Source organism: Macaca mulatta, chromosome 1 (assembly GCF_049350105.2).
Source record: "Macaca mulatta isolate MMU2019108-1 chromosome 1, T2T-MMU8v2.0, whole genome shotgun sequence".
In the NCBI taxonomy this organism is placed as follows: Eukaryota; Metazoa; Chordata; class Mammalia; order Primates; family Cercopithecidae; genus Macaca; species Macaca mulatta.
In genome coordinates, this window is record NC_133406.1 from 223,551,534 (window position 1) to 223,691,726 (window position 140,193).

Consider the following 140,193-nt stretch of genomic DNA (forward strand, 5'->3'; position numbering starts at 1 on the left):
CACGCCACTGACTCCACATCCTTCAGGCGCCAGGCCCCGGAGCACCCTGCACTGAGCTGGGCAGGAGGAAGGCGGTGGCTCTGAGGAATCCAATTGGGACGCAGAGAAGGAGGCAACTCCAGAACCCACCCTCTGGATGGTGGAGGACTCCAGGGAGTGAATCACACCCAGAGAACTTGGGTTTCACTGGTCCTTAGAGGAAGCTGTGACACAGCGAAGGGAAGGGTATAGACTCTGGGATTCCACAAGCCTGGGTTGAATCCGGCTCTGCCACTTTCCGGTGTGTGACTTCTGGGAACTTAGGTCATCTCTCTGAGCACCTATAAAACAGCAATGGTAAAAACAGGCCGGGCACGATGACTCATGCCTATAAGCCCAGCACTCTGGGAGGCTGAGGTGGGTGGATCACCTGAGGTCAGGAGTTCAAGACCAGTCTGGTCAACGTGGTGAAACCCCATCTCTACTACAAATACGAAAAGTGGCTGGGCTTGGTGGTGCACACCTGTAGTCGCAGCTACTGGGGAGGCTAAGGCAGGAGAATCTCTTGAACCTGGGAGGTGGAGGTTGCAGTGAGCTGGAGGTTGCAGTGAGGTGGAGGTTGGAGGTGAGATTGCACCATTGCACTCCAGCCTGGGTGACAGAGCGAGACTCTGTCTCAGAAAAACAAACAAAAAAACATTAGCCAGGCATGGTGACCTGCGCTTGTAATCCCAGCAACTTGGGAGGTTGAGGCAGGAGAACAGTGTGAACCCGGGAGGCAGAGGTTGCCGTGAGCCGAGATCACGCTATTGCATTCCAGCCTGGGAGACAAGAGCAAAACTCCATCTCAAAAAAAAAAAAAGCAATGATAACAATAATAATACATGCCCCAAGGTATTATAACATTTACCCAGACTTGGCTGTTATGAAGATTTCATGACCTTGTAATTTATGAAGCACCTGATAGGGACTCAAAACTTTTTTTTTTCTTTCTGGGACAGAGTCTTGCTCAGTTGCCCAGGTTAGAGTGCAGCGGCGTGATCTCAGCTCACTGCAATCTCTTCCTCCTGGATTCACGTGATTCTCCTACCTCAGCCTCCCGAATAGCTGGGATTACAGGCACAAGCCACCACTCCAGGCTAATTGTTGTATTTTTAGCAGGGACCGTGTTTTATCATGTTGTCCAGGCTGCTCTCAAACTCCCGACCTTACTTGACCTGCCAGCCCCAGCCTCCCAAAGTGCTGGGATTACAGACGTGAGCCACTGTGCCTGGCCAGATTCAAAACTTGGAACACAGATGTGTGAAAATAGTCCTCTGTTATGGAAGCAGTAGTGTGTGTGGCTGAGATCACTGACTCTGATAATAGGAGGACCTGCATTCAAACCCTACATTACCTCTGTTCAAAAAAAAACAAAGTTGTTCAACCTTGGACTAGATACTTTACCTCTCTGGGCCTCAGTTTTCTATTCTGCGAACTGAGGTTTGTAACAATAATCCCTGCTCTATATCATCATCCCTATCCTCATTATTGGTAAATCAGGGAAGGCTTCTGGGAAGCCTTGGAAAGAGCTTTGAAGGGTGAATAGGAGTCTGACAGATGGTGAGCAAAGGCTCTAGACACGAAGTCTTGCCATGGGATGGCATTCTTTCTGGGGTATATGTTTGGTTGGTGTGGGGAAAGTTAACATTCAGGAGTGCCTGGATCCTAAGGTGGATGGCTGGGTGGTAGGAACACAGTGGAGGGTCTGAAGATAAAGGTTGCTGCCCACTGGAATGGAAGCCCCTCAAGGGCAGAGGGTAGTTTTTTTTTTTTTTTAAAGACGAAGTCTCACTCTTGTCCCCCAGGCTGGAGTGCAATAGCACAATCTTGGCTCACTGCAACCTCCACCTCCCGGGTTCAAGGGATTCTCCTGCCTCAGCCTCCTGACTAGCTGGGATTACAGGTGCCTGCCACCATGCCCGGCTAATTTCTGTATTTTTAGTAGAGACGGGGTTTCACCATGTTGGCCAGGCTGGTCTCGAACTCCTGACCTCAGGTGATCTGCCTGCCTCAGCCTCCCAAAGTGCTGGGATTACAGGCATGACCCACCGCGCCCGGCCAGCAGAGGGCATATTCTTTTTTTTTTTTTTTTTAAACGTAGTTTCACTCTGGTTGCCCAGGCTGGAGTGCAATGGTGCAATCTCGGCTCACAGCAACCTCCACCTCCCGGGTTCAAGCAATTCTCCTGCCTCAGCTTCCCGAGTAGCTGAGATTACAGGCATGCGACACCACGCCAGGCTAATTTTGTATTTTTAGTAGAGACAGGGTTTCTCCATGTTGGTCAGGCTGGTCTCAAACTCCCGATCTCAGATGATCTGCCTGCCTCAGCCTCCCAAACTGCTAGGATTGCAGGCATGAGCCACCGTGTCCAGCCTTTTTTTTTGCAACCTCCCCATCCTGGGTTCAAGGGATTCTCCCACCTCAGCCTCCTGAGTAGCTGGGATTACAGACATGCACCACCATGCTTGGCTAATTTTTGTATTTTTAGTAGAGATGGGGTTTTGTCATGTTGCCCAGGCTGGTCTCGAACTCTTGGCCTCAATCAATCCACCTGCCTAAGCCTCCCAAAGTGCTGGGATTACAGGTGCACACCACTGCACCTGGCCTGTGTTAAACTTTTCACTGAGGCATAATATATGGATGGATGGATAGATAGGTAGGTAGTTAGATAGACAGATAGATACATAGATACATAGATAAAGCCCACATATCATACATGTACAGCGGAATAAATTTTCACAAATGTAATACCTCATGTAACCAGCACTCAGATCAAGAAACAAAACACAGACTGGGCAATATAGTGAGATCCTGTCTCTACAAAAACATTTAAAAATTAGCTGGGCAGCTAGGTGCAGTGGCTCATGCCTGTAATCCCAGCACTTTGGGAGGCCGAAGCAGGCAGATCACTTGAGGTCAGGAGTTTGAGACCAGTCTTGCCAACATGTAAAACCCTGTCTCTATTAAAAATACAAAAATTAGCTAGGCATGGTGGCGCGTGCCTGTAATCCCAGCTACTCCTGACACAGGAGAATCCCTTGAACCCGGGAGGCAGAGGTTACAGTGAGCTGAGATCACGGCACTACACTGTAGCCTGGGCGGTATGAGTGAGACTCCATCTCTTAAATAAATAAAAATTTGCAGGGCATGGTGGTGCATGCCTGTGGTCTCAGCTACCCAGGAGGCTGTGGCACGAGGATCTCTTGAGCACAGGATTTCAAGACTGCCGTGAGCCCTGATCACACCACTGCACTATAGCCTGGGTGACAGAGTGAGACCCTACCTAAAAAAAAAAAAAAAAAAAAAAGAGTAGTTTGGCAGGCTTTTTCTGTAAAGGCCTAGAAAGGAAATATTTTAGCCTTTGCGAGCCAAGAGTCAAGCCCAAGGACATAGCTGTATGTGGGACTCATATAATGAGAGAAAACAAATTTTCACAAATGCGTTATTGTTTTTTTCTTTTTCTAATTTTTTTTTTGGTATTTTTTGCAGAGATGGGGTTTTGCCATGCTGCCCAGGCCGGAGTGCAGTGGTTCAATCTCCACTCATTGGAACTTCCGCTTCTTGGATTCAAGTGTGATCCTCCCACCTTAGCCTCCCAAGTAGCTGGGACTACAGGTGTGCACCACCACCTGGACAATTTTTGTATTTCTAGTAAAGACAGGGTTTCACCATGTTGGCCAGGCTTGTCTTGAACTCCTGGGCTCAAGTGATCCACCCTCCTCAGCCTCCCAAAGTGCTGGTATTATAAACATGAGCCACCACACCTGGCACAAATGCTTTATTGTTTTATAACGAATTCTAAAATAATGGTAGTAATTGAGTAGAATTTTTGTATCATCTGTCCACTGATGAGCAGAATGAAATCTGAATGGTGGGGAAATAACATTTTGCTTAACTGAGGCTCAAATGTAAAAAACATTCTTAACTCGAAGGTTGAATTTGGCCTCTCCTTTGCCTGAAGTTCTCAGAGCATTTATCACAAATTCCCTCCTATCATTTGTTGGAATTTGCTAGATCTTGTTCCAACAAAAGGAGTGCCAGGGATGTTCACCCAAACTCTGCTACAGGTTAATTTTATCACCTTGGGGATCACTGTAGCCATAACAGGTCCTTCGTCCAGTACGTGGCAAGTTAAACCCTGAGACACTAGGTTGCAGCAGACAAAGAGGTTCAATCATAGGGCTACTTACGGAGGAGACAGAAGGAAACCTCAAATCCATCTCCTTGAGGAGTGTAGAGCTAGGGTTTTTTTCTTTTTTTTCATTTTTTTTTTGAGATGGAGTCTCACTCTGTCACCCAGGCTGGAGTGCAGGGCGTCATCTTGGCTCACTACAACCTCTGCCTCCCGGGTTCAAGGGATTCTCCTGCCTCAGCCTCCCGAGTAGCTGGGACTATAGGCATCCGCCACCACGCCCGGCTAATTTTTTTTTTTTTTTTTTTTTTTGTGAGAGCGAGTCTTGCTCTGTTGCCCAGGCTGGAGTGCAGTGCAGTGGCGCAATCTCCCCTCACTGCAACCTGGATTCAAGCGATTTTCCTTCCTCTGCCTCCCTAGTAGCTGGGATTACAGGTGCTTGCCACCACGCCAGGCTAACTTTTTGCATTTTTAGTAGAGACAGGGTTTCACTGTGTTAGCCAGGATAGTCTCGATCTCCTGACCTCGTGATCCACCTGCCTCGGCCTCCTAAAGTGCTGCGATTACAGGCATGAGCCACTGAGCCCAGCCTTTTCTCTATTTTTTTTTGTTTTTTTTGAGACAGAGTCTTGCTCTGTCATCCAGGCTGTAGTGCAGTGGCACTATCTTGGCTCATTGCAAACTCTGCCTCCCGGGGTCAAGCGATTGTCCTGCCTTAGGCTCCTGAGTAGCTGGAATTACAGGTGCCTACCACCACCCCCACCTAATTATTGTATTTTCAGTAGAGACAGGGATTCACCATGTTGGTCAGTCTGGTCTCGAACTCCTGACCTTGTGATCTGCCCACCTTGGCCTCCCAAAAAGCTGGGATTACAGGCATGAGCCACAGCATCGGGCCTATTTATTTATTTAGAGATGGAGTCTCTGTCGCCCAGGCTGGAGTGCAGTGGTGTGATCTTGGCTCACTGCAAACTCCGCCTCCAGGGTTCCTGCCATTCTCCCGCCTTAGCCTCCTGAGTAGCTGGGACTACAGGCGCCTGCCACCACGCTGGCTAATTTTTTGTATTTTTAGTAGAGACGGGGTTTCACCGTGTTAGCCATGGTGGTCTCGATCTTCCGACCTCATGATCCGCCCGCCTCGGCCTCCCAAAGTGCTGGGATTACAGGTGTGAGCCACCGCACCTGGCCTAATTTTCTATTTTTAATAGCCATACAGGCGTGAGCCACCACATCCAGCCTATTTATTTTTTAAGAGATGGGTTCTTGTTCTGTCATCCAGACTGGAGTGCAATGGCACAACCACAGCTCAAACTCCTGGGCTCAAGCCATACTGCCATCTTAGCCTCCTGAGTAGCTGGGGCCATAGACCTGCACCATCACGTCTAGCTAATTGTCTCTTTTTTTTTTTTGAGACAGAACCTCATGCTGTCGCCCAGGCTGGAGCGCAGTGGCGTGATCTCAGCTCACTGCAAGCTCCACCTCCCAGGTTCATGCCATTCTCCTGCCTCAGCCTCCCAAATAGCTGGCACTACAGGCGCCCACCACCACACCCAGCTAATTTTTTGTATTTTAATAGAGACGAGGTTTCACCGTGTTAGCCAGGATGGTCTCGATCTGATCTTCATGATTCGCCTGCCTCGGCCTCCCAAAGTGCTGGGATTACAGGTATAAGCCACCACGCCTGGCCTAATTTTCTATTTTTAATTTTGTGTACAGACAGGGTCTCTCTATGTTGCCCAGGCTGGTCTCAAACTCCCATTTTCAAGAGATGCTCCTGCCTTGGCCTTCCCAGGTTTTGGGATTACAAGCATGACCCACTGTGTCCCCCTGGCTGTAAACAATATTTAAACAAAATCCTTATGATTCTAATGTCAGAAATCCTAATCTATAGAGGTCGGGTGTGGTGCCTCATGCCTCTAATCCCAGAAGTTTGGGATGCTGAGGTGGGCGAATCACCTGAGGTCAGAAGTTCAAGACCAGCCTGAGCAACATGGCAAAACCCCCATCTCTACTAAAAATACAAAAATTAGCCAGGTGCGGTGGTGTGCACGTGTAATCCTAACTACTCAGGAGGCTGAGGCACGAGGGTTGCTTGAACCCGGAAGGCAGAGGTTGCAGTGAGCTGAGATCATGCCACTGCACTCCAGCTTGGGCAACAGGGTGAGACTCCATCCAAAAAAGAAAAAAAATTCCTATCTGTAGGAATAATGGGGATACAAATAGTCAATATCTAATGCTAGGTGACTTTTGGTTATAAGGAAATGGGTCAAAGTGAATCCTGATTAATGCTTAATTATAACATTCTTTCTACCTGGATTTCTTGTTAACTTGTGAGGACAGCTGCATTACTGCACTCATCTGCAGAATATTTGCTGAACAAATACTATGTTCTGGAAGCTGTGCTTGAGCCTGTGGACACAGCAGGAAACAGGGTAAGTCTGAGCCCTCCCTCTCGAAGCTTCAAGTCTAATAAAGGGAGACAGAAAAGTTAAAAGGTAAGACCCTTGACCTTTCTGAGTCTCAGTTTCCCATACTATAAAATGGACATAATAATCTGTGGCCCATGTCCTCACCAACTGGTCGTGAGGCCCAACAGGGAAGATGAATGTGCTTTGTAAACTTGAAACCATCTTACTGATGTGAGCCAGGACCTTCCTCATGTATTATTTTTAGCTGCTTTTTCTGGTCTAAAACAAGAATTTTTTTTTTTTTTTTTTTTTTTTTTTTTTTTTTTTTTGAGACGGAGTCTCGCTCTGTCGCTCAGGCTTTAGTGCAATGGTGTGATCTTGGTTCACTGCAACCTCCGCCTCCCGGGTTCAAGCAATTCTCTGCCTCAGCCTCCCGAGTAGCTGGGATTACAGGCATCCGCAACCACATCCGGCTAATTTTTGTATTTTTAGTAGAGACGGGGTTTCATCATCTTGGCCAGGCTGGTCTTGAACTCCTGACCTCGTGATCCACCCACCTCAGCTTCCCAGAGTGCTTGATTACAGGCGTGAGCCACTGCGCCCGGCTGATTTGTTTGTTTGTTTTTGAGACACAGTCTCACTCTGTCGCCCAGGCTGGGGTGCAATGGTGCCATCTCAGCTCACTGTAGCCTCTGCCTCCCGGGTTCAAGCGATTCTCCTGCCTCAGTCTCCAGAGTAGCTGGGACTACAGGCACATGCTACCATGCCCAGCTAGTTTTTGTATTTTTTAGAAGAGATAGGGTTTCACCATGTTGACCAGGATGGTCTCAAATTCCTGACCTGAAGTGATCGTCCTCCTTCGGCTTCCCAAAGTGCTGGGATTACAGGCATGAGCCACTACAACCAGCTAGAGCTGGGATTTGAACCCAAACACTTCCAGAGCTATCTCTTGCTCTAGGCCACCCTTTTCAGCTGCCCCAGAAGGGTCCTGCTTGAGATTGTGGGGTCACCTGTGCCATCCCTGCTCTGTGAGTCATCTGGAAACTCCCTCTGTATCAGACAGGTTGCCCAGACATCCCAAACACCCTGTTTTGGACACACAGCATCAGGTGGCGATGGTATGGGAGGAAAATGCTTCTGTGTCAGCCAAATTCCCTCCTTCCCTCTGAAGCAAGGAAGGGGAACCAGCTCAAGTCTCGAGAAATTTAATGAGGTTTAGTAAGGAATGCACTCTTTTGAAAAATGCGTGCATAATAACAGTGATTTAAACCACCGAGAAGATGAAAAATAATGAGTGGTTTCGTTGTCAGAGCTGCAGGGACTGAGCCACAGCCTCGAGGGCGTAGACATATGGTCCCCCTCCATTTGATTCAGACTTGGAGACAGCTCAGCTTCCCTGGGTCTTAGTTTTCTCATTCCTTAAAGGAAGATTGGATTCCAGCTAGAAAATGATACTTTGCAGGGCAACTAGTGGACACAGAAATGACTGTCTTGGCCCTGTGCAGTGGCTCACGCCTGTAATCCCAGCACTTTGGGAGGCTGAGGCCGGCAGATCACCTGAGGTTGGGAGTTCAAGACCAGCCTGACCAACATGGAGAGACCCTGTCTCTACTAAAAATACAAAATTAGCCCAGTGTGGTGGCACATGCCTGTGGTCCCTGCTGCTTGGGAGGCTGAGGCAGGAGAATCGTTTGAACCTGGGAGGCAGAGGTTGTGGTGAGCTGAGATGGTGCCATTGCACTCCAGCCTGGGTGACAGAGTGAAACTCCGTCTCAAATAAATAAATAAATAAATAAATAAATAAATAAATAAATAAATAAAATAACAACAACAAAAGGAAAATCGACAACCTGGCTCTTGCCTGTAATTCCAGTACTTTGGGAGGCCGAGGTGGGAGGATCATTTGAGTTCAGGAGTTCAAGATCAGCCTGGGCAACACGGCAAGCCCTCATCTCTTACCAAAAATTTAAAAATTAGCTGGGCACGATAGCACACGCATATAGTCCCAGCTACTCCGGAGGTTGAGACTGGAGAACTGCTTGAGCCCAGGAGACTGAGGCTGCAGTCCAGCCTGAGGGACAAAGCAAGACACCATCAGCCTGAGGGACAAAGCAAGACACCATCTCAAAAAAAAAAAAAAGAAAGAAAGAAAGAAAAGAAAGAATGGGTTCATGGGTGCAGAGTTGAGCTACTTACGTTGAAATCTTGGCTTCACCATTCCCACCTGTGAGACTGTGAACACCTTTCTTAACCTCTTTATGTCTTGGTTTCCAGATCTGTAAAATGGACTATTAGGGAATGAATATGTCCCCCCGAGTTCACATGTTGAAGTGCAAACCACCAGTATCTCAGCACATGACTGTACTGTGTTTGGAAACTGGGTCTCAAAAGATGTAATAAAGTTAAAAAGAGGTCATGACACTGGCCCTAATGCAATGTGGCTGGTATCCTTATAAGAAAAGATGACACAGACACACTCAGAGGGAAGACCACGTGAAGACAGAGAGAAGGTGGCATCTACAGGCCATGGAGAGAGGCCGCAGAAGAAACCAACCCTGCTGACCTTGGTCTTGGACTCACAGCCTTCAGAACTGTGAGAAAACAAGGTTCTGATTTTAAGCCACGCTGTCTGTGGTACTTTGTTATGGCAGCCCTAGCAAACTAATACAGGGTCCCACAACAGTATCCATGTTGCATGGATGCTATGAAGATTAAACCAGCTTTTTACGGGGAGTGCTTGGCCCAATGTCTGGCGCAAGGTGAGAGTTCAGGGCACACCAGAGCATCTTGGTTCTATTTAAGAACTCCTCCGCTTCATCTGGCTGACTCAGGCCACTTAGTGAATGTGAAAATCAGATAGTCCAGATATTTGGCACTGTAGGGACTCCCCACGGGATCGATTTCTTCATTTTTCAAAGGGTTATTATGGTTTTGCATGACATGACGTGGCCTGAAATGCAATGATTCCCAGCCACCAGGGCCACTTGATACATTAAACAGGCGGCACTCCTTCTGGCCTTGTCATTAACCTTCCCGGCAAATGACACAGTTCTGTAGCTGGGCCCAAAGCCTTGGTTTTTCTCGTCCATTCCAACTCTCATGGTTCTTGACCTCACCCAAAAGTCGCCCGCCTGCTGGGCTTCATTTCGCAATCGACGCTGGATGAACAGCTGTGGGACCTGAACTTTGTTTGTGCCTCTGTCTCTTTTTCTTTTTGAGATGGAGTCTCACTCTGTCACCCAGGCTGGAGTGCAGTGGCATGATCTCGGCTCACTGCAACCTCCGCCTCCCAGGTTCAAGCGATTCTCCTGCCTCAGCCTCCTGAGTAGCTGGGATTACAGGTGCCTGCCACCATGCCTGGTTAATTTCTATAGTTTTAGTAGAGACAGGGTTTCCCCATGTTGGTCAGGCTGGTCTCAAACTCCTGACCTCAGGTGATCTGCCTGCCTCAGCCTACCAAAATGCTGTGATTATAGGTGTGAGCCACCGTGCCCAGCCAGTTTCTCTTTTTCTAGTCTCATGGCTATACATCCATATTGCCCACCGGCAGGGAAGATGGAACCTCTGCAGAAGATAGCTTTTATGGCCGGGCGCGGTGGCTCAAGCCTGTAATCCCAGCACTTTGGGAGGCCGAGACGGGTGGATCACAAGGTCAGGAGATGGAGACCATCCTGGCTAACACGGTGAAACCCCGTCTCTACAAAAAAAAAATACAAAAATCTAGCTGGGCGAGGTGGTGGGCGCCTGTAGTCCCAGCTACTCGGGAGGCTGAGGCAGGAGAATGGCGTAAACCCTGGAGGCGGAGCTTGCAGTGAGCTGAGATCCGGCCTCTGCACTCCAGCCTGGGCGACAGAGCGAGACTCTGTCTCAAAAAAAAAAAAAAAGAAGATAGCTTTTATTTGCAAGCTTAGGTGAGAGATAGTCTTAGAAAATGACTGGAGAGCTATTTTTTTTTTCTTTTTTGAGACTCAGTCTTGCTGTTACCCAGGCTAGAGTGCAGTGGCGCTCTTGGCTCACTGCAATCTCTGCCTCCCGCCTCCCGGGTTCAAGCGATTCCCTTGCCTCAGCCTCCTGAGTAGCTAGGACTACAGGCGCGTACCACTAGGCCCAGCTAATTTTTTATATTTTAGTAGAGACGGGGTTTCACCATGTTGGTCAGGATGGTCTCAATCTCCTGACCTCATGATCCGCCCATCTTGGCCTCCTGAAGTGCTGGGATTACAGGCATGAGCCACCATGCCCGGCCGACTGGAGAACTATTGATTACACACCAGCTTTACAAATTGTGGCTCTATCTCAAGCCAGGAACACAACATGAATGCAGACACTCCTGCAGATTGGGAGCGACCCGTGGTTAGAAACTAACAGGCAGACGTTGATGAAAGTGATTTCGATCCTGTTTTTCCTGGGTCTGAAATATTAGATTTAACTCCCAAGGTGTCCTCATTTTCATTTCAAATTTCTCCTGTACTAAAGGAGGAAGAGCGGACCCAGCTGGTGGCAAAACTGTGAAGTGGTTGCTTACTCCTTCAGATGCAGGGAACTGGCGCTGCAAAAGTGTGAGCTCCTCCAACCCTCAGGAATAGAAGTGGGTGCACCAGCTGCCAGGCCCGGGGCAGTGGAGAGGCTCAGTAAATATCTGCTGAATTTCCTTAAGTCTTCATTAGGCCAGTGTATTAGTCCAATTTCACACTGCTATAAAAATACTACCTGAGACTGGGCAATTTATAAACAAAGGAGGTTTAACAGACTCATAGTTCAGCATGGCTGGCGACGCTTCAGGCAACTTACAATCATGGCAGAAGGGCAAGCAGGCACCTTCTTCAAAAGGCGGCAGGAGGCCAGGTGTGGTGGATCACTTGAGCTCAGGAATTTGAGACCTGCCTGGCCAACATGGTGAAACCCCATCTCTACTAAAAATACAAAAATTAGCCGGGTGTGGTGGTGTGTGCCTGTAATCCTAGCTACTTGGGAGGCTGAGACAGGAGAATTGCTTAAACTTGGGAGGCAGAGGCTGCAGTGAGCCAAGATCACGCCATTGCACTCCAGCCTGGGCGACAGAGTGAGACTCCATTTCAGTAAATAAATAAATAAATAAATAAATAAATCATGAGATTTGGGTGGGGACACAAAGCCTAACCACATCAGCCAGCTTGGTGAGTCTTGGCATCCTGCATCCTGGACCTTCTCACCCTGGACTAGATGCATCTTAAAGTATGAGAACCCACCTTTTGAATGGCTTCCACAGGGCATGGAAAAGTGGTATGATTTCAGTAGCACTTCTCATACTTTTTTTTTTTTTTTGAGACGGAGTTTCGCTTTTGTTGCCCAGGCTGGAGTGCAATGGCGCGATCTCGGCTCACCACAACCTCTGCCTCCGGGGTTCAAGCAATTCTCCTGCCTCAGCCTCCCAAGGAGCTGGAATTACAGGCATGGGCTACTACGCCTGGCTAATTTTGTATTTTCAGTGGAGACGGGGTTTCTCCACGTTGGTCAAGCTGGTCTCAAACTCACGACCTCAGGTGATCTGCCTGCCTCGACCTCCCAAAGTGCTGGGATTACAGGTGTGAGCCACCATGCCTGGCCGCACTTCTCATACTTCAAGATGCATAAAAATCACCTGTTAAAAATGCACATTCTGGGCTGGGTGTGATGGCTCATGCCTGTAATCCCAGCACTTTGGGAGGTCAAGGCGGGTGGATCACCTGAGGTCAGGAGTTTGAGACCAACCTGGCCAACATGGCAAAACCCCGCCTCTACTAAAAATACAAAAAATTAGCTGGGTGTGGTGGCAGGCACCTGTAATCTCAGCTATTAGTGAGGGCGAGGCAGGAGAATCACTTGAACTGGGAGTTGGAGGTTGCAGTGAGCCCAAATTGCCCCACTGCATTCCAGCCTGGGCAACAAGAGGGAAACTCCAACTCAAAAAAAAAAAAAAAAGCACATTCTGATTCAGTAGGTCTGGGGCTGAATCTGATATTCTGTGTTTTTTTTTTGAGACAAGGTCTCACTCTGTCACCCAAGCTGGAGTGCAGTGGCACGATCATGGCTCACAGCAGACTGGACCTCCCAGGCTCAGGCGATTCTCCCACCTCAGCCTCCTGGGACTACAGGTTTGCGTCACCATGCCTGGCTAATATTTTTCTTTCTTTCTTTTTTTTTTTGAGAGAAGTCTAGCTCTTATCCCCCAGGTTTGAGTGCAATGGCTCGATCTCGGCTCACTGCAACTTCTGCCTCCCAGATTCAAACGATTCTCCTGCCTCTGCCTCCCAAGTAGCTGGGATTAAGTTGCCTGCCACCACGCCCGGCTAATATTTGTATATTTTAGTAGAAACGGGGTTTCACCATGTTGGCCAGGCTGGTTTCGAACTCCTGACCTCAAGTGATCCACTCACCTCGGCTTCCCAAAGTGCTGGGATTACAGGCATGAGCCACTGCGCCCAGCCACTCCTGGCTAATTTTTTTCTAATTTTTGTAGAGATGGGGTCTCACTATGTTGTCCAGGCTGGTCTTGAACTCCTGGGCTTAAGCAATCGTCCTGCCTCCGCCTCCCAAAGTGCTGGGATTACAGGCGTGTACCACCACACCTGGCCAGATTCTGTATTTCTGGCAATCCTCCTACTGATGGCAGATGCCTGTATACTTCCTGGCTCTCCTATCTGCCAGCTGTGTGGCCTCAAGAGGCCTCAGCATCTCCCTTGGCTTCAGTTCTTCCACTGGATATTATTTAGATGAACAAACATATATTGACAGCTTACTACATGCCAGGTTGCTCTGGGTGCTTGCTAGAAAAACAAAGATGAAGAAACCACAAGTCAAGCCCAGGCGGGCCTCGCAGACTGGGGACTTAAAGGTCCAACTACAATATTTAAAGACTCTTTGGGTTTGAAAATTTCATGACTCATTGGCAGATATAGGACCACTGGATCTGCATCTCCTAGAAAACATCCCTCCAAACACTATACTGGGACTGCTGTCCTCAGAATCAGGGAATAAGAAATCCAGAAGTAACCTCAAGAGAAATTTAGCCCAAACTTTATCTTGCCATTTTACAGAGAGGAGAAACTAGAGAACAGATGCAGAAAGAGTTGGGTCCAGAGGAAATTACCGGTTTTCCAGCTGTGCTTTCGAAGGCAGTGATGTCCAATAGGAATAACATATGAGCCACAAAAAACTTAATATGTAATATTAAATTTTGTGGTAGGCACATTGAAAAGAGTAAAAAGAAGCCAGGCACGGTGACACATGCCTATGATCCTAGCACTCTGAGAGGCCAAGGCAAAATGACTGCTTGAGGTCAGGAGTTTGAGACCAGCCTGGGGAACATAGTGAGACCTTGTCTCTACGAAAAAATTTTAAAACTTAGCTGGGCGTGGTGGTGCACGTCTGCAGTCTCAGCTACGAGGGTGGCTGAGGCAGGAGAATTGTTTGATCCCAGGAGGTCGAGGCTGTAGGGAGCCAAGATTGCGCCACTACAGTCCAGCCTAGGTGACAGAGTGAGACCCAGTTTCAAAAAAAAAAAAGAAAGATTCATTTATATTGGTTGGTGCATCACTCCCAGGATCATTGGTTTCATTTTTATAGACACTGGATCAGAAAATTAATCTTCCAAGTACAGGTGGAGCTTTCTGTAGCCAAGTTGAATAGAATTACACTTCTGAGGCTGGGCGCAGTGGCTTACGCCTGTAATCCCAGCACTTTGGGAGGCCAAGGCGGATGAGTCACGAGGTCAGAGGTTCGAGACCAGCTTGGTCAACATGGTGAAACCCTGTCTCTACTAAAAATACAAAATTAGCTGGGCGGGGTGGACGCCTGTAATCCCAGCTACTTGGGAGGCTGAGGCAGGAGATTGCTTGAACCTGGGAGGCAGAGGTTGCAGTGAGCCGAGATCGCACCACTGCACTCTAGCCCAGGTGACAGTGCGAGACTCTGCCTCCAAAAAAAAAAAAAAGAAAGAAAAAGAAAAAGAAAAAAAGAAAGAATTATACTTTTGAGGCTGTGCACAGTGGCTCACCCCTATAATCCCACAACTTTGGGAGGCTGAGGTGGGAGGATCACTCGAGACCAGCCTGGGCAACAGAGAGAGACCTTGTCTCTATAAAACATTAAAAAAGAAAAAAAAATTAGCCAGGTGTAGCTGCCCATGCCTGTGGTCTCAGCTACTTGGGAGGCTGAAGCGAGAGGATCGCTTGAGCAAGAAAGGTAGAGGCTGCAGTGAGCTGGGATTATACCATCACCCTCCAGCCTGGGTGCTGGAGGAGCAAGATTCTATCTCAAAAAAAAAAAGGAAGGAAATAAGGAAAGAATCACACGTCACCCCTGGAAGAGAACTTAAGCGTAGCTGAATCTAACTTGCAATATGATTTTGCTGAAGACGAGGTTAAAGAGTGATGGCAGGCTGGCACTTGGAGCCACAATTTCCAAAATTCTGGGTGTAAAATACTCAGCACAGTGCCAGACACCTGTGCCCCAAAGTATCAGGCAAATCTCGGCCATCTTCTTTCGCTTCCCCTCTCCAGGTTTTGCACCAAACCATCCTGTCCCTGGAGAAGTTGCTCAATTAAAGCGAGGTGAAATTCCAAGCGCAGTTTGAAGGAGGAAGTGTCATTTTCAGCTTGCCTGTAGGTGCACCTCGCTATGTAGCATTTGTTACATAAGTGGCAGAATGACACACCTAACTGATGAATGTCTGTTGCACACCCGATTCCAGCCAGGAGGGTCACACAGGCTTCCCCTGGGAGAACAGTGGTGTGGAATGGAGGCACGGAGTTGCAAAAATTACTTTTGTCATCTAACAAGTAGGGCCAGTTCCAGGGTGTTATACCCAAAGTGCTTTTCTACTGCAGCATAACCTCAAGAAAAACCAGTTTCGGGAGCACCACACCTAGGATCAGATGATGCAATATGATATTAGCGTCTCATTGCATCAGTGTGTCTGACGCATGTGTCTTTTAAGCTGGCAAAAAGCATTATACAGGGGCAGGAGAAAAAAAGAAAAGACTTCCAGACTGAAATCCAAAGGTCCTGTCAGTGCTGTTCCTAATTGGCCACACAGGGTGTTTAGAGGATAAACACCCAGCCGCCCGCCTCGGCTGACAAGCATCAGCATGCCATTTCCTGAAGGGGACTTGACGGCATATTTAGGAGAAATTCTTTTCTGGTTGGTTCTACTTATGCTTTATATCAAAGCATCAAAGTTCAATCTCTAAAAAATCTTTTCAAATGCAGGTCTATTAAGAAGAGGCTTTCAAAGGGTGCTTCTATTCTGTCTTGACTTTTCTGAAAAACTCTGAAATGTACCGGTTGATTTCTCATTTCCAAAGTTCTTTTACATAAGCACTCTCAGCTCCCTTGACACGCAGACTTTTGACTTTGATCAAATACCTTAGATTTGGGCCTCTTGGTTTCTCTGTCTTCCTTTGAAGGACACTTGATACTTCCCAATCCTGTTTCTTGCACTAACAATGAATGAATGAATCACAAAAATCCTAGAACTCTATCCATTTTCAGGAAGTTGCCTAAAGAAGGAACTTCCTTGTGCAGTACGCCTAAGGAAAAAAGAAGCAGGAGAAAAAGCACTGAGAGGAGAGCAAGCGATGGTGAGATCGTAATGGAAGTGGGGTGGAGAGGTGGAGGGTGGAGACCGGTAGGAAGCAAGCAAGCCTTTTTTCACCCCTCCTAGGACACGCGAACGAGATCAAGCCTCACTGCGGTTCACTAGGGTCTATGCAGGCCCTCGCACCCCTGCCTACCTCCTCATAACCCAGCCTCTTAGCTCTTCTCACCCCAGCCCCACCAGACAGCTTCCCTCCCAGGAGGTGTCTCTCAAGATCTCGAAATGTGGAGCGTCCCGTTCACTCCACCTGGCCTGGAATACTTTTCCTGCCCCCTTTCATCGGGTCTTATTCATCCTCTAAGTTGTTCAGCATAACTTTCCGCCTTCCCTGGCCCTGGACTAGGATAAATCCCCTCGCCATAATGTTGCTACACAGGCATCACTTTGTAAAGCTTATCACTCTTGTAATTGCTTGTTTACTGATCTGTCTTTCCGTTAGGCTGTGCGTTCCACTAGGGTGCAAACTTTGTTCCCTGGCTCTGCAGCCCCGGGCACTGTGGGTCTTGCATGTACCGGGGGCTCAGTAAATATTTGTCAAAAATGAAACATTTCCCCTCAAAACCAGCTTCCAGTGCCTCCACGGCCCTCAAATTAATTATGAATTAATTCACGAATACAGCAAACCTTTATGTCATTCTTCCGTGTCACAGCAGCTTGCTACATACTGAGGACACATCCATAGGCAAATAAAACTCAGCTTCTCTCTGCACAGGAAAAATTATTCAAATTGTATTCATCTTTCATTCCAATCACTCAATTAGGGCACGTCCCTTGTTGGCTGCTGCGTGAGCGAAGTAACTATCTTCCAGCGAGTGTCCTCAGGTGACCTGTCTAGACGTGCCCAGGAAAAACAATCCAGCATCCTCCTAAGCCGCAAAGAAGTCCCTGACGCGCAGACCGCACTGCGTGGAAGGCCCGAGGCGCGCTCGCGGGCCCGCGAAAGCCGCAGGAGCGGCGGAGCCGAGGCGGGCGGCGTGGCGCGCGGCGCGGGGCGCAGGCTCGGGTGGGCCGGGACGGGCGGGGCGGGGGCGCCGGCGCCGGGTCCGCCGGCCGGCAGGGGGCGCGCGCGCCCCCGGGCCCCGCGCCTCCCGCCCCGCCGCGCGCTCGCTTGCCGCGCGGCCGCACATGTGTTTCTGTTTTGTGTTGTAGCATTTGTTCTGGAAGCTCGTATTTACATTTTAAGTGTATCTGGTGAGTGGGCTGGAGCCCTTGTCTGGGCCGGAAAAAAAAAAAGCCCTCCGATCCATCTTTTAGTTGCTTCTCTTCCTTTTTTCTCTCCGGTTTCTCATCACTCCAACCAGGTAGGGTCTGAAAATCGGCAGTGATCAGTTTGTGGGGTCTGGGAAAGTTTTTTTTTTTTCCTTTTTTTAAAGAGAAAAGGTTAAAAAAAAAAACCTGGAGGAGGGGGGGGCTGGGTGATTGAAGCAATAAAAAGAGGAAGGAAGGCGGATCCACGTGGTTTAATCGGAGACAGACAGAGATCCCATTGTTCAAAATCAATAAAAAAAAAAAAAAGCAGACAGGGGAGAGCGCAGGGACGCCGGGGAGCTGGTGGCGGCCCTGGGCACTTTGCATTCGGACCGGAGACCGGCCGGACCGCGCGGCCGGCAAGGGGGCTGGGAGAGAGTTGGGCACCATTAAAGTTTTTATTTTTCGTGTCTGTGCGAGCAGGTGTTTGGGGCTGGGGTCCGGCTTTCTTCGGGCTCTTCCCCCGTCGCCCGGGGCAGTCTGCCTGAGGGATTCGGCCAACTAGAGCCCGAGGTCGGAATCCCTGAGCTGGGGCCGAACGGGGGTCCAGGGCTGACACGGGGTGGGGGAAGAGTGTTGCATTAAATGCGATGAGTGGGTTTGGGGGGGAGGCTGCGGAGACAAAAGCAGCAGGTGGGGTGGCCGGGGAACAGGGACTCCCTTACCCCCAAGGTGCCAAGGGGGAATCCTGGAAGTGTCCCGAAGCCTTCTTTAATGAAAATCTAGGGGACTGGAGGCTGCTTTTACTTTCCCTTTACTTTTGGGGGAGCGAGGTTGCAACTGCGATGCTTTGTGGGCAAACCTAACTTAAGGATAGGCCGGGGGTCTCCATTCTCCCTCCAGCGGGTTGCCTCTGGGGCTCCCGGCTGCCCTGCGGGATTCCCCGAAGGAGCCGCGCCGGGGCCAGGGAGGGGCGCGATTTCCTCTCCCAACTCGCCCCCTCTCCGCCCACCCTGCGGCCGCCACTTTGGGGAGGGCAGGGGAGGAAGTGGAGGCCGGGTGGCTCGTCTCCGCTCCCCTCCCCCCGCGCAGTTTATAACCCGTCCATTGTGCGCCGCTGCCCCGTGTCTCCCTCCAGCCGCGACCATGCCCAGGAAGAAGGCGGCGGCGGCGGCGGCCTGGGAGGAGCCGAGCTCGGGCAACGGCACTGCCCGCGCCGGGCCCAGGAAACGCGGCGGCCCGGCGGGCAGGAAGCGCGAGCGGCCCGAGCGCTGCAGTAGCAGCAGCGGCGGCGGTAGCAGCGGCGACGAAGACGGCCTGGAGCTCGACGGGACCCCCGGCGGGGGCAAGCGCGCGGCGCGGCCGGCGGCGGCAGGCAAGGCGGGCGGTGCGGCCGTGGTCATCACCGAGCCCGAGCACACCAAGGAGCGCGTCGTGAGTGAGGGGCAGGGCGGGCGGGTGGACGCAGGGCCAGGACCGGCGGGGGCAGCGACGCGGCACGGCGCGCGTTCTGGCGGGGGCCTCCTCGCGTCACGCTCCCTCCCGGCGGCCGGGCCGGCACAGGCCGCGGGCTGAATCATTGCCTCCGCCTCCGCGCAACAAAAGGGCTCGGGCCGGGGCGCGCGGCCCGCGGCCTACCCGACCCCGGGCACCGCGCGGGCGGTTGGCGGTTGGGGCGCGCGCCCGGGCCCGCGGCGGGGGAGGGGCGGCCGAAGCCCGCGCGAGGGGGTCATGGCCCCGCCCCCACGGCTCCCTCTGCGCCCCTCCCCCCCGCCCCGGGAAAGGGGACCTCGGTAAGTTCGCCCGGCCTGGAAGAGGGGGCGGCCAGCCAGCGCCACACGTCCGTGGCCGGCGGTGGGCCCGGGCGCCGCGGGGAGGGGGCGGCCGGCGCTCTGCGGGGAGCGGCCGTTTGCACCGGGGCTTTGAGGTTCCCGCCGCCTCGGCTCCGGCGCCCGGGGGAGGCGGGGCCTGACGGCCGCCGCGCATGCCCCGTGCGGCCCTGCGCCGGCTCGCGCGCCGGGAAGGCGGGGGCGGCGGGCGCCGGGGCGGGGTGCAAGGGCGCATGCTCCGCAGAGCCCTCCCCCGAGGTCGGGGAAGACCCCCGGCTGAGCGGTGCTGAGGCTTTTGTTTGCCGCTGGTGGTCCGAAGCTGCAGGATGCTGGGGGTGGGCTGTGTTGTAGCCCCCCAGTGAAGAAGCATCTCCAAGGGTCTTGGGCGGGCTTCTGTTTTCTCAAATTTTAATTAAGGTCGTGGCTGACTCAACGTTCCCGAAAAAGCCTGCAGGGCCGGAGATCTGAACCTGGCATCTGCCGCTACATCATCCCCCCCGCTACCAGAACTTTCTGCAAGTTTGGTGTGGTGTGGGACATGTTTTTCAGAAGAGGGTCTAAGTTTTCACCAGATTCTCAGATAACCCCCAGAGAGTAAGAACGTCCACCTGGGGTTTAGAGCCTGACACCCGGTGAGGTTTTTTTCCTTCCATGAGGGCCCATCTCCTAAGGGTGTTTAAGGGTTAACAGCAGAGTGCTTTCCTCCAGAGAAGCGCAGGCAGTGTCTAATAACACATTTTATACGTCTGCCCTATAGATAGGGAAACTGGGGCACAGAATTTGAAGGCTTTGTCCAGAGTCATGGATGGAACTGGATCTCCAAATGCTGTAACCCCTGATGTCCCTGCAAATTGCACATGGGAATATGGTTTGTAAAACTGCCCTCTGGGTGAAAGGGTTAACATGTTAGGCAGTGGAGGAGAACCCGTCAAAAGCTGTCAAAAGCTCCTGCCCAGGGTCTTGGATCAGGCTAGACTTAGACAATGGCCAAAGTATTGAGAAATTGGAACACAGGAACTGTTTTCCTTTGATATCTAATCTGCTGTGCCAGACTGCAGACATTTGCCCTCCCAACACAGTATGTTAGGACAAAACTAAAAAGAAAGGCCAGGTGAGCTTCCGCCTCTCCTGTATCCTATTTTGAGTGAGTTTCCAAAAGCAAGATTGTGTTTGGACATCCAAGACTCCAGTTGTCAGCTGTACAGCTCCAGGCTGTTGGAGCACTGAGTTTTGCCATCAGAGTAAAAGATCCCCCCCATGCTCAGGTTGACCCAAGAAGGTAGTGACAGGGAGTGTGTGAATGACACTGGCTCTCCCTGGCCCACCTCTGCCTCCAGCTGTGCTGCTTGAAGCTGGTTTGTCAATGGAAATGGCACATTTGCTCGTCTTTTTTTTTTTTTTTTTTTTGAGGCAGAGTCTCCCTCTATGGCCCAGGCTGGAATGCAGTGATACAATCTCAGCTCACTGCAACCTCCGCCTCTCAGGTTCAAGTGGTTTTTGTGTGCTGATCAGCCTCTCGAGTAGCTGGGATTACAAGTGTGCACCACCACACCCGAATAATTTTTGTACTTTTTGTAGAGACTGGGTTTTACCATGTTGGCCAGGCTGTTTCGAACTCCTGGCCTCAAGTGATCTGCCTGCCTCAGCCTCCTCCCAAAGTGCTGGGATGACAGGCGTGAGCCCTTTGTTGGGCTACACGTTTGTAAGTCTTAATGTGAGTAAACAGCAGTCCATTGCAGCTTTCAAGTTCCTGTTTATACACATAAATACGTTATTATTTCACATATGTGTATAAGCAGGACTCTAAAAGCTACATCTTCCCTTCTCCATCCACTTAAAAACCAAGAGGGCCCATGATGCCCATCCTTTGGGCTGTCGGTGCTGTTCTAGAATCAGAGCACCTGGGAGGCTGAGGGTTCGACAAATGATGCCCCTTTATGGCTCATGGAAAGTACACATCTTGCATTTAAGTTTTGCTTTTGTTTTTTTGAGCTGGAATTTAGCTCTTGTTGCCCAGGTTGGAGTGCAATGTCATGAGCTCACTGCAGTCTCCATCTCCTGGGTTCAAGCAGTTCTCCTGTCTCAGCCTCCCGAGTAGCTGGGATTACAGACGCCCACCACCACACCTGGCTAATTTTTTGTATTTTTAGTAGAGACGGGGTTTCACCATGTTGGCCAGGCTGGTCTCGAACTCCCGACCTCAGGTGGTCCACCCACCTCGGCCTCCCAAAGTGCCCCACGTTTAAGTTTTGTTAGCATCTACTGAGTCTGGTTCATGGTCAGGGCTGGGTCCGTGCAGCCCCATTGCCTTTCCATAGGCCTAGGGTGGTCCTCTGCCCCTTGTCCTGGGTTGGCCTCCTGTCCAGTCTCCCTGGCCCCAGGTTTCTGGTCTCTGTCTCTCTGTTGAGCAGTCCTAGGGACTCTGCTACCACAGGCAGACAGCAGTCCTTGATGCAGAAAGAACCTTTTTTACTGAGTATTTTGCACGCCTTCCCCCTGCACAGGGTTGCTAGGAGGAGGTCTGTGTGAAAGCAGCCGCCCAGGAAACATCCAAAACCATATTGCCTTCAGTGACTCCAAAGCTGCAGGTGACCCCAAAGCTGCTTGTAGAAGATGAGCCAAATACTTACATTGTTGAGGGGCAGAGTTGCCTTGAGTAAAATATGTGCATTTTATAGAACATTCTTATGGCAGACGCATTGTCATTGCCTAAGTGTTAAGAAGAAACTCACATTTTTGTTTTTTCTTCTGCTCTCTCACCACGCAACAACCAACACAAGACTTCTTCCCACCCCCGCCACCCCCAGACAGAGTCTTGCTCTGTCTCCCAGGCTGGAGTACAGTGGTGCAATCTCAGCTCACTGCAGCCTCCACCTCCTGGGTTCAAGCAATTCTCCTGCCTCAGCCTCCCGAGTAGCTGGGATGACAGGCACCTGCCACTGCGCTTGGGTGATTTTTATATTTTTAGTAGAGACGGGATTTCACCATGTTGACCAGGCTGATCTTGAACTCCTGACCTCGTGATTCGCCTGCCTCGGCCTCCCAAAGTGCTGGGATTACAGGCGTGAGCCACCGCGCCCGGCCTCCCAACGCAAGACTTACATGACCAGATGTAAAGGGAGGTCTCCCCCTACTATCAAGCAAGTAATCAGTTCTGTAGCACACACCGGCAGGGTGTCCTCCAGCTTATCTGTGACACTATCCACCTGGAGGTAAATTTCCTCAGCTTGAGGGCTCAGTCCCCAAGACTGTCCCTTCACCCCAGACAGCAGTGGCAAGTCCAGGCCCTGGTAGCTTCTGACCAACTAGCCTCTAGTTGGGGTTCCCATTACCCCCTCTTTGGGGTCGATTAATTTATTGAAATGGCTCACAGAACTCAGGGAAACACCAGTTTATTATAAAGAATGTTACAAAGGCTAGATTTTTCTTTACAAAAAATAAAGAGACCTGTAAGGCTAGATGTGGGGGAAGAGGCACTGTGCTTCCGTGCCCTCTGCAGACCACCTACCTGGTACATGTTCAGCTCTCCACAAGCTCTGTGACCTGGTCCTTGCAGGTTTTAATGGAGGCTTCATTATGTAGGCATGGTAGATTAAGCCATTGATCATCACTTTAACCTTCAATCCCCTCCCTTCCTGAGGTTGGAGGGTGGGGCTGAAAGTCCCTAGGCTCCCACTGCCTGGGGGCTGCCAGTGTCAGTCATTAGCATACAAAAGACTTTGCTTTGGAGATTCCAAGGATTTGAGAAATTAATGCCAGGAACTCCAAATATTTATGGCGCAGTGTCACACTAGGGTAGATTCAGTCCTAATTCTTTGTAAACTTCATAATCTCCTAAAGCAAGTAAAGGCAGCAGCCTTGGCCAAATCCTAGAAAACAGGTGAGTGTCGCAAACTGCCCAGATCTTTGTAGTTTTTTCAGTCTTGAGTTGCCAAGGTTTTGTGGACCCTGAGACAGATGTGTTGAATCTGAAAGGACCAAATAAATAAAACTGAAAGCCGAGCTGGAAGTCTGTTTCAGTTGATGGCCCTTAGGTAATTGGTCGATGCCGGCATGGTTCCCAGGGGTCTTACGTCCCCGGGAGCAGCGGTCTTCTAAATGGACCTGTGTTAAAAGGTTGACTCATGCACCTTGCATTTGGATCATAATTCAAAAATTGCTTTAGACTAGAAATCCCATTTTGTTGATTGAAGAAGCTCAGTGCCTTTTCTGTCCGTGGCCATGTGTCTGCCCAGGTTATGTGACCAGGTTGCTAGAGGCAGCCAGGTGAAATGACATGAAAATCACTCGTCTTGTTGGGGACACTATTTGCCAGGCTGTCTGCTGTGTGACCTTCATACACAAGCAGTGTAGCAGACACTGAGTTCAACCAAAAAACATCTGTAGACCCGTCGGGGAAGGCTGAATTCAGCCTGGGAGGGAACATTGAACTTCAGACACCCACACACCCACTGGCACCACCCCCGGCCCCCGGACCAGGGAGCCCCCAAGTACGGGAGTCTCTCCCACGATTGGTGGTTTCCAGTCTCTGACAAAGAGGAGCACCCCTTAAGTGAGAAGGGGTGCTGGGAGTTCTCTGTTACTCAATTTAAATGTTAATTCCACGTAAGACAGAGGAAAGAAGTTACAGAGAATAAAAGAAAGCAGCTTAGGGCAAACAGTTGTGTAAATAATAACGAAATACAGTAACCTCCATCTAATGTGTGAGGAAATAGGGTCCATCACGTAAAAACTTGACTAACGGTTAATGTCCTTCATAGGAATCTGGCCACTGTCACTGGAGTAGACTCAGTTTACCAGGGTTTTTCACACACGTGTGTGTGTGTGTGTGTGTGTGTATATATTTTTGTTATTTGAGACGGAGTCTCGCTCTGTCGCCCAGGCTGGAGTGCAGTAGCGCAATGTAGTGTCACTGCAAGCCCCGCCCCCTGAGTTCACGCCATTCTCTTGCCTCAGCCTTAGCCTCCCGAGTAGCTGGGACTACAGGCTAGACCCACCATGCCCGGCCCACAAATATATTTTTATTGACGCGGTTGGGTTTGCGTATAAATGCTTAGCTAGCCTGATGGGTCTGTCTTCATGAGCCCTTGAGCAAATGTCCAGGTCACCCAGGAAACTCCCTCCTGAAGGCCAAGGCCACTGCGATTAAGCGCTGGCTGTCTGAACTTGCCCTGAACCATGCCCTCTGGCCTGATGGAGCTGAGGGTTCTGGTGTGGCCTCAGCGCTGTGAAGTTTTGCTGCAGTGATTGTATCTCAGTGTTGGGTGGTTTGACTTCAATGGTGCGTGCTGAGCACAGGTGCACATGAACCTCCGCCTGCCTGGTCCACGGTTGCCGGCATTCCAGGGCTCTTTTCCAGGCTGCTCTCTGGCCTGGGAGCTTGGTCTCCAGTGCCTTAGCGCCATTCCTGGGTCTCCACTGCCCCCTCCATGCCAACTTGGTAGGCTTGGGCAGAGGACTCAGGCCCCTCCTTCCACAGGGACTTTGACAGAACCCATTGACTGTAGACCTGTAGCATATTCCAGCCAGGCCTGCCAGTTAAACAAAGAAGGCGAGATAATCGGGAAACTAGGCTCCAATTCAAGTAACCTGAGTTGTGGGTGCTGCAGGGGCTGGGCCACCCTCTGATTAAGGTCATTTTCTAAATAATTTAAATGTGGCAAAGTTGTTCTCCCTTTCCGTGTTGTTTCACTTCCCTCCCCACCGCCTGTTTTTCTTTTTTTGAGACGGAGTTTCGTTCTTGTTGCCCAGGAGTGCAATGGCGTGATCTTGGCTCGCTGCAACCTCTGCCTCCTTGGTTCAAGCGATTCTGTTGCCTCAGCCTCCAAAGTAGCTGGGATTACAGACAGCCAGCTAATTTTTTGTATTTTTAGTAGAGACAGGGTTTCACCATGTTGGCCAGGCTGGTCTCGAACTCCTGACCGCAGGTGATCCAACTACCTTGGCCTCCCAAAGTGCTGGGATGACGGACGTGAGCCACCGCGGCTGGCCTCACTTTCCCTTTTCGTGACGACTGCAGGATGCATTCCTGTAGACTGACCATCTTTCTCCTGTTACATAATGTGGTGGGGTGGGCAAGCGTGACGGAACCTATATTTTGTTGGACGCCCTAATCAGGTTTGGGTTATGTAAAGGTTCCTATGAAATGGAATTCATCTGTGTGAAGATATGTAATCTTTTTTTTTTTTGAGATGGAATCTCGCTCTGTCGCCCAGGCTGGAGGGCAGTGGCGTGATCTCAGCTCACTGCAAGCTCCGCCTCTGGGGTTCAGGCCATTCTCCTGCCTCAGCCTCCCGAATAGCTGGGGCTATAGGCGCCCGCCACCACGCCCAGCTAATTTTTTGTAATTTTAGTAGAGACAGGGTTTCACCGTGTTAACCAGGATGGTCTTGATCTCCTGACCTCGTGATCTGCCTGCCTCGGCCTCCCAAAGTGCTGAGATTACAGGCATGAGCCACCGCACCTGGCGAAGATGTGTAATCTTAGAAATGCATGAGCCGTACTGCCAAAGCATACTGGTGGGGTGATCACACTGTAGAGGTTAGAATGATTGGGCCTTTTTCTTTCTCTCTCTTTTTTTTTTGAGACAGGACTGGCTTTGTCACCACGGTTGGACTTGAACTCCTGACCTCAGGTGATCTGCCTGCTTCGGCCTCCCAAAGTGCTGGGATGACAGGTGTGAGCCACCATGCCTGGCCCACAAATACATTTTTATTGGTGTGGTTGGGTACTTTTATCGGCGTTATTTTATTGACGTTTTATCGGCACTTTGGGAGGCCAAGGTGGGTGGATCACCTGCAGTCAGGAGTTGGAGACCAGCCTGGCCAACATGGTGAAACCCTGTCTCTACTAAAAATACAAAAAATTAGCTGGGTGTCTGTAATCCCAGCTACTTGGGAGGCTGAGGCAGGAGAATCGCTTGAACCTGGGAGGCAGAGGTTGCAGCGAGCCAAGATCACGCCATTGCACTCCAGCCTGGGCAGCAACACTGGGAGTGCAGTGGAACGAGCTCGGCTCACTGCAGCCTCCACCTCCCGGGTTCAAGTGATTCTTCTACCTCAGCCTCCTGTAGCTGGGACTACAGGCGCATGCCACCATGCCTGGCTAATTTTTTTGTGTTTTTAGTAGAGACGGGGTTTCACCGTATTGGCCAGGCTGATCTTGAACTCCTGACCTTGTGATTCGCCTGGCTCGACCTCCCAAAGTGCTGGTGAGCCACTGTGCCTGGCCCTTTTTTTTTTTTTTTTTTGAGACAGCCTGGCTTTCTCACTCAAGCTGGAGAGCGGTGATGTGATTCTGGCTCACTGCAGTCTCCAGCTCCTCAGCTCAAGCAGTCCTCCCACCTGAGCCTCCCAAGTAACCGGGACCACAGGCTCATTTTTGTATTTTCTTTAGAGACAAAGTTTCGCCTTGTTGCCCAGGCTGGTCTGTAAGCTCAAGCAATCTGCCCGCCTCGGCCTTCCAAAGTGCTGGGATTACAGGCGTGATCCATTGCGACTGGCCAGCCTTTTTTCCTGAAGCCTTCCAAGAACAATTCTGTAAACGGAAGGAAATCCCTTTCCTTTTCACATCCAGGAAAGATAATGTGTAAGAGCAGAAAGTGATAGTAATGAATGCTGCCCTTGCCAGTGTGGACTGAGTGGGGAGTTCAGAATTGAGTTTTCCACTAACAGCCTACTTGAAAAAGTATATTTTGACATTTAAGGAAGCAAAGTGCTGAGAATATTATGAGTGCCACTCAGAATTGAACAATGGCCTTTTTAAATGGCGTAGATTTTCGTTGACAGTATGAGAGTTGGTGGCCCTGATGACTTTCTGTGTTGAGAGACTAAGGATGAACATTGGAGTATGCTGGCTGCTGTGACAGCTTGTTCCTCGAGAAGCCCAGCCTCTGGGAGGTCCTGTTTCACTCACCATTGGCCCCTGGGCTCATGGAGAGCGGCTGAGGGTGCCATCAAAGGCTGCCTGCATCAGACCCCCGCATACTCACCAAAGCTGTGTTCTGCCTGGTCTCCCTTCAGTGGAGAAACCGAACCTTGTTCTCTACTTTCTTCCTGAGTCCCCATGGAAAGGTTCTCGGCAGAGTGGGCAGCAGAAGTGATGTGGGGCTCCTAAGGTTTGAGGTCCCGGACTGTGCTTACCATGTGAAATGGAGACTTGGCCCTAGGACGAGCCTGATGTAATGCCCCTGAGTGGCCGGCAGGCTTCCTGCAAATACCTCTGTACATCAGTTTGCGAAGGAGGCATGTATTTGGGTTATTTCTTTTGGTGTTTTGCAAAAGCTATTTTAAAGGGAAGTCAAAGGATAAAAATGAGCCTGGGCTTAGCAAGTGAGCGGCTGGGGGCAGGTTTGGGGTTGCCCGCATTGCCACTTGCCGATGAGGGAGGGGAGTGCGGGGAGACTCTGTTGGTGTGGAGGTCACAGGTGACATAAGGGCTAACAAGTGAGTGATTTTCTTTCGTTTCGTGCTGTCGTTGGACGGCCTTGGGAAGCTAGGTGCAGACTTACATGCTAATTCTTTTTTCCTTTCTCTGTCTCTGCAGAAACTTGAAGGGTCAAAGTGCAAAGGGCAGCTTTTGATTTTTGGGGCAACCAACTGGGACTTGATTGGTCGAAAAGAAGTGCCTAAACAGCAAGGTATGAGAATGGTGTCTTTAAACCCATTGAATGCCTCTTAAGTGCTAGGTTCTGTTGACCACCTGCCTGGTAGGTATTCCCTTCATTTACACATGCATGTTCAGAGAGGCCAAATGACTTGCCTGAGACCACACAGCCACTGCAGTGGTAGAGCTGGATTTGAACCCTGATCTTAGTCTTTTAAAGGCACAGTTTTGCAGTGACTCACTAATTCCGTTAAGATTAATCAGGAAAATATAAGTAGTATCCTGAAATATGAACACTGCCACCTTTTCCATCTTCCCTCTCACGTCACTTGTTTTCATTAGAATGAAGAGACTGGCTCTGTGAGATGGTGTCAGAATGTCCTAGACATTTGTCAAATGTCAGATGTCAAAATGTCAGACATTGCAGAAGAGTCCATGTTTCTTTGCAAGCTGCCAAATTGTTGTAGGAACTGGTTTGACGGAACAGTCTGGAGCGGGGGAAAGCAGAGAGGTCCTTAAGAAGAAATGTTTTGTCCCGTTACCTTTGGAAAACTGGTGTCTTACCTTAAGGGAAATGGCCCATCTGGCACGTAGCCAACTTTTATGGCTTCTTGATTTCATCTGGAAAGACTCCCAAAGTGCTTTCCAGCATTGCTTTGCCCCATGAACAAATATTTGCATGCTGGTACGTCTTGGCACCTTGAAACAGGGGCGTTGGAAATCACCTTGTTCCATGAAAACAGCTTATGAATCAGCAGCACCTGGGGGCTAGCTGAGTTAGAAATGGATTTAAGTTGCAGGTAGCAGCAACGTCTTGTTTGGAAAATGCCCAGCCTTCAGGCTCAAGCCAGGAGGGGGCCACATCCACACAGTGGCTGGTGTCCCAGAGAAGCGCCTCCTGGTCTGCAGTGACGTAAGCCCAGGTGCTGATGGTGCCTTGCTGCCAGTCCTGTGCCCGTATTGCATCATTTTTCAAAGCTGTTCTTCAACTGAGCAGCCACTTGACACTGAAGATACAGAAGCCCAGAGAAGGGCAGTAAATACCAAAGGAAGCGAGTGGCAGGGCCAGGGTGGGAGTCCCACCCTCTAGTTAACTCTGTTGCCTCCTGTACATGTATGTTGCTGTAGATCTGGTGAAAACCAGCACCCTGGATGTCTTGTTTTTTGCAAGATAGCCCAGCAATCCACACATAGCTCTGTGATTAGGACCAGACCCCAGGGATCCGGAGGCCATGGGAATTGACTTCTCAGTCTGACCGCAGGGCCTGGGACTGCTGCAGGGCATTTAATTTGACTTGCTCCCCCGCCTGATCCCTCCAGTCCCTCCAGCCCTTCCTTGGGAGGCCAGAAGAAACCCAAGCCTGCTCCTCAGGAGCTGATGGCATCCTGGGCACTGCAGGGAAAGATGCTTTGGTAAGTCCAGGAGCATCTGACCACCTGAGACTCCCCTTGGCTAATCTAGGTCAAGTGTGGCACCACACCCTTGCCTGGCATCCCCTGGCCTCCTGTGCCGTGGCACAGGGTCGTGATGATACTCGTCAGTCATGCTGTCATTTTGTCTTCATGACAAAGAGACCTTAGGTTTCTCTTTTTCCCTTCTAAGTTTTGTATTAATACAGTTCCTGAATCTTAATTTAGGTGCCACCTCCTTGGGTTTTTCTTAAGTTTTGTTTTTTTTTTTTTTTTTTTGAGACGGAGTCTCGCTCTGTCGCCCAGGCTGGAATGCAGTGGCCGGATCTCGGCTCACTGCAAACTCTGCTTCCCGGGTTTACGCCATTCTCCTGCCTCAGCCTCCCAAGTAGCTGGGACTACAGGCGTTCGCCACCTCGCCCGGCTAGTTTTTTGTACTTTTTAGTAGAGACGGGGTTTCACCGTGTTAGCCAGGATGGTCTCGATCTCCTGACCTCGTGATCCACCCGTCTCGGCCTCCCAAAGTGCTGGGATTACAGGCGTGAGCCACTGCGCCCGGCTTTTTCTTAAGTTTTAATATAGACCATGAGGCTTTTATTTTTGGTTTGCTCTTTCCCCAGGAAATTGTTGATGTTCTTTTTCCTCCTTTCAGGGGAGGTGTCTGCAGGTGTGCTGCCTCAGGTGCCAGGTGGGATAGGCTGGCCCCTGCCCCCTGCGACCAGGAGTCTTGCCCACTTGCCCCTGCACCTGAATGAGGGAGCATGTGGCGCCCTCTGCTGGGAGCGGAGGGTGGGGCACAAACGAACTTCACAGATACTTTCCAGGGAGCCAGGCGCTTGATAGAGACATTGTAGCCTTTTGATCAGTTCCTACATTGGGTCAGTCTTACACACTGGATTCGGCAGTGGCTAGCATTTCAGGATAATCACCGCAGTCCTGGAAATATTCTTGAGCATCTCAATTTCAAAAATTAAGATTGCTGGGCATGGTGGCTCATGCCTGTAATCCCAGCACTTTGGAAGACTGAGTCGAGTGGATCACTTGAGGTCAGGAGTTAAAGACCAGTCTGGCCAACATGGTGAAGCCCTCTCTACTAAATGTACAAAAATTAGCTGGGTGTGATGGCACACGCCTGTAATCCCAGTTACTCGGGAGGCTGAGGCAGGAGAATCGATTGAACCTGGGAGGCGGAGGTTGCAGTGAACTGAGATCACGCCACTGCACTCCAGCCTGGGCAACAGAGTGAGACTCCGTCTCAAAAAAAATAAAAAATTACTTAAAAAAATTAAGTGAAGGGCCGGGCGCGGTGGCTCACGCCTGTAATCCCAGCACTTTGGGAGGCCGAGGCAGGCGGATCACAAGGTCAGGAGATCGAGACCACAGTGAAACCCCGTCTCTACTAAAAATACAAAAAATTAGCCGGGCGCGGTTGTGGGCGCCTGTAGTCCCAGCTACTCGGGAGGCTGAGGCAGGAGAATGGCGTGAACCCGGGAGGCGGAGCTTGCAGTGAGCCGAGATCACGCCACTGCACTCCAGCCTGGGCGACAGAGCGAGACTCCGTCTCAAAAAAAAAAAAAAAATTAAGTGAAACATTGGCCCTGTCCCATCCACTAATAGGGTGTGAAGTGGGGTTTGTGAGGAAGGCGCTGTTTCTTTTCTCTCCCATTGAGCGCTCACTGCGTGCCAGGCATTTGTGAGGGTCTAGGCTGGAGGGAGCCTACAGCTTTGGCCCTGGGTGGCTTCTCATGGAGTGGGAGGGCCGGGGAGCTCAGGAAGAGAGCTGTGGTGGGCTGAGCAGGGCTGAGCAGGGCTGGGGCAGGGGAGCCCTGAGGGAAGGAGATTTCTCAGTGGACATTGCCCTGGAGAGCTCCCCCAAGGAAGGGAACTGGTGCTTGACTTGAGCTTTGAGGAATAAGTCGGAGGTGGGAAGGACATTCTAGGGGAAGTGAATATATGGGTGGAGGTGGGGAGTCATGAAGTGGCTGCCACTCTGGACGGGTGAGAAAGGAGGGGGAGGTGGGAGGGATGCTGTGTGAGCAGTGCCCCTCCTCGAGGGGCCTGATGGACCTGCTGGAAACACTGGAAGACAGGACACTTGGGTCACTCCTCAGAAAGAGCCTTCTGGCCCAGGGCGGAGGCCGGAGATGGAGGGCAGGAGAGCCTGGGAAAGGAGAGGTGGGGCGGCAGCAGGGAGTGAGGAAGAGGGGCAGGTGACTGTCGGGGCGAGCGGGGTTTCCTGGGTCAGCTTCTTCCTCAGCTGACGGCTGTGGAAAGCCAGCACTCCTGCCTCCTGGACAGGCCTCGCACCAGGTCCTAGGCACTTGCGGGTGGGCGTGCTCAATGGCAGAGTACGTGGGGCTGAGGCCTGTGAGAGGTGGGACCCATAGAAGGGGCTGGGGCCGAATGGGTGTAAAGGTGGCAGGTGACGCCAGGCCTGTGCCAGCTCCTGGGCATTCTGTTTTTTGGGCCTTCAGAGGCATCACAGAGATTAGAAGTGCAAACCCGATCCTTGTGCAGCCTCCCAACAGCCACGTCAGGGCGGCACCCAAGGAACACCTGTGTGTGGTAACCTTGGGAAGTGGCTTCTTGGTGGCTAGTGACATTTTGGAGGTCACCCCACCCACCCCCAGGTGTCTGATCTGCATTCTCATTCTCTCTGCAGCTGCTTACCGCAATCTCGGTCAGAATTTGTGGGGGCCCCATAGGTATGGGTGCCTGGCGGGGGTCCGGGTACGGACAGTGGTCTCGGGCTCCTGTGCTGCACACAGCCTCCTCATCACCACGGAAGGGAAGCTGTGGAGCTGGGGTGAGTACCGCGTGGGGGCTGGGCACTGGGGACCGCTGTCACCAGCTGTCCCCACGCAGCATTTTCTTCTGTTTGCCTGGAAAAGAGACTCGCGTCTTAGAAGGCTGGGTTCCTTCGTTCACAGCCCACGTCTTTTTTCCTGATTCCCAGCTCGTCTCTTGTCTACACGCTACATGCAGATCCCCTTCCTCCCCCTGACATTTTTTGCCAGTACGCAGCCCCTACTTCTTCGATTCCTTGTGTTTAAGCAATATTTTCTTGAATCTTCTGCCCGGAGCTTGATCTTTCTGATACTGAGGTATGTGAATGTGTTAGGCAGGCTGGCCTTCCAGCAGACAGTTTCCTTCCTCTTTGAGGCATGATATGACATGAGACCTCTGTTCCTGCCACTTGAAATGCCACTGGCTTTTATACCTGCCACCTTATGTCATAGGATGCTGCGTCCCTGCCGCCTTGCCCTCGTGTCTGAGGTCTGCGCAAGTCTGTTCTGTAGGCTTGGTTGCTCACTGTCCGTGTTGTCTGCTTCTTAGGATATTCCCCCAAATACCTCAGTTTCCTTTTTTGAAGTTGTTTGCCTTTCCCTTCAGTTTTTCCTCACCTGGGCACTCGGGATGGGTTCCAGTTCTTCCGTTAGCCTCTGTCCACAGCACTGTCCTCTGCAGCTGGCCAGCCCATTCCTGCCTGTGTCCTCTTCCAGATCATTCCAGCCTCTTCCAGATCATTCCAGCCATAGGGTGTGGGCTAAGGCTCATTTTATCCCCAGCCCTTTGGGTGGCTCCTGGCCTCTGCCTCCAGCGGGGTATGTTGGCATTTGTCCCCACCCTTTGTTGCTGGTCCTCTGGCTAGCTTTTAGTCCATATGTGACTGCATTTTTATTTTGGGCTGTTTGAACTGTTTTTTGTGATTTCATGAGCTGCTGTACCAAAGTCCAAATATATTAACATCTGTTGTCTTCCCTGCACACGGCTAATTTTGTAATTTCTGTTGAAAAAAGCTAAAGTGTGTCTGGCCCAAATTTATACTTTATAGTCTCTTGATGGCATGCTGACATTGCCAGAGTTTTTGTTTTCCCCCGGTTGGCATCCCGGTTGGCACAGATGTGTGTCCCTTCCCCCAGAGCACCCCTCCTACTTCGTGTTCCAACACTGAACACAGCCTTTTATGTCAGTGTTCCAAACCTAAAATACCTTAGTTCTGATCTCTCGCTGAGCTTCACTTGCTTGGTGGCTCTAAAAGCGCCCTCGGTTCTGACTCTGTGGGCAGGGACAGTGTATGTCCCGCCATCGAGCCGTGTGATCCCTGAGCAGACAGTGCAGTACATGAGGACAGGGTTGGAGGTATCACAGGCCCACTGCTTGCCACTCCAGAAGGCAGAGGGGCACCGTCTGGTGTGAGTGTAGAGTGTCACTGGAGGGTGGCTGACGCATTGCTCGTGGGGGGTCTCCGTCTGTGGCCCGTCCTGCGGCAACTGGGTCCGCTGAGCCTCGCTCTTGTTGCTCTGTATTCACCTGTCTTTCACCGTGAACTTGGGCAGCTCCCATTGGAAGCTGGTGTGTCTGCCTCTCCTGCTCGAGTGCCAGTGTTGGCCCTTCAGCCTGCCATTCTTTAGAGAGCGAGTCAGAGGCTGGTTTCCCTTAGTCGCAATTCCTTCTGTAGTCAGAGGCTGCTCCTGCAGGCCTTCTCCAAGGCAGCTGGAACTTATCTTAATGGCTCTGCTGTCTGCCTTTATCACGACCTGAGGGTGAAAAGTTCATTGCTGGAGAAGGTTGCAAAACCCCCTAGAATCACTCTTGACTTCTCACCCCTGTAAGATCTCCATCAGTATCCCCAAATGTTAGGTTACAGGTGTGGTTCTTCTCTTGTCGGGAGGGATCCGAGAGGGGCTGGTTGAATTTTTGTTTTGGAACTTGGTAGTCTGTGTTGAAACGTAGATGAGGTGTAGGGGCTCCCAGCCCTCCTTTTGGCCCACCCAACTTCCACGTCTGTTTTGGAGCTGAATTTGGTGCTGCAGAGGACTCGGGGGCAGGGGTTGGCCCTCAGGCCTGCCTTCAGCTGGAATTCACAGGTGCAGGGCCTTGGTTGCACCTGCAGCAGCCCTGGAGGTGGGGCTGGGCTTGTTGTGTTCAGGGCAGATCTGTGCTTTGTCACCAGGGTTCCTGTTGCTGAGAGCCCTTGAGTGGTGATCCCTAGGGGTAGGATTGGCACTGTTCTGTGAGCACCATTTACAGGGTAGAAAAAGGAGGAGAAATATTGGGCAGACAGCAAATAGTCCTCAGTGGATGCCCAGAGCACCAAAGGGATTAAACTCTGGTGAGCCAGGTGTCAAAATGGGTGCTGTCTTAAAATACATCTCAGAGGGTAGCGACGGGGTGGTTGTCTTGCGGGCACTCCAAGTGGGAACAGCGTGTTTCTGTGAGCATGCCCGCCTGTGCTTGGTGTCCGTACCACACGGAGCCTCTCGTTTCCCTTTGTAGCAGAGATGTGGGAGGTGCGCACGGGTGGTCCCGCTGCTGCCCCAGGGAAGGAGGTCGGGGGAGCTGCAGCAGGTGCCATTCCAGTGGGTGGAAAGCCGGGATGGTCTTTGCTCTGGATCTTGGCTGCTGTTGGGAATTTGGAGGGTGCCTTCCGGAGGCACAGATGGGCGTCATTTGAGAGTGTGTTGGTACTCGCCTTCGCCTGGTGGTGCCACCTGGACCACCCTCTGTCTTTTCTACTTTCTCTCATGTGATCTGCAGGTCGAAATGAGAAGGGGCAGCTGGGACATGGTGACACCAAGAGAGTAGAAGCCCCCAGACTCATCGAGGGTCTCAGCCACGAAGTGATTGTGTCTGCAGCATGTGGGCGGAACCACACCTTGGCCTTGACGGGTAAGGAGGGGGCTGCTGGTGTTTCTTAGTTTAGCAAGAGGCCAAATGGTCTGCCTCGGGGATGGGGCATGGGGGGAGGGGTGGAGTTACCCTTGTGACTCTTGGTCAAGATCAGAAAGAGGCCCTGAGAACCTGGGTATGGAGTGGCTTCTTGAGGGCATTGGGAGCCTCCCCAGTGGCCATAGGAGGCCCATCTGGGAGTGGGAGACGCTGCCCTGCGTATCTCTGCACACCCAGTTTCTGATGTGAAATGACTTCGCTGTGAAGCGTCTGCACTGCCAGCTTTTGGGCAGTCTCACTTGCCTTCTGCCTGGCAGATGAGCTGTTTTTATTATTTTGATGCTTTTGGTTCTAAATGTAGTTCAAAACATTCACTATTATCTTCCCTTTTGTGATATTTTTCTTTCCTTCCAGAAACGGGTTCCGTGTTTGCTTTTGGGGAAAACAAGATGGGGCAGCTGGGCCTTGGCAACCAGACAGACGCCGTCCCCAGCCCCGCGCAGGTGACGCCTCCTCAGCTCCGGCTCCACGGCTTTTCCTTTCTCTTTACTTTTGTGTGTGATTTTCTGAGGTGGGGTCTCCGTTGTTTGAGTTAATTCACCCCTTGTAAAAAGAGGTCCTGGATGTTTAGTTATATGCTGTAGGGTTTTTTTGTTTTTGTTTTTGTTCTTGTTTTTGTTTGAGAACAGAGTTTCGCTCTTGTCGCCCAGGCTGGAGTGCAATGGTGCAGTCTCCGCTCACTGCAACCTCCGCCTCCCAGGTTCAAGTGATTCTCCTGCCTCACCCTCCAGAGTAGCTGGGATTACAGGCGTGCACCACCACCCCTGGCTAATTTTGTATTTTTAGTAGAGACAGGGTTTCTCCATGTTGGTCAGGCAGGTCTGGAACTCCTGACCTCAGGTGATCTGCCCACCTCGGCCTCCCAAAGTACTGGGATTACAGGTGTGAGCCACTGTGCACAGCCTTGCTGTAGTTTTTAAAACAGGCGTAGTCTGTGGTCAGGTTGAAAACCATCCTGAAAACATTTTGTTTCCAAGTGGAGAAATGTGTTAGAAATGCCTTGTCGTAAGCCTGTTCTGTTCCAAAGAAAGTGAGACATGTTGTAGCATGTAATTGTACTTACCTGCAAATACTTTGTTTTGACCTTGTATAAAGTCACCAGCCAGGTTCTTAGAACACAAATAAAAGATAGGCAGTCTTTTTTTTTCCCTAAGAAACTTGAGTTGGAAGGGTGAGATTTATACCTTAAAAACAAACTACTGCTAATGGCAGAAGAATGCTAAGTGCTTAATTAGTGGTTTAGGTGATGAAGGAAGGGAAGGACTTGGTCTTATTGATCTTAAAAAGAGACAGTGGCTAGGCTTTGAACTGTGCTCTGTGCTGGCAGGTCGGGGGTGTGAGGGTGCTTCTTTACATATCTTCTAAGCTTTGTGTTCTAGAAATGCCGTCAGCTTTTGCCTTCAGAATTGTTGAGTTTATTAAACTTCCCTTTGTAACCTAGTAATTGTTTCCCACCAACATGCAGAGAGGTAGAGGCTTTTTATCAGTCTTTAAAAAAAAAATGAAAGTCTCCTTTCTTTTCTTTTCAGATAATGTACAACGGCCAGCCAATTACCAAAATGGCCTGTGGGGCTGAATTCAGTATGATAATGGACTGCAAAGGAAACCTCTATTCCTTTGGGTGCCCTGAATATGGTCAGCTGGGTATGGAAGTACATTTTTTTTAAAAGCTCTAATCTAGTTGTGTATATTCAGAACCAGAGATCGCTGTGTGGCTGCACACACGTGTTAGAAATGTGGGTAATTGATCTCAGATAATAGCCTTTGTCCATTAAGTGGATCTCACGTTCAGCGGAACAGCGCGTCCTCATTCACAGGATTGTGGAGTATGGCAACACTGCCTCAATGGAAAAGTTGGGACTGGAGTGTGACAAAAGATTTCTTTTTTTGTGATTTAGGAATTCATTTATATAAAAGGATTTCAAAGTTTAAAAAAAAAAATCAGGCCACCTTCATTCAGTTTCACATTTAAAGATTATGCCTTTATTGAAAATGAGAAAATTACACAAGGTGAAGGTTGTTCTGGAAACCCTGGCCTGGGCGATTATTTCAGGTTGCCACGTGAGGAGCCCCGGTGGACCCCCTCCCCGTGCGTCATCCCTAGCCAGAATCTGGTTGTCCAGAGACTTGTTTCTTCGATCTAATTGGTAGAAAAGGAGAATTCAGGAATCAGTTCTCAGTCAGTGGTGGGAGTGTCTTGCGACTTGGTGGTCTCAGTTCTTCCTGTCCCACCCCGAAGTGTGGTTCCTCTTTGCGGCTCCGCCTCCAGCCTCTCTAGGGAGGCCTCCGCGAGGTGTGGCGCGGGCGCCCTCTGCTGGCCACGCCTGCTCCTGCAGCCGCAGCTCCTGGCAGATGGAAAAGGTAAAAATAGCGCCGAGCCCGCTGGCCTTAGCCTCGGGGAACAGTGACTTTGTGAAACTAAATATACCTCAAGTCAGAAGTGAATAAGAGAGAACAGCCCCTTACGCACATTACACATTTTGCGTTGGTTGCCCAGGCGGAGCCCGAGACAGTTGGAGAGCGGTTTCCATGGCCACGGCCCTGCTGCGGTGCCCGGCAGCGGTCCGCTTCCTGCCACGTGCGCGCTCCTGCTGCCTCGGTCTCCCCTCTGCACCCTGGCAAGTCGATTTTCCATCAGGAAGCGTGACATGCTGTTGGTGATTAAAAATGGCTCACTTTCATGGAGCAGTGACTGCGTGTGCCAGGCACCATGTAAGTACTTTGTACAAATTCTCAGGTGCTCAGTTACACTCAGCTTGTAGGATTGGCTTGATTTGTAGCTACAGAATCGTTTATTCTCAGTGTATTACTTGTTTTAAGGCAGGTTTTTGTTTCGTTGTCCAAATCCGGGTAGATCACTTTTAGAATGAGAACCTAAATCTGACTGTGGCCGTGTCTCACCCACACAAACTCATGCCTTGTGCCCCCTTTTTTGCAGTGCACTTACTGGGCTGGGCAATGCCAATATAAGAGAGATGGAGTCTCTCTCTGTTGCCCAGGCTGGAGTGCAGTGGTGTGATGTCAGTTCACTGCAACCTCCACCTCCCGGATTCAAATGATTCTCCTGCCTCAGCCTCCTGAGTAGTTGGGACTACAGGCGCCCGCCGCCACACCCAGCTAACTTTTTTGTATTTTTAGTAGAGACGTTTCACCATGTTGACCAGGCTTGTCTCAAACTCTTGATCTCAAGTGATCTACCCGCCTCGGCCTCCCGAAGTGTTGGGATTATAGGCGTGAGCCACTGTGCCCGGCCATGCCATTTAACTTTATTTTAAAGAGCTGTCACCCCTTTAGAGGGACAGGGAAGTCCCCGTTCCATGTTTTCTGGAGTAGTTTCTGTTCTGTTCTTCTGGAGAAAGCAGATGTGTGCAGCTTTTTAAAGGAGATGGAAAAAACAGTCCCCAAATATGCCTCCTCTGCTGTCTGGGGATTGTGTCTGTTCAGTATCCACTGTGTCGGTAGCAAATAAAGGGACTCTAATCATTTGTTGACTGCCGTGCTGAAACCTTGTCCAGAAGAGTGCAAGTGTTTAAAAATACCATTTTTGTGAGAGAAGTAGCATCCATATCCTGAAGTGCATTCTGTTTGCTGTGATGTCCTTCAATTCATCATATCCTAGAAGGTGGGGGAATTTCTTAGTGGGAACCCTCAGACTTTTTTTTTTTTTTTTGGATACAGAGTCTTGCTCTGTGGCCAGGCTGGAGTGCAGTGGCGTGATCTCGGGTCACTGCACCCTCTGCCTCCTGGGTTCAAGCGATTCTCCTGCCTCAGCCTCCCAAGTAGCTGGGACTACAGGTGTGTGCCACCATGCCTGGCTAATTTTTGTACTTTTAGTAGAGACGAGGTTTCACCATGCTGGCCAGGATGGTGTAGATCTCTTGATCTCAGGCCGGGCACGGTGGCTCACGCCTGTAACCCCAGCGCTTTGGGAGGCCGAGGCGGGCGGGTCACAAGGTCAGGAGATCGAGACCACGGTGAAACCCCGTCTCTACTAAAAATACAAAAAATTAGCCGGGCGCGGTTGTGGGCGCCTGTAGTCCCAGCTACTCGGGAGGCTGAGGCAGGAGAATGGCGTGAACCCGGGAGGCGGAGCTTGCAGTGAGCCGAGATCGCGCCACTGCACTCCAGCCTGGGCGACAGAGCGAGACTCCGTCTCAAAAAAAGAAAAAAAAGATCTCTTGATCTCGTGATCCGCTCGCCTCAGCCTCCCAAAGTGCTGGGATTACAGGCATGAGCCACTGTGCCCAGCCAAGACCCTCAGACTTTTAAATGGACAAACATTCCACTGGAATGGATTATGTCAACAGCAGAGAACTGTTGTCATAAGGGAACCTGCTTATGAGTGTTATAAAGCAACGCCCTGTAAACAAGCCCAGTAATTGTACTGTGCGTGGTTTAGTTGTGATTCCAGGGTACGGCTGCTCCTTGGTTACCTGGGGGATTGCTTCCAGTACCCCCTGTGGATACCAAGATCCGCAGATGCTTAAGCAACTTATATAAAATGGCATCGTATCTGCATGTAACCTATATACTTAAAATCATCTCTAGATTACTTCAGTGCCTAATGTGATATAAATGTCATGTAAATAGTTCTACTATATGGTCTTACTTGTATTATTTGTATTATCTTTTTTTTCTTGTTTACCCCTCCCCCCAGATGTTTTTGTACCACAGTTGGTTGAACCTGTGGCTGTGGAGGGCTGACTATTTAAATAGCACAGTGCTCAAAACCACACACACCAGTAAGGGCTGAGGTGCACACAAGCGTGTCATATGGAGGGGGATTAGCCACAAGCTGGGGGGCTCGTTTACAAACTGACACAACCATTTTTTTTTTTTTTTTGGAGGCAGAGTCTTGCCGTGTCACCCAGGCTGGAGTGCTGTGGCCCGATCTTTGCTCACTGCAACCTCCACCTCCCAGCTTCAAGTGATTCTCCTGCCTCAGCCTCCTGAGTAGCTGGGACTACAGGCGCCCGCCACCACGCCCAGCTAATTTTTGTATTTTTAGTAGAGACAGTTTCACCGTGTTAGCCACGATGGTCTCAATCTCCTGACCTCGTGATCCGCCCACCTCAGCCTCCCAAAGTGCTGGGATGATAGGCATGAGCCACCGCGCCCAGCCTTGTGTTTGTTTAAGTAGAGATAGGACTTCACTGTGTTGGCCAGGCTGGTCTTGAACACTTCACTTCAGGTGATCCACTCACCTCGGCCTCCCAACGTGCTGGGATTACAGGCGTGACCCACCATGCCCAACCAAACTGATGATCACAGTGTAGGAATAGGAGCAGTTTAAAACTACAAAGTACTCGGTAGCCCTGCTGCTGCGGGTGCCTGCAGGAGCATGGGTGTCTGGCGTGTTCTCAGGACTGGAGCAGCTGGTCTCCTGTTGTGTGGTGTGCTGAGCTGGGTCCTTGCGAACCAGTCCCTGGGTCAGTCGGAGTGTGGGAAGTGCATGTTTTAGCCACCCATAACCGTATGTTTAGGTTACTGGTAATTCATAAAAACAGGCCTAGGATTGTGTGTGGAGCTTTTCTGTCTATTCTTGGCTCATCAGGGGCTCCCTGTGGTCCCTCCAGTCGAGTAGAGATGTTACTTGATAGACCATTCCTTGATCAGCAGCTTCAACTTTTTTGACTGCAGCCCATTGTAAGAAATAAGTTTTCTGTTGCAACCCAATCTGAACCTATAATACCTTACCTAGAATTGTTATAACATGGTGGCATTATTATGTGTAGAGTATTGTTTGTCATTCTGTTCTATTCGTTTTTAAAAAATAACTGGTCTCAGCTCACAAAATTGATTTCACTGACCCGCTCACTGTGCTGTGCCTGAGATTGGAAACGCTACCCTTGTTGACCATCGTGTGCTAGTATAAGGCCCAGAAGGGCCAGATTGGGGTGATGCCGGGGCTCACTACAGACTCTGTGTGGGCACAGTGACACGTCTCTTGTGCTTGTGCTGCCGCTGATGGCCGGCTCTGTGGTCTCTACAGGACACAACTCAGATGGGAAGTTCATCGCCCGGGCACAGCGGATAGAGTATGACTGTGAACTAGTTCCCCGGCGAGTGGCCATCTTCATTGAGAAGACAAAAGATGGACAGATTCTGCCTGTACCAAACGTGGTTGTGCGGGACGTGGCCTGTGGCGCTAACCACACGGTGAGGCTCGGCTTTTCTCACTTCCTGAGAGTCGCACGGGTATAGAGGGGTCTTCATGCTCCAGTTTCCTGACGCTTGGCTTTGGCTAGGAACGGATTCCAGGTGGACATCTGCTTGCTGCTTCAGGAGGGCTTTGCACCCTGGCCAAAGGGTCCTTGGTCCCAGGGCAGGGTTCCCTGTCACTGCCTCTCCTGTGTTAACTTCTCCCATGATTTAAATAGACACATCTTAAACGAGTAGATGTTTTGCTGTCCTCACCTGCACCTTACGGTAAGCACTTTCTGTTTTTGGCTTTTGTCTAACATAACATCACAGACATCTTTCCAGGTCAATAGATGGTGCCCCATACTGGGGATGTGAGTCGTTTTTAATCAGTAGGTTGTTCCTTTTTTTTTTTTTTTTTTTTAAGACAGTTTCGCTCTTGTTGCCCAGGCTGGAGCGCAATCTCGGCTCACCACAACTTCCGCCTCCCAGGTTCAAGCAGTTCTCCTGCCTCAGCCTCCTGAGTAGCTGGGATTACAGGCGTGCTCCACCATGCCCCGGCTAATTTTGTATTTTTAGTAGAGATAGGGTTTCTCCATGTTGGTCAGGCTGGTCTCAAATTCCCGACCTCAGGTGATCCGCCTGCCTCAGCCTCCCAAAGTGTTGGGATTACAGGTGTGAGCCACCACGCCCCGGCCTAGGTTGTTTCTTTAAAGGTCACTTTAGATAAACCGCAGTGCAATCTTTTGTTTGTGTATCTTTTTTTGTTGTTTTGAGTCGGAGTTTCACTTTTTCACCTAGGCTGGAGTGCAGTGGCGGGATCTTGGCTCACTGCAACCTCTGCCTTCCGGTTTCAAGCGATTCTCCTGCCTCAGCCTCCTGAGTAGCTGGAATTACAGGCGCCTGCCACCATGCCTGGCTAATTTTTGTATTTTTAGTAGAGATGGGGTTTCACCATGTTGGCCTGGGTGGTCTCACACTCCTGACCTCGTGATCCACCTGCCTCGGCCTCCCAAAGTGCTGGGATTACAGGTGTGAGCCACCGTTCCTGGCAGGTGTTAGAGTGTCTTTTAATTTTAATGGCCTTCCTGTGGTTCTTCATTCTGAGAATGCCTAGGAGTCTGTGTTCTGTGCTTTGTTCAAAGAGCCTGGGCCGGGAGTCCAGAGATCAAGTTGGTCCTCCCCACTGAGTGGTCTCAGCCCACCAGCTCCTTCCCTTGGAATCTTCTTCCCGATGAAGAATGCCCAGTGAATTGGGCTAGGACTAGAGTAGGAGATTTCAGTTTGTGCAAGTCCAAAAACTGTGATTTGTTTTGTCTAATGCAGCCGGGGAAATAAAGTTGGCTTTTGTTTAGGACCTTATAGGTCAAGCTTTTTAGTAAGTTGTAGATTCATATGGTTTAGACATGAAACATCAAAGAACTGAATTGGCATGTCAGAAGATGGGAAGACAAGACTGAAGAAGATAGATCTGAAACACTTGAAGTGTCTTTGAGTTCATTTCATCAGTGACCAGGTACAGGTTACCTCTGTGTACCTGTGGACAAGGGGGAAGTCTAAAGAAGAATCCAGGCCGGGTGCAGTGGTTCATGTTTGTAATCTGAGGACTTTGGGAGGCCAAGGTGGGCGGATCATTTGAGACTAGCCTGGGCAACATGGTGAGACCCCCTTTTCTACCAAAAAAACACAAAAATTAGCTGGGCGTGGTGGTACACACCCAAGTCCTAGCTACTTGGGAGGCTGAGGTAGGAGATTCACTTAAGCCCAGGAGGTGGAGGTTGTGGTGAGCCGAGATTGCACCACTGCATTCCAGCCTGGGTGACAGAGCATGAGACCCTCTCAAGGGGGAAAAAAGAAATGAAAAATCCAGGAACAGGTAGACCTTTTCTGTTCTGTTCTTTCTGCAGTGGAATCTGTTTTTTTTTTTTTTTTTGAGATGGAGTCTCACTCTGTCACCCAGGCTGGAGTGCAGTGACACAGTCTCGGCTCACCGCAACCTCTGCCTCCCAGGTTCAAGAGAGTCTCCTGTCTCAGCCTCCCAAGTAGCTGGGATTACAGGTGCACACCAGCATGCCCAGCTTATTTTTTGTGCTGTAGCAGAGACGGGTTTCACCATGTTGCCCAGGCTAGTCTTGAACTCCTGAGTTCAGGCAATCTACCCGCCTCGGCCTCCCAAAGTGCTAGGATTACAGGCATGAGCCACCGCACCTGGCGGAATCTCTGTTGTAATAGGAATCAAGTGGTTGCCCTGCTGTCCAAAGACATAGCCCTGTTGCTTCTGACTAAGGAAAGGGTTAAGACTTGTAGCTTAAATAAATAAACAGAACAAAAAAGGATTGGAAAATGGAGTCCCTGGCAGAGAAATAGCAAACTAGGTTTATTGAATGCATGCCATTTTGCTACACTTGCTCCTGTTGCCTCCTCCCCCACTGCTGGAGGCGAGAGGTAGAGGATCTTTCTGTTGGAGGGAGGCAGAGGATATTTATTTGGTTTTTAGAGACTGGGTTTCACCATGTTGGCCAGGCTGGTCTCGAACTCTTGACCTCAAGTGATCCACCTGCCGTGGCCTCCCAAAGTGTTGGGATTAGACGTGAGCGACCGCGCCCAGCTGGTAGGGGATCTTGGATGTTGCTGTTCCTTTGCCCTTAGCATTTGCATCAGTTTGTCTGGACAGAAACGATGACGCCTCTTGTTGCCTGTTGGAAGCCTGTTTGTTCCAACCCTGTGTTTTCTTTCCTTGCAGCTGGTCCTGGACTCCCAGAAGCGAGTCTTCTCCTGGGGCTTCGGTGGCTATGGCCGACTGGGCCACGCAGAGCAGAAGGATGAGATGGTTCCCCGCCTGGTGAAGCTGTTTGACTTCCCTGGACGTGGGGCTTCCCAGATCTATGCTGGTTACACCTGCTCCTTTGCCGTCAGCGAAGTGGGTTAGTGATTGCTCTCCCTGGCTTATCAGTGCTCTCGTGGGGAACGGTGTAGCCATTGTCCTGTCCCTAGACCATGAACCCCAGTTCTCTTTACCTCCCATTGTTCTTTATTTTTTTGAGATAGGAGCTCATTGTGTTGTCCAGGCTGGTCTTGAACTCCTGGGCTCAAGCAGTCCTACCACCTTAGCGTCCTGAGTAGCTAGGACTGCACAGGCACGCCACCATGCCCGGCTCCAGTTATCTTTTAGACAGAACACTTGTTTGCCATCCTGTCTTCTTACTCTTCACCCTCATAATGCTAAAGATGAGACTCAGCTCTCGATGTCTGGTCACGCTGGGAACATGTTTTGTCTTCCCTCAGGTGGTCTGTTTTTCTGGGGAGCCACCAACACCTCCCGTGAATCTACCATGTACCCAAAAGCAGTGCAGGACCTCTGCGGCTGGAGAATCCGAAGCCTGGCTTGTGGGTAGGTGGCAGCACCTCCTGTGGGTATGAGGTCTCTTCCTTTCTTGGGGGTGTCAGACACACCCATGGGGTGCCCTTCCCTGATGGGGCTCTGTTTCTGCTACCTGTTGGGCTGTCCTCAGCAGGCCATGTGACACACTGAATCCTGGAATCCGGGGGCCCAGGAGGGGAGAGGGCCCATTCGCTGCTAGAACAGATGGCTGTTCCCTGTCTTGTGGGAAGAAAGTCATTTTGAAGGTTTCTGTTCAAAGAAATACACAAGCAGAGCTTGATGTATTCCTGCGTTGCAGGTTGAAAATTACACGTAGTTGGGAACGTAGGACTGGAGTTGCTCTGACACTGGGAAGACGACATTGTCTTGACAGCAGTGGTTTGTAGTTCATTTCAGGACTCCTGTTGAGTTAGCTAGCACTTCTTGCTGAGGAGCTGGATTCGTCAGCTGGCGGGTGTGGGTGGAACAGTCTAAGGGGCGTGGCTTTAATCTGTTGAGGCCTCTAGCCCTGCCCAAATTACTATGCATGAAGGCTGCTCCCTCTGCAACAGGCTTTTACTCCATTGTGATCTGGTCTCTTCCCAAAGCAACCTCCCACTGAGAGAGCCCTAGGACCTAGGGTGGGGTGCACAGCAAGGTCCCCTGCCTTCGGCCCCTAGGCCTGTCTAAGGGCTTTGTCGTTTTGTTGAAACGTTGAGTGGCCCGCACAGAACAATCTTCAGAGTTTAGGAGAAGCCTGTTGGCCCTGTTGTCGTGTTTGCTACTTGGAATGTGTACACCACCTGAAAAGCGGCAGCTCACACCCATGCCCTCGGAGCCGTAGCTGGGTAGGTCCAGGGCGGGGGCTGCTGGGCCTGCGGTGACAGCCTGCCTGTTTGCAGGAAGAGCAGCATCATTGTGGCCGCCGACGAGAGCACCATCAGCTGGGGCCCGTCACCGACCTTTGGGGAACTGGTAAGCTGTCACCTGCGCAGGTCGGGGGAAGTGGAGCCAGTCAGGGTGGCTCTTGGCCTTTGGGTTCTCTCCACCTGTCTCCCAAAACACACAGAAGAAAAACATTTGGGATTCTCCTCCCCTTATCATATTAAGGTCTGCAGCACGATTGAGTCCCATGAGTTTTCAAGGACAATTCTGTGCTAGTCAGATAATTCTGAGTCATCTCTGCACATTTGTAAACTCTGAAAATTGGGACTTTTCAGATCCAGTTTCCCCTTGCATTTTGTAAACCACAGTTGGGATATGGTAGGAAAGGGGCCTGTTTGTTCCCTCTCCCTTGGAGGCCTAAGTCAGTGGGAAACTCACAGTAGTGGGTGATTTGGGGACATTCTTCATTTTTCCAAATTGAGTTTAAACCTGTGTTTTTGTTGTTAATACCAGTTACTTGAGTAATGAGGTTAGAACCCATGGCCCTCAATTTCACACACGTGGCCTTCCCCAAACAAATGTCTTTCATTCTTAGGTCCTGGTGCTAGGTGAGTCTTTTTTTTTTTTTTGAGATGGCATTTCTCTGTCACCCAGGAGTACAGTAGCACAATCTTGGCTCACTGCAACCTCTGCCTGCCAGGTTCAAATGATTCTCAGTTCTCCTGCTTCAGCCTCCTGAGTAGCTGGGACTACAAGCGTTTGCCACCACGCCTGGCTAATTTTTGTATTTTTGGTAGAGATGGGGTTTCACCATGTTGGCCAGGCTGGTCTCAAATTCCTGGCCTTAGGTGATCCACTGCGCCCGGCCAAGGTGGGTCTTAGAGGTTTTGTTAGGAAGACTCGCTTGGCTGTGGAGTGCATCCTGATCTGCCTGCGCTAGTCACGGTTTGATTCTCCGCTTGATTAACTCTTAGTGATCTTAGTTTTAGTCCCTCATTTCTTGTTAGAAAGACAGTCTGCCTCCGTCTCCTGAACCTCAGGGTTGCAAGCTGACGTGTTGTTGGAGAGGAGGGGGAAGGAAGGGCGGTCCTTGGTCCCTCAAGCTGTGGCTAGGATGGATGTTGAATGCACCTTTTTCTCGGGGTTCTGCACGCCCTTGCAGTCTGGCTCAGACGCTCTGCTGGCCCGATTTGAAATGTTGACAGGAAAGAGACAGAACCTGGCCCAGTTTCTACAGATTGTTCTTAGCGGAGGACGGATGTTTTCTGGGGCCTATCAGAAATAGACTTTGACCTTCTAAATATAAATTTTGAAATAAGAGGGGAGCAAGGGAGACTTTCTGGGGAGCTTCTCAAGGGTGAGAAGGTGGCCTGGCACATTGGAGGGAACGTCTACTGTGTGGGAAGGCCGGGGTGGGGCCTGGCGGGAGATGAAACCAGGGACACGTGGGCAGGCCTGGGCTGGGAGGGAGGGTCTGGCTCTCCTGCCCTGTGGGACCCTCTGTTTCAGCTGAGCCGGGGCCTTCAGCCTTTCAATTGCCCAGCTCCACACCTTTGCACAAGACTCCCCCTTAGCTTTGCCAATTCGTCCAGTTCCTTCTACCTCTGGGAGGGAAACTGGTTCCCTGGTGCCATTGCTAATAAATAGTCTCCCTGTCATGCTTAAGCCCTTTTGTTTTGTTTTGGATGGTGATTATTCCACTCTCTGGACGGTGGAGGCATCAGGGGCATCTGGTCATCCGTGTTCTTGGTGACTTTGGTCCAGAAGGGCTGCAGGTGCTGTTCTTCCTGCGCTCGTGGTGTCATCTCCTGTCACCAGTGCCATACTCCCCAGAAGGGACTTGAGCACACGGAAGTCCCGCAGGCTAGAGTCGGGCACCTTGGTCTTCCTTAGGTTAAGCACTAGTCGCCTGCTGGCGGCAGCTTTCGTGGATAAACTTGGATGATTCCACCTGGCCCTCGTGTGCACGGGTGGCCGGGCTTGGTCACGGGCCAGTGGGCATCGTCACTGGCTTCTGGTTGGTGGGGGCTGGGAAACGTTGCCGCGATTCCCCACTTGTGGACTGAGCCACACGGATTCCCGATTGCAGACATCTTGTTTGCTTCGCCAGGGCTATGGGGACCACAAGCCCAAGTCTTCCACTGCAGCCCAGGAGGTGAAGACTCTGGATGGCATTTTCTCAGAGCAGGTAAGCGGGGGTGGCTGTGCCAGCTCGGGGACGTGTCCATACCCAGTGGTACGTCACTCCTCACGCTTTTGATCGTCGCGGTCTGTTTGGGTTGTCTTGTTTAACAACTCCTCAGCTAGCTTTCCTGGTGCCTAACGCTAAGGTTTGCTGAGGGGAAACAGTCATCCGCAGGAGAGAATGCAGAGGGTCGCTGGCCAGGCTGGGTGGCTGTCCTCGCCCTTGATGACAGGTGCCACCAACTGGCTGCAGCAGATCACTCTCGGGGGAGCACGTCGCTCGTGTCTCCGTCACACCCAGGACTCAGATTCGCTGGGCTAGAGGCAGGTCCGCAGGTCCATGGAGTAGAGGCTGTGTGGCTGCAGGAGTCAGATGGCAGAGTGAGGCCCCTGTGGCTCAGCCAGGCTGCCAGCCCTGTCTGCCACGACACAGAGAGGGGTCGTGCACCTCACTCAGGCAGGATCGTGGGCCAGAGAGGAGGATGGAAGTGGAGCTGGAGCCATGTCCCCACCTGTCCCTGCTGACAAGAGGTGGCCCAGTGGGCTTCCTTCCAGCTGGGTCTCTCAGGGCAGCCTGGAAGGCTCTGATTGGCCGAGTGCTGGTGACAGTCACATGGAAACTGGCTGTCTTGGGCAGAGGGGCTTTTTGCGGTTTTCAAGGGCACCCTGTTTTTCTCCATGCTGACCCGCTTTGGCAGCCCAGTTTCCAGAGTCTCCTCAACGCGTTCATTAGCCCAGGCGCTGCAGGCACACCCAATGCTGATTTGTCCCCCAGGTCGCCATGGGCTACTCACACTCCTTGGTGATAGCAAGAGACGAAAGTGAGATTGAGAAAGAGAAGATCAAGAAACTGCCAGAATACAACCCCCGAACCCTCTGATGCTCCCGGAGATTCTCCGACTCCACACCTCTCGCGGCAGCTGTCATTTCCACGTGCACTGGGACGGGAAGTCCAACGAGGAATTGAAAAAGGCAAAAGTTGACCGAAGGTGCATTTTTGTTTAGACTCCCTGAGGTTCCGTTTTACAAATGATCCAACGTTAACTACCTTTTTTTCTGTATGCTTTCCAAAGTCCCTTTCGCCCTTCGTGTTGAATTAAAACACTTGCTCATAGTTGACTTACCATTCCTACAAAAGAGGCCGAAACTTTGAGCAATCTAGGTTTTTGTTTTTTTTTTTTTAAGTTTTTTCTTTCTTCCTCTCCTGAATACACTCCCCAAAACACCCCTTTCCAGTTATAATTAGCATCGTGATCCAAGCGGATGCTACACGGAAGAGGAATCGCCATTTACTCGCAAAAAATGTCCCTTACAGGAACCGGCAGCAGACAGGCAAAGTCGCCGGCCCGCCTCCATCCCAAATCACGCTCGCATGCTTCGGAAGCATCCGGGTCACTCCTTTCCCGCTTTTTCTTGCAGATCGGCCTAGGCCGGTGTTGATTCTGTTTCTCCCCTTGGCTGCCTGTACGCCCACAGCCTTCTGGCTGCGACATTAGAGAATCGGCCGTGTCCCCCCTGGTGGGGGACTGGGGATCTGTGTTTAGCCATTTATATCTACTCTAGCTGTTAAAGAAGTCCAAATGAAAATCAGGTGACTGTGGAACCATGGGGACTTGCGGGTGGGGCAGAGGTGGGAACATTTGTATCAGTTGAGTTAGCTTCGTGGCTCCCTGTGGAGCCAGGGCTGAGCCTTGTCACGTGCACTCGCCAATTAGAGATTGATCAGCCAGCAGTCAAGTGCATTCTCCAGTCCTTGCAAGAAGGATCAGCCCTTTCTGTACCAGCCTCGATCGCCTTGTGCTTTGGTCTCCTTTTCTCCCCCGCCTGGATCCTGCCTGGCGCGGGCCGTCCTGTTGCTGAGACTCGGGGTACCGTTCTGCTGACCCAGCTCCCTTTAGTCACGTTTGCTTGGCTCTGGTACCAAATAGTTGGGATTACCGAAGAGTCCCCTTCCTCGCGTGTCAGCACGGATGCTGTGACTGCCACCCGCGTCCCCGTCAAGTGCCCGTGCCCGAGCTCGCTGCTGTGTGCGCTGCGCTGAGTGAGTTATGAGGTGCCTTTCCCGGAACCCTCCTCTCGCCTGGACCCAAGAGAGGCGACAGCTGTGGCTGGGGCTCTTGGTTTCCAGAGGGTCTGGACTGGTTTGGGTGCTTTAAAATAGATATTTAGTTCAGTGGTGCTTATGGGGGAGATGGGACTAGAACTTAAATGTGAGACTTGGGTGGATGGGAAAGTTAAATATTGGTCTCTTCAAGTTTTTTTTTTTTTTCTCTTGCTATTGTTACCACTTGTCACCGTCTCCATGTTAAAATGCCAAAAATGATCTAGTTGTTGCTTTTTTCCCTATTTTCCACCCTAGTCGCTCCTTACCATGACTCCTACCCTTGGAGGGCACGTAGCAGTGTCTGTCCTGCCAGTCCCAAGGCCCTGTGGGAGGAGACTGGCCTGCATCTCTCTGAGACTTAGTCTGACGCCACGCGCATCTCTTGTTCTGTGTTCAATCAGTAGTCCAGGGGAGAAGCTTCTGCCACTTCAGAGCTTTGCTAAACTAACCCAATTTGTCCAAATCACCCCAGAACCACCATCTCTGACTCAAGCTTCCATGCGACAGCCTGATCCGTTTCCCTGGACAGGTCTCTTTCCTGGAACGCAGCCCAGGCACCTGTGCTCCTGGCACCTTTGAGGTCTCTCCTTTGAGTCGTGGCTACCGAGAGGGTTGAGGACGCAGCATCCGAGGTCCCAGCCTTTGTAGGAGCCGCCCTGGGCGGAGCTGGACTTAGATCTTCGGTGGCCTCCTATAAAGCCGGCAGCCAGCCTCTTCTAGAACTAGCCCAGGGACTGGCGCAGGAAAGGACCTTCGAAGCGAAGACTGCCTTGTCCCGCACTTCTTCCGGCTTCGATGGAAAAATGGGCTTCCTAATGGGTTAAATCCTTTAAAACAAGGAGTTGGGGGGGAAGGGTGTCGTGCACTCCTAGAGAAAGGTACACAGTTGCCCGGCTGGGAACGTGCTTGGCGCTGACCCTGCGGGCATCTGACTGGTCTTCCAGCTCAGGAAAAAGAATTTGAAAGAGGCTTAGCGTGAAGGGGAATCAAAGAGGAGGTTGTGATTTGGTCGAAGGTGCCTGGTTTAGTGCTGTAATTGTCTTATTATTTTTTTTTATATATATATTTCTTGGAGTAAACATTTTAAATAAACGACATCATTGTCTACTGTCCTGGCTTTTTTGCGTTTCTTTTTTGGTTGGAATGGAGCTCTGTTTTTCTTAACTCCTAGTATGTGTACCCGCTAAGCCCTGGCACTCACAGCAGGTGGTGTCAGGAGACACGTGGCCCCAGGGGAGCTTCCAGGTTTAAATCACACTGGTTGAAGTGAGTGGATCCCCCAACTCCACCCCAAATGCTAGGGGAGAGGGACCGTGTCAGTCCCTCAGTTGTCCAATTCAGAAGAGGAGTTCTTCCCATTTTCACGGGGGCTTTGAGAGGGAAAAATAAGTCATGGGAGGCATCCAGAACAGTGACCGCATGTGCTACCCACTCCCCAGACTTCAGGCCCGTGCTGCTCCTTGCAGGCAGTGTGGCCAACTGCCCACCAGAGGGCACCAGGAGGCTGGTCCTCGCTTCTCCAGGGCTGGCAGGCATTCATTCGCCTTTACGCTGCTGCTGAGTCTATACCGGACAGACTCCTAGACAAGACCCTTGCACGGGACACTGGCTCCCTGCAGCCACAGAGATGCCTGGGATCCCTGGAACCTCGCGTGCTGGCCGCCCTGTGTTTACTGGCTGAATAGTGTCCAGACCAGCCCCTCCTGGCAGGCATTCGCCCAGTTTGGGAGAGGAGGAAACCGTCTCCCACGGCCTATTAGCTGCAGAAGCAGCATGTGCACTGTTGCAGGACAGTCCAAATGTAAAACACAGTGTTTTCCCCATCTCCCACCTTGGCAGTTTGGAGCTTCCCATCAGATGCTTCTGTCCTGGAAGAGCCCCTGTGGGCAGGGAAGCCACTGCTGGGGGCAGCGTCCCGGCTGACACACTGGCTGTCATGTACTAGGCACGTGCTGCAAATTGAGTGTTGTGTGTCTCGCCCCTGACTCCTACAGTCTTGTTTATTGTTTTTTTGAGACAGTCTCGCTCTTTCGCCCAGGCTGGAGTGCAGTGGTGTAATCTCGGCTCACTGCAACCTCCGCCTCCTGGTTTCAAGTGATTCTCCTGCCTCAGCCTCCTGAGTAGCTGGGATTACAGGTGCCCACCACATGCCTGGCTAATTTTTTTATTTTTAGTAGAGGCGGGGTTTCACCATGTTGGCCAGGCTGGTCTCGAACTCCTGACCTCGTGATCCTCCCACCTTGGCCTCCCAAACTGCTGGGATTACAGGTGTGAGCCACTGCGCCCGGCCTTGTATTTTTGAGGCGGAGCCTTGCTCTGTCGCCCAGGCTAGAGTGCAGTGGTGTGATCTCTGCTCACTGCAACTTCTGCCTCCTGGGTTCAAGCAATTCTGCCTGTGGCTGGAGGATGGGAGAAGCCTCCTGAAGTCAGGGGCAGAGAAGGCAGGCTCCCCACAGGCAGCTCTGGAGTTTGCTTTTTAAGATGTCCCCCAGGCCGGAGTGCAGTGTCACAGTCTTGGCTCCTCGCAACCTCCCCCTCCTGGGTTCAAGTAATTCTCCTGCCTCAGCCTCCCGATTAGCTAGGATTACAGGCGCACGCCACCACACCCGGCTAATTTTTTTTTACTAGAGGTGGGGTTTCGCCATGTTGACCAGACTGGTCTCGAACTCTTGAACTCAGGTGATCCCCCCGCCGCCTCCCCACCTCGGCCTCCCGAAGTGCTAGGATTACAGGCGTGAGCCACCGTGCCTGGCCTTTGGCTCTGGGGTTTTCTCACCTGCAAAGCTGCTGCCTCCTGCTGCTGTCCTGCCCCGTCAAGCCAGCAGCCTTGCTGGCCAATGTCCTCCACTCAGAGGCTCCTTAGGCTCCCAGGGAACAGCGGAAAGGGCTGGAAGGATGGCGAATGGGGAAGGAGACTTGCCTGTTTCTACCCAGTCCTGCTTTGCCCCAAACACCTGCCCCAGCCCATTGAAGGGCGGGGACCTGCGGGAGGGTCACGTGAGATGGCCACGCTGGAGGGTCTCAGGATCCAGCTTAGCTGGTGTTAACACCAGACGGTAGCAGTGGAGCCCACTCTCCAGACTGGGAGGACTCAGCAGGCAGGGATGCAGGGAGGGGAGAAGGAGAGACAGGAACAGCCCCTTAAATGCTTTGGAAGGGAAATGGGGGTCGCCTCCTTCTAAAAGCATTCCGGGCACTGAAGCAGCCTGGAGGGGAGAGGACTCCGTGCCTTCAAAGAACTAAAAGATGGCCTGTTGCAGGTTGGGAGGCACATGGGAGGGCTGGAATCTCCAAAACCCTTGGCTGCCCTCACACTGGGTCCCCAGCACTGCCCCCCACCCCGCCACCACCCGCCTCTCCTGGCATTTCCTGTCTCCTGGCATTTCCTGTGATTTTTGTTTTGTTTTTTGAGACGAAGTCTCACTTTGTTGCCCAGGCTGGAGTGCAGTGGCATGATCTTGGAGCCTCCGCCTCCTGGGTTCAAGTGATTCTCCCAACTCAGCCTTCCAAGTAGCTGGGATTACAGGTGCATGCCACAACGCCCTACTAATTTTTGCATTTTTAGTAGAGACGGAGTTTCCCCCATGTTGGTTGTTGGCCAGGCTGACCTTGAACTCCTGGCCTCAAGTGATCCATCTGCCTCAGCCTCCCGAAGTGCTGGGATTACAGGCGTGAGCCACCACGCCTGGCCGTCTGTCTGCTATGCAGGCAGTGGAGGCTTTTGTATTTCTACAGAGATGTATTCCCCCAGCCCTCAGCAATGAGAGGTGCCATGTGTCTTCCTAGGGCTTTATGTAAATAACTCCAGTCCTCACAACAACCTTGAGATAGGCACAACTCTTACCCACTTGCGCTGGTGAGGAAACAAGCACAGAGCCCGCTTAGCTTGTTTTCTCACCTTTGACCAGTACAGGGAGCATTTCCTCTCTTTCCCTGCAGCAGTAGTGCAAGCATGGTGCCAAATGACCACCGACCTTTGCAGGGGGATACAATGGGGAGGGGTGGGGCCTGGGGCCTTTTGGAGCACATCTTTGTCTAGAGGGTGTGGCCAGTGGATCTTCAGCCTCGGGCCCAGTGTGATCAGCTCTAAAGACTTGGCAGCAGGAGCCGGAAATCCAGACTGAGTAAATTGTCAGTGCCTAACTTAGAAACGTTTATAACATTGTGCAAGCCAAGTACACCCAGCTCTCTGCTGCAGGCGTCTGCTAACAGCCAGGGCTGGGAGGGCGCCTCCCCAGGTGCCATCAGGGCGGTGCTGCCTGGGAGGTAAAAGGAGAGAAGGGTGTCAAGCTGCCAAGATCTCCTGCGGGACCCTTAGGCAGGCGGCGTGGGAAGGGCCCGGGGCTGACCTGAAAAGCCCTGGGTGAGGTCTAGTTAGGGTTGGAGGAGGGACAAATTCATCCACCCTAAGGCAGCCCTTGGCAGAGGTGGGCGAGTTCCCTGGGAAAAGCCCATGGGGGTGGAAGAGTGGACATTTTGTCCCCCTTCTGGCCCTAGGGCTTCCCTCTCCCCTTTTTCCCTAGAGATGGAGCCCCATCTCTAGATGGACCACCCTTGGGGTCCAGAGTCCCCTATTTCTTTTGGCTTTTCTTGACTATCTGAAAACACAGATGAGCTCATCCATCCCTCCCCATATTTAAGATTCATTTGAGGCCGGGCGCGGTGGCTCAAGCTTGTAATCCCAGCACTTTGGGAGGCCGAGACGGGCGGATCACGAGGTCAGGAGATCGAGACCATCCTGGCTAACACAGTGAAACCCCGTCTCTACTAAAAAATACAAAAAACTAGCCGGGCGGGCACCTGTAGTCCCAGCTACTCGGGAGGCTGAGGCAGGAGAACAGTGTGAACCCAGCGGGCGGAGCTTGCAGTGAGCTGAGATCTGGCCACTGCACTCCAGCCTGGGCGACAGAGCGAGACTCCGTCTCAAAAAAAAAGATTCATTTGAAGGTCTGGTCTGTTTCAGTCCCAGGCTGGTATAGGGGTCAGAGCCATGAATACGACAAGACGTGTCTAGTATAGTCCACAGACTGCACCACCATGGGCAGGCTAATGAGATGTCGTAAGATGTTCTGGGGTAGCTGGCACACCAGGTCACAGCTCCTGGATAAAGACCCACGTCTGATCCAGTGAACAGCCCTGCTGCCCCAACCTTGGCTTCTGCCTCTTGGCTGCCTTGCTTCCTTAGGATGACCCTCCTCCACTGCCCCAGCAGCTGGCAGAGGCTGGCCAGGTCCTGCCTGCTGCCCACAGCCCCGGGTGCTGGGACCAGGGCTAGTTCGAGGCCCAGCTCTGCCTTCAACTCCCTGTGGGACATGGACACAAGGCTCCCTTCTCAGGGCCTACCCTGAGGGTTAGTGTCCTAGAGGAGCCATCACCCAGGAGGAGCAGGGCAGGAGCCACAGCGCCTGTTAAAGCTTAACAGCATCCCTGTGCCATTAACACAGGAATGGTCAGATGGGAATATACAGCTTTGGGCCTTGGGAGGGGCACTTCAGGCTGAGGGTCACCCAGGTCCGCTACTGCTGTGTCTTCTGAGGCCATACCTACAGACCCAAGGAGACCACAGCTTCTACTTGGTGCCCACCGGGCATGGCACCAACCCCACCCCGGGCCTGCCCCCTCCAGGTCCTACCAGGCCCAAGGGGAGGCCCTCAACCTTCCTTCAGCCTGGGCCCTGGACTCTAGACCCAGTCTGTCCCAGTTGCTTAAACCAGAGCAGCATTTGGATAATCTAAGTCCATTTGAATAAGTCCAACCACTTCCTGCCATAGACATAATTTAGAGATGAGGGGAAGGACAGCAACTCATGTAGCCAAGTCTCTTCCCCCCACACAAGGCAGCCAGCATGGCCATAGGCATCTCAGCTCAGCCTTGTCCTCAGCTGGCACACATCCCCTCCCCAAACGAGGAGGTCACTGCCAAGATGCATTCATGCCCACCAGCACTTTATTGGCTATTTAGTAAATGCCATTTGGCTGAACACTTTTCCATCTTTTCCCCACAGGGGTTCAAGCTGGCAGCATTTGCTACCCTACTGGGTCCGAGGGTCGGGGTGGACAGGGAAGAAAGGGTTGTGTCACCTGGACTGTCCAGCCTCTGCTGGGCAAGGAATCTGCTGCATGGTGACAGTGGGCCATCCATGCTGGGGCAGAGCTGGCAGCTCCAGGGCCCGGGTCTAAGGTACCATCTTCCACCATTTGAAGGCAAAGGGCACCCGGCGGACGTTAGCACAGGCACAGATGTCTCCGACCTCCGTCAGGTAACAGTCAAAGTCATTGATGAAGGCGCACTTGAAACCCAGGGGCTCCAGCAAGCGGCAAATCTTTTCTTCCAGGCAGCAGGTCCCTTTGATTTGGGGCCCAAAAGGCTTGGGGATCCCCAGGTTCTTGCCCATCACAATCATCCGCAGCTGTCAGAAAGAAAGGGTAAGGCCCGGGTAGGGATCAGAGGCCTGAAAGCCCGCGCCCCACCTGCCTCTCTGTGGTCAGGCCAGACCAGGCGTAGCAGGCGGGCAGCCGCCTCCTCCAGGTCAGTGAAACCCAGCTCGCTTCTGCTTAGCCCTCCAATGGCTGTTTCTCAACAGCAAGACAACATCCTGCCTGGCCAAGGTCTGGGATTGTCAACTTCTCCAGTTTCTATGTTTTGATTATTCTGGCCTCTTATGGTCTGGATGCAACACACGGCTGCTGCTGCCTCCACTGGAACGCTCTCCCCACCCCCTCTTGTCAGCTGACTGCTGCACATCTTTCATATCTCAACTCCTTCTCAAAGCAGCTTCTTGCCACTACTCACCCCTACCGGACCACACTGAGCTGATCAAGTTAGAAGACACCCATGGCATCAGGGCCTGTGTCCCTAGGACCCAGGGAAGAGGTCAGCAAGTGTTTAGAGAATTGGGGCACCTCAAATGCCTCCGTTCATTTTAAATACCTATATAATGGGTCAGTTGTTACATGAGAAAGTTCAGATGTGAGCCACAGTTGGCATAGGCTTGGTGAAACCAGGACCTCTATGTGCTCACAGCCCCACTCTTGATTATGACTTCTGGTTTAGAATAAGTAGGAACAGAATTTTTAAAGACAAAAATAAACAGTTTTGCTCTTGTTGCCTAGGCTGGAGTGCAGTGGCATGATCTCGGCTCACTGCAACCTCCGCTGGAAGGTTCTAGTGATTCTCCTGCCTCAGTCTTCTGAGTAGCTGGGATTACAGGCATGCGCCACCACAGCTGGCTAATTTTGTATTTTTAGTAGAGGTGGAGTTTCTCCATGTTAGTCAGGGTGGTCTCGAACTCCTGACCTCAGGTGATCCTCCCACCTGGGCCTCCCAAAGTGCTGGGATTACAGGTGTGAGCCACCACACCCGGCCGCAGAATTTTTTTTTGGTTTGGTTTATCAGACAAGGTCTTGGTTTGTTGCCCAGGTTGGAATGCAGTGGCTCATTGCAGCCTCTACCTCCTGGGCTCAAGAAATTGTTCTGCCTCAGCCTCCTGAGTGGCTGAGACTACAGGCATGGGCCACCACACGCAGCTTTTTTTTTTTTTTTTTTGGGTTGGGGCGGGGGGAGGCGGTGGAGACAGTCTTGCTCTGTTGCCCAGGCTGGAGTCCAGTGGTACAATCTTGGCTCACTGCAACCTCTGCCTCCTGGATTCAAGGGATCCTCCTGCCTCAGCCTCTGATTAGCTGGGATTATAGGCATGCACCACCACACCCAGCTAGTGTTTGTATTTACTAGAGATGGGGTTTCAACCATGTCTGTCAGGCTTTTCTTAAACTCCAGACTTCAAAAGTGATCTGCCCTCCTCAGCCTCCCAAAGTGCTGAGGTTACAGGCATGAGTCACTGCATCCTGGCCCCAGCTAATTTTTTTTTTTTTTTTTTAAAGATGTAGGGTCTTACTATGTTGTCCTAGCTGGTCTCCATCTCCTGAGTTCAAGTGATCTTCCCACCTCAGCATCCCAGTGTGCTGGAACTACAGGTGAGCCACCACAACCAGCCAAGCTGAACAGAACATTATTTTTGAGAGACTTTCGCTCTTGTTGCCCAGGCTGGAGTGCAATGGTGTGATTTAGGTTCACTGCAACTTCCACCTCCCAGGTTCAAGCAATTCTCCCATCTCAGCCTCCCAAGTAGCTGGGATTACAGGCATGTGCTACCACGCCCAGCTAATTTTGTATTTTTAAGTAGAGACAGGGTTTCTCCATGTTGGTTAGGCTGCTCTCGAACTCCCAACCTCAGGTGATCCACCTGCCTCAGCTTCCCAAAGTGTTGGGACTACAGGCGTGAGCCACCGCGCCCAGCCTAGAATGTTATTTTAAGTGCTGATGTACCTCCATGTATCGGACACGGCTGCCCTGGACCCTGGGGATAGTGGAAAGACCTACCCTGAGGTAGCTTGCCCAAGACCTCACTGCTGGCAGATGCACAGCAACCTCAACTCTGAGTTACATAGCACCCCATCTGAAGTGGGCCTCACAGGTTCATCCTTTTAGACTAGGGGTACAGCTCACTGAGGCTCCTGAAGCTCCTGGCCCATAGTAACTGCCTGGGGAACCCTCCAAGCCTTCAGGCCCAGTATACCTGCTCTCTGGGAGGGCGTCCCTAACTGAGATGGGGGAGAAGGGGTCTCCTGCCCATTTCCTCATAGGCACCGTTATCTGCTGTCCCTCCCCCATCTCTGCAGTCTAGCACAGTGAGGCGGCAGCCAGTGTTGCCTGGACGGACCCTCCCCCACCCAGGGATGCCCAGTCGTCCCTCACCAGGTCAGGGAAGTATGGCCTCGCGAAGGGCCTCTTGGGCTGCTGGTCAGAGGGGATGTTAGTCATCTTCTCCAAGCAGAACAGCTGAGGAATCTCGATGATGTCCTGTTCCACCAGGCCCAGCTCTGTCTTCAGGATGTCACGGTTCAAGTGAATGCACTTCTGTGGGGTGGGAGGGGCCAGGAGAGCTCATCAGGAATTAAAACCAGTTTCCTTCCATACTGAAGGTAGGCCATGGCCTGACACCACTGCCATCCCCATCACTCACTGTGCGCCAGGAGCCTCACACATCACACCGACCTTCCTAAGTGGGCAGTTCCCTTTTCACCTGGGGAAGTGGGGGCTCAGGAAGCCTCGTCTTTAGTCCAGGATCCCACAGCTAGACAGCGTTGGGCACTTCCCAACCCAGACCAGCTGAGCCCAATACCCAAGCATCTCCCTAGGTCTTGAAATAGGCTTCAGACACCCAGCACACCTGTCTCCCTAGGTCTTGAAATAAGCTTCAGACACAACCCAACACACCCTAAGCTGTCGCCAGGGGCTGGGAGATGCTCTCTCAGCCCCATGCCTGGCTGGCACCCACCCTGCTATGCCAGAAGGGCTGTTCTTCCAAAACAGGGCACCCATGCACTGTGCATGACATAGAACTTTCCCTTAGGAACATTGCTGGGAATGGTAAGGACCCAGTGAGCAAAGCAGTTTTGCTGACCATGCAACCTCAGCCGAGACATTGCCCTTCTCTGGGCCTAAGCTTCTCCTTCTAGAAGTTGGGAAGACTCTGCTCCTCACAGCCAATGATTCCCTTTCTAAGATCTCTGAAGGTTGGTGACCCTGAACACCATTCTCAGGACCACTGTGACAGGCCGCTTCATCCAGAAAGCATTGAGTAGGCCCTCGTTTGAGTCTGACACTCAGCTTCTCAGAAGTAAGGAGCTGGCCTCTTCAAGGAGGCTGCTGAGGTATGTCATTTTCCAGGAAATGGAGCCTAGGCAGCTTGAGTAGCATAATGAGCAACACAGGAACCTGGGAGTTCAGACTCAATCCCCCAAATGATTGTCTTGGGCTAGTGATTTTCCTCTGTGCCTCACTCTCCTCATATGTAAGAGGTGTTTTACTTTATAGGGCTATCTGCAGGGTTTGTAGTGAGGTGTCTTGCACAAGGCTTGGGCCATCGTTGGTTCTCAGCTAGCAACCTGGATAATCAGGGCTTTCCCAGCTTGGGGGAAAAGACCCAGCTGCATAGTCACGGCAAGTAAAGCCCCTGACAGTATCTGCAAGCAGTATCTGTCAACTCTTCTGACACGCCATGGCGCTCCTCTCTGCCCCTGTCCCACCCTGGGTCCTCGGCCATCTGACACCATAGAAAGCTGTGTGACCACTTCCAGCCTTCTTCCAAGCATAAAGGTACATCGTGCTGTGTTTGGCTCCAGAGACCTAACTCCTTACTCCTCTAGTCTCCCTACACTGGCATATATATGGCCAGCTCTAGCCCCAGACCTGGGCCTGTATCAAGACCTGGAAAGAAAGGTGGCAGGCAGCTGTCCCCCCCCCAACCCTTCACCCCTCAGGAGGGGTGGGTGGGAACCTTCCTGCAGGACCTGTGGCACCAGCTCTTTCTTGGGGACGGCCCCCCTCGCGCTGGCCCTACCTCCACGTATTCATTCTGCTTCTTCAGGCTTTCATCAGCCAGAAGTTGGTCGATGGTTCTAGCTTCCCTTCCTGTAGGAAGAAGCGGTCAGGGAATGGCAGCACTGCCCAGAGCTGGGCACACTCAGGTAAGGCCCAGCCACCTGGGTGTGTTCCTGGGCCAGTGATCATGGTGAGAGGAGAGGACTGGCCTATCTCCAGGGACCACACCCTCAGGTCCAGTATCTTCCTTCTGGGGACTGACCAGGGTCTACACCAGAAAGTCCAGGCAGGACTTACTGCCACTGGCCACTCTGTCCCCAGCATGAGGGAATAGCCTGTGCCAGGCTGAGGGATACAGCCTAGAGTTTGTTAGGATGACTTTGGCCCCTACTCCCCTTATGCCGATACAACCTGGCACCTTCTGCCTGTGGCCTTCACCAGGTTACATTACTTTTATTCCTCAATGGCCTCATCTTTGGGACAGGAATGCCCAATTCATTTGCCAGCTCTGAGGTGACAGTCTTTGTCATGTGGTTCATGTTCAGCAGATGTCACCTTCCATGGTGCTTCTATGACCAGGAGTTCCCAGGCCCCACCCCAAAGGCTGAGTATCCAGGAGCTCTGGAGCAGGGTGGAAATCCTGTATTTCTAACAAGCTCCCAGGTGCACTGGCCCTCAGATCACACTTTGGGTACTGAGGGTCTAGAAAAACCTAATACCCCCAGCCCCTTTCTGGGTTCATACAGCCTTTATTATTTTTTGAGACGGAGTCTTGCTCTGTGTCCCAGGCTGGAGTGCAATGGCGTGATCTCAGCTCACTGCAACTTCCACCTCCCAGGCCAAAGCAATTCCCCAGCCTCAGCCTCCCGAATAGCTGAGATTACAGGCACGTGCCACCAATGCCCTGTTGATTTTCACATTTTTAGTAGAGTTGGGCTTTCATCATGTTGGCCGGGCTGATCTGGAACTTCTGGCCTCAGGTGATCTGCCCGCCTTGGCCTCCCAAAGTGCTGGGGTTACAGGTGTGAGCCACCATGCCCAGCCCACTCCCACAGCTTTTAGATCGGAAGTACAATGGCACCAGCCACACCACCTCTGCTTGTCCACCTGTGTGTTTCCTTAATGTAACCAGGAGACCCACAAAGTCCCAGTCCCTAAGTACTTAATCCAATGTGCCCTGAGTAAATCCAAGCACTAGCATTGTTGATACCCGTTTTCCCCCAACTTGGGGCCACTTAAGTGAGTCCCCTTCAAATACATCCTAAAAGCCTCTAGGCCATCCCGGAACATCTGGTCTACTTGTGTTGTCGTAGTACCACTAGAGTAGCCCAGAAACATGACATTCTAATACAACTCCAACAGCTTTTGTGCTTCCCTGCCATCCTTTCTGCCAAGCGTGACAGAATGGCTATGTAGAAAGGGCCCCTGGAAAAAGGAGGAGGACCCCAGTTCTGTTCTGTGGAAAGGGAGTTCCCTTACCATTAGACAAAAGCTGATCTGCTCTAAGCTCGTCAAACAGAAGAGCATCGCCATAGCCTTCCTTCTGTTTCTCTCGGAACAGTTTATAGCAGGCGCTGGGACTGGCCAGGAGCAGCTGGAAGCCCTGGGAAACAGAACTTGGGTCAGAAGCCAGCTTTCTCTGCTGGACATGATGGCTTATACCTGTAATCCCAGCACTCTGGAGGCCGAGGCAGGGAGATCACCTGAGGTCAGGAGTTCGAGCCTGGCCAACATAGTAAAATCCCATCTCTACTAAAAATACAAGAGTTAGCCGCTTGTGGTGGCATGTGCCTGTAATCCCAGCTACTCAGGAGGCTGAGGCACGAGAATCACTTTAACCTGGGGCGGAGGTTGCAGTGAGTGGAGATCATGCCACTGCACTCCAGCCTGGGTGACAGAGTGAGACTCAAAAAACAACAAAAACCAAGAAAAAGCCAGCTTTTTCTCCAGAATCTTCCAAGAGTCCCCAACAGAAGGCATGGGGACATGGTCAGATGTCCCTTCTGCAGACCCCAATACAGACCTTTTTGCCCTCATTCTTGTCATCTGTGGGGATGAAGCACATGAACTCATCCACGTGGCCCGTCATCAGCCAATCTGAGTAGAGCTCCACTGGCGCTTGGACCTGCTGGGCATAGAGGAAGCCTCGGAGGGTCTTACTCATGGCCCGGCCCTCTGCGCTAGAAGGAAGATGGAAAGAACAGCTTTTGAGCCAGTGTGGCCCAGACTGGTCACCTGTCACTTGGTGTCATGCTGCCTCCAGGGAGCTGGCCTCTGTGACCGTTGTGTGAAGGAGGCTGGTCCATAGCAGATAAATTGGTTATGAATCCCTTACTCTGACCCCACTCAGAACAGAGCCTAGTGTTCTAGACACACAAGCCCGGTCACAAGTATCATTTTGGATTTATGGCCACCAAGAAATCCAGCCACATCTCTCTTGAAAATGACATCCTGGTGGACCAAATTTCACTTGTTTCAGTTTAAACCCTGGAATCAAAGAATAAACAGTTTATTCTGATCTTTAGTCTCCACGTGAATCAAAAGCTCAAATGTCCTTCTAAGAAGTGTTCCACAGTGCGTGACTGGCTGAGGTGCTATGGGAAGCAGGCGGGGCCAGGGGAACGACCATGGTCCCTTCCTTTTCATCTGAAGTCGTCTGGCCCGGTGGCTCACCTGGGGTAAAAGCTGCTGCCAATGAGGACTCTGCCCAGGGGGTACTCTTTCTCTTGCACCTTGACAGGTGGGGACACCATTAGGTTCCCAATGGAATCCATGCTGGCCACTTTATGGTCCTCAATGTCCTGGATCATGTAGCCAATACCAGGGCTCTGGGGAGAGACCCAGCGGGGAAGGGGTGTTAGTAGGGGATGGCTTTGGGCCCCAGTGTTATCCCTAAATCCAGGCTCTCAGGTAGACTTCCACATCCCCTCCCCCCAGAGGCCACCTGGGTCCTCTCCCCACTTGGTGCCCCATCATTTCTAGGCAGGTTCCAGGCCTGAGAGATTGGACTGAGCTCAGATTAGCCAAACCAAGTTCCACACCAATGAGTACTTCATGGGGAACTCATCAAGATCGGTGGCCTGAGGCGTGTCGAGGATCAAGGATGTTGTCTTGTGGGGAGCCTGGGTGTAGCAGAAGGCCATCTCATCCTGGAATGGAGAGGAAGACAGATCGTTTGCCAGTCACACATCTCCCTGGGTCCCATTTAGGGAAAAGGTACGGTAAGAATCCCCTTCCTTCCTGCCAACTCGTGCTCAACCCTCAACACCCAGCTCAGATATTGCCCTTTCTTGAAGGCTCTCTGATCCCTCTCTCCCCTACTCTTCAGGTTTAAGACTTGAACATCCATGGCTGGGCACGGTAGCTCATGCCTGTAATCCCAGCACTTTGGGAGGCCAAAGTGAGTGGATCACTTGAGCCTAGGAATTCAAGACCAGCCTGGGCAACATGGTGAGACCCCCATCTACTAAAAAAAAAAAAAAAAAAAAACCCAAAAAAACCAAAAAACAACAAACAGAAAAAAACCCAAAAAGTTAGCCAGGCATGGTGGCTCATGCCTGTAATCCCAGCTACTCAGAGGAGGTAGGAGATAGAGGCTGCAGTGGAGCTGAGATCGTGCCACTGCACTCTAGCTTGGGCGACAAAGACTTGAGCATCCAGATTCTTCCTTTCTTCTTCTATAAAGAATCCATTAGCAAGCCTTACTGGCTTACATTCTGAGTCAACTCTGCGCTGGTGCCACTCAGGAAACCACCGTGTCTCCACCCTATGCCCACTGCAACACCTTCTAGTTTCCCTTCTATTCTTGCCCACTCTTAAGATTTGTTCCCTATATCTTAGCCAGAGGGGTCTTTTGAAAACCTAAACTGTAACCTTTCATTCCTGATTCATGCTTTGAGTGTCTCTTGTTTGCCTTTAGCTGAAAAGGTACCTTAACCAGGTGGTAACCCTGCCTCTCACCTTGGTTCACTGTGATTGGCTGCACCAGCCCTCTTCAAGACCTCCAAGCATACCCCCACTTTTTTTTTTTTTTTTTGAGACAGTGTCATCCAAGCTGGAGTGCCAGTGGTGTGATCTGGGCATACTGCAACCTCTGCCTCCTGGGTTCAAGCGATTCTCCTGCCTCAGTGACCTGAGTAGGTGCGACTACAGGCGCCCGCTACCATGTTCGGCTGATTTTTGTATTTTTAGTAGAGACGGTATTTTGCCATGTTTTCCATGCTGTTTTTAAACTCCTGACCTCAAGTGATCTACCTGCCTCAGCCTCCCAAAGTGTTGGAATTACAGGCGTGAGCCACCACACCCGGCCAGGGACTCCTACTTTTAATCCTGGCCACTCCTACCCCAGTCTCTGCGTGGCCAGCTCCTTGTTTCCTTAAGTTTCATTTGCAGATGTTCCCGACTATTCTTGAACTGCCTCATTTGGTCTAATGACTCACGGTATCTCATTCTCCAACTTTCATAGCACCTAAAAGTTCTATCCTTGCTAACACGGGACAGCATATGTTCCGATTTATCTCTGGTGCTCAGGATAGTGCGCCTAGCACGTGACAATCACTCATCTGCAGAGGACAGAGCTCTAGAACTGAAGGCTGACGGGGGCTTTAGATTTGGTGCTGTTCCAGAGTCAGGTGGGACCCCAGGGCAGTGGCCCAGCTCTCACAGCCTTAGCCAAAGGTGTCAGAGCCTTCTGGGGCCTGGGGGTTAGGGTTCTGTGGTCTTGAACACATGTCCATTCTGGAATGGGAAGGAGGTTAGACTCTAAACTCTATTCCTTAGTGGACATGACTCAGGCAAATCCTCATCTGAGCCTCCACTGAAGTCCTAAGAGCAGCACCACCTCTACCAAGGCTTCGGTCTTTAAGGTTAACCAGAAGTCTGTGAAATTCCTCTTAGGTGGCAAATGCTGAGTCTCCTCACCCCTCCCTCCCCCACAGGGGTTTCCCAGGTGAGGTGTTACCTGGAGCCACCTGCCCAGGCGGTTGGGGTCCTCATAGACAGATGCCACCTGGCTGTTGCTCTTCTCACTCAGCTCCGTCACTGCGTCCACAAAACCCTGCAGCTGCAGCTCTCTGCCATGGGAGAGAAGCCAGTTCTGGCAAGACTTTCACAGCTCCCTTACTGTAAAGTTATGACCTCCCTGTGCCAGGAGAGGGAGAACACCTCCTTCTCACCAGGAGAGGTTACATCCCTGCCCGTGAGGTCAACAGAGCAGCCATCCCCTGACCTTGGCACAAGCCAGAAGCTGAGCCCATCTTGTCCAATGCTACTCAGCTTTGCCCAGAGCCAGGTTGGGAAGTACCAGTGGCAGCCCCTTTCCTGGTAGCCAAGGCCTGCTCTGTTTATACCCTTCGGTCAGATTCTGCAAGTACGCTTCCTTTTTTGAGACAGTCTCGTTCTGTCACCCAGGCTGGAGTACAGTGGCAGGATCTGACTCACTGCAACCTCTGCCTTCTGGATTCAAGCAAATCTCCTGCCTCAGTGCCTCCTTTCTGCCGCCCAGTAGCTGGGACTATAGGCCCCCGCCACCATGCCTGGCTAATTTTTATATTTCTAGTAGAGATGGGGTTTCACCACGTTGGCCAGGCCGGTCTCAAACTCCTGACCTCAGGTGATCCACCCACCTCGGCCTCCCAAAGTCCTGAGATTATAGGTGTGAGTCGCTGTGCCCAGCCTGCAAGTACCCTTCTATCCCAGGGAATCTGGGGACTCCCCCGGGCTCTCCTGCCTCAGCCTATCCAAAGGTATTAGCTGACTGTCTACCCAAGGGGGCTGTATTTTTGTCCTGAGAAGCCATGAAGCTGGGTACCCCACCCTTGAGATGACCAAGAAGGTTGTCATTTTTGTATGTGTGGCATGGGATGGGTCTTGAGCCTGGGATCTTCAAGGCATCGTGCACAGCATCAGGCTCACAGATCTACTGTGGACATCCCTTCCTTGAAGGGAAACAGCAGTGTGTGAGGCTGATGTTAAGACCACTCATCTGGCCGTGTGTGGTGGCTCATGCCTGTAATCCTAGCAGTTTGGGAGGCCGAGGCGGGCGGATCACCTGAGATTGGGAGTTTGAGACCAGCCTGGCCAACATGGTGAAACCCCATCTCTACCAGAAATACAGAAATTAGCTGGGTGTGGTGTCACATGCCTGTAATCCCAGCTACTTGGGAGGCTGAGGCAGGAGAATTGCTGGAACCAGGGAGGCGGAGGCCGCAGTGAGTCAAGATCATACCACCGCACTCCAGTCTGGGCAACAGAGCGAGACTCCATCTCAAAAATAAAAAATAAAAACAAAAAACCAAAACACTTATCTGAAACAAATGGGTCCTCAAAAGTTGGAGGTCAGCAAGGCCCTAGTATTGGGAAATATTGAAATTGGGACTGTAGTCCAGCTTCAGGTCCAAAGCTCATGTTGCTACTAATAGAATACAGCAATGTAACTGCTGGCATAGCACATGCATAGTATGTATGCTACTGCTCCAAAGAACCTATTTCTTGGGTCTATGCAAAGCCACAGGGAGCTACCAGCCTGACAAGGTCTAGAACAGTCTGAGGCTTATTGGGGAAGGGAGTGCAGACCCAGCCTTGTAGGTCATATGCAGCTCTACTGGGTCAAACCGTGCCTGAATACCACGCTGTATGGAAGACTTGGGTTTCCTTGAACAAGTAGATACCCTCTGTGAATGAGAAACCCCTGTCTTCAAATACTCGAGATACCAAATCTCTCTGCTTTATGTCTTCTGTATCTGCCATCAGAATTCCATCAGACCTGCTGAGATTTTACCTTCTCATCCTGAAACCCGGTATTCCTCTGAGGACCACACTCCCCAGCAGCCCTCCCCTGGAAGAGCTGTCTGTCTGGCTTCTACACCCACTGAGCCTGGAAGAGGGGAAGAAGTTTTTTTTTTTTTTTTTTTTTTTTTTTTGAGATGGAATCTTACTGTCACCCAGGCTGGAGTACAGGGGTATAATCTCGGCTCACTGCAACCTCCACCTTCTGGGTTCAAGAGATTCTCCTGCCTCAGCCTTCCGAGCAGCTGGGATTACTGGGGTGCACCATCATGCCTGGCTAATTGTTTTTGTACTTTTAATAGAGATGGGGTTTTACCATGTTGGCCAGCCTGGTCTTGAACTCTTGACCTCAGGTGATCTGCCTGCCTCAGCTTCCCAAAGGGCTGGGATTACAGGCATGAACCACCATACCCGGCAATTTATTTTTTATTTTTATGAGTTTTGCTCTTGTTTCCCAGGCTGCAGTGCAGTGGGGCTATTTCAGCTCACTGCAACCTCTGCCTCCTGGGTTCAAGCGATTCTCCTGCCTCAGCCTCACTGAGTGGCTGGGATTACAGGCATGTACCACATCTGGCTAATTTTTCTATTTTTAGTGGAGACTGGGTTTCACCATGTTGGCCAGGCTGGTCTTGAACTTCTGACCCTCAGGTGATCCTCCTGCCTCAGCCTTCCAAAGTGCTGGGATTATAGGTGTGAGCCACCACACTGGCTACCATTTCCTATTAGTGTTTCCCATCCCTGCTAGAGTGTTCCGTCAGCATTATCCTTTGCCTCCTACTTAAAAAAACAAAGACAGCCTTCACATAAGGAATTTGCAATAAAGGGCAACGTGGTGGAAGTAATCTAGAGGCGGCTGGTGTGGAACGAGTGGGGCGGGGATGTCTTGCCTGCAGACCAATCCCAACTCTAATGGCTGCTCCTGCCACCCGGGCTTGAGCCATGCTGTGTCTAGACTGGTCTCTTGCCTTTTACTTGTACCTGACTTTCCACGTGGCCAGAGTGATCATGCAGACAGAACCCTTGGCTTCCCACTGTTCTGCCTTCAGGATCCTTTCTCCTTTTCTCCCTAGGCATGTGGCTACATGGCTAGAGACTGTGCCTGGATTCCCTGAAGCTGGACGTGGCCCCGTGCGTGTTCAGGCTTTTGGCACGTGAGGCGGTTGAGGAGACTTCCAGACCACTAGCAGCAACAATAGGTTGCAGCGCCCAAATCTTGGCTCTTTCTCCCTCCTAGGGCCCAGGCCTAGACCGAGGATGTGTGTACCCAGCCTCCACAGAGGAGGCAGCCACCCCAGGGGAAAGTATAACAAGACTGAAACGAACCAGGGCCTGTAAGTGGCAGTGGGTGAGCAGTACCATCTTTCTGCAGGTATCCAGGTGACAAAGCTTTCACCACTGTATTTAGAATACGTATGGCCCCAGACACCTCATCCTAACACTCAGGGCCCACAGGTCTCTGGCTCCTTTCACCCATCCCCACACCTCCCCTTCCTGGGCTCACACCTGTTCTCTGGTTCCATAGGAGTCTCATCATCCCTGGGACAGGTTCTCATCCTGACCTCTCCATTCTTCACCCTGCTTTAGAGCACTTGGTACCGTTTAAAACCGTGCCGTTTGACCCTAACATAACTGGGGGACTGTCTCATTCACTGTTCCATGCCCAGCTTTGGGAATATTCAGGCCTGTATTGGACTGTCTTGGGGCAGATCCAGACAGCTCAGACAGAAGTGTTTCAACTCTCCTGGTGAGAGGTCCCAATGATCTTTACCCACCCCACCCTCATACAGAAAGAGGGTGCCAGTTATGAGAACCACCTGGCACAGTCAGCCTGAGGGTCTCTCACCTGCACAGGTAAACCTCCAGAGGCACCTGAGTGCAGGGAACGAAGACGCAGGGAGCCACCCGGAACACCACCGTGTCTTTATACAGCAGAGTCTCTGGAATTGACTGCAACCAGACGAGGTCCTGTTAGCAACCTGCTTCCACATTTACTCCCTCCCCTCCAACCCCCAGGGTTCTGGCCATTCAGCCCAGCCCCCAGCTGGGCCCCACCTGCCTTCTGCAGCTCTCCCCCAGCAAACCTCGAGCTCTGCCCAACTGTGGGAGATGCCTTTTTTCCCCCACCGGAGCATCCTAGTCCAAGGACCCATCTATTGTGGGGACATACCGGGTCTTGAGACTCCTCCACCAGGGACGCAGAGTAGGAGATGAGGCCCGAGAATTCGGCAGACGGGAACGCTATAGCTTCAACGTAGAAGGTCTCTTTCAAGTGGTTCCCAAGGAGGGCCAAGGTATAGGCGTGCTGGCCAGGCCCCAGCACCAACTCAAAGGTACTGGAGTTGTCTTCTAGGAGAGAAAGAAGGGATGGACCAGCCACTGAAGTAACCTGATGTCAGTCACCACATTTGATGGTCAAGGTACCAGCTCATTCCTCGTATCAGAGGCAAGTCTGTGAATTCCAGGAGGGCTGGAGCTGAACTGGCTTGGCTGTCCCTGTTTCTAGCATTCAGGGCTTGGTAGACAACCAGATGTCTGGATACAAGCAACGGCCAGTTCTCTACCAATGTTCCTTGAAGACCTATCACACACCAGGAGTTGGAGCTCAGGTGATGCCTTCTCAAGGCTCCTGCCTGGTATGAAGCTTCAGGGTAAGTGGTTCTGTATTTTGAGCCATGAATCCAACTCCTGTGATAATATCATAAAGTCCTAAAGGTGAGAAACTCTCCCAGGCTGGGCTCAGCAGCCTCATCTGAAAAAGATCAGACACTTACCGATGCTAGAAAGGTCAGTGAGAAACATTTATTGAATGGATTATGCCTCCATCAAGGTTTCTGAGGAAACCAAGTGTTCTTATGATTATACATGTTAAGACTGTCTCCTAGTTTTAGGTCATTCAATACAAAACCATGCACAGAAGAGATCAGAAGGAGGTTGACCACACGTGGTAGTTGTCATTTGCTAACTAGATCCTAAGGTTTTTGTTTTTTGTTTTTTTGTTTTTGAGATGGAGTCCTGCTCTGTTGAGCAGGCTAGAGTGCAGCGGCACTATCTCGGCTCACTTCAACCTCCATCTCCCGGGTTCGAGCGATTCTTGTGCCTCAGCCTCCTGAGTAGGTGACTATAGGTGTGCACCACCATGCCCGGCTAGTTTTTTGTATTTTTAGTAGAGATGGGGTTTTACCACGTTGCCCAGGCCGATCTCCAACTCCTGAGCTCAGGCAATCCACCTGCCTCAGCCTCCCGAAGTGCTAGGATTACAGGCATAAGCCACTGCACCCAGCCCAAGTCTGTCCATTTTCTAGGCCAGAAATTACCCTGACCCAAGCTTCTCCCCCACCTGGGTCACTAGAACTCCTCTTTCCTGGCCTGTCCTCTTTATCTGTTCCCGATGTGGCAGCTGTAGGCCTGATGATGGCTGTTTCTGCTTAAGATTCCAGGTGACTTATTTTCAGGGAATCCTAAGCTAGATTTACCTTGGCCACCAGAACCCCAAGAGATCCAGGAACTGTAGCATCCTCAGACCTTCTGCACAGCACTGCCAGCTGCCTCCATCTCTAGCTCCTCCAACGTGCCAGCAGATGGCTGCAGCTGTGGCCATGGCTGCCGCCGGTCAGGCGCTGTCCTGGGTCCGGGCCCCAGCAGCCCTCCCGACGGACTCTGCAGTTCTCCTGCAGCTCCTCCTTGGAGGCCCTGGGGATGCTGCTTACCGGCCCAGCCTCAGTCCTGCTGCTGGCTGTGAGGGAACTGGGCCCACCAGGACCATTCCTGTGCTGGTTTCCTGCTCCTCATCTACCTAGAGGCTTCACCAACCCTGAGCCAGGCCTCATGGGGCAAGACCAGACAAGGCAATCCCAGGAACCCCTGCAGCTTCCTAGTGCAGACACAGCCCTCTTGACCTGCTATAGCATCGGCCGGCCCACGGCACCCAGCCCAAGAACTTCCACACACCTAGGGCCTGCTCCTGTTCCGGGGACCTGGGCTCCCTGTGGCCATTCCACCCAAGGGTGATTCACCACCAGGCAGTAAGGGTGAGAGGGTCACTGTCTGTGTGCCACAAGCCGCTACTGGCTGGCTGTCCTGTGGTTGACCCTCTGGGGGACCTTCTGATAGCTAGTTTGTTGTGAAGCTGAAGCATAGCTAACATTTCGCTGTGGGCTTACTATCCTTGCTAGTAGCTCTGGTAGGTGTTTCAGGCTCGTGGACTCACATCCTCAGGACCCTTCAAGGCAGGCATTTGTTGTCCCCATTAAAAAGAAGCATGAGGGAGGCCAGAAGCCCTGCGACCCAGGCACGCACAATTGCCTCTGCCTGGAAGGCCCTTCCTGCCCTCAGTCCTCACAGAGCTGCCCAGGAGGCCTTAGCTACCTCAAACTCTCCCTACCCACACTGGGGGCATCTTAAAGGGCTCCCTCCAGCTTCTGCTGGGTCCTTGGCTATCTGTTCATCTGTCGTAGCAGGCTCTGAGAGCAGGTAACATGGTTTATTCTTCCAGAGCTGGATCCTCAGGGCACAGAGCCAATACTGATGATTCGAGCTGAGCTTTTTCCTACCTGCTATATGTACTGCTGGACCTACAGGAAGGTAGGTACCCTTCTTGGTTCTTCACTGGCACTTCCAGGCCATTTCTCTATTCCTCAAGAATCCCAGTTCCTATGAAGTGCTGACTATCAGATAACGCCAGCTACCCCTTTCTTTTGGGGATGATGTCATCCTCTCCATCCTTCGTGGATTGTTCTAGCACTACTTGTCTCCACTGCTGTTGTATCACTGGTATCTGACAATGGACTAGAACATTCAGACATTTTGATCTCTCTTCAACCTTATTTCAATGAACCCGGGTTCTGTACCACCTTAGACATCTATTACAATGGTCATACCACAGACTAGATGCCACCTCCAAGGCAGACTCAGTGCCTTCCGATCTGTTTAACTCACCTATGCTCCCACCCCAGCGAGTCCCCAGTCTCAGTCCCAGATCTTCCTACCAATCCCCACCCTTCATCCTCACTTCCCTTTGACCCTTCTCAGAGCTCAAAAACCCATCACTACATCCTCTCTTATGCACACTGTCCACTCCACTCCCCAACCCTTTTCTAGTTTGTTTTCCTGGAAAACCTCCATTCTGGTCACACCAGGTCTTTAAAGCTCATTCTTGCACCTGAGGAGCTGGAGAAAACTATCACACCCAAAGGCTTCATTTCAGGCTATGACCAGACCTCAAGGCAAGCCACCAACACTACTCAAACACTATTGTCTCATTCCTGTCCACAGACCTGCCTGTATTCCATAGTCCTAAAGGCGATCCTTCTGCCTTGGCCTCCCAAAGTGCTGGGATTACAGGTGTGAGCCACCACGCCCAGCCTGTTTAGAACCTTGTCTTCTGGCTTTCTATCCCTCTGCAAACTTCTCAGATCTTCCCCTAGGATCCATTTCCCCATCCCTGTTGGATCAGTTCCAGCTACACATCTGCCCATGTACTACCAGCTTCAGACACGCTCGACTGCGTGCCAGTCCCCCATAATTACCACAAGTCTCCCTTTACCGAGGATTCTTTCCATGGCCTAGATTTACTGTGCCTACCCATTTCAACCTGACTTTTCACCGCTCTTATCAGTCACTAATGACTGCCATTCTGAGGATTGTGACTTAGGCATCTTAGTCTATCAACAGCGTTTGCCAGGGTTGGCCACGGCCTTACTTCGCCCAGGCTGGAGTGCAGTGGTGCAATGTCAGCTCACTGCAGCCTATGCCTCTGGGTTCACATGATCCTCCCCACTCAGTCTCCCAAGTAGCTAGGATTACAAGAGTAGCTAGGATTATAAGCTAGCGCCACCACACCCAGCTAATTTTGGTATTTTTAGCAGATGGTTTACCATGTTGGCCAGGCTGGTCTCAAACTCCTTACCTCAAGTGATATACCAGTCTTGGCCTCTCAAAGTGCTGAGATTACAGGCATGAGCCATCACACCTGGCCAGGGTTCTTTATAAAAATAATCTTTTATCTTAGAGACACAGGGTCTCACTGTGTTGCCAAGGCTGGTCTTGAATTCCTGTGCCCAAGTAATCCTCCTGCCTTGGTCTCCCAAAGTGCTGGGATTACAGGTGTGAGCCACCACACCCAGCCTGTTTCTAGAACCCTGTATTCTGGCTTTCTATTCCTCTGCAAACTTTTCAGACTCTTTTGCTCTTTTTGTGGTTCAAACTTTAGCATGTTTCAGAGTCACCTGGAGGACCTGTTAAAACATAACATGCTGTGTTGCCCTACCCTAGATTGTCGAATAAGCTTTGTTTTTTGTTTTGTTTTTTTGAGACAGAGTTGTACTCTGTCACCCAGCCTGGAGTGCAGTGGTGCAATGTTGGCTCATTGTAGCCTCTGCCTCCTGGGTTCACTCCTACCTTGGCCTCCTGAGTAGCTGGGATTACAGGCATACACCACAATGCCCAGCTAATTTTTGTAGTTTTTAGTAGAGATGGGGTTTTGCCATGTTGGCCGGGCTGGTCTCGAACTCCTGACCTCAGGTGATCTGCCCGCCTTGGCCTCCCGAAGTGTTGGGATTATAGGCATGAGCCCCGTGCCCAGCCCCTAGATTATTGAATAATTTTTTTAAATTATTTTTTTGAGTCTCACTCAGGCTGGAGTCCAGTAGCGTGATCTCGGGCTGACTACAACACCTCTGCGTTTCGGGTTCCAGCAATTCTCCTGCCTCAGCCTCCAGAGTAGCTGGTGGGCATGCCCGCTACCATGCCCAGCTAATTTTTGTATTTTTAGTAGAGACAGGGTTACTCCATGTTGTCCAGGCTGTTCTTGAACTCCTGACCTCAGGTGATCTGTCTGCCTTGGCCTCCCAAAGTGTTGGGATTACAAGGCATGAGCCACCACGCCCAGCCTGAATATGCTTTGTCAAAGAAACCAGTAGTTCTCTATGATCCACATGATGATGTATGGCATCCTTAGCAGGCTACATGAAGTATCGGACTCCAAGACCTGCCTGGCCTAATCTACCTACTTCAGCACTGGTAGGCTTCCCAGGGCCAGAGTAGCCCTTGTGGCCTGAACTAGACCCAGACCTCTGGTTTCTTAGGCTCACTCCAGCTCACATGTAAGATGGCCACGTCCAAGCTGGGCTACCTTTCCTGGCTAATCCCAGGCTACTTTGAAATCCAGCTGTGACCTATGGTCTGCCAAAGAGATGGAGTAGAAGATGAAGCCAAGGCCCCAGAGTGCAGGCCAGGAAGTGGCAGAAATACTCTCCAATGCTGGCAACAGAGATGGTGCCCTCTGACAACGGGCACAGTATAGACCACAGGGCTCTCTGCATTGCCCAGCTGAAGCTAAGCATGGTTTATAAGAGAAGGTAGCAGGTTGGGCCGGGTGCAGTAGCTCGCACCTGTAATCCCAGCACTTTGGGAGGCCAAGGCAGGAGGATTGTTTGCATCCAGGAGTTTGAAACCAGTCTGGGCAAAGTGAGACCCCATGTCTACAAGAAAAATGAATTGCCAGTTGTGGTGGCACACACCTGTCATACCAGCTACTTGGGAGGCTTAGGTGGGAAGACTGCTCGAGTCCAGGAAGCTAAGTCTACAGTGAGCTGTCATCACACTACTGCACTCCAGCCTGGGTGACTGGGCTAGACCCTGTCTCAAAGAAGAAAAACAAAACAAAACCCCAAAAAGCATGCTGGCACGTCCCTCCAGAAGCAGAGAGCTAGCTGTCGAGAGATTTAGAGGTACGCTAAGTACCGAGTCAGTTCAGGAAAGTCAAAAGACTCACAAGGCTCTTGCTGGAGTTGGGCATGTCTACCTCCTAACCAGTCCTCCATCTATAGAATAGGGTGTGCTACCTGCCTCCCAGCGAGAGGAGGGCTGAAGATGGGTGCTGGACGGCATGGTGGCTGGGATGCAGGTGCTACCATGGCTGCCACTCTAGGTTTTAGCCTCGGATTTCTGGGAATTTAACATAGTGGATCTTGGTTTAGAGTGAAGATGGATTCTCCTGAGAAGAGTCACTGGGAGCTGTGATCTAATCTGTGTAAGGCAATAGCTACTGTTTCAGCTAATATGTCTCTCTCCTCTTCCAGCCTGCAGGGAAGGCACAGCTACCCCCATTTTACAAGTGGAGAAAGTGGCTTAGGGGTGCAATAACTCACCCATGTGTACAGACTTAGCCTATGGTGAAGGTGGCAGCCAGAGAATCCTAGAAACACAAGTACAGCCACAGTAGCCTCTCATCTGCAGCTCTAGGTCTCCAGCAGGCTTCTGCCGGGGACCTTGCTGGGAGGAGGTGGGGGCACAACTTGCCTGGCACGTCGAGAGCAGGCAAAGCTGAAGCTGGCACAAGAACACTCACTTTGGGGCCAGTAGACTCTTGCCTTCTTCGACTCTTCCTTGGAGGTATGCAGGACTAGCCGATATTTCTTTAAGATACAGCTGGGGCCTTGGACACTCAGTGTCATCTGGGACAGATTCTTTATTTCTGGGCAAAAGACAAAGCAAAGGTTAAGGAATGTCTGGAGGCCAGCACTCTGGGGGTGGAGGGAGGAGCAGTAGAGAAGGGCCGGGAGTTTGAACAGAGCACCAAGGACCCCCTGCCTTTCGCTAGGGCCCAGGCCTGAAGCATCACCACTTCACTGCTTGTTCTGGGTGGTTACAGGCAAGCTGCAAACCCCAGGGCCTCCTTTTGAGGGAGGATGGCATTTACCCTATGGTCCCCACAAACAGAACAGGGCCTACCTCGATCAGTTCAGTGAGGGTTCACCTCCAGCCTCAGTAGGAACCAAGACATTCCATTCTATAGCTAAGACCCAGAACCCTGGTCCCAACCACAAGTCAGGATCCAAGACAAAATTTTTTTTTTTTGTTTTTGAGATGGAGTCTTGGCTCTGTCACCTAGGCTGGAGTGCACTGGCGCAATCTCGGTTCACTGCCCGCTTAGCCTCCCAGGTTCACACCATTCTCCTGCCTCAGCCTCCCAACTAGCTGGGACTACAGGCGCCCGCCGCCACGCCTGGCTAATTTTTTGTATTTTTAGTGGAGATGGGGTTTCGCTGTATTAGCCAGGATGGTCTCGATCTCCTGACCTCGTGATCCGCCCGCCTCGGCCTCCCAAAGTGCTGGGATTACAGCGTGAGCCACTGCACCCGGCCCCAAGACAATTTTTCCCCAAGACAGTCCAAAGTTCCTGGCCCAGACTACGAGAGGCTTTTTAGAAAGCAGGGCATATACCCCTATTGTCTTCATTTAGTCTTGTCAGCCAACTGATACATTTGGGAGGGCAACTGTATCATCCCCGTTTTACAAATAGGGAAACAAGATCAGGGAAGGTAGTGTGCTCAAGTTCACAGCTAGGAAATAAGTTTGTAACCACCCGTGCTCTTTGCATGGCACCATGTGACCTCTCTTCCCGATTACACATCTACAACCCAGGACAAAAGATTTAATCAGCCCAGGCGTGGGGACTGGGGAAGAGGGTGTGTGGGGTGGTGGGAGGGGGCGGGGGTGGAGAAAATTAGTCTGGAATCTATATTTGCTGAGAAGCAGGGCAGCAAAGGCTGAGACCCAGAAGGAAAGGCAGAGACAGTCTGAGGTCCTACCCTCTGAAAAGATCACTTTCTTGGTTTTCTTGTCCTCAGGCTGCTGGCCCACATCAGCAGGGTTGCAATTCACAAGCAGGATGGCACCCCAACCGCTGGGACCCCAGATCCATTTTTTCTGCAAATGAGATAGGAACGTTGGCTCAGGAAGGAGCCAAGTAAATCCTCTGCTTCTTGGATGCCACCTCATAGCAGAAAGGCCCAGCTAAGCCTTTCTCCAGGGTCACAGGGACCCATGGAACAGGACCAGTGAGGTCAAGAATCTGTAGACACAGGAAGGTAACATCAGGTAAGGAGGCTAAGAGGAAGGGAAAGAAGCTAGGTTCGGGGTTACCAGTTACCTACCTCATATTTCAGGGTCAGAGAATCAGGAATGAGGCAAACTGGAAAAGAGATGTACCACCTGGCGGCAGCAGCTAATCCTCTCGTCTAGGAGACTCCACAACCAGGGTAGGACATGTGCCTAGAGTTGCCAGATATTCTAGTTTTGTTTTAGTGAGGTAGAGGTTTAATCAGTTCTGATCCCAGTACTTTGGGAGGCTGAGGCAGGCGGACCACTGGGGGTCAGGAGTTTGAGACCATCCTGGCTAACAGTGAAACCCCGTCTTTACTAAAAATACAAAAAAAAATAGCCAGGCATGGTGGCAGGCACCTGTAGTCCCAGCTACTTGGGAGGCTGAGGCAGAATGGCGTGAACCTGGGAGACGGAGCTTGCAATGAGCCGAGATGGTGCCACTGCACTCCAGCCTGGGCAAGAGTGAGACTCTGTCTCAAAAGGAAAAAAAAAAAAGTTAGCCAGGTGTGGTAGCACACGCTTGTAACCCCAGCTACTGAGAGGCTGAGGCAGAAGAATTGCTTGAACCTGGGAGGCAGAGGTTGCAGTGAGCTAAGATCATGCCACTGTACTCCAGTCTGCGTGACAGAGGGAGATTCCATCAAAAACAAAAAACAAAAACCAAAAACCTCACAAAAGAAAAATAATTTAATCAGCTCTGACTTGTACCATGACAGTTTTTTCCCCCGCCCCCCCATATCCATCAGCAATGTTACAGCAGTTTGGCTAGATACTAGGAAGGTCAGAGCAAGTGAGCCTGTGGGCAGATTTGGCTTATAGGGGTCCGTTCCCCGCCCCCTTTTGCTGGCAGACTCACCTTAGCCTGTTTGTCACTTGACATCTCAACTTGCCCACTGCGGTAGATGTCTACCTCTAGAGAGACCTCTGAAAAAGAAAAGGGTGTCCCAGCCACCTAGACCTGCCAGATGGAACCTCAAAGTTACAGGGTATCTCCTGCGGGGCTGCCCAAGGCTGGCATCAGGGCATCCAGCCTTTCTGGCATGCTATCAGTTTAGAAGCAGAAAGCATCCTCAAAGGTGACAGCTTCACACTTCATATCAGCAAGCCTAGAGAGGTCCAAGTAGTCACATGTCTACCCCAAACTTCCCGGGAACTCACAAAACAAGCCCATCATGGTCCTCATGCCATCTCATGCCTTTCGGCCTCTACCCAAGTGATTCTTACTTGCAAAGTCTACCTCTCTAGCCTTCTGGACAACTTTATGCTCCAAGACATAGGAAAGTCTTAATATGGCCGGGCACAGTGGCTCACTCCTGTAATCCCAACGCTTTGGGAGGCTGAGGTGAATAGATCACTTGAGGTCAGGAGTTCGAGACCAGCCTGGGCAACATGGTGAAACCTCATCTCTACCAAAGATACAAAAATTAGCTGGGCATCGTGGAGGGCACCTGTAGTCCTAGCCTCTTGGGAGGCTGAGGCAGGAGTGTCACTTGAGCTTGGGAGGTGGAGGTTGCAGTGAACTGAGATCACGCCACTGCACTCCAGCCTGGGTGACAGAGCAAGATTCTGTCTAAAAAAAGAAAAAAAAATTTCAATACGTGACAATTCTAAGCCCCTTTAAAACTTAAGGATTAGCTGGGCACGGTGGCTCACGCCTGTAACCCCAGCACTTTGGGAGGCCGACGCAGGCAGATCACCTGAGATCAGGAGTTCAAGACCAGACTGACCAACACGGCAAAACCTTGTCTCTACCAAAAATACAAAAATTAGCCAGCTATGGTGGCCGGTGCCTGTAGTTTCAGCTACTCAGGAAGCTGAGGCAGGAGAATCGCTTGAACCCAGGAAGTGGAGATTGCAGTGAGCAGAGATCATGCCACTGCACTCCAGCCTGGGTGACAGAGTGAGGCTCCATCTCAAAACAAAACAAAAAACCCAAAAACAACCCCCCTCCCCCCTACACAAAAAAACACACTTAAGGATCTAGGTTTTTGCCCAGGTACTGTCATAGGGACTGCCCCGCCGCCTTAGCATACCAGCTCCCATCCGTTCCACCACACAGGGGACAACCATGTGGCTCTAGTGTGGTCTTTTGTTCACAGCTCTTGACATCCTGATTCTTAACTGGAACATCAGGGCCACAAATGTGGGACTTGTTTCCTGTTACGTCATCAGCACCTGGCCAGCAGATGCTCAGGGACCAGATGCCCACTGCGAACTTGGCTGCCCCAGGTCCTAGGGATCTAGCAGCGTGCAAGACGGAGACCTCGTCTCTTTAGAGCTTACATGAGCACGTATGTGTGCACCAGGGGAGGGGCAAGCAGATATATCAGTTTAATGGCAATAATCATTGAGGGATATGGGAGAAGGAATGGAGTGGGGTGTTTCAGTTTTAGATGATCAAGGAAGCCTAAGTTAACATTTGAAAAGAGACCTGAAAGAGGCAAGAAAATCTGGGTTAACATCTAGGGTAAGACCCATTAGGGGAAATAGGAAGCCCAAGGTGGCAAGGCCAAGGATCAGTGTAACCAACAGCACCCAGAGCAGAATGAGGAGGATGACGCAGGGGGAAGATTCGCAGGTGGTAAAGACAGAGGCAGCCCAGGGTTACTTGTGTAGTTTTGTGGGCAGTGACTTTGGCTTTAATCCAAGCAACATGGAAGCAGTTGGAAGGAGTTATCCAATATTCCACTTAAAGATGTGCCACTCTGGCTGCTGGATCAAGGCTAGAGGTCTAGTCAGAAGGGCAAGGGTGCCAGCATGAACCCCACTGGGAGGTCTGGGCTGTGACCTAGGTGAGAGGATGGGGGCTCGAGCCAGGGCGAGCACACTGGGAGTATGAGTTGCTGGATTCCGGCGAAACATCAGGTAACACTCACAAGATTCAGACTGCTGTGGGGTAAGAAGAGTCAGGTGATGCCAAGGTTTACACTAGAAGGATGGAGCTACCCGCTACTGTGATGGAGGGACTACTAGAAAAACAGGTTTTCAGGAGTAGAGAATTCATTTGCATTTCAGACATCTGTCAGATACCCAAGCGATCATGCTGGTCACGCAATATCCAAGTCGGGTTTGTGGGAGCAGCCTGTTCATAGGTAACATTAGAGCCATGTGACCAGCCTCCTGAGCTCGAGACACTTCACTGATTGAAAGCAGGGGGACAAAGGACCAGGAAGAGCTCCTCTGAGCTCCAAAGTGTTCTGAGAAGGAACAGGCAGGAGGAAAAATAAGTTGAACATCCCTGAAGCGTTCAAGTGTGTTAAGAAGGTACGTGGCTCACCAGCAGGTACGTGGCTCACGCCTGTAACTCCAGCACTTTGGGAGGCTGAGGCGGGAGGATCACTTGTCAGGAGTTCGAGACCACATTAGGCAATATGGTAAAACCCTCTCTATGGGGGCAAAAATAACAACAAAAAAAGAAAATCAGCTGGGGTTGGTGGTGCATGCCTGTAGTCCCAGCTACTCTGGAGATTGAGGTGGGAAGAGCCTGGGCAACATAGGGAAACCTATGTCTGTATAAAAAATTAAACAGGTATGGTGATGTAACACCTATGGTCCAAATTACTGGAGAGGCTGAGGTGGGAGGATCATTTGAGGCTGCAATGAGCCATGATCGTGTCTCTTCACTCCAGTTCAGCTTAGGCTACACAGTGAGACTCCGTCTCAAAAACAACAAGACCAAATAAAAAAAACAAAAAAAAAAAAACCCAAAAAAACCCCACACAAGCCAAAAACTTAGTGTTGTAGATGTTAGAGTGCTATAAGAACTCCGTTGGTGGTAGGTGTTTAATTTGAGAAGATTCTAGAGAAATTGAGGACACAGATGGCTCCTCAGGAACAGAGGTGGGAGAACAGACTTTAAAAGACAACATAGGCCGGGCGCAGTGGCTCACGCCTGTAATCCCAGCACTCTGGGAGGCTGAGGCGGGCGGATCACAAGGTCGAGTCCCATCCTGGTTAATATGGTGAAACCCTATCTCCACTAAAAGTACAAAAAATTAGCCAGGCATGGTGGCGGGCATCTGTAGTCCCAGCTACTCTGGGAGGCTGAGGCAGGAGAATGGTGTGGACCTGGGAGGCAGAGGTTGCAGTGAGCCAAGATCGCACCACTGCACTCCAACCTGGGCAACAGAGCTAGACTCCATCTTTAAAAACAAAAAACAAACAAAAAAACACCCACAAACCCAAGAACCAGGTTTAAGAGATGTTGTGGCCAGGCACAGTGGCTCACACCTGATAATCTCAGCACTTGGAGAGACTGAGGCAGGTGGATCATGAGGTCAGGAGTTCGAGACCAGCCTGGCCAACATGGCAAAAATCTGTCTCTACTAAAAATATAAAAATTAGCCAGGAATGGTGGTATACGCCTATAGTCCCAGCCGGTGAAGTAGGAGAATCACTTGAACCTAGGAGGTGGCGGTTGCAGTGAGCCAAGATCATGCCACTGTACTCCAGCCTGAGTGACAATAAGACTTCATCTCAAAAAAAAAAAAAGAAAAGAAAAGAAAAAAGAAAAAAAAAAAAGAAAAAGAAAAAGTAGATGTTATAGAGCTTGTTCCTGAGTTGATGGGGGTGATCTAGAGAGCGGGGAAGGGTGGCAGCTTCTTACATTGGTAAGAATTGACAAAGGAATGTTCTTGAATGAGAAGAAAGGATCTAGTGAGGCAAAGATTAACTTTGGACCAGACACGTCAACTGTAACAAAGGAAGAAGGTAGGCACCAGACAGGCGTAGGTGGGTAGATGGCAGCGACACGGAAGTTCTGGCTGTTCTATTCTCAGAATTAGGTCGGCAGTGCATGAAGATGGAGCAGCGATTGAACGTCAAGGAGGGCGTGTGAGTGGGTATCTCAAATGAATCCATTTAGGAGTTTGTTCAGGAGTTCCTGGGGCCCACAGGAAGCATCTTGTTATGGGGAGAATCCTTTTTGGCTCCTCTTGCAATCCCACCCTTTCCCCCACCCCAGCGGTGGGCTGGGCCCCAGGCTCCCAGTTGGAGCAACACTCACCAATGCCAGTGAGGTACACCAGAGCTGTGCCCACGGGGGCATCCTCATTGGGCCCATAGTACGTGATGGAGACCTGTGGAGACAGCATTCCGAACCCACAGGCGGTGTTGAAGGGGAGGGACCAGGAACAGAGCCCCAGGCAATGTGCTGAGTCTAGGCCTGTGACCTTGGTCTGGTGTTACAGCTTCTGAAGTCTCACCATGAGCTGGTACAGGGACCACAGCCCTGCGCTTAGGGCTGAGTCAGTCCCCCGAGGACTTAGAACCTGCCATGACCCCCAACGCCAACCTTGTCGAGAGCCAGGCTTGCAACCACCTGTCCAGGTGAGAGCTGTATCCCTGATGGCAGCGGGATCGAGGGACTTACCCCATACCACTCAAAGGGATTTAAGATCCAGGCTGCCTGGCTCTAGAGCCCAAGTTTGAAACCACACTATACATTCTCCCTGCTAACCCCACCCTCCCAGGTCCCATCCACTACTCCATAAGGTGCACAGTGGGGAAACAGGCCTCTGGTGGCTTAAGCTGCTAAGGACACCCAGGTGGGGAAGCAGCATTGGGACTCAGTCTTTCCTGGGTGCCACACCGCCTCTACTTTATGCTTTTAGAAAGAGACCTGCACTCCAGCCACTGGCCCTGACCACAAGGTCTTGGTCATGAACCAGAGACCCAACCATTGGCCAGAGATTGTGAGAGATCCACCCCGTCCTTAAATAGAAGCTTTAGTCCTCCAAGGTCAAGGTTCTTTGTTGGCCACTCCTGAGGGTGCTGGAGGCCAAGCCCTGGGCAGAGAATGGTTCTCAGGTAGCCTGGAGTTCCACTGGGACCTATTGTGGCCTCCGTTCTTATCCGAGATACCTTTCTTTGCAATGCAGTTTTGTTCTTGTTGCCCAGGCTGGAATGCAGTAGGACAATCTCAGCTTACTACAACCTCCACCTCCTGGGTTCAAGCGATTCTCCAGCCTCAGCCTCCTGAGAACCTGAGATCACAGGCACCTGCCACCACACCCGGCTAATTTTTGTATTTTTAGTAGAGACAGGGTTTTGCCATGTTGGCCAGGCTGGTCTCGAACTCCCGACCTCAGGTGATCTGCCCATCTCAGCCTTCCAAAGTGCTGGGATTACAGGCATGAGCCACCACACCCTGCCAGAGATGCTCAGTTGCTATCTAAGTCCACTACTTGCCTCTCGGGGAATTGCCTGCCCTGGGCACACAGTGCAGGTGGGTGTGTACCCTACTCTGCAGCAGACATCTCCAGTAGGTCCTGCAGGGTGTAGCGGGAGGGAGGAAGAGCTCTCCCAGTCCTGAACTGCTCCATCATGGTTCTCCCCAGCCCCGCATTGGGGGCACCTGGAGAGCTTTAAACCAGAGGCTAGGGTCCTAGCCCTGAGGTTCCACTTTAATTGGTAGAGGGGGTGTGGCCTGGGTATTGATGTTATCAGGTCCTGTGGTTCTCACCTGCAACCAAAGTGGAACACTCCTGCCCTGAATGAGCCACCTGCTTCTACCACAGGAGACCACTGCTGCCCCCTTGTGTACAAGGTGGAGGGAAACCTCCCCACCGTAGGCACTCCGTTAGGGAGACAGCTTACCCAGGGGCAAGAGTACACGCTTGGCTTAAGCTCAAATCCTGGGTCTATCCCACTCTAGGTAGGCTGCTTAGGTTTAGATACGGCACTCTGTGCCTCAGTTTCTTCATATGTGAAGTGATGGTAGGCCAGGCGCAGTGGCGCATGCCTGTAATCCCAGCACTTTGGGGGGTGGAGGCAGGTAGGTCACTTGAAGTCAGGAGTTCGAGACCAGCCTGGCGAACATAGTGAAAGAAACCCCGTCTCTACTAAAAATACAAAATTAGCCCGGCGTGGTGGTGGGCGCCTGTAGTCCCAGCTACTCGGGAAGCTGAGGCAGAAGAATCGCTTGAACCTGGGAAGCGGAGGTTGTAGTGAGCCGAGATTGTGCCATTGCATCCAGCCTGGACAATGAGAGTGAGACTCTCAATAAATAAAATAAATGAAAAAAAAAAAAATAAAGCCATGGTAGAGGCCCACAGCCCAGAACATGATCTAAGCTCTCTGGTATGTAGCATGCATTTAGGACGCCTTAGCTATTACATCTCTTTCAAGTCTCCACATCCAGAAGAGCTGCCTTCACCAAAAGCCTGTCTGAGTTACGCTGCTAACACCTTGAAGCCAGACTGTGGCGCGGCTAGGTCGGAAGCCAGCCCAGCATCACCGTCGGTGGGGGGGCTCGCATGGCTGAGACGAACTCGCCCAGCTTGAATCCCAGTTCTGCTCGTTGCTGACTTGGCAGGGCACCTTCTCTAGGTGCCTCCGTTTCTCTGTAAAATGGGGTCATGGCGTGCCCACCCCACTGGTCTGTTGCAGACACTGGATCAGATCAGACATACAAAACAACGTGTTTCACAGGCTCAAGTCATGTCTGCAGCCAGGAGGGAGCCCCAGTTGCTGTGTTAGCTCCCATCCCTGGAAGATGCCCCTCACCTCTTCCCCTGAGGCTTACCTTATCCGCATCCACAGAAGGGCTGGGTGATATCATCTTCACTGTGGCGTACGTGGGATCAGACAGGGGCCACCAGATGGTGGCGTCCTCCTCCTCAGAAATCACTGTGTTGGCCACATCAATCAAGACCCTCCCAGAGCCATGGATGGTGAAGCACTGGCACTTCTGGGGGGCACATCTGGTTTGCCAGGTAAGAGACACATGTCAGGGCACACTCACTCGCCTTCTCAGCCTAGGAGAAGCCACTCCTATCAGCTGCTCCCAACTGCCCTCTGCAGATATTTGCCCCGACAGCTTCCAGCTGAGTCCTGCAGCAACATGACCAAGTTGACCACTCCAAGGCACCGACTTCCCAGAGCCCCTCCTCTTCCCAGCTGAAGGCCAGGGATGCCTAAGTAACTGGCCTCAGACTCCCCTGGCCTGCAGCTCTGCCGGCACGAGCTGCCTGATAAATTGGTGATGAAGGGGTTCTGATGCCACCTGCTCCCCCGACTCTCAGTCACCAGGAAGCTCAGTCACCAGGACTGGCATGGGGGAGAGGACGGCTCCCAAATCCTCATTCTCCTTAGGGTGTTGAGGCAGAGTGTTCTGGGGTCCTTATTCCCACCACCCCCTCCCAAAGGACCCCAGTGTTTGCTCTCTGACAAGCTGCAGCCCAAACCCCACCCTGCTACCACCACTGCAGAAGTTACCACAGCTACATCTTAGTAATAAGCACCCAACTCCCAAGAAGGGAGGAGCCACAAAAGATCCCCCTAAGGAAAAAGACCAGGGCAAGGGACTCAGGAGGTTGTATTATGACCCTGCTGTCAGTCACCTCCACCTGCAGGCTCCAGCATCTCGCAGTCTCCCTGGCCCACTCCTCACAGCCCCCCGTGGACGAGCCTCCCCACGGTTTCACACACAGGGGGACAGAGAGGCCAAGGCGCTTGGCTCGCTAAGAGTCCATGGCAGCTGCTACAAGGCAGAGGCAGGATTTGAGTCAGAGTCCTGCAGTGGTCGGAACTGGGAGGCCCCCGCTAGAGACCCAAGGCTTCCCAAGATGTGGCAGGACAGTGAGGCTAGAGAAATAACCCCCGACTCCCAGATCAAGGGGACTGGGTCCCAGGCCTGCCTGCCTCTGTCTGCCAGCTCTGGCAGAGCTCTCAGCATCTCACCCGCTGAGATCCAAGCAGATTTCTGTGCCCAACACACAAACGGCATGGGCAGGGCTGTCTAGGGACAGGCGGACGATACTCTGGAAGGACATGGCTCGGCCCTCCACGCTGACCATCCTCAGGCCTGCACCACAGCCCTCTCTCGGCACAGCAGTCTCAGATACCCCAGGGCTCACCCTGTCCTCCCCTGTTATGCAGCCCAGGCCTGTGCAGCCCACCCCCTTGTTAAGAGAGGGAGGGGTCAGCAGCTGCCCAGGTGGCACTGATCTTCCCTCTCAGAGCTTCCTGGTGACTGAGAGTCGGGGGAGCAGGTGGCATCAGAACCCCTTCATCACCAATTTATCAGGCAGCTTGTGCCGGCAGAGCTGCAGGCCAGGGGAGTCTGAGGCCAGTTACTTAGGCATCCCTGGCCTTCAGCTGGGAAGAGGAGGGGCTCTGGGAAGTCGGTGCCTTGGAGTGGTCAACTTGGCCATGTTGCTGCAGGACTCAGCTGGAAGCTGTCGGGGCAAATATCTGCAGAGGGCAGTTGGGAGCAGCTGATGGGAGTGGTCAGGATGGCAGTGTGTGGCAGCATGCCCAGGCTCTAGGGTCTTAGTTCTAGGGTGTGCGTCTCCTGGAAATTGATGAAGGAGTTCGGCAAAGTGCTGGACTGGTGGTTTTGTTTTGTTTTTGAGACAGGGTCTCTATCACCCATGCTAGAGCGCAGTGGCGCAATCACAGCTCACTGCAGCCTCAACCTCCCTGGCTCCAGTGATCCTCCCCATCTCAGCCTCCCAAGTAGCTGGGACTACAGGTGTGCACCGCCATGTCCGGCTGAATTTTGTATTTTTTGTAGAGACCGGATTTCGCCATGTTGCCCAGGCTGGTCTCGAACTTCTCGATCCAAGCAATCCTCCTACCTCTACCGGCTAAAGTGCTGAGATTACAGGCGTGAGCCACAGTGCCTGCCCAGACCAGGTGGTTATTAACCCTCCGGTGGTTTCAAAAATTACCAAGGGTACTTGTTAACATTGCAAATTCCTGGTCCCAGAAGGTCTAGGGTGTGGTCCAGGAACCTGCATCCCAACCCTCAGTGATTAAGGTGAGCTCCTTGCTTACAGCTGTGTCACGGGGGTGGGGGCACAGCAAGTGTTGGTGGAATGAATACATCAAGCCAGCGTCACCAGCTGCTACCCATCTCAGCCGAGCCCACAGAGCAAAGAAATAGGAATTCTTGCTCTGGCACAAGAAACTTACATAACTTACTTTAAAATTGTGTTCATTTCATGTCTTAAGCTTGGATTGAGCTCTTTTTTTTTTTTTTTTTTTTTTGAGACAGGGTCTCCGTCACCCAGGCTGGAGTGAAGTGGCGTGATCATGGCTCACGGCAGCCTTGACCTCCCAGGCTCAAGTGGTCCTCCCACCTCAGCCTCCTGAGTAGCTGGGACTACAGATCTGCACCACCACGCCCAGCTAATGGATTTACATTTTTTCGGCAGAGATGGGGGTCTTGTTATGTTGCCCAGGCTGGGTCATTCTTCCTCTTGAATAGGTACCACATGCACATGGTTCCAAGTTCAGAATCTCCCTCCTGCCCTGTCCCTTACCCACCTGTAGGTGGAGGTAGTGACTGTTATCCGTTTCTTGTCTTTCCACATAAATGTTATGCATGACCAAGTAAACGTGTGTGTATCCGTTTCTTCTTCTCTTCCTCCTCAAATACTAGCATACAGTTAGATAAATTCGAAGGGGCTTTACTGTGAGAAAGGGAAGGACGTGGAGTCTATTTTAAGGTTAAGGGAAAAAGGCTTCTGCAGGTTCCTTCAAGGTGACATCTCAAGACTAAAGAGAAAAGTTATAAAATGCAAAGTTAAGCTGCTTGGTTACAATTACAAACTTTTCAGTTCAGTGGAGATGCCCCTGGAAGCCCATCGGGTTATCTTTTTTGAGGAAGGACAAGGAGGTCATTTAGTCATTTGCTCCACAAGAATTTGTTGAACACCTACTATGTCCGGGGCTCTTTCACTCTTTTCTTCTGTCCTCCTACTACCTCCTTCTTATACAAACGGTAGTATGTGCCACCCAGTATTCCACACCTTGCCTCTTTCACTTCATAGTTATACTGGAGAGAAGTTCTGCGTATCAGTACGTAAAAAGCAGCCTTCGCCCCTTTGTATGGCTGTGTATTTTACATAGGGTTGTACTGTAATATAAACATTTGTTTTCAGCCTTTGCTCTGATATGCAAAGCTGTGAGAGTCACCCGGGTGTACCCAGCACAGGAGATGGAGCCGAGGTACTGAGTGAAGACTGCTCGGTCAGCCAGGCTGGTTAAATTTGCAAGTTGTAGTAAAAAATCCGCTCCCTGGAAGTTTTAAGCATTCAACATAACTCTCAAGGATGACTCTGTTTTAGTTGCTCTTGGAGGCAGGGGGTTGGTCAGCAAGACCCAAAACACCCCTCTGGTTGGATTGAAAGTGGCAAAATTAAACAGGCAGGAGGCACTCAGAGTGCAGAGGCTCTGGCGAGACTCATCCCAAAGGATTCAGCCACCCTCACACACAAGCGGCCAGAGGCAGCTGGAGGTAGAAGACGGGTTGACTGGGGAGGGGTGGCTGAGGCCCAGTCCAGGCTCTGGGGTCTGGAGGAGGGCAGGCTGGAAGCTCTGACCTTCCCTACCCTGGGGCAGCCCTGCCTTGTGCCAGGGCTCTGTCTGAGCACAGTGAGGAAGGTTCCTTACCTAGCCTAGTGGACAGAGATGAAAGGGACTCAGACCCAGAGCACGTCCTGCTCCCCTCCAGGGGCTTCCTATTCACCACTGAATCCCCAGCACCTGCAAAAGAGCCCCGGACATAGTAGGTGCTCAACAAATTATTGTGGAGCAAATGACTAAATGACCTCCTTGTCCTCCCCCTAAAAAGATAATAACCCGGCCGGACACGGTGGCTCAGGCCTGCAATCCCAGCACTTTGGGAGGCCAAGGTGGGTGGATTACCTGAGGTCAGGAGTTTGAGATCAGGCTGGCCAACATGGTGAAACCCCATCTCTACTAAAAACACAAAAATTAGCTGGGTGTGGTGTCACATGCAAGTAATCCCAGCTACTCAGGAGGCTGAGGCAGGAGAATCGCTTAAGCTGGGGAGACGGAGGTTGCAGGGAGCCGAGATAATGCCGCTGTACTCCAGCCTGGCCGACAGAGCAAGATTCTATCTCAAAAAAGGGGAAAAAAAAAAAAAAAAAAGAGAATAACCCAATGGGTTTCCAGGGGTGTCGCCACTGAACCGAGGGTTTGTGAGTGTAACTAAGCAGCTTAACTTCAAATGCATTTTACAACTTTTTCCCCTTCTCTTTAGTCTCAAGATGTAACCTTAAAGCAAACTGCAGAAGCCTTTTCCCTTAACCTTAAAAATAGACTCCACGTCCCTCCCTTTCCCACCATAAAGCCCCTTCACTTTCCTCTAACTGTATGCTAATATCTAATTACTTGCTTACTTAGAAGTTCCAGGCCAGGTGTGGTGGCTCATGCCTGTAATCCCAGAGCTTTGGGAGGCTGAGATGGAAGGATTCCTTGAGCCCAGGAGTTTGAGACCAGCCTGGGCAACATAATGAAACCCTGTCTCTAAATGATAATAATAATAGTAATAATAATAGTAAAAGAAGTTCCAGGGGCTAATCTTGAGACAGACCAAGCCTGGAGATCCAGCTGCAAAATTCAAGAGATTACCTCCAGGCAGCTAGCGAACAACTCAGCACATAGCTGAAATGACATCAGCCCGTGCTTTAGGGGGACTCAGCACATAGCTGAAATGACGTCAGCCCGTGCTTTAGGGGGACTCAGCACATAGCTGAAATGATGTCAGCATGTGCTTTAGAGGAAGAAGACACAGACCTTGTACTCCTCACAATTCCTGCATGCCTCCTGTACCAAATTTTCTTTTCTTTTCTTTTTTTTTTTTTTTTTTTTTTGAGACAGAGTCTCACTCTGTTGCCTACACTGGAGTGCAGTGGCACGATCTTGGCTCACTGCTACCAGTCTTCCAGGTTCAAGCGATTCTCCTGCCTCAACCTCCCAAGTAGCTGGGATTATAGGCGTCTACCACCACGTCCAGCTAATTTTTGTACTTTTAGTAGAGATGGGGTTTCACCATGTTGGTCAGGCTGGTCTCAAACTCCTGACCTCAGGTGATCCACCCGCTTTGGCCTCCCAAAGTGCTGGGATTACAGGCATGAGTCACTGCGCCCAGCCAAAATTTCCCTTCTTAAACTCTTGCCTTCACTCCAGAAAGTCGAAGTGGCTGCTTTTGATGTGAATCCAACCACTCCCCCATTGCTAGTTTTGGTAAATAAAGTCACTTTCTACCTAGTTATTGGGCTGGAGCTCTCCAAGTGGCATTGGCTGGACCTGCTTGGGTTACATGATCATAAAGTAACTTTGTATTGACTCCCGAACTCCTCACATGCTTATTCCATGCAGGGAGTTCTCTCTCGGCAACTCAGGTTTGCTCATTACGCTTAAGCCATCAGAAGTTCCATGGTCACTTGAAGTCACTGTGGTGGGTGCTGTGGTGTGGGTGCCGGCTGCAGCTGGCACGCGGTGATTTCCAACCTATAGTCAGTGGAATGATGACACCCAAGAGATATCAGAGTGCCCCCCTTTATGGGGAGGCACTCACGTCCCCAGCTGCTGCGAGTGTCGTAAGTGTCTCTTCTGGAATTGACTTCTGTGCTTAAGAGCGGCCTAGCACCTGGTTGTGTCCCCTTCTGGGGACAGCCACATCCACTGTGGGGGGGGACAAAGGCCAGGTTGTCTTGTCTGAATGCAGAACAACTCTGAGGCCCTTCCCCAGACCCCAAGATACCCCATGCATTGCCTGAAGCCTTGAGGCAACTGCGTCCCAGTTCAGTGTCTCTCTCTGAGCCCCACACTCCCTCCCAGGCGCGCTTCCTGAAACACCCTCCCCCATAAACCCCCTGCACTCCCTCCCAGGCGGGCTCCCTGAAACACCCTCCCCCATCAACCTCCTGCACTCCCTCCCAGGCGGGCTCCCTGAAACACCCTCCCCCATAAACCCCCTGCACTCCCTCCCAGGCGCGCTTCCTGAAACACCCTCCCCCATCAACCTCCTGCACTCCCTCCCAGGTGCGCTCCCTGAAACATCCTCTAAGAATCTGTTTCCATCTAAGAATCTGTTTCCAGGAAGCAGACATAAAACAGTCTCAATTCAGGAGTTGGAAAGTCGACTCCCACACAAAAGACTCGGTTTAATAAAGGGGAATCTTCACCCTTTTCTATGAGGGCTTAATGCAGGTGCAAGGCCTAGAGCTGTGGAAAGGAGGAGGCTGGCTTCTTTCTTTCCTTTTCTGCCGGCTGCAGCTGGCACGTGGTGATTTCCAACCTACAGTAGGTGGAATAATGGCACCCAAGAGATATCAGGTCCTAATCCCCGGAACCTGTAAGTTATCTCACGTAGAAAGAGTCTGTGTGGCCGGGCGCGGTGGCTCACGCCTGTAATCCCAGCACTTTGGGAGGCCGAGGTGGGCGGATCACCTGAGGTTGGGGGTTCGAGATCAGCTTGACTAACATGGAGAAATCTCGTCTCTACTAAAAATACAAAATTAGCTGGGCGTGGTGGCAGGCACCTGTAATCTCAGCTACTCAGGAAGCTGAGGCAGGAGAATCGCTTGAACCCAGGAGGCAGAGGTTGCGGTGAGCCAGGATCACGCCACTGCACTCCAGCCTGGGCAACAAGAGCAAAACTCCATCTGAAAAAAAAAAAAAAAGAAAGAAAAAAAAAAAAAAAAGAAAGAGTCTTTGTTTGCAGAGGTGAATGAAGATCTTGGGATGGGGAGATTGTCCCGGACTATCTAGATGGGCCCCGAGTATCATCACAAGTGTCCTCATAAGGGAGAGGCAGAGGGAGATTTGACACACACAGAAGAAAAAGCCATGTGACCAGGGAGGCAGAGATTGGCGTGAGGCAGCCACTAGCTGAGGAATGCTGGCAGAAGCTAGAAAAGAAATTCTCCTCCTAAAGCCTTTGGAGCTGGGATGGTCCTGCTGATACCTGAATTTCAGCCCAGCGAGACTGATTTTGATCTCCTGGTCTCCGGAACTGAGAGAGGGTCCATCTCTGTGGTTTTAAGTCATTTAGTTCGTGATGATTTGTAGCAGCTTCAGGAAACGCCTATGTGGTCTCTGGGGAAGGGAGAGGTGGCAGCAAGGCTAAAGGAACAGGGAAGTTTTGTTTGATGGGCACGACCAGGGGATGGCTCTGTGCTCTAGGGGGCTGGTAGCACTTTCTCTCCTCCAGAGACACCTCCCACCTGCAACCCACACGTGGCTGGGGTAACATATGTGCATCCCCATGTCCCCTGATGCCAGGGCTGCCTTATCCACCAGCTTGTCTCTGAGTCCTTCCCCAGCCCTAGCAATCCAGCAAAATCTTCAGTTTTATCTGCTAAGTCCTGTTCACTGCTCCAGGCAGCCCTATCTGCCAGGTTTGGGGCTGAACTCATACCAGCTTCCTCCATCCCTGGCCCCCTTCTGGTCCACAGAAACACTCACGTCCTTTGCTCCAGCACATTTGGGACTGGGGGAACAGCTGATTTTCTTCAGAGCAGCGTGTTTTGACCCAGGTTTTATGGATCCCCTTCTCCTTAGTGGGCAGGGCAGAGGTTTTTAAAAAATATATATACATATACAGTATTTATTTATTTATTTAAAGACACAGTCTCACTCTATGCTCCGGCTGGAGTGCAGTGGCACAATATTGGCTCACTGCAACCTCCGCCTCCTGGGTTCAAGTGATTCTTGTGCCTCAGCCTCCTGAGTAGCTGGGACTACAGGCAAGCGCCACCATGCCCAGCTAATTTTTATATTTTTAGTAGAGACAGGATTTCACCATGTTGGCCAGCCTGGTCTCGAACCCCTAACCTCTGGTGATCTGACTGCCTTGGCCTCCCAAAGTGCTGGGATTACAGGTGTAAGCCACTGCCCCTGGCCCATTTTAACGATTTTTAAGTGTACAGTTCAACAGTGTTAAGTATATTTACGTTGTTGTGAAACAGATCTCCAGAACTTTCTCATCTTGCAAATCTGAAACTCTACACCCATTCAACAACTCCCCTCTTCTTGCTCCTCCAGTACCTGGCAACCACCATTCTACTTTTTTTTTTTTTTTTCCAGACTGTCTTCCTTTATTGCCCAGGCTGGAGTGTAGTGGGGTGATCTTGGCTCACTGCAACCTCCACCTCCCAGGCTCAAGAGATTCATGTGTCTCAGCCTCCCGAGTAGCTGAGATTACAGGCATGTGCACCCCACACCCAGCTAATTGTTCATATTTTTAGTAGAGATGGGGTTTCGCTATCTTGACAAGGCTGGTCTCAAACTCCTGGCCTCAAGTGATCCACCTGCCTCAGATTCACAAAGTGTTGGGATTCCAGGTGTGAGTCACCTGGCCCAGCCTCTACTTTCTGTTCCTGTGAATTTTTCTAGATAACTCATGTAAGTGGAATCATACAGGATTTCTCTTTTTGTAACTGGCTATTTCCTATAGCATAATGTGCTCAAAGCATATTCATGTTGTAACATTGACAAGATTTCCTTCCTTATTTTCAAGACTGGGTCTCCCTCACTCTGTCACCCAGGCTGGAGTGCAGTGGTACAATCACGGCTCACTGCAGCCTCGACCTCCCTAGGCTCAGGTGATCCTCCCACGTCTGACTCTCAAGTAGGTAGGACTATAGGTGAGCACCACCATGCCCAACTATTTTTTTTTTTTTGTACTTTTTTGTAGAGATAAGGCTTTGCTGTGTTGCCCAGGCTGATCTCAAATTCCTGGGCTCAAGTGATTTGCCCACCTTGGCCTCCCCAAATGCTGGGGTTACAGGTGTGAGCCACCGTGCCTGGCCTTCCTTCCTTCCTTTTTAAGGCTGAATAATATTCCATAGCCAGGGTGGGCAGATTGCTTGAGCATAGGAGTTTGAGATCAGCCTGGGCAACGTGGTAAAACCCCCCGTCTTAAAAAAAAAAAAAGAGAGAGATCTTGCTTTCAGATATCTACCCAGAAGTGGGATTGCTGGATCATATACCAGTTGTATTTCTAATTATTTTTAGGAACCTCTATACTTTTTTCCATAGCAGTTGCATCATTTCATTTTACAATCCCATCAAGAGCGCACAAGAGTTCCAATTTCTCAATATCCTCACCAACACTTTTTTTTTGGATAATAGCCATTCTAATGGGTGCGAGGTCACTGTGGCTTTGATTTGCATTTCTCTGATGGTTAGTGATGGTAAGCATCTCTTCAGGTGCTTGTTGGCCATTTGTACATCATCTTTGGAGAAATGTTATACTCGAGGGTTTACTTCCAGGCTTTCTATTCTATTCCATAGGTCTATTTGTCTTTATGACCATGCCGTACTGTTTTGATGACTATAGCTTGTAGTATGTTTTGAAATCAGGAAGTGTGAAGGCAGAGGTTTTTGATATTCATCTTTTCCACCATCATATGTTCTCCATGACCTACATGAAAATAACAGGATCCCTGGGTGTTCTCTGAACATCTCGGACACTTTCAAGCCAATATCTGGTCTCAATTTTAATGATCTCAAGCCATCGAGTTTTATTTTTTACAGAGGAATCTAAGTCTTTATGTCAAAGCCATAAAAGGCAATATACAAAAAGAACACCGAGGAGATGAATTATTCCATTCCACAAAAATCCATCGCTGTCAGTATGTAGGTGAATGCCCAGTTGTAGGTGAATTTAAAGAGGAATATGCCCAGACCCTCAGTGGGGCTGACCCTTCCTCTGCTCCCTCCTCCTCTTCTTGGAAAGGTCCTGTGGGAAACTCAGAATGAACTAGGATCATGCAAAATTTTATAGCCCAAATATATGTCTGGGAGCAAAACACACACACAATAACGTGGCCTTCAGCGCAGCCTGTGAACACTTTTCAGTTTGTTTTGTAACAGTCAATTCAACCATGACAAATGAGTGAATGAATGAATGACACCAACAACATCTTGACCTCATGTACAAAGTGACTTAAAAAAACTTTATTGCAGCTTCTTAGAGCAGAACTGAGTGTGCAATGCTAGGACCATCTTGGGGTCTTCAGAGTGGGAAACTGGGACACAGAAGAAGAAAGCAAGCCAGGGCTGGGAGGGCTGGCTGCCCCCAGGGAGCCACAATATCCACAAGAGCTCTTGCTTGCCACACTGCAGAGGACCCAGCGACATCTGGCCGGGAAGGAGAGGACGCCCGGGAAGATGGGCTCAGGGCACCATGTTCCACCACTTGAAGGAGAAGGGCTTTCTGCGCACATTGGTGCCGCAGTGCACCTCCCCATGCCTGATGTGGTAGGTGTAGAAGTCATTGATGAAAGTGCAGTGGAGGCCCAGAGGCTCCAGCAGGGAACACACCTTCTCCTCCAGGCAGCAGCGGCCGTTGATGATGGGCCCGAAGGGCTTGGGGATGCCCAGGTGCTTCCCCAGCACCAGCATGTTCACCTGCAGAGAAATGAGGGCTCAGGTCACAGGCAGCAGCAGGCAGCCTGCAGCGCAATCTGAGCGGCCCCTCCCTTCTCTGACCTTTGGAAATAACAGCCCCTCCAGGCATAGTGGCTCAGACCTGTAGTTCCAGCACTTTGGGAGGCTGAGGCAGGAGGATCATTGGAGCCTAAGAGTTTGAGACCAGCCTGGGCAACATGGTGAGACCCCATCTCTACAAAAAGTATTTTTAAAAATTAGCTGGGCATGAGGGTGCATGCCTGTGGTCCCAGCTACTTTGGAGGCTGAGGCAGGAGGCTCACTTGAGCCCAGGAGGTCAAGGCTGCAGTGAGCTGTGATTGTGCCACTGCACTCCAGCCTGGCAGCTTGGGCAACAGAGAGAGACTCTATCTCAAAAATAAAAATTGCCAGGTGTGGTGGCTCACGCCTGTAATTCCAGCACTTTGGGAGGCCGAGGCGAGTGGATCACCTGAGGTCAGGAGTTCGAGACCAGCTTGGCCAACATGGCGAAACCCCGTCTCTACTAAAAATACAAAAATTAGCCAGATGCGCCTGTAATCCCAGCTACTCAGGAGGCTGAGGCAGGAGAATCGCTTGAACCCAGGAGGTGGAGGTTTCAGTGAGCCAAGATCATCTCAATGCACTCCAGCCTGGGTGACAGAGTGAGACTCTGTCTCAAAAAAATAAAACAAAATAAGAATAATATCCCCACTTTACAAATGAGAAAACTGAGACCCAGATGTGGAAAATGGCTTGCCTAAGGCCACCCAGCTATTCTAGGACTACAGCTATTAGACTCCAAGTTCCATACTCTTATTTATTTTAAATCTAAACAATTTAGATTCGGGGTACATATGCATATTTGTTGCACGGGTATAGTGCTTACTGGTGGGCACAGGGCTTCTAGTGTATCCATTATGCAAATAGTGAACATCGTACCTGAGAGGTAAGTTTCCAGCCCTCACCTCGCTCTCATTCTCTCCATTTTGGTGGTCCTCAGTGCCTATTATTTCCATCTCTGTGTCTATGCGCACCACTGTTTAGTTTCTACCTATACGTGAGAACATGCCGTATTTGATTTTCTGTTTTAGTTCACTTAGGATAGTGCCTCCAGCTCCATCATGTTGCTGCAAAGGACATGATTTCATTTTTTTTGTTTTTCGAGTGAGACAGAGGGTCTCATTCTGTCACCCAGGCTAGAGTTCAGTGTTGCGATCTCAGCTCACTGCAATGTCCATCTCCTGGGCTCAATCAATCCTCCTGCCTCAGCACATGCCACCATGCCTGGCTAAGTTTTGTATTTTTTGTAGAGACAGAGTTTCTCCATGTTGCTCAGGCTGGTCTTGAACTCCTGGACTCAAGCAATCCTCCCGCTGAAGCCTCCCAAAGTGCGGGATTACAGGTATGAGCCACCCCTCCTGGCTGATTTTATTCTTTCTGCTGCTGCCCATGCTCTTAACACTACACTCTCCTCCCCTGCCTGCCCTCTTCTGGTAAACTCTTTCTATTACTCAGGGCCCAGCTCAAGTGGCAGCCCCTCTGTGAAACTGCTCATGAATCCCTGAGCTCTGGCAGTCACTCTTGCTCTGTGTTCCCATAACTCCCAGCACTGTGCCTTGCACATAGTAGGCACTCAATAAATATCTGTTGACTGGATGGATAAATGACTGCCTCTGTTATGGCACTTTCCATATGTAAATCATGTATGTAAATGACTCTGCTTCCTCCATTTGATTGGCAGGCGGCCCGGTGAGGTGGAAAGGTGAGGATTTTGGCTATAGGCCTATATGGGTTTGAATCCCAACTCTGCTATTCAATAGCTGTGTAGCCTTACGCAAGTCACATTACCCCTCTGAGCCGCATCAGCAAAATGAGCCCAACACACATTCCCGTTGCAATGACAATTAGGTAAGGACACGTAGGCACAGCACTGTGCTGGCACATAGTAGGTGCACAGCCATTTTCCATGGGTCCTCAAGGGGGCGTCTCATTCTTTGCCACCGCCTAGACACAGCTCGTGTGTGCTAAGTGCCTCCCACTGTTCATCTCTCTGCCTGTTTCACTCCCTCTTCCCTGCCTCCCACAGCCAGCTCCCAGGAGAGAGGTCTCATGCTCAGGCTTCCTCTGGGGACCTTGAACAGTGAAGGTGCACAGTCAGCTCTCAGCGTTGCTGACTACCGTAGCCATGAGCATCCACTTTTTTTTTTTTTTTTTTTGAGATGGAGTCTTGCTCTGTCGCCCAGGCTGGAGTGCAGTGGCCGGCTCTCAGCTCACTGCAAGCTCCGCCTCCCAGGTTCACGCCATTCTCCTGCCTCAGCCTCCCGAGTAGCTGGGACTACAGGCGCCCACCACCTCGCCCGGCTAGTTTTTTGTATTTTTTAGTAGAGACGGGGTTTCACCGTGTTAGCCAGGATGGTCTCGATCTCCTGACCTCGTGATCCGCCCGTCTCGGCCTCCCAAAGTGCTGGGATTACAGGCTTGAGCCACCGTGCCCGGCTGAGCATCCACTTTCATTCCTGCACTGGGAAGCCTGGCTTGGCTAAACTGGAGGGAAACAAAATGTTTGGGGTCAATAGTTTAATTTCTTTTGGCCAAGGGACCCTTTATCTACACACAGTCTTTTGCAGAATGTCCATGCAGAAACAGAAAATCGGAACCACTGGATTTGAGGCACTGCCTTCAAACTCAAGGGCCCTAGGGAACCCAGTTTGAAAACCACTGTGGTAGGGCCTGCTGGCTCCTCCTTGAACTGTAACCCCCAGCTCCAGAAGAAGGGGGTGGCTGGAGTTCCCCCGTAGAACTGGGCGAAGTCTCTGCCTGGGCCTCGGGTATGCTCTGAAGAGAGGGAGGAATGGGGCCAAGGAGTGGCAAACACACAGTGGATGATATGAAGACAGCACTCGGGGACACAGTGAACGCTCAGGACAAAGGTGGGACCACTCTCAAGGGCAGCCTCCAGAAGGTGGATCCCACCCACTCAGCCTAGGCAGTGCCAGCCCCACCTCCTCACAGGCGCCTTCCCGGACCCCCCAGTCTGAGGTGGTGCCCCCACGTGTCCCTGTTATGGTGCATAAGGCGACCTGAGGGCGTCTTGTTTGTTGCTTGACTCCCCATCCGTCCCTCCATCCCCGGCACCACCCCCAAGCCCCAGGGAAGCTGCTAGGTGGGAAGGCAGCATGTTGGTTCTGGTGTGGGGTCCGACGTCAGAGCCCTGGCAGAGGCGGCGATAGACTCTGACTCCCGGAATTGTTGTGAGATACCAGAAGGTGCTCTGGAAGTGGTACAGGGCCATGTAAGCCTGTAGAGAGCACCCTTGGCATAAGTGACTCCATCTTAGAAAAAGACTCCATCTTACATTTCAAAAGGCACCATGCTAACAGGAACCAGATGTTTGACTAATCAACGGAGACTGCACCCAACCAGGCAGGGACATAAGCAGGCACACTCTATTACTATCAGTCCACACCAGAGGACTCCAGCTATAAAAAGATCAGGCCTTCACTAGCTCAAGATGACTGTCTTTTTTTTTTTTTTTTGAGATAGAGTCTCACTCTGTCGCCCAGGCTGGAGTGCAATAGTGCAATCTTGGCTCACTGCAACCTCTGTCTCCCGAGTTCAAGTGATTCTCCTGCCTCAGCCTCCCAAGTAGTCGGGATTACAGGCTCCTGCCACCACACCTGGCTAATTTTTGTGTTTTTAGTAGAGATGGGGTGTCACCATGTTAGCCAGGCTGATCTCGAACTCCTGACCTCAAGTGATCCACCCGCTTTGGCCTACTAAAGTGCTAGGATTACAAGTGTGAGCCACTACGCCCGGCCTCAAGGTGACTGTCTTAACAGACACTGTCTTGCTGTCACTAGTGATTAGCACCTGGCACCAGCTCTTGAAGGCTCTGCCAAAATTACACTCTTCCTTGCAAGACATTGATGTCCATTCAGATCAGCCTAGGACCCTCTCCTTGTCCACATCACTCTCCTTGGACTGGTTCATTGACCCCTTTTCCTATCCCTTTCTCTCTTGATGTTAAATATTGCTTTGATGTGGAATGTTTTGTCTATAACATTTCTATGTTGATTAAGTACACTACTATGTATGGTTTGCAGTACTGACTGACTTGTGGAGTGGCTTGAGCCTGCATGCCCAGGGCTCTGCCCACCTGAGAACTGCCCCCGGGGAACTCCGTGCGGCTTGTGGATTTTATGATGGAAATAGCATCAGTAGAAGCCTGACCTCGTGGACAGACACCAACGTGCACGGACCTGGTCATGTCTGACCTTGTACCACTCAGGACAAAGCTACAAGCGGTTACAGAGAGGAGCCAAGCCCTCTGGGCCCGCCCGGGTGCCCTGCTGGCCTCTCGGGCTGAGCTACCTCCATGCCATCCCGTGGGGTTTTAAAGCCGCCACCTCCTCACCATGTTGGGGAAAAAGGCTTCGGCCTTGGAGAACTCTTTGAGCTTGAAGAGCTGCGGAATGTCGATGATGTCACTCTCAGCCAGGCCCAGCTCCCGCTTCAGCAGCTCGCGGTTCCAGTCAATGCATCTCTGAGGGGAGGGGCAGAGGCAGTGAGTGGGGAACTGCCGGTGGTGGGGTTGGTGGGGGACAGTGTGGGAACTGAGGTCCCCTGGCCGAGGGAAGGACCTGGGACAGTGTCAGGAAGGCAGTGAGGGCAGCTGCCAGGGTCCCCTGCACAGAGAGACCTCTGGCCAGTACTCTCGGGGGGCACTGGGGCCTCCTGCTTCCTCTGCTCCCTCAGCCTCTCCCAGTCTCTGCCTCGCCCCTGCTTCTGTGTCTCTGTCTTCCAGCACATCCTGAGATCCTGAGGGAGACTCCTGCGATGTGCCTCTAATCACTGGGAAAGTGGCTGGGGGTGGGGAGTGAGGGGCGGGAAGGGTGGGGCGCCAGGTCTGCTGGGGTGTGGGCACCCAGGCTCCTACCTCCACAAATGAATTATGTTCTCTCAATGTCGTGTTTGACAGAATGTTCTTTATTTTCTGCTGGTTTTTTTCTGTCATGGAGAAAAAGAAAAAGAAAAAAAAAGGCAAATGAATTCAGAGGTCGATTTCCCTCTTCCCAGCCAGTGCCAGGAGGACTCAGTATTCCTACCTATAAAATGGAGGCAGTAATAATTCTTACCATACACGTTTGCTATGAGCGTCTGTGAGTCAAATGCCTTAATACAATATTTTAGCAGTATAAGTTCTCATTAAAAATGTTCTCACCTCATTTAAATTCTATTTTTAAAATATATTTTTATAGTTTAATTAAATTAATTTATTTATTTGAGAGGGAACCTTGCTCTGTCATCCACGCTGGAGTGCAATGGCACGATCTTGGTTCACTGCAACCTCCACCTCCCAGGTTCAAGCAATTCTCCTGCCTCAGCCTCCCCAGCAGCTGGGATTACAGGCACACACCACCGTACCCAGCTAACTTTTGTACTTTTAGTAGAGATGGGGTTTCACCATGTTGGCCAGGCTGGTCTCGAACTCCTGACCTCAAGTGATCCACCCGCCTCAGCCTCCCAAAGTGCTGGGATTATAGGCGTGAGCCACCGCGCCTGGCCTAGTTTAATGTATTTTGATAGCACACTTATAGGAACAGCACAAAACAGACAACATTAAAAATATCTATTTGCATGCAGGACAGACAGCTCAGAAAAGTATAGTGAATAGATGGAATCTACTGTGTGATAAAAATGCTACAAATACCATTTAGTTGCCGTCAATAAGAAATTTCCTTGTTTTGAGCAGGGCTCGGTGGCTCACGCCTATAATCCCAGCACTTTGGGAGGCCGAGGCGGGAGGATCACCAAGTTAGGAGTTCGGGACCAACCTGGCCAGCCCGACAAAACCCTATCTCTACTAAAAATACAAAAAATTAGCCGAGCGTGGTGGTGCACGCCTGTAATCCCAGCTCCTTGGGAGGCTGGGGCAGGAGAATCACTTGAACCCAGGAGGTGGAGGCTGCAGAGAGCTGAGATTGCGCCACTGCACTCCAGCCTGGGCAATAGAGGAAAACTTCGTCTCAAAAAAAAGAACGTCCAGAAAAATGTAACAGGTTTACTTATAATTATTAAAAAGTTGAACCACTGAAACTTGTTCACTAAAATATTTTGTCTTGCATTAATGCTAAATTCTCTTGTCTCCAAAGAGATCCCATCAAGAGAGGAAGAAACAGATCCGCCCTCACCTGACGCCACACAACATACTCAGACCTGAGGTGGAGCTCTCAGCCACAGAGGCTTCTCAGCCCGTGGGCCTGGCCCGTGTTTGTGAGCTCTGCTGAAATATTTCATCTGTGCTCCAGCCAGACCGAACCTCCCCCGGGTCCTCACACACATCACGCTTTCTCCTGCCTCTGAGCCTTCACACGCCCTGTCCCTCTGCCTGCAGTATCTCTCTTCCCGTCATTTCCCTGCCCCGTTTGCCCAGCCAAGTCCTACTTGCATGCTCCTACTTGGCCTTTGCCTCCTCTAAGAAGGCTTCCCTGAGCTCCGTCCACTCAGACACCCCTCAAAGCCCCTGTGTTGCAGTTGTTCTGTTGACTCACTTCCCCTGGCCTGTGAGCCTACTGGGTAGCGAGCTGCTCTGCCCTGTCCATGCAGTCTCCCCAGTGTTTGGCAGAGTTCCTGGCATACAGAGTTCCTGGCATGATTCCCTCCAGGCAACAGCAGACCACGGGAAGCAGGAAGGTGCACGGATGGGAGTACAAGGCAGGGTCGACTTACTCTTGATTCCTTGGAACAGCAGGGCATCCCCGTGGCCCTCATTCTGCTGCTCCTGGAACAGTTTGTAGCAGGACCTGGGGCTGGCCAGGAGCAGCCGGAAGCCCTGGAGGCAGAAACACTGGGGTTAGAAGTCAGCTTTGCCCCTGGGGCTCCCAAGGAGGGTGGATCTGCCGAGGGTGGGAGGAGTGTGGACTTGGACCCAAACTGGCCACCTCCTCTACTCCCATCCTAAGGGTGAAGGAAAAATAGACTCAGACAAGTAACGTTGCTCCCACCCCAGGCAGAGGGTCTGCTTAGGAAGGAGGCATCGCTTCCTGAGGCAGCCCCCAAGACTGTACCTTCCTGTCAGGTGCAGGCACAAAGCTCAGGAACTCGTCCACGTGGCCCACGGTCAGCCAGTCAGAATAGAGCTTCACAGGGGCCTGCACCTGCTGGGCGCTTAGGAAGTCCTGCAGGGCCTGGTGCATCTCCCGGCTGTCACTACTATCATGGCAGGGTTAAAGGGTTGTTATTGGCAGCAAGGACTACAGGGAAGTCTCTGAAGGACAAGGGGCCTGGCAAAAAGGTCAGGGTTCTCCCTCGGTTGAGAAAAGGATGCAGGAGGCTGGAATGCCTTTATTTTATCCCCTAACATTTGAGAAATTAAGGAATTGTCATTCTAGTTTCATTGGGGGAAACTGAAGCACTAAGTAGGACAGAGTTTAGCCTCAGAAAGCACTGCCTCTTGAATTAGACGAGATGCTGGTGTTCTGAGTACAGATGGGGTTTAGAGCCAGACTGACCTAAGTTGGTGATCTCTTGTTAGCCGTGTGGCCTTGGGGACATTCCTTCACCTGTTTGAGCCTCAGTTTTCTCCTAAAAAAAACCCATTAGCGTTCCATTGCCTTGCTCTTACTCTTTTTTTTTTTTTTTTTTTTGAGACAGAGTCTTCCTCTGTTGCCGAGGCTGGTGCAATCTCGGCTCACTGCAACCTCTGCCTCCCGGGATCAAGTGATTCTCCTGCCTCAGCCTCCCGAGTAGCTGGGATTACAGGCATGTGCCACCACGTCCAGCTAATTTTTGTATTTTTGGTAGAGACAGGGTTTCCTCATGTTAGTCACGCTGGTCTCGAACTCCTGACCTCAGGTAATCCACCCACCTCAGCCTCCCGAAGTGCTGGGATTATAGGCGTGAGCCACTGTGCCCAGACTCTTCTTCTTGTTCAATTAGTTCTAGCCATCCTGGCCTTGCACACAGGAGCTCATTCCTGCCTCAGGGCCTTTGCACACGCACTTTCATCTGCATGGAACTCTCTGTCCCAGATCTCCATGTGGCCCTATCCCTTCTGTCATTAGGCCTCAGTTCAAAAGCCCCTTCCCCAAAGAGGCCCTTCTGGTCACCCTAACGTTTCCTCTTCCTCCTGTGCCCCTCTCTTTTGTTTTTGTCACTATTTGAAATTATCTTGTCTACTTTTCTATCATCTATTTCCCCACTAGAGTAGTGGGAAGGACTTGTCTTTCGTGTCCATGGTTGCATTCCCAGCTCCCAGAACATTCCGGATGCTCAGTAAATATTCACTGACTGAAAGAGGGTAAGTGGCAGAGCTGGAACTGAACTTGGGTCTATGGGCTCCAAAGCCTGCATTCCTCACCCTGTACTTGGATTCCCCTCATACTCCCTCAAGCCTGTTGCGCCCTCTAGAGTCGGAAGCAGGTAGGTGAGGCTTCCACTCTGGCCTCCGCTTTTCCACGGCCTCCCTGGGTCCTGGCCGCCCCCTCCTGTTACTCCCCTCCTTACCTGGGATAACAGCTGTCCCCAAAGAGAATCCTGCCCAGCGGGTATTCCTTGTCCCCGACTGTGACCGGGGGGCTCACTTCCAGGTTCCCAAAGGAGTCCAGCCCACTGACACCCCCTGTTTGGGGCCCTCGAGTTACGTAGCCAAAATCTGGACCCTGAGATATGAGAAGGGAGTGCCAAGAGTTAGAGGAATGAGGTCCCTGGTGAAGGGTGCAGGGGTCCAAGTTTAGAGATGAACTTGGGCACAGGAAGTAACTCAGTACTGTCTGCAGCTGGTACATAGCAGGTGCTGTTATCACGTGTGGAATGTTAAAGGAATGTTTAGTTCATTCAGTGGACAAGAAAAGGGACTAGCTAACGCATGCCAGCTGCTTGGGAAACCTTAACTTTGGCATAAAACGAATCTGCAAAACATCATTTTTTCTCCACCTTAAGACAGAGTCTCACTCTGTTGCCCAGGCTGGAGTGCAGTGGCGCGATCTCAGCTCACTGCAACCTTCGCCTCTGGGTTCAAGCAATACTCCTCAGCCTCCTGAGTAGTGGAGACTACAGGCATGCCCCACGACGCCCAGCTAATTTTTGTGTGTGTGTATATGTGTGTGTGTGTGTATATATATATATTTTAATATAGTTTTTTATTATACTTTAAGTTCTAGGGTACATGTGCACAACGTGCAGGTTTGTTACACATGGATACATGTGCCATGCTGGTGTGCTGTACCCATTAACTCATCATTTACATTAGGTATATCTCCTAGTGCTATCCCTCCCCCAGCTTTTTTTTTTTTTTTTTTTTTTTTTTTTTTTTTTTTTTAGTAGAGATGGAGTTTCACCATGTTGGCCAGGCTAGTCTCAGATTCCTGACCTCAAGTGATCTGCCTGCCTCAACCTCCCAAAGTGCTAGGATTACAGGCATGAGCCACCATGCCCAGCCACATTTATCCTCTTAAAGTTCCGGAGGCCAGAAGTGTGAATCAGTTTCACTGGGCTTAAGTCCAGGGATGGCAGAGCTGGTTCCTCCTGGAGGCCCTGAGGAAAGAATCTATTATATTTCCTTGTCTTATTCAGCTTCTAACAGCCGCCTTGGCTGGCAGCCCCTTCTTCCACCTTCAAAGGTCTCTAGTCTCTGCTTCCATCATCACAGGCCCTCCCCCATTCCAGGATAAACCAGGATAATCACCCCAAGATCCCTAACATAATCACATTCAGCAAAGTCCCTTTTACCTTATAAGGAAACGTCAGATTCAGGGGGATTAGGATGTACAGGGGCCATTATTCAGTCCACGGCCCATCTCCCCCGCCTCCCAGGAGAGGGTACATCTAGCCTTCTACACATAGATGGTCCACTCCCTGAGGCTTCATGGGGGCCATGAACTTCCTGAGAGTAGACGCCAAATTGTGTGCCCAGGTGTGAGTTTCTGGGAAGATGAGTAGGTCTCAAGAAGGTCTGTGATCTCCAAATGTACTTCTTCACTGCAGTTTTGACCTCCTGGGCTCAAACGATCCTCCTGCCTCAGCCGCCCGAGTAGCTGGGACCACAGGTGCATGCCATCACAACCTGGCTAATTTTTAAAGTTGTTTTTTCCCTGTAGAGATGGGGTCTCACTATGTTGCCCAGGCTGGTCTCAAACTTGTGGGCTCAATCTTCCTGCCTCGGCTCCCAGAGTGTTGGGATTATAGGTGTGAGTTACTGTACCCAGCCTGATTCCACAAATTTAAAAACCACACTTCCAGTTCCTCTCTCCACTTCTCTCTAAAACCCAGACCAACCCGCCTTCCCCTGCCCATCCAAGATTTCCTTGTCCAGGTCTCCATGAACACACAGCCAAACCCCAAGGGCAATGCCTGGTCCGCACCTTCCCCCTCAGAAGCCCCTGAATCAGCCGGTCATGCCTGTGTTCTTGGCACTCTGTCTGCACTTGGCTTTCAGGACTCTGGGGGATCCTGGTTCACCTCCAACCTCACTCGCCCCTTCAGTGGTCCTGCCGAGTCTCATGGAATTCCATTCCTGAGCCGACAACACTCGTGTTCGCATCTCTGGGCATCCTTTCCCTCCCAAACGTCAGATGTGTACTGGGGCTCACCCGACTTCCCATTTGGATGTTGACCAATTACCTCCCACTTACCCTGAACAGAACTTTGGGCCCCCTCTTCCCACCTCCTCATTCTCCATCAACCTGTTCCTCCTCCCACAGTCCTTCCCTTCCAAGGGATGGTGCCTGCCACCCACAGAGGTCACAGCCTTGCTGTCAGCTTTGGCTTGCCTCTCTCATAGTGGGGGTCCGAATGTTCTGCTGGCTCCGCCTTCTAGACATAGCTGGAATCTTATGGCTTCTCGCCTCCTCCGGCCACGCCCTGCCTGCACTCCCAGCATTCTTCACCTGCCCACTCCCCTCCCCCTTGCCTCTGCTCTCTTTATACAACGCGTAGCAGGGCTTGTTCTCTTTTCTAACAAACCAGATCATAATCCTCCTCTGTTTAAGACCCTGTGATGATTCTCAGTTTCTAAACAATGGCCTTACCAGTAGCCAACAAGCCCAACTCCATCCTGTCATCCTGTCCCTTCCCCATCACCTCTGACCACAGCCTCTCCTACCACCTCCCATCACCTCCCTGACCACCCCTCCTACAACGTCTCATCTCCTCCCTGACTGCCTCTCCTACGGCCTCCCATCACCTCTCTGACCACAGTCTCTCCTACCACCTCCCATCACCTCCTATCTCCTCCCTGACTGCCTCTTCTCCCACCTCCCATCACCTCTCTGACCACTTCTCCTACCGCCTCCCATCACCTCCCTGATCGCCTCTCCTACAACCTCTCATCTCCTCCCTGACTGCCTCTCCTACAACCTCTCATCTCCTTCCTGACTGCCTCTCCTACGGCCTCCCATCACCTCCCTGACCACAGTCTCTCCTACTACCTCCCATCACCTCCTAGCTCTTCCCTGACTGCCTCTTCTCCCACCTCCCATCACCTCTCTGACCACTTCTCCTACCGCCTCCCATCACCTCCCTGATCGCCTCTCCTACCGCCTCCTGTCACCTCCCTGACTGCCTCTCCTATGGCCTCCCATCACCTATCTGACCACAGCCTCTCCTACCACCTCCCATTACCTCCCTGACCACCCCTCCTACCACCTCCCATCACCTCCTGTCTCCTCCCTGATCGCCTCTCCTCCCGCCTCCCATCACCTCCCATCACCTCCCATCACCTCCCTGACCACCCCTCCTACCACCTCCCATCACCTCCTATCTCCTCCCTGACCGCCTCTCCTCCCACCTCCCATCACCTCCCTGACCACAGTCCCTCCTACCACCTCCCATCACCTCCTATATCCTCCCTGACCGCCTCTCCTCCCGCCTCCCATCACCTCCCATCACCTCCCTGACTGCCTCTCCTCCCGCCTCCGATCACCTCCCATCACCTCCCTGACCACCCCTCCTACCACCTCTCATCACCTCCTATCTCCTCCCTGACCGCCTCTCCTCCCACCTCCCATCACCTCCCTGACTACCATGCCTACCACCTCCCATCTCCTTCCTGACTGCCTCTCCTCCCACCTCCCATCACCTCCCATCACCTCCCTGACCGCCACTCCTACCACCTCCCATCACCTCTGGCTGCCTCTTCTACCACCTCCTATCTCCTCTCTGACCACCTTTCCTCCCGCTCTTCTGGTTGCTCTGCTCCACCCCTCCGGGCTTTCTTGCTATTCTTGAACACTCAAGGGAGGCTCCTGCCCCAGGGCCTTTGCACTGGCTGTTTCACTGCCTACAACACTCTTCACGCAGACACCCATTCACATGGCCAGTTCGCTCACCTCCCTCAAGTGTTTGCTATAAGGTCAGCCTCTCTGTGAAGCTCACCCTGACCATCCTATGTAAGAATGCAATCTTTTTTTTTTTTTTTTTTTTTTGAGACCAGGTCTCACTCCTATTGCCCACGCTGGAATGCAGTAGTGTGATCATGGCTCACTGCAGCCTCACCCTTCAGGGTTCAAGGATCCTCCCACCTCAGCCTCCTAAGTAGCTGGAACTATAGGCATGTACCACCATATTTTTATTAAAAAAATTTTTTTTTGTAGAGACAGGGTTTCACTATGGTGCCTAGGCTGGTCTCAAACTCCTAGGTTCAAGTAATCCACCAGCCTTGGCCTCCCAAAGTGCTGGGATTACTGGAATGAGCCACCAGACTCGGCTTTAAGAATGTGACCTAATCCACCTTCCCTACCACACTGGCACCTGTGAGCCCCCCCATTCCGCTCTACTCTGTCTTTTCCTGCAGCTCTTCTTTTTTCCCTCTGAGACAAGGTCTCATCTGTCACCCAGACTGGAGTGCAGTGGTGCAATCATGACTCACTGCAGCCTTGACCTCCTGGGCTCAAGCGATCCTCCCGCCTCAGCCTCTCTAGTACTTGGGACTACAGGCATGCGTTACCATGCCTAGCTAATTAAAACAATTTTTTTTTTTTTTTTGGTAGGGACAAGGTCTCCTTATGTTGCCCAGTCTGGTCTCAAACTCCTGGGCTCAAACAGTTCTCACACCTTGGCCTTCCAAAGTGCTAGGATTACAGGCATAAGCCACCACACCTGGCACCTGTAGCTCTTGACGTCACCTTCTAAGGAACTGTATAACTGCTTTGTTCCATTCATTGTCTGCTGTCTGTCTCTCGGGCCAGAATGTCCCCTCTGTGAGGTCAGGGACCTTGGCGTTGCTCCCTGTCATATCCCAAGTGCCCAGAACAAGGCCTGGCTGAGTATGTGTTCGAACAGTGATGAAGGAATGTAAATTCAACCACATCACTGCCCCGGCTGCTGCTGTGAGAGGGGGTAAGTTATACAGCCTTCAGGCTTGGATTTCTGCAGGCAAAAGAAGGGGTGTCCAGAGTCTGCAGAAGTGGCCCCCCAAGAGTGGGCTGTGCGGGGGATGCTCACGGGTGCCAGGGGATGCAGCCTGAGGCACACACAGCGTTGGAAAGCTGTTGCCCTTCTCGTTTTCCTCCAGTCTTTTCTGGCTTCCTCAAAAATTCAAGTTTCAGTGATGCAAACACATCCCTGACACCAGCTCATCTCTCATGTTAACAACCAGAGAGCTGACCTCCAGCTCCGAGATGCTGCAGTCACTTGTAACGAGCTGGCTTTGGTAGCAGGATCTTGTTTCAGTTTGTTTAACTTCACAGTTGCCTTCTATCTGTAGGAAGTGCTGCTGGTTTCCCATTGACAGCGGTGATAGAAAATTGACTGACGATGCTTACGGGAAGAACCACCACTGTGTGAAGCTTCGTGCCAGCTGCCCGATGGACAGCATTAAGGCATAACAGCCTCGGGCCCAGCAGCGTGCGCAATAAAAAATAGATGAAGGAGTCCATGATTTTAACAAAATACACTGAAGAAGTCAACAGGGGGCTGTAGTGGAGAAGGCTAGGGGTTGGGGTGGGAGTAGGGATCCCTCCTTCAGCATCAGGAAAGGCCTCACTGAGTAGGGAATCGAAGCTGAAACCTGAAAACTGAGAAGCAGCCCGCCTCGTGGACAGCGAACAGCGTTGCAGGCAGAGGGAATGGCGTATGCAAAGACCACGAGGTGGGGAAACGTTCGGCAAGTTTGAAGAATAGGACGGAGGCCAGTGGAGGTGGGGCTGGGTAAGGGACAGCAAGAGTGGCCCACAATGGTGCTGGAGAGGCAGGTGGGGCCAAAGCCTGGTGCCGAGTGTGACTTTTTCTCCAATTCTTTTCATTCTGAGTGATTTGGGTGGTTTTTTTTGTTTTTGTTTTTGTTTTTTCTTTAGACACAGTCTTGCTCTGTCACCCAGGCTGGAGTGCAATGGTGCAATCTCTGCTCACTGCAACCTCTGCCTCCTGGGTTCAAGGGATTCTCCTGCCTCAGTCTCTTGAGTAGGTGGGATTACAGGCACACGCCACCATGCCCAGCTAATTTTTGTATTTGTAGAGATTTTTAGAGATGGGATTTCGCCATGTTGGCCAGGCTGGTCTTGAACTTCTGACCTCAGGTGATCCGCCCTCCTTGGCCTCCCAAAGTGCTGGGATTACAGGTGTGAGCCACCGCGCCCGGCCTCATTCTGAGTGATCTGAGTCAGAATATGCAGATGTGCTTAGCTGAGGGACCAGTGCCGCCTGCCTTCATCCAAAGTTGTCTGTGGGAAAGGGGATGACAACGGTGCCGAGGTGTCCGTCTGTCTGTCCAGCAGGACTCATGGCATCAGAAAATCTGACCTTTGTTATACTTGGAGCATCAAAGTAGGAGACACAGCCACTGAACCAGGCAGGACTGAAAGCAGCGGAAAGAGGGCAAAGTCACGGTAGCAGCTGACTGGTTTGCCCCAACGCTGCTGAAACAGGATGGACTCGACCCCGTGGCTGAGTACACACTGTGAATCCAACAGCATCTCTGCATCTCGACTGCTCGGCACACAGCTTGGCCAGGAGGAAGCAAGCCTAGGGGCAAGTCGTTGAGTTTGACTGAAGTTTCATTCTGAAGCCTTCTGTGTGGGCAGGGCCACTCTCCCTTCCCTTGGGGCACAGTACAGATGCTTGTCGGAAAGCCATGTGTCCTAGCAAACCTTGGACCCCACACTCCTTCCATCGTTTTCTCTGGGCACCTTGAGCCAAGGGGCTGCCAGGGCTCAGAGTGCAGGCCTGGAGTCTTCCTGGGAAAGCAGGCAGAGGGAGGCAGGGCGGGGAAGAGCATGCTCACCAAGCCGGACTGGCTGGGTTTGAATTCCAACTTCTCCACTCTGAGCCTCAGTTTCTTCTTCTATAAAATGGGCCTATTGATAGCATCTCCATAAAAGTTTATCAAATTAAATGAGTCAGTGCAGGTAAAGAATGCAGCACTGGCTAACACACGACTCATGCTCAATAAATGCAACTATTATTATTATTATTCTGTGCTGAGTTTGCATCAACCTGCCAGGCTAGTCAAGCATGAGTCAGCAATATGTCACTTCCTGCCCCCACATGGACAGCCTCTGGCTGGTAGAGTCACACCCAGGAAATGACCACTGACACACTGATCCCAAAATCCCCCACATCCCAGATGGAGCCCCTGAAGGCCAAACGCCACCCATAAGACGGAGCCTCCAGCTGGGCGTTGGGAAAGATTCCAGCCCTGGCCCCACCTCCGCCGTGCAGCAAGAGCTTCTTTAAGAGCACAGGGAGGTCCAAGCCTGAGCCACCTCCTCGGCAGGGTTCCCTGGAGACCAAGCTGAGCTCACAGGCCACAAGAGCTTTGGGAAATGAAGAGCCAGATCTTATCTTGGTAATAACAAAAATAACAAGCCCTGCCTACACAAGCCCACTTTAGTAGGAATTCCACCTGCTTGCCCTGGGTTACTCAGCCACAGACGCAGGCGGGGAAGCCAGGCTAAAAGGAGGGAGTCTCAAGACAAGAGGGTTTCGGCAGCCGTGCCCCCTCCCCACCCCAGGCAGGTACCATCACACGTTTGATGGGAAACTCCTTCAGGCCTCTGTTCCTTGGAGAGTCAAATACCACCGGCAGCGTTTTGTGTGGGGCTTGGATGTAGCCGATCTCCATTTCATCCTGTGGGAGTGAGTGGAGAGGAGGCTGTTGTGCGTGCTACCCGGGTCTTGGTGCCCAACGCCAGGATGGGGGCATGAAACCATCCATGCACTCTTACCCTTGCAGTCAAGGGCACATCCCATGAGATGTTTGATCTCAGAGAAGGGGCTCAGAAAGCGGAGCTTATTGCCCCATATTTGCCCAGTGCACGAGAGGCCATGAGCCTGCAGGAGCGCCCTTCCCTCCCACTCCTGGTGGTGCCTGGGCTGGTGCTGGTGACCCCTGGTGAGCAAAACTCAGACCCCTCCTCAAGGTGAGAAAACCAGGAGCCAGGCAGTGAGCACCAGGGTTAGGAGGTGATGAGGGAGTGAGGGGTTGAGGGGTCTGTGGGGACACGGAGGAGGGGCTCCCGATGCAGCTAGGATGGGCCAGAGAAGGCCTCTTGGTGCCAGGGCTCCCGGCCTCCTCCCCAAAGGAAGGTGGATAAGACCCAGCCTGGGCCACTGCAGCGGGCAGGAGGAGCACGGGGAGGTTTTAGAAATGAATCTGCTGCAAATTCCACCTCCTCGGGCTTGTATTCTAGCAGGCAGATGCGATGTTGGACATAATCACTACTATAAGTTACTATTAGGATGAACCAGACGAAAGTTCCACTCTTGCAAATCAAAAATGGCGCCTATCAGCAATTTCACACAAGTCAACCTGGTATCAAAAAAATGGAATGGCGGCCTGGTGCAGTAAGTCACACCTGTAAGCCCAGCACTCTGGGAGGCTGAGGTGGGTGGGTCACCTGAGGTCAGGAGTTCGAGACCAGCCTGACCAACAAGGAGAAATGCCATCTCTATTAAAATACAAAATTAGCCAGGCGTGGTGGTGCATGCCCGTAATCCCAGCTACTTGGGAGGCTGAGGCAGGAAAATCACTTGAACCAGGGAGGCGGAGGTTGTGGTGAGCTGAGATTGTGCCATTGCACTCTAGCCTGGGCAATGAGAGCGAAACTCCGTCTCAAAAAAAAAAAAAAAAAAAAGATGGAGTGACAAGAAAGGAAGAGAGGATGTTGTGTGGGGGTGAAAAGAAAGAGGGTTGAATTCCTGCTGGGGGTGATGGGGGAAACTTATGGACGAGGAATTCGCGCTGGGATTCACGGGTATGAATTGGAGATGGGTGATGGGAATGGGGAGGTGGGTCCAAGAGGCAGCACCACAGGGGTGCGGCATGGAAGGGCAGGGTCCCAAAGCAAAGGAAGGCAGTGCTGGGGAGGGTCAGTGCCGCCCACCAAATGCCCACTGGCACTGCCCAGTGCCAGGCATTGGGGTGCTGGATTGGATGAGGCCTAGTCTCAGTCCTTGGGGTACTCCTGGCATGATGGGGGAGTGGCACGGAAACAGAGAATGGTAAATGGGTGTTTCTAGGCACAGTGGCAGGCTGGCCTCAGGGGAGGGAGCCAGGCAGGCTGAGAGGGCCCTGGAAACAGACTGAGCAGGAGGAGATGGGAGCCATGGAAAGTGCTAGAGCGCTTCCTCTGAAGCCACGGCCTGAGCTCTACATCGGCCCCTTTTAGCCACGGCTGGAGCAGCTGGGATGCAGAGCACCAAGTCCCTAGGCTGCATGTAGCATGGGGACCCTGGGCCTGGCCCACGAAACCATTTTCTCCTAGGCCTCTGGGCCTGTGACGGGAGGGGTTGCCGTGAAGACCTCTGACATGCCCTGGAGACATTTTCCCTATTGCCTTGGGGTTTAACAGTGACCTGGTTTGGTAGCTGAGCCCAAGATGGACAGCCTGGAGGGAGGACCACTTGAGGGGCTGGTTGAGCATCAATCTCCTGAGCTTCAAGTCACTTCCCGAGGCCACCCTAGTGTTTTCAAGCAGGCAGGTGGCTTTCATCTTGGTGACCGCAGTGGCCTGCAGTGGCCCACAGCAAACGTCAGACAAATCACTTGCTCCAGCCTCCCGACCCAAGACCTCTCAGGTTCCTACCTCCCTGTCCATCTAAGGAAGGGTGGCCAGTGAGGCACCAGGCTGAACCCCAGGAGCCTGGGTACCCCAAGTGTCTCTTGGCCCTCAGGGACATTCGCCCTGCCTGCCCCACAGGGCACATACCTGCATCCACTGGTCATCCATGTTCTCCTCCTCGGGGCAGATGGTCAGCTTACACCTGGCTTGCATGGCCAGAGCAGTCACTGACTTCAGGAAGTCCTCATTTTCAAAAATACTAGAGAGAGCAGAAAAACAGCTCCTTAGTGCTCTGGATTTTGAAGCTCGGCCTGGAAGGATGGGGAGGGACACACAGGTGCTCAGGGGTCACCTGTGGCCTGAACAGAGGCTCCTGGCACGTCCGGTCTATCTGTTCTTAGCAGGCATGAGCTCATAGAATCCATCTAACAAGCTATGAGGCAGGAACTAGTGGGTACCCCTTCCACCCATGTATTAGTCCATTTTCACGCTGCTGATAAAGACATACCTGAGACTGGGAAGAAAAAGAGGTTTAATTAGACTTACAGTTCCACATGGCTGGGGAGGCCATGGCGGGAAGTGAAAGGCACTTCTTACATGGTGGTGGCAAGAGAAAATGAGGAAGAAGCAAAAGCAGAAACCCCTGATAAAACCATCAGATCTCATGAGACTTATTCACTATCATGAGAACAGTATGGGAGAAACTGCCTCCAGGATTCAAATTATCTCCCACTGGGTCCCTCCCACAACACGTGGGAATTATGGGAGTACATTTCAAGATGAGATTTGGGTGGGGACACAGAGCCAAACCATATCAATCTGGGAGAAGACAGAATATGAGTTCACTGTTCAAGGTCACACCACCTGGAACAGTGCTGGGATTGGAATACAGTCCTCACTGGATTCCGGCCTGCGTCCTATCCACCAGGTTACCCTCTTACTCTTCTGCCCCTGAAGCAATCAGAAGAGGGGAGGAGAAGGTCTCCTGAGACCCCAGCACACTTGTCAGGAGCTCTCAGACTGCAGGAAGATTGTGGACCTCCCCAAAACGCAGATTGGCCCTTCCCAGGGATAAGACCCAGCAGCTCACAGGCAGCCAGAAAGGTGCATTTTATTTCATTTTAATTTAATTTAATTTTTAATTTTTATTATTTCTATTTTTCTCGAGACCGAGTCTTGCTCTGTCACCCAGGCTAGAGTGCAATGGTATGATCTTGGCTCGTCGCAACCTTGGCCTCCTGGGTTCAAGCGATTGTCCTGCCTCAGCCTCCCGAGTAGCTGGGATTACAGGTGCCCGCCCACCACCACAGCCGGTTAATTTTTTGTATTTTTAGTAGAGACGAGGTTTCACCATGTTGACCAGGCTGGTTATTTCATTTTTGAGATGGAGTCTTGCTCTGTTGCCCAGGCTGGAGTGCAGTGGCGCAATTTCGGCTCACCACAACCTCCGCCTCCAGCGTTCAAGCAATTCTCGTGCCTTGGCCTCCTGAGTAGCTAGGATTACAGGCATGTGCCACCACGCCCGACCAGTTGTATTTTTTAGTAGAGACAGGGTTTCACTATGTTGGCTAGGCTGGTCTCAAACTTCTGACCTCAAGTGATCCACCTGCCTTGGCCTCCCAAATTGCTGGGGTTACAGGCATGAGCCACTGTGCCCAGTCCAGAAAGGTGCACTTTAAATGAGTTCCCAGGAGTTTCTGGTGCACAAGGTCCACGGGCCACACTCTACAGGCCCCTGGGAGCTAACGTAGCCTCAGCTGCATCAGGCAGGACTATGGCAATGACAACAGCAGTAAGGAACCTCCCCGCCTTTTTAGAGCCCCCAAGAAGCGGCAAGCTCTCAGTGGGCAGGGAGCGGTGACTGTTTTCCCATCACACACTGAGTGCTGCGGATGGAACTCGGGCTCTTTGTTGCTGGCCCAGGGCTCCTCCCGAGGTGTCTGGGCCCACCCCAGCACCCCCAGGCCTCTCACCTGCACACGTACACCTCCTGCGGGGGCTGGGTGTTAGGGGTCATGATCCAGGGCGCCACGCGGAAGACCACGCTGTCTTGGAACACCACAGCCTCGGGGAGCTCCTGCAGGGGGTGGGGGGTGGGGAGGCAGGGGCTGTCACCACCACCAGGGCCCAGCACCTACCATTTCTGGTAGTTGTTTGGAGTCCCCCTTCCCCAGCCACGCCACTGCCTGGAAGGTCAGGCCCCTGATGCAGGGCTGCCTTCTCGGCCTACCAGTTTGGACGTGTCCAACATGGAGACGGTGAGGGTAATGAGCCCTGGGAAGTTGGTGTCTGGGAAAGCGAGGGCCTCCACGTAGAAGTCCATGTTGTGTTTTCCGCCTGGGACCATCAGGTAGTGAGAGGGCTGCTTGGGACCCAGGACTACCCTGCACCTGGAGGACAGTCTGCCCCCTAGGAGAGAGGCAGGGGAGACTCGGGTCTGCGTCCCCACTTCTGAAGACCTTTCCTTCTCTCCCCAGTGCTCCCCAGAAGCCTTTCCCAGGGTCACCACATGCCTCCATCAGAGAACCCCTTGCAGCCAAATCTGGTCAGTCCCCTTAGGAGAAAAGGACCAAAGTCTCAGCTGGGACACTGCTCCCTGGCTGAAGTCCCGGAAGGGTGTGTCAGGGGTGCCTGAGCCATTCCAAACTTTACAGGAAGTCCAGTATACACCATTCCTTCACTAATTCCTGAGCATCTGCTCTAGCCAGATGTCAGCGGGGGACAGGGACACAGCAGGGGACCAGGGAGACAGAGTCACTGTCCTCCTATCCTCACCCCCAGAGAGTGCACAGTTCTTACGGGTGAGTAGGGAGGAGCAGAGATCATAAAAATAGCAGACAGCTGTGATAGAGGAAATCCCTGAGGACTTCCTGGAGGAGGTGATGCCTGGGTGGAGGCAATAAGTCGACCTGTCAGCAAATCAATGTCAGTTTAATCACTTTAAGAATGACACAGGCCGGGTGCGGTGGTTCATGCCTGTAATCCCAGTACTTTGGGAGGCCGAGGCAGGAGGATCACAAGGTCAGGAGATCGAGACCAGCCTGGCCAACATGGTGAAACCCTGTCTCTACTAAAAATACAAAAATTAGCTGGGCGTGGTGATGCAAGCCTGTAATCCCAGCTACTGGGGAGGCCGAGGCAGGAGAATGGCTTGAACCTGGGAGGTGGAGGTTGCAGTGAGTCAAGATTGCGCCACTGCATTCCAGCCTGGCTACAGAGACAGACTCTGTCTCAAAAAAAAAAAAAAAAAAAAAAAAAAAAGAAAAGAAAAGAAAAGAAAAAAGAAAAAGAAACAGAGGCTGGGTGTGGTGCCTATAATCCTAGTGCTTGGGGAGGCTGAGGCAAGTGGATTATTTGAGGTCAGGAGTTCAAGACCAGTCTGGCCAGCCTGGTGAAATCCCATCTCTACTAAAAATACAAAAATTAGCTGGATGTGGTGGCGCATGCTTGTAACCTCAGCTACTGGGGAGGCTGAGGCAGGAGAATCGCTGGAACCCAGGAGGTGGAGTCTGCAGTGAGCTGAGATAGCACCACTGCACTCCAGCCTGGGCAACAGGGTGAGACTCTCTAAAAAAAAAAAAATTAAAAAAAAAAAAAAAAAAAGCATGGAATAGACTAGGCAGAATGATCAGGATCAGAATGATTGTCAGGCCCTGCAGAAAAACCCCTCCCATGGCCTTCTCCATCTCCTTCCATCCAGAAGCCAAAGTCAATATACGCCTACCTGACCTCACCCGTCCCCTCTGCCCTGTCTCTTCCACCCTCATCCACCGCTTTAACCCTTGCACATTCCACCCCAGCTGCACTGGCCTCCCTGCATTCCTCCAAACCACAGGCACCATCTTACCTCAGGCAGGGTCCACGCACTTACCGTTCCCTCTGCCTGGAACGCCCTTCCCCTAGGTGTCTGCCTGGCTGTTCCTGTACCTCCCTCTGCTCAAATGGCACCTCATGGGGGACACTTTCCCTGGCCACCCTCTCTCCACACACCCCCACTTCCACTCCTCACTCCACGTCTCCTTCCTTGCCGCATTCTTCTACATAGTATGTCACAGCGTTGGACACACTAGGTGTTTTATGTAATTATTTTACCTATAGTTCTCCCAGCCACTAAGATGAAAGCAACGTGAAGGCAGGGACTTGGTCACAGTCATGGCTCTGTGCCTCATGCCTAGGACCAAGCCTGGCACCTACTTAGTTCCAGGTGCTCGTGGGCCGCTGAGAAGTTCCTGATGTTTCTGATTAGCAGGATGTTGCAGAACAAATGATCACATGCCACAGGCCATCAGCTTGCACTCAAAATCTATAACCAGGAGTGGGGTGTGTGTGTGTGTGTGAGAGAGAGAGAGATAGAGAGAGAGAGAAGCAGGGAGCAATAACGAGTCATTTTGTCTGTGTCCTCCATCTAGAAGGTAATAGATGAGATGTTGTCTGTCTTGCCTACTGCTGTGTCTGCTGTTCTTAGAACTCGGCACATAGTAGGTGCTCAGGATTTACCTGCCACACAGCTGTGTGACAGAAGTGTGCCCCATTGGCCAGGGCAGGGAGGGAACACAGATGGGGATGACTTACGTGTGGCCTGAAACACTCTCACTTTGTCCATCTCAGACCTGGCCACGTGGAGCACCAGTGTATGCCTAGTGAAGAAGTCCTGGGGGGTCTTCGTGCTCAGGGTCATCAGGGACATGTCCTTCAGGTCTGGGATGAGAAGGGCATTGCCTGAGTCACAGGCCCCTGAGACCACTGCTGGTTTCCCATAGCCACCTCCTGGAGGAGCCTCGCACCCCACCGCTCCCCTGAGACCTCCCTTTACCATGTTGCCTGGTTTTCTTTTCTTTATGCTATTTTGAGTATTTTACTGATGGTTTTCATTTTGGAATGAGAACTCATTAAGGTTTTGGTCTCCTCCCACTAGGATGAGCTGAGGATGTAACCTCAGCAAAGCGGGGATCACATTTATTAATATTTTGTTCCTTGCAATGTTCCCCGAAACTTGAACCTACAAAGCCGAGAACTCCCTAGAACAAGGACCAGCACGTGGCAGGAGCTCAGCTGAGATTTGTGCAATGAACGAGTGAAAGGTTTCTGTGCTGGTCCTGAGCGAGAAGTGAAGTTTGTAAACCAACTTGAACAATAGCCAAGAAGGGGTAGAGGGTGGGGAGAGTCAAGAGATGCCTTCCGAGGGGACTGACTGATAGCCAAGGGCTTAAAGGCTTTGGGGTCAATTTGGTTTGAATCTGGGATCTGGGTGGGCGTAGGAAAGTGATTTTAGCTCTCTCTGCCTCTGTTTCCTCATCACTAAGACAGGGGCAAGAGTTGTACCCAGCACAGAGCTGTCGTGAAGATAAAGTGAGGTGATACACAGTGGTTATACCAGCTCCTGGCACCCCAGGAGTGCCCACAAAGGGTGGCTGTTGTGATTATTATTGCATGCCAGGTACTGTACAGAGACTGTCCCCTGGCATCGGGCCAGGCCAACTATATGCAACTTGAAAATATATCCACTTCTATGTTATTCTAAGAGCTCCCCAGGAAGGCCTGCCAGCCCGAGCCCCTCAGCACCTTCCTCTAGCGCAGGTGGCTAACGTATCCTCCCTTCAACCCCAGATCCACCCTCAGCAGCCCGGAGGTTTGCCTGCAGAGGTCCTGCATCCCCCACCATCCTCATGCCCCTAAACCCGCTCCGGAGTTGGGACGTCTGGTGTTCAAACCCCCAGTCTGCTACATATCAGTGCTGTGACCTTGGGCAAATTGCTTAAGTTCCCCAGTGCCTTGGTTTTCCCGTCTATAAAGCTTTGTGTGGGAAGATCAGATGAGTTAATCATTCCAAAGCGCTCAGAGTGGTGCCCGGCCTATGGCAGAGGTCTCAGGGGCTGCTCTGATGTGAGTCTGGGAATGAGAAGCTTTCCTTTCGAATGATTTCAGGCTCCAGGTTTGACCTAAGAGGGTTTAGGTTGGGCAGCGGGGTGAGTCATGGAAACTGGGGCCCGTAGGAGGCATCAGGAGGCAGCACTGGCCTCAGCTATTCCCTGACTGCTGTGTGAGCTTGGAGAGGTCACTTGCCCCCTGCAAGGGCCTTTGCCCATTGCTTCACCTATAAAACGGATGTGCCAACAAGAACATGCTTTCAATAACCCTTATTTCAGAGGGCCATCACCAGGTTCAGGCCACGTGGGCAAAAGGGCTTTGTAAAAAGCCCTTCCCGTTAGCTAGCAAATGCTCTTTACCTTTGCTGTCAAGCACTTCGTCATCCTCACAGTCCATGGCAGAAGATTCAGGATTGTCTCTGTCACAGTTCACCAGCAGGATGGCACCCTGTCCACAAGGGCCCCAGGTCCAGGTCCTCTGGACACCAGCAGAGAAGAGTCACGCTTAGAAACTAGCGTAGAGCCCTCCAACTCTTGCAAGAGGCATAGCAACTTCCCATCACCTCTTTTTTTTTTTTTTTTTTTTTTTTTTTGAGATGGAATCTTGCTCCCTCACCAAGCTGGAGTGCAGTGGTGTGATCTCAGCTCACTGCAACCTTCACCTCCCGGGTTCAAGCGATTCTCTTGCCTCAGCCTCCTGAGTAGCCGGGACTATAGGCACGCGCCACCGAGCCCGGCTAATTTTTGTATTTTTAGTAGAGACAGGGTTTCACCATGTTGGCCAGGATGGTCTCAATCTCTTGACCTCATGATCCGCCCGCCTCAGCCTCCCAAAGTGCTGGGATTACGGGCGTGAGCCACCACGCCCGGCCCCCATCACCTCTTTAGCCCAGTGCCGTTTACACATCTTGCTCCCATATCAATTGATTCTTTGATCTCAAGAGTGGATTTTTGTCTTTTACTGCAAAAGTCACAACTAAATTCACCCAAAACACAATTCATCCATTTAAAAAAAGGACAGTCACATGGATTTTAATAGCTTTCAAGACATGTTAGCCAGGCGGGGTGGCTCACACCTGTAATCCCAGCACTTTCGGAGGCTGAGGCAGGCAGATCACCTGAGGTCAGGAGTTCAAGACCAGCCTGGCCAACATGGCGAAACCCTGTCTCTACTAAAAATATGAAAATTAGCTGGGCGTGGAGGCGCACAACTATAATCTCAGCTACTTGAGAGGCTGAGGTAGGAGAATCGCTTGAACCCGGGAGGCGGAAGTTGCAGTGAACCGAAGTTGCTGGTGCCACTGCACTCCAGCCTGGGAGACAGAGCGTGACTCCATTTCAAAAATAAATAAATAAATAAATAAAATGTTGAGCTTGACAAACCAAATGCAGCTAAATATGTATGTCAAGATTCTAATCTAAATAGTTACTATTATGTGAACTCTTAATTACTCATTCAGCAAAGTGTGGTACTATTCTTAGAAGTCAGTTAATATCTATCCAAAGATTAAAGCCCATTAAGCAGCCCCACCCTATAGGGATCTAATAGTGATGGCGCCTCCCTTCGCTGGAGAGCGTTTGCCCGCAGGAAATGACTGCGTTTCGAGAGGGATACAGGGATAGGTTCTACTGCTAGAGTTGTAATTTTTCTTCCCACTCTTGCTGACCCCACAAAGGATCTTCATCTTTTTACAGGTCACAGCCCCCAGTGCACACCAGCATAAAATGGTGCAGGCAGCGCTGGGGTTTCAGGTTTACCTGAAGACTCTGGTTTAAGACAGCGTTCACGTGTCCCTTCTGAACATACCACCATCTTGTCTTTCCACAACACACCCTCCGTCTCCCCACCTGGCTCCTTCCCGCCTCTCCCCCTGCCATTTCTTCCTTTCTCTGTTATTGCCCCATGTAGGCAGCTCTGCAGAAATATCTCCCATCAGTCATAGAACATGGATTAGGGAGTTTTTGAGCCAGAGTCTTGCCCACGAATTTCCTCTCTGCTGTGTATTAACTGGGTGACTCAGTAGCGTTTCTAGTTTGTAGGATAACACATTTTCTGAACCCACGATTGGTGAAAATCTGATTTTGTAAAATAGATGGGAAATACATAAACCAAAATATTAATGGCGATGCTAATTTTCTCCGCCCCCCCCCCCCCCCCACTTTTTTTTTAACAGTTAACATGGGATGCGTGAGACAGACCAGGATTTACCCCATCACCACAAGGGGGCGCCCGGGGAGAATCCAGCAGAACTAGGAAAGGAGCGTTTGGGTGAGCGGTACCTTGTCTTCCACAGCTCTGGTTGGCTTCACTTTGCCGGTGCGGGTGATGTCCGCGCTCAGGGAGATTTCTGAAATTCCACCAAGTAAGAGGAGAGGGTTGGTGAGGGTCCGGGGTTGGGTCACCCAGCCTGGCCCCAAATGGGCAGGTCCTTTCCCCAGGGGACTGTGTGCACCCATAGTGGGAGCCCCTCTTCCTGTCCTTCAGAGGAGACACAGGTTCAAGGCATCCTTCCCCCATGGCCCCCAGGAAGTCTGGCTACAGTTCGGACAGCAGAGTTGGGGCCTCTGACCGTACCTGTTCCCCTTCAGCGGGGCCACAACTGTGATGTCCACCAGACCCTGCGCGTCTGGCCACCCCCAGGGATTTTGGAAGGAATTCCCAGCCACCGCAAAGAGAGGTTCCATGTGAAGCCTCTGCAGGCACACCCTGCCAGGCTCTCAAAAGACTGTGGCCCCAGCCCTCAGTGACCTTGGGGTGGGGGACCCAGTGGTGACACCAGCCCCACCGGCTCTTCATGACATGTGTTGTAACTCTATCTGGGGACAAATTGCAACCATGAACATGCCCCCACTCTGTCCAAATGGCTTGGCTGAGAGAGCAAACATTTGTTTGTAAATCCTTCCTCCTTCATCCGAATATATGACCGCAAGGTCATTCCAATAAAATAGATCTGTGTACCCCACAGCATGATATGGTGACCCTTGTCCCACGTGAGACTGACCCTCTAAACATATTCCTAGCCATGTCTTAGGGCCAGGGAAGCATTGTCCTTTTGTGGTCTGGACTTCCCGACCCCTTTACTAATTGGGTGACCTTGGACAAGTCTGTTTAACTCTGTGCCTCAGTTTCCTCATCTGTAAAATGGGATAGTAATAATACCAATTTCACTGGACTGCTGTAAGGATTAAATGTAAAGTCTTAGCACAATGCCTGGCAATTGAGTAAGTGCTGTATTAGTATTATTTAAATATGTATTAATGAATGAAATGCATTAATGAAATGAAACCTGAAGATTTTATAAGCTACATATTATACATATATGTGTGTGTATATATATATATATTTAGTTTTTGAAACTGGGTCTCACTCTTGTCACCCAGGCTGGAGTGCAGTGGCACAATCATGGCTCACTGCAGTCTTGACCTTCTGGGCTCAAGCAATCCTCACACATCAGCCTCTTGGGTAGCTGATACTACAGGATCATGCCACCATGCTCAGCTAATTTTTTAAAATTTTTTGTAGAAACAGGATCTCACTGTGTTGCCCAGGCTGGTCTCAAACTCCTGGGCTCAAGCGATCCTCCCGCCTCCACCTTCCAAAGTGCTGGGATTGCAGGTGTGAGCCACTATGTCTGGCTGCTACTTATATATTTAATACACATAATGATACTAATCATGATATTATTGTTCAAAATGAGATCAAGTTAAAGAATGGATTTTACTTAAAGAAGAACATTACATAAATATGTGTTTAGGTGGATCATTGATATGGCAGAAATGGTGAAGATGAGATATAAATAATGGAATTTGAGGAACACTGTCTAGATTATTGTATAAGACAGTGTCATCATCTACTTTTTGTTACAGATATTTGAGGTATCAAAAAGGAATAGAGGGCTGGGCTCAGTGGTTCACACCTGTAATCTCAGCACTTTGGGAGAGCAAGGAGGACGGATCGCCTGAGGTCAGGAGTTTGAGACCAGCCTGGCCAACATGGTGAAACCCCATCACTACTAAAAATACAAAAATTAGTCGGGCATGGTGCTGTGCACCTGTAGTCCCAGCTACTAGGGATGCTGAGGCAGGAGGATTGCTTAAACCCAGGAGGCGCAAGTTGCAGTGAACCGAGCTTGCACCACTGCACTCCAGCCTGGGTGACAGAGTAAGACTCCATCTCAAAAAAAAAAGAAAAAAAAAAAAAAAAAAAGGAATGGAGACGCATATATTGAAAATCCATGTACCTATTTCCTAACTTGAGAAGTAAAATGTTAAGATGCAATTAAAGTTCCCCACACCACCACTCCCACATTGTATTTCTTTGTGGTTCACTGACTAGGGATGGAATATTTCTGAACTCCCAGATGTCTGACTGGCTGGAAACCATGCTTTTCCTCTGCTCAGTGTAAAATAAGCTCCAGGTATAGTTTCTCCTACAGAGACATCCTGCAGGGATTAGGAGGTGGGTAGGAGATGAGACAGCACTCTAGGATCCTGGTTGTCACTTACCCACCCCGGTGAGATAGAGTAGAGCTTTGACTGGTGGAGTCTTGGGTCCATGGTATGAAATCTGAACCTATGGGAGAGCAGATCACTAATGACTTCTCTTAGTCATTCAACAAACACCCACTGGACCCCTGCTATGTGCCAGCTCAGGGTAGGGCACTGGGGAGACAAAGATGGGCCATAGCCTGTAGGGAGTGGCCCCATCCAATGGGAATGGAGGGAAAGCAAAAAGCTTGAATGACTGGTGCTACAGAAGAGCGTCCTATGGGGGCCCAGCAATGGAGACACTCTGCCTGGCAGGGTGGTTTGTGAAAGAGTGCGCTTTGAGGTAGATCTTGGAAAGGGAGTAGGGGCCCAGCACCTGGAGATGGGGCAGAAGAAGTGCTAGAAGGAGAGAGCTGATCATAAGCCACAGAACTGACTCTGGCAAGCAGAAGGGATCAAGGAAAGACCTGAAGAACCAGACCCTGGAAAGGCCGGGTCCTGGGGGATCTGGGGAGCAGGAGCTTTGAGTGGGTGGAGGTCTCTTCAGGAAGAAATGAAGAAACACCAATCCCCTGTGCCCAAGGTTCAGAAATCCTAAGAGAACACCTCAGATTGACCAGAGGAGGGTGGAGCATGTGGGTTGACACATCCAAGCAAAATGGAGGTGGGAAGTTTCCCAAAGCAGAGCCAAAGAGCTGCCACCAGAGGAAGAGGAGCTCCTGAGGGGACACATTGAGGTGTTCAGACCTGCCCTGTAGACAGTGGAAATCCAGGAAAATGCCACGGCCATCACTGCCTCTGCCTGGACCATGGTGTCAGCCTTCTGTCAGGTATCCCTGCCTCCCATCCACTCCCTAGTTCCTGTCTACTTGCTAGGCCGCAGTCAGTGGGATCTTTCTAAATTACAAATGCTGTCTTGCTATCTGCTGGCTGAAAACTTTTTATTGGCTTCCTGTTGTTCACAAAAAATGAGGTCCCTGATACCAAACTCTTCAAACTGACTCCCTCACCTCCCTCTCTGTCTTCCTTTCTTGCCATACAGAACTTCCTCAGTTTCCCCAACACGTGTCTCACCCTTTTCTCATCCAGAGAGTGCACACAGGCTGACCCTCTGCGTCAAGCCGTCTCCTGTCTCCTGCTCTTCGGTGGGTAGTTTGTGTCATCCTTCAGCTTGCTGCTTCTTTCAGGAAGCCTTCCCTGACCACCCCCTCCCCAGCCTGCCTGGATAGTCAAGCTCTGTGTTCCCCCAGGGAGAAGCCTGCTTGGCTGGTTCTGCTGGGAACAAGTGGCTGTTGGCCCAGAGATTTGTGGGAACCCCAGAGGGTCCTGTTGAGCCCATCTACAGGCAAAGGGGGTATGGTAGGTGAAATGGTGGTCCCCCCAAAAGATACATCCACATCCTAATCCCTGGAACTTGTGGATGTGATTTCATTTGGAAAAAAAAATCTTGCAGATGTAAGTTAAGGATCTTGAGACCAGACGTGGTGGCTCATGCCTATAATCCCAGCACTTTGGGAGGCCAAGGTGAGCGGATCACTTGAGGTCAGGAGTTTGAGACCAGCCTGACCAACATGGCGAAACCCCGTCACTACTAAAAAAAAAAACAAAAATTAGCCGGGTGTGGTGGCGGGTGCCTGTAATCCCAGCTATTTGGGAGGCTGAGGCAGGAGAATCGTTTGAACCCAGGAGGCGGAGGTTGCACCACTGCACTCCAGCCTGGGCAACACAGCAAGACTCTGTCTCAATAAAAAAAAAAAAAAGGATCTTGAGATGAGGAGATCACCCTGGACTATCCAGTTGGGCCCTAAATCCCATGGCAAGTGCCCTTATGACAGAGGCGGAGGGGGATTCCACAGAGAAGGGGCAGAGGCAGTGTGACCATGGAAGCAGACTGGAGTGATACAGCCACAAGTCAGACGGCCCCCAGGAGCTGGAAGAGGCAAATCATTACTCTCTCCTGGAACCTCCAGGAAAATCTGGCCCTGCTGGCACCTGGAACTCAGACTTCTGAACCCCAGAACAGTGACAGGATACATTTCTGTTGTTTTACGCAAACCATGGTGATTTTCTTTTTTTTTTTTTTTTTTTTTGAGATGGAGTTTCGCTCTTTCACCCAGGCTGGAGTGCAGTGGTGCGATCTTGGCTCACTGCAACCTCTCCCTCCCAGGTTCAAGCGATTCTCCTGCCTCAGCCTCCTGAGTTGCTGGGATTATAGGCACTCGCCACTACGCCTGGCTAATTTTTGTATTTTTAGTAGAGATGGGGTTTCACCATGTTGGCCAGGCTGGTCTCAAACTCCTGACCTCAGGTGATCCACCCGCCTCGGCCTCCCAAAGTGCTGGGATTGCAGGTATGAGCCACTGTGCCCAGCCACCATGGTGATTTTCTATACCAGACACAGGAAACCAATTCAGGAGCATGGACCAGCGTTCCATGGGGCTACCTGTCTGTGGCCTCCATAGAACTCAGCATCATTTGCAATTGTTTGTTTACCAGTAGATTCTCTGACACCACCACTCACAGGTTATATGAGCCCATGAGGGCTGCACCCTCAGCTGTCTTATTCATTTCTGGATTCCCAGTGCCTGGCAGTGTCTAGCAGTGTCTGGCACGTGCTAGGTACTGACTAAAGATTTGCTGAATAGAGTTTAATCTAAACCCTGACCTCCATGATCCCCTGGCAGCTGTATATTATTGTCCTCGGGGACACTATGGTTGGAAGAAGCCAGCATGAGCTTTTCCCCAGGGAAAGAGGCTCTGCCAGGTTGGTGCTGTGGATTACAGCAGGACAGAGTGTGAGTGGCTGCCCTGCTGAAATCCATCCACACTGCCACCCCACAGCTATGACACTCACCTTCTGGTCGCCTGTGCTACCACTGGCTGCTTTCATCGTCAGGGTCACCTCTACCCCAGGGTCCAGGGGCCATGTGGAGGAACCTGTGGACTTCTTCTTGGCTGGAGGGCTGTGGGCAATATCCACGACCACCCCTGGAGAGGCGTTGACGCTGAAGGACGTGCAGTCCTCAGGGGCAGAGCTGTGGATAAGACAGATGGGGAAGCAGAGGATGCGGTGAGGAGGGGCTGGGCTGGCCATGGCTCTCCCAGCATTTCTCCTTGTGTTGGTTAATATTAGGTGTCCGCTTGATTGGACTGAAGGACACAAAGTATTGTTTCTGGGTATATGTGTGAGGGTGTTGCCGGAGGAGGTTGGCATTTGAATCAGTGGACCGGGAGAGGAAGACCCACCCTCAGTGCCAGCATGGCTACAACAAAAGCAGGTGGAAGAGGTGGGATCCCCTTTCTCGCTGGGGCTTCCGGCTGCCTTCTTTCTCCCGTGCTGGATGCTTCCTCCCGCTGCTCCTGCCCTTAGACACTAGACTCCAGGTTCATTGGCCTTTGGACTCTGGGACTTGCACCAGTGGCTTGCCAGGGGCTCTCGGGCCTTTGGCCACAGACTGAAGGCTGCATTGTCAGCTTCCTTGGTTTGAGGCTTTCAAATTCAGACTGAGCCACTGCCAGCTTCTCTCTTCCCCAGCTTGCAGATTGTGGGACTTTGCCTTGTGATCGTATGAGCCAGTTCTCCCTAATAAACACACACACACACACACACATAAACACACACACACACACACACACGCACACACACCGTATTATTCTGTCCCTCTGGAGAACCCTGACTAACACTCCTTTTCCCAATAGGTATAAAAACCAGACAGCAGCCAGTGCTTACTCTGACCATGGGGAGTAAGTACTGTAAGGTTCTCAGGAGGGAATGAGAGCGACAGAAAGCGAATCCCCTGATCTGAAGGATTTGCATTTCAGCTAGAAAACTAGCAGAGGGATGTGCACACTAGCGGCTCCCACACACGGATGTAGGCATGGAGGGGTGTGTGCACCCAGAGGTTTCCACCACGCCACTGTGCACACGCAGGATTGTGCGCGTACAAAGCATCATAGACTTCTGCTCTGGAATTGTGGTAGACCAGGTACTCTGAAGGACCTTCCTCTTAAGAAACAACTGGATCGTGGATAAAATATACGTTTTAAAGCATTACTGAGCTCATGAGAAATAAGGTAGATCTCCAAGGATTAGCCTTCTCCACATGCACATGAACACACGCACATGCACACACACAGTAGTCAAAGTGAAGAATATCAAAGACAAAGAGAGGATCTTAAAGGCATTCAGAAAGGAAAGTCAGATTATCTAGGAGGAGATAACAATCCGATTGGAAGCAGACTTGTCAACAACAGTGACATCCAAAAAACAGTTGTGTCATCTCTTTATAGTATTTTGGGAAATAGTTCGCCCTTGAACAGCACAGGTTTGAACTGTGTGGGTCCACTTCTACTCTGATTTCCTTCCTCCTCTGCCACCCCAGAGACAGCAAGACCAACCCCTCTTCCTCCTCAGCCTACTCAACATGAAGACGAGGCTGAAGACCCTTATGATGATCCACTTCCACTTAATGAACAGTAAATATCTTTTCTCTTCCTTATGATTTTCTTTTCTTTCGCTTACTTTGCGGTAAGACCACAGTGTATAATACATGTAACATACAAAATATCTGTCAATCAACTGTTTGTGTTACTGGTAAACCTCCCGCCAACAGTAGTCTATTAGTAGTTAATCTTTGGAGAGTCAAAGTTATACGCAGATTTTCAACTCCACTGGGGGTCAGCGGTCCTATCCGCAATGTTATTCAAGGGTCAATTGTGACTGTTAACCTAGAATTGTGCACTCGTCCAAAAAATATCTTAAAGATATTTTCAGATGAACAAAAACGGATATTTTAAAATCCGACTTTCACCAAGGCGATTTCTAAAGGCATAGTTTAGGAAGGAGGTATCTGATGTCATAAGAACGGTCTGAAGTGCAAGAAAGAATGGTGAACAGATAAAATGGTAAATATTTTAGTAAATCTAAACCAACATTGTATACAAAAAAGTCATAAAAACTGTGGGATAAAAAAGGCAGAATATAATTTGGCAGGAGGATGAGAGAGGTGAAGTATTTTGAGATCCCTGATTAAAAGGGGAATTAAGATATTGTTTAACTCTAGATTTTTAAAACTTATTTATTTATTTTTTCTTCAAGACAGGGTCTCCCTCTGTCACCCAGGGTAGAGTACAGTGACGTGATCACAGCTCACTTCAGCTTTGACCTCCTATGCTCAAGTGGTCCTCCTGTCTCAGCCTCCCAAGTGGCAGGGACTACAGGTGAATGCCACCACACCCAGCTACTTTTCAAAGTTTTTTGTAGAGACAGAGTCTTGCTATGTTACCCAGGCTGGTCTCAAACTCCTGACCTCAAGCGATCCTTCTGCCTCAGTCTTCCAAAGTGCTGGGATTACAGGCATGAGCCACTGTGCCTGGCCTAAACTTTTATGTGCCTGGTCTATACTTTTAAAAGTATTTGGCTGAGCATGGTGGCTCATGACTATAATCTCAGCTCTTTGGGAGGCCAAGGCAGGAGGATCGTTTGCACCCAGGAGTTTGAGACCAACCTGGGCAACATAGGGAGATCCTGTCTCTACAAAAAATAAAACAATTAGCGGGCATGGTGGCTTGTGCCTGTAGTCATGGATACTCAAAATGCTGAGGAAGGAGGATCACTTGAGTCCAGGAGATCAAGGATGCAGTGAGCCATGATTCTGCACTCCACAACATCTGCACTCCATCCTGGGCAACAGAGTGAGAACCTGTCTTAAAAAAATAAATAAATAGGCCAGGCACTGTGGCTCATGCCTGTAATCCTAGCACTTTGGGAGGCCAAGGCGGGCGGATCACGAGGTCAGGAGATCGAGAACATCCTGGCTAAGATGGTGAAACCCCATCTCTACTAAAAATACCAAAACTTAGCCGGGTGTGCTGGCGGGCACCTGTAGTCCCAGCTACTCGGGAGGCTGAGGCAGGAGAATGGCGTGAACCCGGGAGGTGGAGCTTGCAGTGAGCGGAGGTTACGCCACTGCACTCCAGCCTGGGCCATAGGCGAGACTCTGTCTCAAAAAAATAAAAAAATAAAAAATAAAAACAAAAGGTATTCACCAAAAGAATAGAAATAGCATTTATAAATTTCTACACATGGGAAAAATGCAATAATAAGAACATGAATAGGAGAACTCCATTCCAAAAAAGCGAGGAAAGAGTAAAAGTCCACATAGGGAGAAACTGGACAAATAGAAATAAAAGATTAGTAAGAACAAATTCAAATATGTAAATAATCTCCTGTAATCCCAGCACTTTGGGAGGCTGAGGCAAGAGGATCACTTGAAGTTAGGAGTTTGAAACCAGCCTGGCCAACATGGTGAAATCCGGTCTCTACTAAAAAAAAATACAAAAATTAGCTGGGCATGGTGGTACGTGCCTGTAATCTCAGCCACTTGGGAGGGTGAGGCAGGAGAATTGCTTGAATCCGAGAAGCAGAGGTTGCAGTAAGCTGAGATCACACCACTGTACTCCAGCCTGGGCGACAAAGCGAGACTTCGTCTCAAAAAGAAAAAAAAAAGTAAATAATAAAAATAAGTGTAACAGGATTAGTATTGCCAGTTAAAAGAGTTTTCATTAAATAAACAAAATACAGTAATATACTCTTTACAAGAAACGCATCTAAAATATAAAGACCCAGAAAAGTTGAAAATTTTTAGCAAATGCTAACCCAAAGAGAGCTGGGATGGATATATTAATATCAAAAGAATAAATTATTAGATAAAACAGATTGTTATCAATAGAGAGGATTACAACCTAATGATATACAGTTTAACTTACCTAGAAGATATTCTAAACTTGTATGTATCTAATAACAGCCTCAACATATGTAAAGCAAGGCTGGGCGTGATGCTTGTAATACCAACACGTTGGGAGGCCGAGGTGGGCGGATTGCCTGAGCCCAGGAGTTAAAGACCAGCCTGAGCAATATGGTAAAACCCCATCTCTACAAAAAATACAAAAGAATTAGCAAGGCGTTGTGGCATGCACCTGTAGTCCCAGCTACTCAGGAGGCAGAGATGGGAAGATCACTTGAGCCTGGGAGGCAGAGGTTGCAGTGAGCTGATACTGCACCACTGTACCCCAGCCTGGGTGACAGGGTGAGACTGTGTCTCAAAAAAAAAAAAAAAAAAAGCATATAAAGCAAACATTAATACAAATAATTGATAGGGAAAAGAAGTTGACAAAACCACCATCAGAGTTGAAGATTTCAACTCTTCTTTCTCAATTAACAATAGATTGAGCAGATAAAAATTTAGTAATGATACAGATTTGCTAACGTACTTGATTTAGTGGATATTTATAGAATTGTGTATCCCACAACTAGCAAATATACATTTTCCCAAGCACAGCACACATGGGTCATGGGTCATTTAAAAAAGTGACCATGTAATTGACCATAAAGTAAGTTTCAACAAACATTAAAAGATAGGTAATATATGGGTAATAGTATATTCTTTGATCATTAGGTAACTAATTAGAAGTTACTAGCATAAAGTATGTTTTTAAAAGCCCCATACATTTGGAAATTTAAAACCAGACATCTCAATAACTCACAAGTCAAAGGACAATTAAAAATGGAAATTAAGTAATAATACTTAGGACTGAGCAATAACTAAAATACCATTTTCAAAACTTTTGGGGAGATGTAAAAGTGATACTTTATGCCTTAAATGTTTATATTTTTAAAAAAGAAAATAAAAGCTGAAAATTAATAGAAAAAGAAAGTGTAATGTAATCTCCCAAAATAAAATAAAGTTGGAAGAAATCTGTGAAATAATAAAACAAATCAATAAAGCCAAAAGTTGGTTCTTAGAATAGACCAATAAAACTGACAAATCTCTGGCAACACTGATCAAGAGAAAAAATATTAGGAAAGCAAATTACTGAAGATAAAGCAGATTTTTTTTTTCCCTGCAGATAGTTGATAAAAGGTTAACAAAAGACCCACAGAGAACATCCTGTTTAACAGGGAAAATATGAAAACCTTCCCTTTAAAGTCAGAAACACAGGGCTGGCGCAGTGGCTCATGCCTATAATCCTAGAACTTTGGGAAGCTGAGGTGGGCAGATCACATGAGGTCAGGAGTTGGAGACCAGCCTGGCCAACATGGTGAAACCCTGTCTCTACCAAAAATACAAAAATTAACTGGGTAGTGCATGTCTGTAATCTCAGCTACTGGGGAGGCTGAGGCATGAGAACCATTTGAACCCGGGAGGCAGGGGTTGCAGTGAGCCAAGATTGTGCCATTGCACTCCAGCCTGGGTAACAGAGTGAGACTGTTTTTAAAAAATAAATAAATAGGCCGGGCGCGGTGGCTCAAGCCTGTAATCCCAGCACTTTGGGAGGCCGAGACGGGCGGATCATGAGGTCAGGAGATCGAGACCATCCTGGCTAACACGGTGAAACCCCGTCTCTACTAAAAATACAAGAAAATTAGCCGGGCGAGGTGGCGGGCGCCTGTAGTCCCAGCTACTCGGGAGGCTGAGGCAGGAGAATGGCGTGAACCCGGGGGAGCAGAGCTTGCAGTGAGCCGAGATCGCACCACTGCACTCCAGCCTGGGGCACAGAGCAAGACTCCGTGTCAAAAAATAAATAAATAAATAAATAAATACATAAATAAATACATAAACAAATAAACAATCAGGAACGTGGTAAGGATACCCACCCTCACATCTTTTTGACACTGTGTGGATGATTCTAACCACTGCAGCAAAAGAAAAAAAGACATAAAGTAAAACATACAAAGAGTGAAAAGTAAGAAAAAAACTTCCAATATTGACAGAAAATACAGTTGTCTGCAAACCCCAGAAAAATGAATTAAACTTTTTTTAAAATTAAAAATAAATAAAAAGACAAAAGTTTAATAAGGTGACTAATAAAGAGGAAAAAATAAATTACATTTCTATACATCAGCAATAAATAGGAAACAAATATTTTTCTTTTTTTTCTAGCAAACCATTTCTTCAAGAAGAAAACAATTTTAAAAAAAAACAGATATAATTTACAAAAGGAAAAAATACTGTAAAGTACCTAAGATAAATCTAGCAAAACATGTGTAAGATTTTTATGAAGAAAATATTCAAACCTTATTGAAAGCCATTAGAGAAGATCCAAATAAATAGAAATACTATGTATATGGTTAAGAAGGCTTATTGCCATAAAGGTATGAATTCTCTCCAGTGGATTTATATATTCAGTGGAATTTTAGGGTTTCTCATGGAACTTGATCAGTTGATTTTTAAATCTACATGAGAAATCCAGGAACTAAGTTGGTCAAGGTACTTGTAAAGAAAAGTAGTAAAAAGTGAGGCACTTTCTCAACCAGGTATAAGACTTCCTATAAAGCCATGGAACTTAAGATGGGGTTTTAACAGCTCAGGCCAAGACAAAGGAAGGATAAAACTTAAAGGAGATAGGACTTGATCTATGACAGAAATAGGCTTGCAGATGGCTGGAGGTAGTAGAGACTATACCATAAATGTTGCTGGAGCAATTGCTCATTCATATAGAAAATACTAAATTGGAAAAATAATTAAATTGATCCCAGCCTCACACCACAACAAAAACCAGCAGGAGGCAGATAAAGACTTAAATGTGAAAGTCAGAACTTTGAATCTCTAAAAGAAGATACAGGATAACATATTTATGCTTTCTCTGAAACAAGACACAAAACCAGTAAACATGAAGGAAAAGATCAAAAAATTAAACTAGATGTAAATAAATAGGCCAGGTGCAGTGGCTCACGCCTGTAATCCCAGTGCTTTGGGAGGCCAAGGTGGGAAGATCACTTGAGCCAGGAGTTCAAGACCAGCTGGGACAACATAGTGGACCCTGTATCTATTTTTTAAAAAATTAAAATCAATTTAAAAATTAAAAAAGAATTTAAATTCTGTTAATTGAAAGACAATATAAAGTAAATATACAAGCACAATCTAAGGAGAATATATTTACAACATAAAACCAACAAAGGCTTAGCATGCAGACTATTTAAAGAACTTAGGCAAATCAACATGAAAACATGAAGAGGTACTTCACCTTACTAACAAGTAAGAGAATGAAAAGGTCAAGACCATAAAGAAATAGGATTTTATACCCACTCAATTGGTGAAAAATAACACTATAGATGGTACAATTCAACAGAAACTCTAACGTACTGCTTACTGGAGTGTGAAGTTAACCATTTTTGCCAAAAAAAACCCAACTTGGTGTTATTAGCCAACCCCAAACCCAGCAATTCGATTCCTAGGCAGACACTCTGGAGAATCTCTTTCATGTGTTCACTAGGAGACATGTTCAAGAAAGTTCAGAGTAACCCTTTCTGTAATGCAAACAATGAAACATGGTCTAAATGCCCACAAAAGAATAGCTAATAAATCGTAGTGGATTCACAGTGGAGACTCCCTAGAGAGGCAGAACTCCTTCCATATAAGGTCACAGAAACACTTAGGATTATGTGTGGTTTTTGGGTTTTTGTTGTTTGTTTGTTTGTTTGTTTTGAGGTGAGTTCTCATTCTGTTGCCCAGTTTGGAGTGCAGTGGTGTGATCTCAGCTCACTGCAACCTCTGCCTCCTGGGCCTAAGCTATCCTCTCATCTCAGCCTCCCAAGTAGCCAGGACTACAGGCGTGCACCACCACACCCAGCTAATTTTTGTATTTTTGTACAGATGGGGTTTTGCCAGGTCATGCAGGCTAGTCTTGAACCCCTAGACTCAAGTAATCTGCCACCTTGGCCTCCCAAAGTGCTGGGATTACAGGCATGAGTCACAGTACCTGGCCTAGGATTACATTTTCTATTTTTATCTTTGTATTGAATATTTGTCTTTATATTAAGAGTTATATGTATTCATTATAAAGAATTAGGAAAATACAGGAAAAGTATATGGTAGACAGACTTCTCAGATGGTCCCCAATAATTCCCATCTCTGCTGTTCATGCCCTTGTGTAATTCTCTCCCCTTGAGTATGGGCTGGACCTACTGACTTCCTTCTAACCAATGGAAAATGGTAAGAGTGCTGGAATATCACTTCTGTCATAAGGTTACAATAGAATTCTCTCTCTCTGTCTGTCTCTCTGCCTGTCTCTTGCCTTCTTAGCTTGCTCACCTTGATGAAGCAAGCTGCAATTTTGTGGCATGGAGAGGTCAACATGTCAGGAAACTGAGGGAGGCTTCCAGCCAACAGCCATGGAGGAACTGAGGTTCCAACACCCTACAAGGCCCTGAATCCTACCAACAGCCATATGAGTGGGCTTGGAAGTGGCACCTTCCCCGGTCGAGCCTTAGCATGACTATGGCTCTACCAGTACCTTGATTATGAGAAACCTTGGAGCAGAGAACCCAGCTAAGCCATACTGGATTGCTGACCTGTAGAAATTATGATATAATAAATGTTATCATTTTGAGCTAAGTTTTGGGACAATTTGTTATACAGCATAGATAGCTAATACAGTATACCAGAAGAAAGAAGGAGTGAGAGGGGGAAAAGAGGAGAAGGAGAGAAAAAGAGAAAGAAGAAGGAAAGAAAGAAGGAAGGGAGGGAGGAAGAAGACATAAATTGCCTAGAAGAAAATGAATCTTACCACTTAGAGACTGTGAAAGGAACATACATCTTGGGACCACAAACTCACTAAACCAAAGGGAAGAGTCCTGGGAACTGGGTCCCTCAAACCTGCCTCTCACGGTTCATAAATAAAATAACTATAAAGATAAAAATCTACATACTTCCCTCACAATTGGCCCATAAGGAAATTCCTTGTGGGCCCCAAAGATCTTTACCCTAAAACAGTTCTGTTGAATTTTTCCCTAGCAATGTAAATTTATAGCTTATCTTTTTTTTCTTTCTTTTTTTTTTTTTTGAGATGGAGTCTCACTCTCAGCTCACTGCAACGTCCGCCTCCCAGGTTCAAGCAATTCTCCCGTCTCAGCCTCCCAAGTAGCTGGGACTACAGGTGCATGCCACCACGCCCAGTTAATTTTTTGTATTTTTAGTAGAGAGAGGGTTCCATATTGGTCAGGCTGGTCTCAAACTCCTGACCTCAGGTGATCCACCCACCTTGGCCTCCCAAAGTGTTGGGATTACAGGTATGAGCCACCACCCCTGGCTGATAGCTTATCTTTACAGGTACAGGACAAAGGACAGAACTCAAAGTCATCCCTCTGCTCCCCTGAGACAAATGCATATCTAAGTGCTCCCTCTCCACTATGTTTATGTTATCTTATGTAAAAATGCAGATTCACTGAGCTAGATGAACACATAAGTGACTATTCCTCTATGCTTCCTCACAAGAAAATTGTGTTTTCAGTGAAAGGCTGATCAAAGACTCAAAAGGATGCAACTGTTTGTCTCTTATCCACCCACACATTAAAAACATTTCTTCCTCTTCTTCCAATATCCACCCTTTCTCCTTTAAATATCGAAGGCCTCAAAATCATCTTTAGAGAAGGGCAAAGACCTGCCTCCCAGACACGTGTCCTTAACTTTGGCAAATAAACCTCCTAAAATGATGGAGACTTGTCTCGGTCATTTTCATTGATTTACAAGACAATCACTAACATTCTGATGTTGATCCTTCAGGAGATGGAATTTGACATAGCCTTTGAAGAACCTAAGGGTCTGAAGTAGACAGAAGAGGAGATTTCATTCCATCTCCTGCCCACCCTGGCTTGGGCTCTCATTCTACCCTCACGAAGTCAATTTCACATTCTTTTTTTTTTTTTTTTTTTTTTTGTTTTTGAAACGGAGTCTTGCTCTGTCACCCAGGCTGGAGTGCAGTGGCTCGATCTCGGCTCACTGCAAGCTCCACCTCCTAGGTTCACGCCATTCTTCTGCCTTAGCCTCCCGAGTAGCTGGGACTACAAGCGCCCGCAACCACGTCCAGCTAATTTTTGTATTTTTAGTAGAGACGGGGTTTCACCGTGTTAGCCAGGATGGTCTTGATCTCCTGACCTCGTGATCCGCCCTCCTCAGCCTCCCAAAGTGCTGGGATCAATTTCATATTCTTAAATGAAAGCAATTACTTACAGGCAATTTACTCTGCTCCAGGCACTGTTCACATTCTTTCCACACATTAACTAATTCGGTTCTCACCACCAGCCTGTAAGGCGGGTACTGTTCATTTTACAGATGAGGAAGCTGAGGCACGGAGAGGTGAAGTCACTTTCCCAAACTCAGGGTTAGGCATATTGGATCTCTGCTTCGTAAAGAGAGTGGGGGTGGGCCCTGGCCTGGCCCCTAGTGGTCCCCCATGCTGCTCTCCCTATGGTCAGAGACTGAATGGCCCACAGTTCCCTGCACCTGCCCCCTACTTTCCCATCTCCCAGGCTTTGCGTATCACCTGTCCCTCATCTGGAGGGCTCTCCCCTCCCACATCCTTCTTGCAGAATCCAATCCAGCCCCAAAGGCCCATCTCAGTGGGTCCTCTGCCATTGAATCCTCCCTTTATCACTCCAACCAAAAGGGATTTGTTCCTTAAAATGAGATCAACCCTCTGTGGTAGGCAGAACAATGGTCTCCCAAAGATGACCACAAAGATGACTAGTCCTCCAAACCTGTGAAGATGTTGCCTTACACAGAAAAGGAGACTTGCAAATGTGATTAAGTTAATGATCTTGAGATGGGGAGATTATGCTAGATTAGCCAGATGGGCCCAATGTAACCACAAGTGTCAGAGGCATTTGAACCAGAGCAACTCCATCTTGAATAGGGGCTGCATAAAATAAGGCTGAGATCTGCTGGGCTGTATTCCCAGTAAGTTAGGCATTCTAAGTTATAGGATGAGATAGGAGGTCAGTACAAGATACAGGTCATAAAGACCTTGCTGATAAAACAGTTGGCAGTAAAGAAGCCGGTCAAAACACATCAAAACCAAGATGATGACAAGAGTGACCTCTGGTTGTCTTCACTGCTCATTATACACTAATTATAATACATTAGCGTGCTAAAAGACACTCCCACCAGCATCCTGACAGTTTATGGATGCCATGGCAATGCCTGGAAGTTACCTTATATGGTCTAAAAAGGGGAGGAACCCTCAGTTCAGGGAATTGCCCACCCTTTACCCCAAAAACTTATGAATAATCCACCCCTTGTTTAGCATATAATCAAGAAATAACTATAAAAATGGGCAACCAGCAGCCTTTGGGACTGCTCTGCCTATGGAGTAGCCATTCTTTTATTCCTTTGCCTCCTTAATAAACTTGCTTTCACTTTATGGATCACCTTGAATTCTTTCTTGGGCAAAATCCAAGAACCCTGTCTTGGGGTCTGGATTGGGACCACTTTCCGGTAATACAAAGCTCTTTATAAGAAGGAGGCAGGAGGGTCTGAGTCAGGGAAACTGTGGTGATGGCAGCAGAGATCAGAGTGATGCTGTTGCTGGAAGGGGCCACAAGCCAAGGAATGTGGGCCCCTCTAGAAGCTGCAAGGAATGAGTTCTCCTCTGGAGCCTCCAGAAGGAACGCAGCCCTGCCGACACCTTGATTTTAGCCAAGTAAGATTCATTTTTTGGATATCTGATCTTGCAAACTGGAAGGTAATAAATTTGTGCTGTTTGAAGTCACTAAGTTTGTGGTGATTTGTTACAGCAGTAATGTGTTATATTAAGTTTACCCCACAGCTGCCTCTTTGCGTATTTTAAGTTCGGCTGAAAGGTTTCTTTGTACATAGCAAGCTATAACCTAACTGGAGGTGTAAACAACCCGTGACCTACTTTTATACCAACCACTGTTTTGGCCGATCGCAGGCAGCCAACTGTTCAAACCATGTCCAAATGAGGCAGATGCCGAGCTGTCGTCAATCCAGCTGTTTCTGAGCCTTGCTTCTGTGTTCCGTGGGTCAGTTTCCTTTTTCTGTTCATAAATATTGTTCAACCATGTGGCAGCTCCTGAGTCTTTCTGAACCTATTCTGGTTTGGGTAGAGGGGGCTGCCTGATTCACTAATTGTTCTTTGCTCCACTAAACTGTTAAATTTAATTTGTCTTGTGTTTCTTTTAACAAACAGGAAACTAATACACTCTCTGTCTTTGAATGTCTCTCTCTCTCTCTTTTCTTAAGAGATGGGATCTCATTCTCTCACCCAGGCTAGAGTGCAGTGGCGCAATCACAGCTCACTGCAATTCAGCCTCCCAGGCTGAAGTGACCTTTCCACCTCAGCCTCCTGAGTAGCTGAGTAGCTGGGACCACAGGTACATGCTATCACCCCTGGCTAATTTTTAAAAAATTATTGTTTGTAGAGATAGAGTCTCCTTATCTCCAGGCTGGTCTCGAACTCCTGGGCTCAAGGCATCCTCCCATCTTGGCCTCCCAAAGTGCTGGGATGACAGACATGAGCCACCACACCACGCCTCTGTTTGTCTCTCTCTTGATCCTGGGTAAAACCCTGCACTCTTGAGTGTGATATGATGGCCGAGGTCTGGAAAAGTGGCAGGCAATCAAAAAAACACTTGAACCAAAATCAGCATCTTCATAAGAAAAAAGAAAAAGCAAGGGGCATGTGGTAGTAGATTTTTTAAAAAGTTAGTGTGCTGGCCAGGCACAATGGCTCACGCCTGTAATCCCAGCATTTTGGGAGGCTGAGGTGGGAGGACTGCTTTCGACCAGCCTGGGCAAAATAGCGAGACCTTGTCTCCACAGAAAAGAAAAAAAAAGTCTGGGTGTGGTGGCTCACGCCTGTAATCCCAGCACTTTGGGAGTCTGAGGCGGGCGGATCATGAGGTCAGGAGATCGAGACCATCCTGGCTAACACCATGAAACCCCGTCTCTACTAAAAATACAAAAAAATTAGCCAGACATTGTGGCGGGCACCTGTAGTCCCAGCCACTCAGGAGGCTGAGGCAGGAGAATGGCGTGAACCCGGGAGGCGGAGCTTGCAGTGAGCCGAGATCGCGCCACTGCACTCCAGCCTGGCTGATAGAGCGAGACTATGTCTCAAAAAAAAATAAATAAATAAATAAAAAGAAAAAAAAATAAGCATACCAATTTTCGCCTTGTGTGCATGTGAACGGCAAAAGGTGAAAATATAAAAATGTTTATTCACAGCTCAAAGTCACGGGAAGTCTGATCAAGACATTCAGTCACACTCAGCAGTCAGGTTAGTCTCCCCGCCTCCGTTTGGGAGTTTGAGGTTTAGAATTTCTGTCATCCTCAGTGACATTTCGGTCTTGGCACCTTCTCCCATCCTGACACTGTTGCCTGAGTTGGCGTTCACATACCTGCAGCAGATGACAAGCTAGTCACCTTTCTCTGTGTGGCCATTAACCTTTGTTTTCACAATCATCCTATGAGTGAGCCATTGTTATTCTTTTACAGATGAGAAAACAGGTTCAGAGAGGCAAAGTGACGTGTCTGGGTGCCGGCTGATAATGGCAGGTCTGGGTCCTCTTGCAGCCCAGCCTGGTGCCATTCCTACCACATCATGACTGCCTCTTTCTCTGCGTTGGTGCCACCCTGCTGTGCCCAGCATCCAGCACTTCCTGAAGACCAATGCTTCCCAAAGTGTGATCTTCGGAACAGCAGCATCTGCCTCACTGGGGAATGTGTTAAAAATGCAGATTCTTGGGCTCTGCTCAGACCTACTGAGTTGGAAACTCTAAGAGTGGGCCCAGAAATGTGTGTTTTTTGTTTGTTTTGGTTTTTCGGAGAGGGGTTCTTGCTGGAGTACAGAGGCACAATCATAGCTCACGGCAGACTTGAACTCCTGGGCTCAAGTAATCCTCCTGCCTCAGCCACCTTAGTAGCTGGGACTACAGGCACACACTACCACATCCGGCTAATTTAAAAAAATTTTTATAGAGATGAGAGTCTCAGTATGTTGCCCAGGCTGGTCTCGAACTCCTGGCCTCAAGTGATCCTCCTGCCTTAGCCTCCCAAAGTGCTGGGATTACAGGCGTAAGTCACAGTGCCCAGCGGCAATCTGTTTTAACAGACTCTCCAGATGCTTTTGATACACACTCAAGTGTGAGAACCACTGCCAAAGAAGATGCTAATACAAGTTTGTTGAATTACCCTGATT

The 140,193-nt window shown here is 50.5% G+C and overlaps 3 protein-coding genes and 1 long non-coding RNA gene across 8 annotated transcripts in view; 2 read left to right on the forward strand and 2 right to left on the reverse strand.

Annotated features, from left to right (window-relative positions):
* Window positions 1-15,593: 15,593 nt before the first annotated feature.
* On the forward strand, window positions 15,594-17,068 carry LOC144335884 (uncharacterized). Of its 2 annotated transcripts, none has more exons than XR_013407085.1 (3): window positions 15,594-15,721; window positions 16,072-16,160; window positions 16,939-17,068. It is a non-coding gene; the product is annotated as an uncharacterized LOC144335884 (long non-coding RNA). The 2 variants fall into 2 exon arrangements; XR_013407087.1 differs by lacking the exon at window positions 16,939-17,068 and adding an exon at window positions 16,244-16,378.
* A 244-nt stretch (window positions 17,069-17,312) lies between these two features.
* RCC2 (regulator of chromosome condensation 2) lies at window positions 17,313-50,728 on the forward strand. 3 transcript variants are annotated; one of them, XM_015124429.3, is made up of 13 exons: window positions 17,313-17,478; window positions 18,504-18,799; window positions 27,739-27,832; window positions 31,871-32,014; window positions 34,750-34,881; window positions 35,296-35,384; window positions 36,471-36,585; window positions 40,934-41,100; window positions 43,826-44,006; window positions 44,368-44,473; window positions 45,346-45,418; window positions 47,439-47,516; window positions 48,288-50,728. In XM_015124429.3, exons 2-13 carry the CDS (start codon window positions 18,512-18,514, stop codon window positions 48,390-48,392), a joined length of 1,572 nt encoding a protein of 523 aa, XP_014979915.2. In that variant the 5' UTR covers window positions 17,313-17,478; window positions 18,504-18,511; the 3' UTR covers window positions 48,393-50,728. The 3 variants fall into 3 exon arrangements, with proteins under 3 accessions (XP_014979915.2, XP_028694816.2, XP_077828650.1); XM_028838983.2 differs by lacking the exon at window positions 17,313-17,478 and adding an exon at window positions 17,669-17,938; XM_077972524.1 differs by lacking the exon at window positions 17,313-17,478 and having other exon boundaries at window positions 18,490-18,799.
* Window positions 50,729-55,547: 4,819 nt separating this feature from the next.
* On the reverse strand, window positions 55,548-85,518 carry PADI6 (peptidyl arginine deiminase 6). Its single transcript, XM_001089244.5, has 16 exons — window positions 85,353-85,518; window positions 84,196-84,373; window positions 81,676-81,748; window positions 77,527-77,594; window positions 76,376-76,493; window positions 75,133-75,258; window positions 68,953-69,131; window positions 68,629-68,732; window positions 64,960-65,071; window positions 63,041-63,148; window positions 62,673-62,827; window positions 62,023-62,179; window positions 61,479-61,602; window positions 60,019-60,089; window positions 58,371-58,532; window positions 55,548-56,025 (listed from the first exon to the last, which is right to left on the reverse strand). The coding sequence occupies exons 1-16, from the start codon at window positions 85,466-85,468 to the stop codon at window positions 55,792-55,794; spliced, it is 2,085 nt and encodes a 694-aa protein (XP_001089244.2). The 5' UTR covers window positions 85,469-85,518; the 3' UTR covers window positions 55,548-55,791.
* Window positions 85,519-94,358: 8,840 nt separating this feature from the next.
* Window positions 94,359-140,193, reverse strand: part of PADI4 (peptidyl arginine deiminase 4) — a 53,330-nt gene continuing 7,495 nt past the window's right edge. The window contains exons 1-16 of one of the 2 annotated variants that reach the window (XM_015124261.3): window positions 126,442-126,692; window positions 126,050-126,230; window positions 123,214-123,280; window positions 120,988-121,055; window positions 119,068-119,185; window positions 117,413-117,538; window positions 115,071-115,249; window positions 114,814-114,917; window positions 112,988-113,099; window positions 110,800-110,907; window positions 103,350-103,504; window positions 101,912-102,056; window positions 101,574-101,676; window positions 99,781-99,851; window positions 99,259-99,387; window positions 94,359-94,844 (exon numbers count right to left, since the gene is read on the reverse strand). In XM_015124261.3, the coding sequence (XP_014979747.3) occupies window positions 94,611-94,844; window positions 99,259-99,387; window positions 99,781-99,851; window positions 101,574-101,676; window positions 101,912-102,056; window positions 103,350-103,504; window positions 110,800-110,907; window positions 112,988-113,099; window positions 114,814-114,917; window positions 115,071-115,249; window positions 117,413-117,538; window positions 119,068-119,185; window positions 120,988-121,055; window positions 123,214-123,280; window positions 126,050-126,085 (1,755 nt within the window). In that variant the 5' untranslated portion in view covers window positions 126,086-126,230; window positions 126,442-126,692 and the 3' untranslated portion in view covers window positions 94,359-94,610. Of the gene's footprint in view, window positions 94,845-99,258; window positions 99,388-99,780; window positions 99,852-101,573; window positions 101,677-101,911; window positions 102,057-103,349; window positions 103,505-110,799; window positions 110,908-112,987; window positions 113,100-114,813; window positions 114,918-115,070; window positions 115,250-117,412; window positions 117,539-119,067; window positions 119,186-120,987; window positions 121,056-123,213; window positions 123,281-126,049; window positions 126,231-126,441; window positions 126,693-140,193 lie in introns of those variants that run through there. The other variant, XM_015124192.3, reaches the window with a different exon arrangement.

What these genes read in the sequence shown, in the direction of transcription:
- RCC2 (XM_015124429.3), top strand. Translation starts at nt 18,512, where the DNA reads ATGCCCAGGAAGAAGGCGGCGGCGGCGGCGGCCTGGGAGGAGCCGAGC. An exon ending in AGCACACCAAGGAGCGCGTC is followed by an intron (nt 18,800 to 27,738) that starts GTGAGTGAGGGG and finishes CTGTCTCTGCAG; the next exon opens with AAACTTGAAGGGTCAAAGTG. An exon ending in AGGGAAGCTGTGGAGCTGGG is followed by an intron (nt 32,015 to 34,749) that starts GTGAGTACCGCG and finishes TGTGATCTGCAG; the next exon opens with GTCGAAATGAGAAGGGGCAG.
- PADI6 (XM_001089244.5), bottom strand. Translation starts at nt 85,468, where the DNA reads ATGGTCAGCGTGGAGGGCCGAGCCATGTCCTTCCAGAGTATCGTCCGC. An exon ending in TGGAGGAGTCTCAAGACCCG is followed by an intron (nt 68,733 to 68,952) that starts GTATGTCCCCAC and finishes GTCTGGTTGCAG; the next exon opens with TCAATTCCAGAGACTCTGCT. An exon ending in AGATCAGCTTTTGTCTAATG is followed by an intron (nt 60,090 to 61,478) that starts GTAAGGGAACTC and finishes TTCTTCCTACAG; the next exon opens with GAAGGGAAGCTAGAACCATC.